The sequence below is a fragment of the Rhinatrema bivittatum genome, chromosome 1, assembly GCF_901001135.1.
Source record: "Rhinatrema bivittatum chromosome 1, aRhiBiv1.1, whole genome shotgun sequence".
Classification (NCBI taxonomy): domain Eukaryota; kingdom Metazoa; phylum Chordata; class Amphibia; order Gymnophiona; family Rhinatrematidae; genus Rhinatrema; species Rhinatrema bivittatum.
Window position 1 is genome coordinate 305155612 of NC_042615.1, and position 121896 is coordinate 305277507.

At 44.2% G+C, this 121896-nt stretch overlaps 2 protein-coding genes across 12 annotated transcripts in view; both read left to right on the top strand.

The window, feature by feature from the left end:
• Nucleotides 1–837, top strand: part of BDH2 (3-hydroxybutyrate dehydrogenase 2) — a 50048-nt gene extending 49211 nt beyond the window's left edge. For all 10 annotated transcript variants that reach the window (XM_029596988.1, XM_029596993.1, XM_029597007.1 and 7 more), the window contains exon 11: nucleotides 404–837. In XM_029596988.1, coding sequence (XP_029452848.1) covers nucleotides 404–457 — 54 coding nt within the window. In that variant the 3' untranslated portion in view covers nucleotides 458–837. The remainder of the gene's footprint in view (nucleotides 1–403) is intronic.
• A 34786-nt stretch (nucleotides 838–35623) lies between these two features.
• SLC9B2 (solute carrier family 9 member B2) lies at nucleotides 35624–121649 on the top strand. 2 transcript variants are annotated; one of them, XM_029597021.1, is made up of 12 exons: nucleotides 35624–35774; nucleotides 60478–60571; nucleotides 64810–64990; nucleotides 65947–66117; nucleotides 68692–68834; nucleotides 71408–71535; nucleotides 87195–87370; nucleotides 88030–88136; nucleotides 109914–110063; nucleotides 112327–112435; nucleotides 118613–118749; nucleotides 120428–121649. In XM_029597021.1, the coding sequence occupies exons 2-12, from the start codon at nucleotides 60488–60490 to the stop codon at nucleotides 120650–120652; spliced, it is 1611 nt and encodes a 536-aa protein (XP_029452881.1). In that variant the 5' UTR covers nucleotides 35624–35774; nucleotides 60478–60487; the 3' UTR covers nucleotides 120653–121649. The 2 variants fall into 2 exon arrangements, with proteins under 2 accessions (XP_029452881.1, XP_029452883.1); XM_029597023.1 differs by lacking the exon at nucleotides 60478–60571 and having other exon boundaries at nucleotides 35632–35774.
• The last annotated feature ends 247 nt before the right edge of the window (nucleotides 121650–121896 follow it).

A 121896-nucleotide genomic window follows, 5' to 3' on the forward strand; every position in this document is an offset into this window, starting at 1 on the left:
GCAGGGAAAGAACTGGTCCGTTCAGCCTGCCCAGCTGTGGACCCACAGAGCATGACTTTTTATAAGATCTCCCCTTATCCAGGACAGTTTTTGTCAGCTTCCTCTTTTTTTGCTGCAACCTCTTGGGTAGCTGAACATACAAGCTCCCTTTTTTTTTAATGTACACCCAGCACCCCCTCCCTCCCATGTCCAACCATAAGATCCCTTTAAACATCGCCCTCCCCATGGGTTATTGCTATAGGACGTTCAATTTATTTAAGCAGCAACATTTTATTTCATTTAGTGGTAATTCACAATAAATGTCAGACTGATTGAGGCTTTTTTTTTTTAATAAATTTCTGCGCACATCAGTAGCGGTCGTTTTCTCTAATTGTTACTAAATTGGTGCTGCTTGTGATTTTAGTCAGCCTACGTGACAGGCACAGAGTGCATCATCGATGGAGGCTGGAGCTTGTGATCTGTGCAGATGCTGGATCTTGCAAGAGGAGCAGCAAAGCAACCTGATTCCTTCTTACTTCTACTCTAATCAAACCAATGACTGACCTGATCGACTGCAAGCATAAATCTGATGTGACTGGAAATGACTTAGTAACGTTCGGTAAACCCCCAAGTAGGCCCCGGGTACTTCTTGGTGTAGTCTCCTCCTTACCTTTGTTGTTCACCAAAGAGGTCTGGGGGAAGCATAAGCCATTTGTTGGGTTCTGACTTAACCTGTGGTCTCATGGCTACTTCTGTGCCTGTAAAACGTGTTCATGGTTCTTTCAGCTACTTTGCTACTGCTCCGTTACTCATTTCTCTACTTGCAAAATGGCAAAAATTAAAAGAAAATTAAAAATACTGTAATTTGCAGCATTTTTTTTTTTAACGGTTGAAATGTATTTCCCAGTAGCTCAAAAGAATCTTAGGAATTCAGGTGGGGGTCCTCTGATATGCAGGGACCAGGGGGGCGATGTGTGTGGCTGCTGCTCCTGAAATTCTCCAGTGTTGGCACTATCCTCTTCCCTCTCTGCAGTCACTTCTGTTCCTGCCCCATCCCCCTCCCCTGCCGCAGCCCAGAATCTCTGCCAAGTCCTTTCCTGCCCCAGTCATCAAAGCTGCCACCACCATTAGGATTTTTCTGTTTGTTTGGGTTTTTTTTTTAAGCTCCCTTCCACTTCTTTCCCCTTCTGTGCCCTGTCAGCCCCATTAGCAACATGCTGCCTGCCCAGAGATGCAGGAGCCTCTGGCGCCCCAACAGTGACTTCCTGGTCAGCATAACAGCTAGGTGACGGGCCGTGCCCTTCTCACCCCTCCCCTCAGTGAGTGTCAGGTGAGAAGCCCCACCCACAAATGCTGAATGCGGAGGAAGAAGCAGGAAATTTAAATCCTTCCTGGCGCAGGTCCACTCAGCTGATTGAGTTTTGGGCGTAGAGGCTGAGGGAGAGGAATTTTATTTAGCAATTTTTATAAACCACTTTCTCCACATTGTGATCGATGCGAGTTATATACATGATATAAAATGACAAAATAGTAAGAGAGACCACGTGATCCGATGAGCAGGTAGGACATATAGTGTAGGCTCACTCCAAGTATCCCCGCCCCCTGCATATCAGCAGGAAAGCCAGAATGTCTTGACTTACCATGGTGGATTTTATAGAGCAAGCTGCTGTACTCATTTATGGACATTCTCCTAGGACAAGCAGGATGGTAGTCCTCATACATGGGTGACATCAGATGGAGCCCAGCACAGAAAACTTATGACAAAGTTTCTAGAAAATTTGATTGGCACACTGAGCATGCCCAGCATGCTACTATCCATGCGTCCAGTCTCTTCTTTTCTGTGGAGCTATCGTCTCGTGGTTGTGTAGCTCTGCTCTCTTTTTTTCAAGTATTTCCCAGTCAGTTCTGACTGTTCCTACACCCGGGTCCCTCTTCTTCCTACCGGCTTAGTTAGTAGGGTGTTGCGGTAAGTTGGTTTTTTTCCCCTTCTGTGTGTGGTCTTTTCCCGGTAGTGTCTTGCTCTCCGTGTCTGCCGGGTACCTACCGCTTGCTGGGTCTTTTTGTAATGGCGTGATTGGGATTTCGTTGATGCCCCCAGTGTCCACGGACCATGTCTCTCAACGGATCCGCATCAGGTATGTATCCTCTGCCAGCATCACACAAAGTTTAGCGGGGTGTCATTTTTGAGACCAGATGATCCCCAAAGGTTGTTGCGCCCATCTAGACAAAATAGAGAAGCTCTTTGGCTCCAAAAAGTCTGAACTTTCGACTCCGGCCTCGGGGGCATCGACTACGAGAGGCCGCAGGGAGCCAATGGACAACCGAGCCTTTGCTGTCCACTCCCCCACTGGGACCCTCTCTGGAGAGAGGGTCCGGGGATCGGATGTCATCAGGATTGTCTCCATCCTCGGCACTGGGGAAAGACCAGGCCGAGCACCAAGGGAAGTCCTGGAAGCATCCACCAGTCACCATCTTCGCACAGCACCGGGCTTGGGTTGGCACCTGTGCCCACTGTGATGCCCCTGAATCGACCCCGTGGAGAGGAGGCGCCGTCCTTCATCGAACCCGGGAATCCCAGGCATTCCCCACCAATGCTGATGCCGGACACCAATCTTCCTCGGGGCTCTGAGGGGAGATCTAGTGACGCCTCCCCCCCCCCCTCCATCCATCTTGTCCTCGGTGGACTTTCAAGAGGAGGAGGACCAAAGTGTGCAATTGGCGGTGATCAGAACCCTACAGGGCATCAAGCCACTGACCTCTATGGTGCTTCTACCAGTGCCGGAGCTTGCACCCTCGATGTTGGCACTGTTGCTGTAGTGCCTCAATGTCGTTTTTGGTGTCCTCCCCATGCATCGATACCCAAGTGGCCACCGTTTTTGGTGTCCTCCCCACGCATCTATATCCCAGTGGCCACCGTTGCCTCCTCTGTCCAGTGTGATTCCCATTATGGGTTCCTCTGAAGAGGAGGACCTGGCGCAGCCTGCAGCACCTCGAGGCCCTTGGTTCCACAACCGGCATTCCCTAGTACGGTTCCGGGTCCTTCGGGAGCCTTAGGTGCCTTGGTGCCCAAGCCGAGGGGCCTGAGTAAGGGCCCTCCATTGGTGTCTCCGGGTGATCTTAGTGCCTTGGGGTTTGAGAGGCGTCAACTTGCACATCAGTCTGTTGTGGTGGAGACTGCCCGCAAGAAGGCCGAGCATTCCCTTACCCATGCCTCCACCCCTCGGGTCGACAGCACAGAGCACCAGATATGTTGGGCAAGAAGGTGTTTCAGGGCGCCATGTTGATCTCCCCTATTGCTTCCTACCAACTGTACATGATGCAGTACTCTCGAAACCTTTGAAAGCAGGTCCAGGAGTTGCCAGAGCATCTGCCCCAGCAGCATCAGATCATTTTTTTGGCTCTTGTCCAATAAGGCTTGGAATGTGGCAAGTACATAGGACTCGCTGTTCTTGGCCAGGAAATCCTCACGGCAGACCTCGTGGATGTTGCACTCACCAACCGCGGAACCCCTAGGCCGGCTCCTCCTGCTTGGCGACGCCTTCCTGCCATGCCATCGGTCCCCGGGTCCTTGGCTTCAGCGGCCTGTCTCCCTGTTCGACTCCACTCCCACTTTCTGACGCCGGGGCCTCCCCTGCCTCGCCAGCACATGGAACGCCACCAGCTTCTGGCCCTGCCCAGGGTTTCCCTATGTGCGTGTGCGTGTGGCTTCAGCCGCGATTTAAAGGGCCAACGGCGGGAAACCTGTGCCAGTCCCGGAGGATGACATCATCAACTTGGACCTATTTAAGGCTCCTCCGGGCTGTACCCAGACGACTTGGCAATGACTCTCCTGCGTTGATTCCTCTCGGGATCCTGCACTGCTTTCTCAAAGTACTTCTGTTCCAGTTCCTGACTCCTGTTCCAGTTTCTAGCTCCTTGTACCTTCACTCCTCGGACAGATCTCTCTGGCTTCTTACCTTGGACCAGCCCTCACCTTGTCTGCTTAGCCGCCTGCTACTGGACCTCGGACTAGACCTCACCCTGCCTGCTTAGCCACCTGCCACTGGACCACGATCTGGACTTCACCTTGCCTGCTAGCCGCCTGCCCTTGGACCTTGGTCTGGCCTTCACCTTACCTGCCTGCTGCCTTTCTTTGAACTTCACTCTGGGCATCACCCTGCCTGCCCAGCCATCTGCCATCAAACCTCGCTCCGGGCATCACCCTGCTTGCCAGCCACCTGCCTCGAACCCTTGTCACATTGATCTTACTCCAGTGCATCTCCACAGGGGCTCACCTAAGACCAGCCAGCCCTGGTACCCAAGGGCTCAACGTGGGCTGGTAGTGGCGAAGCTCCAGCTGGCCCCTGTCTTCCTCCGGCCTCGCCTCCTGACGTTGGTGACCTGCGGGGTGTTCCCTCCTCAGGTAGCATCAATCAACTCAGGCCAAGGGTCCACAGTCTACATCGTGGTGTCAACAGTGTAGGTCCTTTTATCGCCAGAGGAAATATTATCATCCTGCCTCTCGTGCTCATTCTTAACGGGTGAGCTCTAGGGACCACCCTAGACAGCAGTGGACCCCCAGGCCCCAGCCAAGCTCTGCTACTGGGTTTTGACTGGCTGTAAGAGAGCATAAGCCAAATCGGGCATACCCTTGACATCGGACCTTCTGGTCAGAGGCCGGCTGAGGTTGTTCGCGGACTGCTGGCCCAGTGTCCTGTCATCGTTCGTCAAGGGTATCGACTCAGCTTTCTGGGTGTTCCTGTGGTCTTGGTCCTCGCATCAGGAAATACTCTTGATGGAGCTCTCCATCCTCATAATGGCCAGAGCAGTCAAACCTGTCCTGCTGCAGCAGCAGAGGCGGGGGTTCTATTCTCGCTATTTCCTGATTCCAAAGAGAACGAGGGGCTCTCCCCTGTTTTGGACCTGAGAGCCTTGAACCAGTTTCTAAAAAGAGAAAAGTTGAAAATGGTCTCTCTGGACACCCTGATTCCCTTCCTGCAAAGAGGGAACTGGCTTTGCTCCCTCGATCTCAAAGATGCATACGCCTGCATCTAGATCTTCCACAGTCACAGGTTTGTCGTGGGTGAGAGGCTTTTTCAGTACAAGGTGTTGCCATTCGGCCTCGCCTCAGCCGCCCCGTGTCTTCACCATGTGCCTGGCAGCGATGGAAGCACACCTCTGTCGTCTAGGGGTGCAGGTGTTTCCCTACTTGGATGACTGGATGGTCAAGAGCGCCACCCAGGAGGGTGTGCTTCAGTCCCTGCACTTGACCATTCGGGAGTTGGAGTCCCTAGGGTTTGTCAACAACTACCCGCAGTCTCATCTGACCCCTTCGCTGCAGTTGAGCTTCATCGGCACCCAGCTGGACACGACTCAGGCCAAAGTCTACCTTCCTCGCGAATGGGCGCTCGCACTGGTGTCCCTTGCGGGTCTGGTTCACAGGAGCCAGCAGGTCTCGGCCTGCCTCATGCTCAGTCTTCTGGGTTACATGGCTCACTTGCATATGCGCAGGGCCCAATGTACCCTGCATTCAGGACCTCCACATGCGCATCCACATTACTCCGCCTCTCCAGACCTCCTTGTCTTGGTGGGTGGACCTGCCCAATTTGGAGCAGCGGGTTCCTTTTCAAGTTTCCCCCTTCCCAGGTTGTGCTCACCACGGATGTGTTGACCCTAGGGTGGGGTGGCAATGTGGAGGGCCTCCGCATGCAGGGTCTGTGGTCTGCTCAGGAAGCTCCTTGCCAGATCAACTTTCTGGAGTTTCGAGCGATCCATTATGTGTTCTGGGCATTCGGGATTGCTTATCCAACAAGGCGTTCCTGATCCAGACCGACAACCAGGTGGCAATGTGGTACATCAACAACAGGGCAGTACGAGATCGTTCCTCCTGTGCCAAGAAGCGGTTCAGATTTGGCCATGAGCTCTGCCTCAGGGCATGCTGCTGCGAGTCGTGTACCTTGCGGGGATGGAGAATGTGGTGGCAGACTGGCTGAGTTGAGCCTTCTGACCCCACAAGTAGTCCCTGAATCCGGCAGTGGCAGACCGGATCTTCTGACTCTGGGGACCTCCAGACGTGGATCTCTTCACCTCCCCCTGCAACAGAAAGGTGAAAAACTTCTGCTCCCTGTACAGGGGGGGGGTGGCAAACCAGCCTTGGACACCTTTGCCCGCCATTGGAGTAGGGGCCTTCTGTGTGCGTATCCTCCGCTTCCTCTGGTGATGAAGACTTGCCTGAAGCTCCGACAGAACAGGGGAACCATGATCCTCATAGCCCCTCATTGGCTGAGGCAGATCTGGTTCCTGCTTGGATGGTCTAAACAGCTCCTGCGCGATCTCTCTTTCAGGAACCCTATCGGTCTGGGGACTTCCCCCTGACCTAGTCATGCAGTATCAGGGCAGGCTGCACCATCCCAACCATAGGGTGTTGTCTCTAATGACCTAGATGTTGAGAGACTAAATCTGCAGCCCCTTGACCTGTCGGATGATGAGTCTCAGGTCCTGGTAGCTTCTAGAAAGTCTTCCACTAGCAAGTCTTATATCCTGAAGTGAAGGAGGTTTACCGTGTGGTGTGAGCGTCACAGCTTAGATCCATTCTCCTGTGCCACATCAAAACTGCTGGATTACTTACTGCACCTCTTGGATGCTGGCTTAAAGACCAACTCCGTCAGGGTGCACCTGAGTGCCATTGGTGCTTACCAACAGGGTGGGCTGTTTTATGTGGGGCTTGCTTCAGTTGAAGCATCCTCTGCAGCATCCTGCTGTGTCCTGGGACCTCAATGTGGTGTTGGCCCAGCTCATGAAGGCTCCTTTTGAGCCACTGCACTCCTGTGAACTGAAGTACCTGACCTGGAAGATCATGTTTTTGGTCGCAGTCACTTGAGTGCGCAGGGTCAGTGAACTTCATGCTTTAGTGACATACACAAAGTTTTTTCATGATAGGGTGGTTCTATGTACGTAACCAAAATTCCTGCCTAAGGTGGTGACAGATTTCCATCCGAACCAGTCAATCGTCCTACCCACTTTTTTTCCCAAGCCTCATTCGCACCAGGGTGAACAGGCTTTGCACAGCTTGTATTGCAAGAAAGCCTTGGCCTTCTACCTAGAACGTTACGGCAGGCCACAGGCAGTCCATGCAACTCTTCATTTCGTTTGACAAAAATAGTTTGGGGGTTGTGGTTAATAAGCAGACTCTGTCCAACAAGCTGGCAAACTGCATCTCCTTCTGCTATGCGCAAGCAGGACCGCAGCTTGGGGACCATGTCAAGGCTCACTCTGTCAGGGCCATGGCAGCTTCAGTGGCCCACTTGAGAGCAGTCCCCGTGGACAAGATTTGCAAGGCTGCGACATGGAGTTCTCTCCACACTTTCGCCTCTCGCTACTGTTTGTACAAGGATGGCCAATGCGAAAGCAGCTTCAGCCAGTCTGTCCTCCAGATTATCTTTCAACTGTAAAACCCAACTCTTCCTACCTTCGGCCCATTGTTCCCGTTCAGGCTGTCTTCCTCTGTTACCAACCGCACCAGTGTTGTTGTGCCCGATGGCACCTGGTTAGGTGCTGGTTGATCTTGCTGTTATTCGGGAACAGCCTATAGCTAGGGATTCTCTCATGTGAGGACTACCAACCTGCTTGTCCTAGGAGAAAGCAGAGTTGCTTACCTGTAACAGGTGTTCTAAGACAGTAGGATGTTAGTCCTCGTGAAACCCACTCGCCTCCCTGTGGACTTGGGTTTCTCCTATGTTTATTTTATTTTTTCATAATTCTCTGTTACGAGACTGGAGGGGACCCCATGTGGACACGTGGGTAGTGGCATGGGCTCCATCTGATGATGTCACCCATGTGTAAGGACTAACATCCTGCTGTCCTAGGAGAACTCCTGTTACAGGTAAACAACTCTGCTATTTTGTGATCTGGGGGGATGCTGTAATGTCTGCAAAGCTGCAAAGAAAGGATAAGGTCCTGGGTAAGCAGGCAGAAGCAAAGTTGGCCAACAGACCTCTGAGCCCGCGCCCAATTTCCTCTAATGATGCACTGGTAGAAGAAATCACAAACGCGGTGGTGAAGGCCTTGGATGCGAAGTTTGCAGCACTTATAGAAACATAGAAATGACGGCAGAAGAGGACCAAATGGCCCATCCAGTCTGCCCAGCAAGCTTTGCACTTTTTATTTATTTTTTTTCTCATACTTCTGTTAGTCTTGGCTCTTAGTAACCTTTTGGTTCTATTTCCCTTCCACCCCCACCATTAATGTAGAGAGCAGTGTTAGAACTGCATCTAAGTGAATATCTAGCTTAATTAGTTAGGGGTAGTAACCGCCGCAATAAGCAAGCTACACCCATGCTTATTGTTTACCCAGACTATGTAATTCAGTCCTTGTTGGTTGTTGTCTGTATATAGATCCACTTTTCTTCATTCCCCCTGCCGTTGAAGCAGAGAGCTATGCTGGATATGTGTGAAGTATCAGTCTTTCTCCCCTGCCGTTGAAGCAGAGAGCTATGCTGGATATGCGTGAAGTATCGGTCTTTCTCCCCTGCCGTTGAAGCAGAGAGCTATGTTGGATAGCAACAGGCAATGAAACCTTAAATGAAATAAAAATGCATGTGGAGAAAATGCAAAGGAGAGTAGCAGAGGCAGAATCTGATACACAGTCGCTGATGCAGACGCAAGAGGCACTTGAAAAGCAAGTACTGCTGCTAGAAGCTAAAGTTGATATGAAAAACAGGTCCAGGAGAAACAATTTAAGATTTTGGGCTTCTCCGAAGTGCGTGTGTTATTGGAGGGCTAGCTCATGAGAGATCTGGGACTGCAGAATATGGAAGGCAAATGCCAGGTGGAGAGAGCACATATAGAAACATAGAAATGACGGCAGAAGAAGACCAAACGGCCCATCCAGTCTGCCCAGCAAGCTTCACACATTTTTTTCTCATACTTATCTGTTTCTCTTAGCTCTTTGGTTCTATTTCCCTTCCACCCCCACCATTAATGTAGAGAGCAGTGATGGAGCTGCATCCAAGTGAAATATCAAGCTTGATTAGTTTGGGGTAGTAGGGGTAGTAACCGCCGCAATAAGCAAGCTACACCCATGCTTATTTGTTTTACCCAGACTATGTTATTCAGCCCTTATTGGTTGTTTTTCTTCTCCCCTGCCGTTGAAGCAGGGAGCTATGCTGGATATGCGTAAAGCATCAGTTTTTCTTCTCCCCTGCCGTTGAAGCAGAGAGCTATGCTGGATATGCGTGAAGTAACAGTTTTTCTTCTCCCCTGCCGTTGAAGCAGAGAGCTATGCTGGATATGCGTGAAGTATCAGTTTTTCTTCTCCCCTGCCGTTGAAGCAGAGAGCTATGCTGGATATGCGTGAAGTATCAGTTTTTCTTCTCCCCTGCCGTTGAAGCAGAGAGCTATGCTGGATATGCGTGAAGTATCAGTTTTTCTTCTCCCCTGCCATTGAAGCAGAGAGCTATGCTGGATATGCGTGAAGTATCAGTTTTTCTTCTCCCCTGCTGTTGAAGCAGAGAGCTATGCTGGATATGCGTGAAGTATCAATTTTTCTTCTCCCCTGCCGTTGAAGCAGAGAGCTAAGCTGGATATGCGTGAAGGATCAGTTTTTCTTCTCACCTGCCGTTGAAGCAGAGAGCTATGCTGGATATGCATTGAAAGCGAAGTATCAGGCTTATTTGGTTTAGGGTAGTAACCGCTGTAACAAGCCAGCTACTCCCCGCTTTGTGAGTGCAAATCCTTTTTTCCACATTTCCTCTTGCTGTTGAAGCTTAGAGCGATGTTGGAGTCACAGTAACCATGTGTATGTTTATTGAATAAGGGTATTATCTCCAGGCAGTAGCCGTCATTCTGGCGAGCCACCCACTCTTCATTGACGGCCTCTTGACTTTATGGATCCACAGTATTTATCCCACGCCCCTTTGAAGTCCTTCACAGTTCTGGTCTGGGGCTTAGGTCAGTAGGCTCTGCCAGACCCAGAGTTGCATGGACAAGTGTGAAATATTACAAGCCTATCGTAAAAAAGGAGCATTAACCTATGAGGGACACAAAATTCTCATCTTTCAAGATTATTCAAATGTGGTGTGACAGAAGAGGAAAGAGTTTTCTCCAATTTGCACAGATCTGTTCAAACAACAAATAGTTTTCGGTACAATACCCTGCGAGGCAGTAAATGGCAATTGGTAGGTGTTAGACTTAGTAGTGGAAGCAAAACAATTTCTGGACACCCTTGCAAACAGGAGCTAAAGAGCTGGGTGGGTATATTACTCTTTCCATTTAAATAAGCCCAAGAAGGCTCCCTGTGATCTTGGGTAAGTCACTTTACTCTCAGTTGCCTCAGGTACAAAATTAGATTGTAAGCCCTGTAGGGATAGGGAAATACCTATAGTACTTGAATGTAATCCACTTTGATGTACACTTTGAAGTGCCAAAAAGCAGAATATTAAAAATCTAAATAAATAAATATGATCGTAACATAATATGAGCTGATTTTGTTGTTTCAAATATGGTTTGAATTGTCCAGGTACAATAGGCCAAAGTTGCAATGAATATTTGAGTATTTAGTTGGCTGACGGTAAGTTGAAATCATCTAGTGAGAGGGGGGGACGGGACAGGGGGCACCTGTATAGATTTTTGAGTGGTGACCACCCTTTGGGGGATGTGTGCTGGATCTAAATTAAGGGGGGATGGGGAGGCGAGGGAAGGGAGAGGGGGATAGAGTCTGATGTGTTTAGGGTTGCAAATAGAATCCATATTGCACCATTCATCAAAAATTAGGGCTTCTAGGCTGAAGTTGTGTGCTGGTTCTCTAGGCTGGGGGGGAGAACCAGCATAGTAGAAAGACTAGGGATATCAAACATATAATGGTCTTTTTGTTCTGGATTAAATATGGGTGAGAGCATGAAAGTTATCTCGTGGAATATTGCTGGATTAGAATTGCCAGTAAAAAGACCTAAAATGCTCCAATCAATTTGTAGATAAAAAGCAAAACTTATATGTTTACTCGAAATCCATTTAGATGCAAAAGAAAATGAAAATCTGTTTCGTGACTGGGTGGGACAGGTTTACTATTCCCCTGCAATAAGTAGGAAAGAAGGGGTGGCAGTATTGGTGGTGAAGCAAATCATATTTGAACACATCCTAACTCACAAAGATACTGAGGGGAGATATGTTTTGGTGCTAGGAAAACTACTAGGACAGAGGATTACCATTTGTAATCTGTATTCGTCTAACACCAATTCGCATCAGCTTTTTGTGGATCTGGTCTTGGCCTTAACATATTGGAGGGGTCTGATGATCTTAGCGGGGATTTTAACTATGTATGTGACTCATCTATTGATAGGTCCTCACCATCTTCAGTACCTAGATTGGGAAAAAATAAGGGTGTTTCATATGTGTGTAATATGTTGCAGTTTTTAGATCCATGGAGAACTCTTCATTTTGAAGAAAGAGATTACACGCATGTCTCTAGAGACATTGACCATGTCTCGTATTGATTATATTTTAGTCTCCAGTGATTGTTTTGCGCAGGTGGGAAAAGTGGAAATAAGGCCCACAGAATTTTCCGATCATGCCATAGTATAGTTAGAATTGTCTCCTTGGGGACAGCAAGAGGGTTTGAAGAGAGAGTTTTTCCCCTCTCATCTTGCGGAAGATAGAGAATTTAAAGAGCATTTACAAAATAAGTGACTTAAGTTCAAAGTGCACAATCATCAACATCAGGGAGACCCAATATTATATTGGGAAATGAGTAAAGAAGAAATGAGGGGAGAGAGAACGGCATATTTAATCAGGAAATACAAGCTTCTAAATAGACACATTCTGGATTTAGAGGTTAAGTTTTAAAAAAACTAAAGCTAATCTCTCTTCTGCCTGACCATTGCAAATAAAAAGAGGTATAGAGAAATTCTCTGTTCTCTAAATTGTTATATCCATTAGAGAAAGCAAAAAAGATTATTGGATGGATCTCACCAACTATTTAAATTTGGGAATAAAGTGGGGAAAATTCTGGCAAATATGGTTAAAATTAGTTGAGGGAAAACTTTCATCGAAGCACTTAAGGACAGGCATGGAGTTAGGAAAACGGTAGTTTCAGAGATCTGCCAATTTGTTAGGGAATTTTGAGACTTTATGCAAGAATGATACAGTTGACAAAGGGAGAAGGAGGAGGAAAATGTTTTTAAGGGATTGGAATTACCAAGGTTAATTGAAGAAGAATTAACATTTTTAAATAGCCTGCTTCAGCTTCAGGAAATTATGGAATTTATTAAATCCAGCACCTGCATAAGGCACCGGGTCCAGGTGGCCTAAATGTGTACTTTTATACAATATTAATATTTCTGTAGGTATACCCCGAGTGATTATGAGGCTGTGGTGAAGAGTGGCAATTTCCCTGGGGAGGCAACTAGAGCCTAAATTACGGTCCTCCCAAAAGGTGGAAAAGACCCCATGACTCCAGCATCTTATAGGCCCATATCTTTACTGAATTTTGACCTGAAATTATATGCTAAGGTTATAGCTTGTACACTGAATCTTATCCTGCCATCTTTCATTGCTTCTAATCAAGTGGGATTTGTTAAGGGGAGGATAGCTGCCAAACACATTGTGTGTTTAATAACAGCAATGAGACAGTGTAAACAGCAGAGTATGCTGGCTTTGGTGGTGGGGTTCAATGCCGAAAAGGCTTTTAACTGAATAGCATGGTCTTATCTTTTTTTGGTGTTATCCTGTTACGGTTTTGTAGGAAACATTATACAATACTTTTCTGTACTTTATCAAAATCCCAGTTCCATCATCTTGGCCAATGGGTTTGGATTACAAGAATTAAGGCTACAATGTGGCACAAGACAAGGGTGCCTACTTTCTAGCCTGTTATATATCCTAACAATGAACCCTTTATTAAGGAAAATTGATCAAAATACCAAAATAATCAGGGTCACTGTGGGAAAGGAATGTTTTAAAATAGCTGCCTTTGCTGATGACATTTTGGTCTTTTCAATGAACCCGGTGCACTCATTGGAAAAAGTAATGGAGTTGTAGAAACATTTTAGCAGGTTTTTTGGCTTAAAAATAAATCTGGATAAGTCAGAAGTGTTAAATGTTCTGGGATCTTTGAAGCACAGTTGGCTGGAGTTGTTCCCCCTGAAATGGGTGGAATCTGAGCTGAAGTATCTTGGGGTTAAAATTCCACTGGATATACAGAACATCGATGCTAGTAATGTCTCGCCTCTATTGGCTAAGATGAAATGGAAACTAGCAAAGTAGCAAACACTACCAATATTATTGTATGGCAAAATGCAGCTGTTCAAAATGATGGAATTGCCGAAATGGCTACATTTGTTGCAAATGTTACCAGTATGGATATTAAAGAAAGACCAAATAGAGGTACAATGAACTTTAAGACAATTTTTGGGGGGAAAACAAAGGGCACAATTGGTCTTAAGGAAGATAAATCTTCTGCTACCAAAGGTGGGTATGGGATGCCTTAATATGCAGAATTATAATTTGGCATGCTTACTAAGACATGTAAGGACTGATGTATGATACAGGTGTATAGTCGCCTATTGAATTTTTGTAGGTCTGGTGTCAACCTTTATATCTAGGCAATCTGTTTACTTGTACAGAACCATGACTTAGCTGATCATATAAAGTGGAATATGGTCATCCAAGTGTGCAGACAGGCTTGGAAAGTATTATGTGATAAGATCAAGGTGAGCCGAGAGGTATCTCCAGTGCTCTTGATTTCTGGACATCCTCACTTTATACCGGGACTGAGAGATCCAGTATTCAAACGATGGGAGGACAAAGGTTTATGCAGATTATACCACTTTTTTCAAGCTGACAGTAGTACCTTCTGCTCTTTCGAGGCATTGCGGGACAAGTGTGATTTAACAAATAAGGACTTCTATGCCTACTTGCAAACCAGGCACTTTGTGGAGGGTGGGCTTAGCATCTAAACTTGGCACTATGGATCTGAAGCCTTACGATAAAATGTTCTTGAGGAAATCTGGGGAAAAACATCCTTTGCTTCATTAGTAAAAGTTATAACTGCAATCAAAACTCCGGGATATACCTATATCTTTTTAGGACCTACAGAGATGTTTGATAATCTGTATGATTGGTATGTGAGAGACAGAAACTGGTATGCGAGTGTAACTGGTATGTGTGTGTGAGAGAAAGAAAGTGATTATGGGAATGAGAAGCCTGTGCATGTGGCGAGAGATAGCATAGGAGTGAGAAACCTGGGGATGTGTGTGACACACAACATGGGAGTGAGAAGCCTGTATATGTAAGATAGAACATGGAAGTGGGAAGCCTGTGTGCATGAGAGAGACTGTTCGGGAAGGTGACTAGTGTGTATGTAAGAAAAAGACAGGTTGGGAAATGATTGGTGTGTGAAAGACAGAAACTGGTCATGGGGGTGTGACTGGTATGTGTGTGAGAGAGACAGGGAGACTGATTGTGGGCCCTAAGGAAGAGGACCATGAGTGCAGAGCTTCAACCACTACTGCTTCTGGTGTGTGCTACTGGCCTGCATGGAAGAGGAGTAGGAGAGCTGCTGGAGAGGGTTAGTAAAGGTGGCTTTTAAAGTTTATTTTTCTTGATTGACTGCCATTTTAATTACTGAATATTATATGATGTGTCTGCTGTTTTGAAATATTTTATTGGAGTTTGGAGAATTTTAAATAATTTTTATGAGTTTTTAATTGTTGGATATTATTCTGTTCATAGTTGTGAAACATTTATTCTGCTTATTAGTATAGTTATACAGTTATTTCTGTGTTGGGATCTATAGCTGCTTGGCTAGTTCTGTTTTCCTAATAGGAGGTGTATTGGTGTTTAGGGCCTGATTTAATATTTGTAGTGTTGCCTTTTCATAGGTAGGGTTTGTACTGTTTGAGTGCATTCCATAATACAGGTGTAACTGGGTGCAGATTAGTTTGTGCATTACTGTGATCCTGGGAGTATGTTAGGTCGGTTCTGTGTATGTGACCGAGATGAGGTATTTTACTAGCATGTAAGCGTTCCTATCAGTCTTATTTGTTGTATTTTCTCAAGAGGACATGCATTGGTGGTAAACTGCTGTCTTTTCATAAGTAGGGCTATTGAGCCTGGTAGTAGGAGTTTGAGTTGCTGTTACTGAGATGACACTAGAACCAGAATATCTTTTTTGTAAGGTGAGTTGTATGGGGAATGTCGTAATTCTGCTTTACATCCATAATTGTGGGTCAGGGGGTTTCCTGTGGCTGCAAACTGTACTTTTACATTTAGCCCTATGATGGTCATGTGTTCAGTGTGTCACGCATGTGAGAACCATCTGTCAGGTGTCTCCCGACAGAATAAAGGTTGAGAACCACTGGTCTAGGTTACTGAAATGTGCTTTATAATGGGCCTTTCCAGCCAGTGCTTTGCAGCATTTACAACTAGTACAAAATGCCGCTGCACGCATCTTACCAGGGACCCAATACGAGACCATGTAGCTCCCGTTTTGTACAAACTGCACTGGTTACCGATCAAATATAGGTGCTAATCCAAATTAGCATTTCTAATATATAGAATCATTCACAGGGATGCAGATTGTTGGATTAACACAGTTTTGAGAGTTTACAAACAGTCTTGCCCCTTACAATCTGAAAATAAAGCCCTGCTTGGATGTTCCATCTATAAAAATTGTGTACTTAGATAGTACAAGAGGCAGGGCTTTTTCCATTGTGCAGGTCCTCTACTTTGGAGTTCCCTACTGGACAGGATTCGGACCATAGGGATATTCACAACTTCTTTAAGAAGGCGTTAAAAACATATTTGGTTAATCGGTTCTACAGTCAGGCAGTGTATTTGTAACGTTTGCTATGCTATGGTTTCATCCAGCTGAAATGAGCAAGGTTAAATCACAGAAGTCTGGAAGCAGTTTTTGGTCCTGTTTATACTGAAATTATTTTCATGTATATATTTTATGTATGTTTCTTGATTTTGTAATCTGTTGTGATGAGTGCAGACAAATTTTAATACATTAAAATTCAAATTTGAGGAGAGGCATGAGTTTCATCGGTTGCTTGTTTGGCGTGTGGGGGATGATTATTAACCATATTCAAAGGTGGTTTATTTTGTGAAGCACAATTATATGGCTGTTTGATTTGCAGTGTGAGTGGCTTTCCACTCATCCTATTTTGCTAAATTAAAAGAATATTGTGAGAGGGGAGGGGAGCAGGGATGGGGGAGGGAGACTGCAAAGTGTTAAATGGTAAATGGCTTTGGAAAATATTTGATCATGATATTTCTTGTTTTGTATTGGTTTTCTGCTTCAAAATCTGTTATGAAAGTGGAATTGTTTGTACCATTTGGAAAAGCAATAAAAGTTCATTCACAAAAGTAATAAAACTTCCCTTCCCTCAGTTAAAAAAAAACCTCCTGTTCTAGTTTCTTCCTTTGTTCTTCAAACAAAGCCTCTTATTTGCTTTTTTTTGCTTCATTGTCTTTATTTCTTGCTCATCCCCATTCTCTCTACGTACAGGTTCACCTCCTATCATATTCCATCGAAGCTCTTCCCCATCCAACACACTTAATTCAGTTAGCTCAGCTCCATTCCCCATCACAACACCTCTTTCTCTTTCTCTTGCTCCCTGAGGAATGCCCATTCCGTTTCCAACCAGCTTTGCTTATATTCACAACCTCTTTACTCTCTTTCCACTCTTTAACTTTAGCTGAGACCCGGCTTTCCTCTAAAGACTCTGCCTCCACTGCAGTTCAGTGACATGGAGGATGTCTCTGCACCAACATGCCTCGGTGGTGGTGGTGGATTATTTCCTAAACCCTCTTGCAAGTTTCAGCTCTTCATTCCTCCTTAATTCCATTCCTTTTCTTCCTTTGAAGCACACTCCATCCTCCTACTCATCCCACTATCTCTGCGGATATCTTTTATATACAGATCTCCTGACTTTCCTTTTTTCTTCACCCACTATCCTCCTCCCCCATCCTTGCTAACTTTTCTTTCCACTTAGAGGACCCTTTTGACCCTTATGCCTCGCTGCTCCTTACTCTAACCTCCTCATTTGGCCTCCAACTTGGCCTCTACTCCCTGCCCCCCCATCACCAAAATGGCCCCTGCCTTGATCTTATCCTTTCTTCTAGCTTTTCCCTCTCTGGCCTCTCCAAAACAGTCCCTATTAGACCAGTTATCTCTTATTTTTTTATGCTTAACCACCCTCCTCCTCAATCTCAACTGGCCCACAAAAACACCTTTAGGAATATTCAGATTTCTGACCCTTGTGTTCTCTGCACTACTTTTTCTTCTCCTCTGACCCCTCCACATTCTTATCAGAACCAGTCAATAAGGCTGTCCATTCTTACAGTAGCATACTTTTCTCCATTATAGACACTCTCGTATCACTTCTCCTCTATATTGTAAAACGCCCCAAACTCCAGCCTTGGCTTACCCCATGGTTTGCTTTTTTAACTCCTGCACCTGCTCTTCAGAGTGTCTCTGGGGCAAGTCCCACGCTCATGTTGATTTCATACATTTGGTTTCCAACCCCTTCCATCTATTTATTGCACCTAACCCTCACATCGAACAGCCACTGGTCCCCTTTCCCCAAACACAGCCAAAACCTTAGCTGATTTCTTTCATGACAAAATTCACAAGATTACTCGAGTTATTTCCCGACTGCCCATTACACCATCCCTTAGCCCTCTCCCCTACCTCTACCCATATTACACACTCTCTCCTTTTTCTGAACTGAGTAGTAAACTGCTCTCCTTTTCTCCTTATCTAAATTAACTACTTGCCCTCTGACCCCATTCTATCCCAACTTCTGAGTGCTAGCTCCCTGGCCCTTATCCCCTTCATCTATTGATTCTCAATCTGTCAAAGAGGTACGTGTTCAAGATGGACTTATGTGGCAGACCCTCCCAGTCTGGCCAATAGATGCCACTATCCCTTTCCTTATAATACACTTAGGGAGCCATCCATGCCCTTCAGTCTTTCCGACCTGGAGGTTCTGATTGGATGACTCAGTGCTATTTAGCCCACCCATTTTAAGACACCGTGGGATTGAGTTAGAGAGAAGTCAGAGATCAAGATGTATTTTTTTCCACACTCTGGTGAGGCCTTCCATTCTCACCCTAAGAAGTTTGTTTTAGAAGTGACACCTCCCAGTGCACTCCCTGCCTGAGGATCCTTCTCCTATTTTACAGAGAGATAGATGTTAAGCCTGATACTCCTTTGGGGTGAAGGGGCTCTTTTCAGAGGACCAGAGACTTGTGAGCCTATTCTACTCACTAGGTGGGCAAGCACCAGTGATGGATCCTGCTGCGAGAGACAGTGAGGGCAGAGAAGATTTCCATTTTAACTTTGATAAGTATGATTTGGACTTTGAGTTAAGTGGGGAAGGTTTTGGATCCCCCTTCCCCTCTGGGATGGCAGTGCTGAAAATTAGCCTGATCCCCTGATTTTTCTACAAGAGAAATCCCAGAAGGAACAGCTAAGGAAAATTAACAATTAAGTCAAAGGAAGAAAGAGCAAGAGGAGAAGACCCCTTCCAGATCTCTGCACCTCAAGGAACTAGGACAGGCTGGGTATCTAAGGGGAAGAAGAGGTCTAAAGTTAGGCTTTTTGTAATGCAAATGCGATCCCTTCCATATAAATCCCTTCCAGCCGCTGGGAGAATATGCGCATATAAAATCACCATGGGATCTACCTAGATGCAGGGCCGGTGGAAGCACTAGGCAGACTAGGCACTCGTCTAGGGTGCCACTGATCGGGGGTGGCATCGGCAAGGTCTCTCCTTCCTGCCCCCACGGCTGGAAGAGAGAGAACCACAGTGTGGTCCCATGCGGGCAGGAAGAAGGAGAGATCATGCCGATGCCAACGTAGGCAGGAAGAAGCGGTATGGGCTTGGGCCGCACCGCAGTGAAGAGCAGGAAGAGCAGCAGCAGCCGAGCAGCGTAGTCACGCCCACTCAGGAAGCCATAACATCGGCCCCAGTCCCTGCTCAGCTGTAGGAAGCTGTGCAGGAGACGGAGAAGCGTCAGCCCCCGCAGGCCTGAAGAAAAAGAGGAAGAGCACCATGGGCTTGAAGGGATGAGGCTGTTGCTGTTGGCCTTGTGCTGCCAGGGGAGGAGCAATGAGGAAGAGAGCATGTCCATGTATGTGCATGTATGAGAGACAGGGTGCATGTATGAATGAGAGAGCAAGAGTGTGTGTATATATGTGAGAGAGAGAATAAAGTTTATGAGCAACAACCCCTCTCCTCTCCCCCTGCTAGTCCAAAACAATCTCAGGGAATCTGGAATTCAAAAGATCCCAGGTATGAACAGCAGGGGATTTTTTTTTTTTTATATCTTTATTAATTTTAATTATTGGGTGCTGCCTGATGTCTTTTTTAAATAGCTTAATGGATTTGGAAAATTTGCATAACTTTTAATTACTGGATGTTCTATTTGTCATCTGCTACGGAATAGCTATTCTTCTTATTAGTATGGTTTTATTCTATTGATAATTTATATTTCTTGATTTTATTGTTTTTGTTTAATGTAGAATGTTTCTGTTTTTCCTTTGCTGCACTGCATAAAGTCTGGCTTCTTGTGATTTCTATTTCAGTTTTTGTCTACATGTTTCTATTTATAGTTTATGGTGCCTTTATTCTGTATTTGGTGAAGATCTGTCTGTGTTCTGCATGTATGACTAAAGTGAGGTACTCTGCTAGCTTGTAGTTTCTATATAGGGACCTATAGAAACCTGGCTTGTTCTATTTTCCTTTTTTTTTTTTATTTAAAACTTTTATTGAGTGTAACAGCAATTTTTACAGTGAGGCATACGAACAAAAAAAATATAAACATAGTGGGCATGAGTCCCACATGAACATTGCAAATGTGAGCAATATTATGACATAAAACATAATACTGTACTATATAGGAACTCGACTAAAACTAGCAAGCCTGGTCCGACATCAACATATATACTCATATTTTATGAATTATCCCCTTCTATTTTCCTAATAGGAGGTGTATTGGTGTTTTAGTGCCTGGTGAAATATTTGCAGTGTTGCTTTTTCATAGGTAGAGTTATTACTGTTTGAATGCTGGTAATTAGTATTGTTTTGGTATGGGAGGTTCACAATAATTGTAATACAGTTTATTCATGACTTTCTGAGGGCCAAACCCATACCTAACAAACATTACAGTAGGCCTAATATCAAGTGTCCTATTAAATTTTTTTTCTGCAGGTTTTTCTGGCTATGTGTGATATTTTTACCTCTGAAGACTGTACTTTGAATGCCACGTTCCCTTATCAGATTCCACTGGGAGATGTTCATCGTAGAATAATTAATGTATTTTTTATTATTACGTAGGAAGTTGTCAGTTATATCTTACGGCAAATATGACAGAGTCTTTATTGCATAAGCACAGCAAGATAGAGAAAAAGTGGAATTCTTTTTGTTTTACACATTATGGGCCAGATTTTATAACATGCGCGCGGGCGTAGATTTGTTCGTGCAACCCGGCGCGAACAAATTATAAAATCCGGGGTCAGCGCGCGCAGGGGGGGGGTGCACAATTGTGCAACCTGCGCGCGCTGAGCCGAGCAGCCTGCCTCCGTTCCCTCCAAGGCCGCTCCAAAATCGGAGCAGCCTCGGAGGGAACTTTCCTTCCACCCTCCCGCACCTTCCCCTCCCTTCCCCTAACTAACCCCCCCCCCCCCCCCCCCGGACCTTTATTGAAGAAGTTACGCCTGCCTCTGGGTATTGATTTCCTCAAGTATTTATAAATATATTTGCTGTACATTTTGTGTATTAGTTGATGCCTTTGCCACTGTCCGATTAATATTTTTTGGTTTTCCTAGATTGTAGCCTCCCCTGGAAACAGCTTACATGGCTCGTATCTGGGGCTGTTTCTATTTCTGGCAGTGTTCAGGAACTATTTATACTGTACAGGATGGGTTGAGTAAAGAGACACGCTTTAAGTTATCGGAATGTGGCAACATTACTTTTTGATTCTGGAAAGTTTCTGAACCTTTCTGTACCATTCCTTTCTACCTTATTAATATTTCAGTAATGCCTGCTGTAGTATCCTTTCAGGAATTTCTCATCCAACACTGGTCTAAAAAGGTTGGCATACTGTGGTGCCATCCTGGTGCTGACAGCAGTCTCTATGACCTGTGAATAGATGTCCTCATTGAAGCTGAAGCCGCTGTGGACCAGGATGAATTTAATTCTGGAACAGTTTATGGTGTGTCCTGGTGGTCCAGTTATGCAAAGCATGCGGAATGTTGCTGCATTGGGATTCCACGGTCATTGTGACAAGCAGAGTGTTTCGTGACCTTGTGTAAGGGTATCCCAAAGGTGTCCTTACTATAATTGTATCAGTGTGTCTACGGAGACTGGAGTATGAGGTAGTAAAGTGGAATGTGGTGATTTTTAGGCATGCTCTTGTAAGGAGTATGTTTCCATAAAACTCATGAGCCCACTTTGGCAAATATTCTTTCTTCTCTTCTACCTTCTTTCCTCGGAATGCGCTAAGGCTCAAAGGAGGAACACGCAGGCATCCAGGAGTTGGGAGGTTATTTTTTGATCCAAGGGGATCTAAAGAGTGAGAAAGTTGCATGAGAAAGGCAGGTATTATTATTAAATATACCAATATTATTACCTAACTACAATTCCTTACATGAGTTTAACGTTAAGTTAAAAGATAGATGCAATAAGTGTCTGCCACCCCCGAAGGTTAATCTAAAGGAACAGATTAGTTTTGTTTTTGTCAGTACTTTATTTTAAATGTTCCATTAGCAGTTTCCGGTGACAATTACTTTGACAATCCTTCTGTATTACAATTTAGGAAAATGTAATATCACTCAAATACTGTAGTCATAATTTCTCTTTTGGAATCTTTTTAGGGAAAATATGTGAAAAAAAAGCAATATTTTATTGATGATAAATTAATTTTTGGTCTAACTTACTGATGGCAGGAATTCTTTGTTGTGAGGACTCTGGTCCTTTGGCACTGGTCTGTGAAGCTTCTGTCTGTGTGCATCTGCTCTCTTGGGTCTCAGGATCTTGCTGGTGGCTTCTTCTCTAGCTTATCTGTATGTGGACTGTCTGCAGCTGGCTTCTTTCTAGGCTTCTCTAACGGGTGTTCTGCTGAATCTGTTGCTTGTTGGTTTCTCTTTTGGTTTTATGGTTTTGTGAAGAATTGCAGAAGTATATGTCACCTGTAGAGTAGTGATGTTATCACCCAGCAGGCTTATTGTGTTAATTGAGATGATGGCATTAATCTTCAGATGTATATTCAGTTCAGCCAATCTTTAGATGTGTACTGAGGTGATCATTGTTCAGATTTTGTATATTCAATTGTAGTAGTGGTATCTGGCTTTTGAGGCAATCATAATTCAGTCTTTTTTGCGTATCCCATTCAGTCTTTACATATGTATTCCATTGAATGGCTAATCTTGTCTGGCTTTTGTCTTCAACCACCATGCTGGGCAGATTTGGATGAGCTATATGTTGTATTTTTTTACTTTCAGAATATGAAATATTCCTGCATCAGTATAATTAGTGCTTCATCCCAAAATATCACTCATGCTACAAGAAGACCCAGAGGTAAAAAGAAGTGAAAGGGGAGTTAACTCCATACTTCTTGGTCTCAATGTAATTACCTTGAGTGTCTACAGAAGTGGATTTATTGATTAGAGTCAACAGAAGGACTTCTAGACCTGTGGATCTGTTACAGAGTTGTTTGAGAGCGTATCGGCAGGAGCTCATCTATAAATTTTGGAGACCTTTCCTGGTTTCCTTTTTCTGCTACTGAAATGGAGAAGATCTATCTAAATCTGGCATCATTTCAGGGAAATACCCAAAGGTTCTCACAGATTTAAATGAATATAACAGATTGTGTTGAATTTGGTTTTCTGTATCGCTTGTGCAAGACTTAAATGTACTGCCTACCAAAATATTCTTCTGCATCTGGTTTTATTTTTTTGAACCAACGTTTGCTGCTCTCGAGTTACTTTTTGTTTATACTTAATAGTGCATGTGTCCTAACCTGTAGCTCCCAAAGCTATTTTAACCAAGGGGGCTGCAGCACCCAGATATGCCCCTTTGTCAATGCCAAAAGCAGAACAGGAGTTCACTTGTAAGAAGCAGTCTGTGTTTTGTACTAACGGTTTGACAATCCTCTCTGTGTGAGTGTATCAGTGATTAGTTTGCTAGGATTTGTGGATTTTGGGTAACATGTAGAAAGCTACAATACAAGGAAGGATTGTATCGGGCTTAGCTTGAGACTGTAGCTGCTTTGGCTATGTGTTGATAAGATTATTCAGTAGTTGTGTTTTCCTGCATGGGTTCCTTGTTAAATTCCCTGTGGTAGGTATCATACGAAAGCTATTTGTGCCACCCTTCTAGGTCTGATAACTGCAGACCAATCATAATCAAGGGATAGGCCCTTTTTATTGTGAAAGAACAGCCAAGGCTTTCTAGCAACTGTTTTTGTCCGTTTGTAGAATGAACCCCAAATGGCATCTTAGCACTTCTTTTGAGAGTTTGATAATTAATTTAGCAGAGAAAACTGTTTAATTAAAAATAATGCAACATATATATATATATATAAAACAAAAACTTCAGGCAATATTCACATTCAATTGTGCTTATCACTTAATACAAAAAAAGAAACACTCCTATGTAGTGGGATACAAGCACATACCACTTCTCATATACAATCTTTTTATAATTACCAAAAATGTTTATTCTTGAAATCCCTCAATACAAATATGAATTTAGAAATAATTGTACATAGTATTCAATTAACTTATCATCATCATGTACCAGTATCTCTGTAAGCACCTTCAATACATTCTTTTTAAAGGACATATTATCTCACTCATACCCCGTCAATAGGCATCGAATATCTACTCTATGTCTATGGAAGAAACCTGCCTAGAGCCCAGATAAATGAATAGTTTGCATGAGCAGGAAGAATTAAAGTATTAAATATATAGGAGGCATTAAACTGAAACCATGGTGCCATATTGGCAAGAGCTAAGCCAGGAGAGTTGTATGCAGTTAGGCTCAATGTTGATTCTGCATTGAGCACGGAATAAAATTTAAAAGTCTGAAAACATGAGTTTATAGATCACTTATCTAATTGTCTGATTCTTGCAGTTTAACCAATGTATATAATTAGGGACCTTCTGTTTTTATTTTTTTTTATTTTTCTGGCAATTTATTAGGGTTTATTAGGACAAGAACAAAAAGAGGAGAAAACCAGTTGAAAAATATGACTCATTAATATTCCGGGTAAATATCAGAGGACAATAAAATAATATTAAACAGATTCTCCCACCCATTCAGCAGCATCCCTGTCTTTACCCCATCACCTGCTTAGCATGTCCCTTTCTCTCCCCATACCCCAATAAGAATCTTCCTCTCTCCCCTGTTGAAACACCATTTATCCTTTACAGTGGGGGCTCCAGGCTTCACCTCTCTCCTTGGCATTTTGCTTCCTGAGACTCCTGCATTCTGCAGCACTGCACATCTGTTTTTGTGTGGGGCCAGGGAGCCAAGCTGGGAAGTGCTTCTGGTGGGCATAGCCCGCTTCAAACACTGCATGGGAGCACTGGACAGCAGATACTTTGGCCGCTGGGATGGAGGGCAGGGTCCTGTGTTCAGAGGGGTTTTACTATTTATTCACTGTTGTCCTGCTTTCACAGGGGCCGATGCAATACAGTGCGCTCAGCTGAGCGCACTGTTTAACCCGCTGTTGGATGCGGATTAAATAGGCGCTAATCCACCCCCTAATGCAATAGGGGATTAGCGCCTATTTAACCCGCGTCCGATGCGGAGTGAATGCAATAGCGTTCACCACATGCAGATGCATGTGGTGAATGCAATAGCGCTCACCACATGCAGATGCATGTGAATGAGGCTATTACTCATTCACTCCAAATGCAAAAAGATAAATGTGCGTCTCAGACACACATTTATTGCTCGGATATTAACGCCTGCCTGGAGCAAGCGTTAATAGCTGAGCGCATTGAAAATAAGTACAGAAAAGCAGACAAAACTGCTTTTCTGTACTTCTTTTTTAAAGTAAAAAAAAAAAAAATAACTTGGCAGACTGCCGAGTTATGAAGACCGATGCCGGTAAACTTGGCGTCGGTTTTCATAACCTGCCTGTCCTCCAGTAATGAAAACGGCCGCCGAGGTCTTCATAACCGGCAGCCGAGGTGGGTCACGCTAGCATGACCCCCCTAATTTAAATATTGCATGGCACCCCCCCTTGCGGGCGCCATGCGTGCATTAGGAAAGCGGGTGCTGAAAAGTCAGTGCCTGCTTTCCGCGAAGATTTTTGCATTGGCCCCACAGTGTCCTGCTTCCACAGCAGCCTTCCTGTTTCTGTTTCTAATTCTGCCTTCATGCTTTTATTCTTCATAGTTTCCTTGTTTGCTTGTGGCCAAAGTCAAAGGGGGGAGGTCTGGTGGGTCACGAGCTGAGCCCATCCCACTCACGGCTGAAGACAAGGAAAGCCCCAGTGGGCCATGAGCGGAGCTATCCTGCTTGTAGCCCAGTAGTAGTGAACAGAGAGAGGCCTGGGAGACCCGCCTGCAGTCGACAATGTCAATACACCCTGAAAGTGTGTGTGTGAGAATGCCAGGAGGGATGTGTGTGTGTGTGTGTGTGTGTGTGTGTGTGCAGAATGACAGTGCACAGGAGGCTATGTGTGTGTGTGTGTGTGATTTGGAGCTTGGTGCCTGAGATAGGGATTTTGTGAGGATGTGTGTTTGTGAGAAAGGTAGCTTATGTGAAGGGGTGTTTGTGAGATAGAGAGGGCCTATGTGCAGGAGTGTGTGAGTGTGCAAGACAGAGAAGGAGCCTATTGTCGTTACATGAGGTTTCAAGAGGGGAATGAGGAATAATAAGTCGTGTATTGTTTCTCTTTTCCTAATGAGGAAATGCTGACGGGTTGTGTATTGAACCTCAGACTCTGAACAATCAGGAGACTTCCTTGGTTAAGATATGCATATGCCAAGTAACACATAGATATCAAGCACTGTGATGGATGTGTACTCAGGACACAAGAAAGTAATATACAAAGAAAGGCAGAGGAAATACCTTATATGGTCAAAGAAGAAATGCTGGTGTGTTCAAGATAAGAAAAGGTATAAAGGTGTGAGACTAAGGCAGATGATCAGTGTCTGGTGTTCACTTCTGCTAACTTTTTGGCTGGACAGCATAGCAGATTGGATATTAGTCCCTACAGAATCTTATCATGTACTTTATTTGCCTGATTGATTTTATTTAGTTTTTATATAACATTCTGTAGTGCTTTCTTACATCTCTCACTAATAAAGCATTTTGCTTAAGTTTAAAAGACTGCCTGAACTGTTTATTTAAGAAACAGGATTAACACTATGTGAAGGTATGTGGGTGTGTGTAAGAGAGAGAGGGAGCCTGTGCAAGGCGAGTGTATGTGGGTGAGAGAGAGAGGGAGCCTGTGTGAGGGTATGTATGTAAGTGAGAGAGAGGGAGAGTGTGTGTGTGTATGTGTGTGTGAGAAAGAGGGAAGGGCATGTATTTGAGAGTGGGACAGAGGGAACCTGTATGAGAGTGTAGTCAAACTCTGAGAGTGGAGAGCTGGGAGGTGAAGATAGTAGATAGGGTTGAGCCTGGAGGGGGAGGGGAAAGATAATGGAGAGCAGAGGAGTTAGAGCCTGAGAGGGCAGAGTGAAAGGGGCCTTTCTTAGGGGAGTAGGGAAAGAGGGTGGAAGGGATACTCCTATACTGCACTTCTAAGGGAATTCTGCTCAAAATATTTAAAACTCTGCATCTTTGAGTATAACTTATCTGTATTACATTTTAAGTTAGACTGAAGTATATTCGATTATTTTGACTTATATAAAGTATGCAAAATTTTGTGCATAGAATTCCCCCAGAAGTATGTTATACTGCCTACTGAAAGTCACCCTGCACTTTCACTGTTTCTGCCAAATTCAGTGCGGCTGGCTCTAGAGGGGTCAACTCTTAATTGGAAGCAGGGGCTCCTAGGTATTTTTCCCTTGTGTTTTTCAGTCGGCACTGGTCAGGCCTTTGTGATTCAGCAGCTAATCTGGCTATCCCTGCAGAATTATTCTCATTTTACCTGCCCTTATTTCTGTGACTCAGACTGCGCTGATCACTGTTATCTCCAGAATATGCTTTGTAAGACTCTGTTGTTTGTTTTGCCTTTTAATAAAGTTTGGATTTCAAGAAGCAGTCTTCTCTGTCTGCAAGTAAGGACCGAATTATGCTGTCTCTTTAAGCTGTGAATAGGAAATGCATAATGGAAGTAGAATTGGGGGATGGTGGTAGCAGGACTTGAAACACCACATCAGCAGTACTGGAGGACAAGCACTTTCACTGTTTGGGGGGCGGGACTTGAAATTCTGCAGGTGTTTTGGGCCACACTGGCTACCAGCAATGGCTGGAGGTCATGAAACACTGCATTCACTGCTCTGGACCTGCTGTTAGGGTGAAAATTGGTTTAAACCTGTTGCAAGTGTGATTCCTTGTGCCGAGGCGGAGTTGACGATACCTGCAGGGAAAGAGCGTCAACTCCTCCAGCGATCAGGTCCCCACTGTCAGCAGAGGCCCAGCTGAAGCTTCACCTTTACCAGTCCACGTTCCCCTCGGGTTAAGCTTTCGGGTGCCGGGGTTGGCAGGTCTTTTAGAGAGTGGCCTCTGTGGATGATGGAGATTCTTCGATGTAGCAGGATCAGAGTGGACAGACTAGGCGTATCCTGAGACAGGCTGGGATGATGACATATAAAGGAAGTCCAGGGGTAAGGCAGTGGTCAGAGGCAGATGGTTCAAGAGTGTCCAGGAGTCAATCCAAGGACAATACCGGGTATCCATCCGTAGGGAAGGCGGGACGGAGAGGCAAGGCAGGGAGGCATGGAGCAAGGAAGGTAGGCAGATGAAGAGATGTAGAACTGGAGAACTGACCACAAGGACTTAATAACAAAGACAGGAGCCACTGAATTGAAGACAAGAGCAAGGACCATGAGAACTGAAAATGAAGGCTGGAACTGAAGAGGAAGACTGGAACTGGAGACGCAGGAACCGAAGACGAAGTCTCTGGCAACTCACACTACTTGGAAGCAGGCTGACCTGTTGCCAAGGCAAGAACTGAAGGGCAGGCAAGGGCCTTTAATAGGCCAGGACTCATGACGTCATTCTCAGGGGCCACGGGGCTTTTCCCGCCGTGGTCCATTTAAATTGTGTGTTGTGCATATGCACCCTTAAGGAGCATGGCAAGGAAGAGGAGCAGTGGTGTCTGCCACGTGCCAGCGGCGTCCTGCCACAAAGAAAAGCAACAGACCCGGAGCTAGGGGAGTTGCAAGAGCGGTGGCCGCCGCTACGCATCACAGTCATCCAGACATCTTGCCGCATTGCAGGACCAGGCCCAAAGATAGGGGCAGCGATCCTGTAATTGAACCATGGCAAAGCCAGCCTAAAAAGTCAGGAAGCTTTTAATACTACTAATCATTTGACTCTGGGACTCGCGACCTCCTTTCGTCCCCGGGCGCTCACCCCCCCCGCTGTGCTTAAATGACCACTCAAGACGTATCTTGGGTAAAACTGGCCGCAGCTTTTATTTAACCATATATATATATATATATATATATATATATATATATATATATATATATATAAAACAGCACACAATGTAAGTCATAACACCCACCACCCCGGGCCAATACCTCGGTATATATATATCTATTGCCATGCGTTCTTCTGGGACCACGGCCACCCCGCGCCGCCTGCCGCGCTCCAAGCAAGGCGACTTCCGTTCACCGGCCCCCCGCCGCGTAGTAAGCAGGGGGGCCCTGCCTCCGGGCGTGGTCCCCCTTTCCTTCCGGCAATCTGCTTTTCAGCCCGCGGCTGATCCCTTTACCCCAAGTCCTATTGGCCCGGGTACCCGCCCCCAGCTGCGACATTGCGTTGTTCAACTACTATCCCCTTCTCCCTTCTTCATAACACAAAACAACTTGTACAGGGTGGGAGGGTGGGGAAACGGCTCTTCTGCGAAAAAGGGCCGGATGCCACGAGGCTCCGGCCCTTTAAACCCCAGCCGGCGTCATCGGGCTGCGCCGGCCTCCCCGATGACGCCAACCGCAGGAACGCCCCGAAAGGGGTGGTGCTCCGGCGTCATCAGGGCCGATGACGCCGGCCTCCGGAACGCCCAGGAGGGGCGGCGTTTCCTTTTGGCGCCGCCCCTCCTAGCTGACGCTGCCCCGGAACGCCCCCCACCGGGGCCGTCCTTGCCCCGATGACGTCACTCACGCGCCCGGCTGCCTGCCCTCGCCCAGGTAACTCGTGGGCTCCGATTATATATCGGGCCCACCTATTCTATAACACTGCTAAACGGATGCAGCCCTTCTCTCTCCCCTTCGCTTGCACACATTTAAGAACTAGCATGAGAGCGAGTGCTTTGGAGCATGCGAATGCTTCAGTCTGATTCAGACAGCCAGTCAGCCGCAGGAGGGAAGGAAAGCAGCTGCCTGCAGAAAAGTGGTTCCTCTCTCTCCTAGGGTTGGTTGCTGCAATCTTGTTGCTAGCTCATCTCTGGCTCTTTTTAAACATAACAGAGAAGGCAACAGCACTTGGAGATGGGCCAAAGAAGGGAGAATAAGAGCAGGAAACCCCAATCGGACCTCTACAACTGCAGGACCAGGATGGGCGGGGATGTCTGATAAGAAGATGTTTCAGTAAAGTTGAGGACTCCTGCACTAGGATTCCCGCACAGCCTCTGGGAAAGCTTGCATAATTAAAATCACCATGGGCTCTACCCAGAGGTCTGGTAAAAGGTTACCTACCTACCCAGAACAGTAACTATACCATCAGTCTGATGTATATTCACACTTCTGGATAATGGACTTTAATCTGAGTCTTCAGTAAACTTTATTTAACACCCAGACCTGGTCCTGTCTGATTTATTACAACCTCTCACCTCATGGGAAGCAACAAATGACTGCACACAACACTGAAGTTTTTATCTCATTCTCTGGGCCATAGGCGAGAGCTTCTCCCCATAAAAAGAGTCCCTCGTCCCCCCTAGGGATTGAGAGCGCAGGATGGAAGTGTAGCAGGAATAGCCCCTGAAGAAATAAGTTAGTTATGTGCCTTAAGAGCAACAATCCTCCAAAAAATGGGTTACAGGCTGATTCCCTCTCTTGTAAGGTGTAAAATCTTAACTCTCCCTTGTGAAAACAGATATGAGTGCAGTGACTGTTATCGGTTATATGTGTGTATTTTGTAGGCATTAACATTCTGTATTGTGCCTGTTCTTGATAAGTTTCTGTAGCACAAATTTGTGAGTCACTTTCCAGAAGGCCCATGGGGAAAAAAAACAAATTTATATATATATATATATATAAAATATACATTTTGTTCACAGTATTCTCTTATTTAATTTAAATAGCTACTAAATCTGTTTGACTTTTTCTTAAGTAGAGATTGACATTGATAAATATATGCCTTATAACCAGGAATCAACAAGTTGTCAGGTTAAAAAAACAAAACAAAACCAAACTGTGTGTGGTGGGGACACTCAGTGGGGAAAACTAAATTGCATCTCATACTAGGACAAATATCATGAGATGTGATAACTGTTACGATTGGAAGTCTGAGGGATAGACTCACGGGCTGCCACAGTCACCTTCCCTCCGGTCCAAGAAGAGGCGTCTTGTCTTGTGGCCGCATGCCACCACCCAATGCGGCTGTGCCGCCGCCAATAGTCCACTGAGGCGCGTCCTCCTTAGGCATGCACACGCCATTTGTCTAAAATTTAAAGAGCCTGCGGTGGAAAATCCCTGTGGCGCCCATCTATGATGTCTCCTTAAGAGGGCCTTGCTGCCAGCACTCGAGGCCTTGGCAATAGGTCGACTACCTTCTGGTAGAGCTAGTTACCACAGCATTGTTCCTGCATTCTTGCTCCTGGTCTCTGTGTTCCTGTCCCGTGTTCCTGATTCTCGTTCCTGGTTCCTGTCTTGTCAGTGCTGGTCCGTGTTCCTGAGTCCCCAGTCTTCGGGTCTCCTTGTGGTCAGTCTTCGGTTTCTGTGTTCGGTCTTCAGTGTCTTCCCTCTGGCCGCCTGTGCTGTTCCTTGCCTCCCTGTCTGCCTCTCTGCCCTGTGTTGTTCCCTCAGATGGATCTCTGGTTTGACCTCTGCTTGGAACTTTGATTCCGATTGGACTCTGCTCGCCACTGATCATCCACCTGGACCTAGACTCTGATTGAACGGTGCCCAGCCCTGACCACTACCGGCCTCTGACCTAGCCTGTATTCAGCCTGCCCCGGGCCCTGGCCTGTGATTCCTCTGCCTCGACAGATCTTCACTTCTACAGCAGAGGCCCACGCCTAAGTCCTGCCAGCCCCAGCACCCGAGAGGAAATGAGGGCTGGTACAGGTGAAACTCCAGTTGTGCCTCTGCCACAGCCAGCTCCGCCAGCCAACTCAACGCACAATTAAACTCTGGAATTTGTTGCCAGAGGATGTGGTTAGTGCAGTTAGTGTAGCTGGGTTTAAATACGGTTTAGATAAATTCCTGGAGGAGAAGTCCATTACCTGCTATTAATCAGTTGACTTAGAAAATAGCCACTGCTATTACTATCATCAGTAGCATGGGATATACTTGCCAGGTACTTGTAGCCTGGATTGGCCACTGTTGGAAACAGGATGCTGGGCTTGATGGACACTTTGTCTGCCCCAGAATGGCAATTTCTTATGTTCTTATGTCTAATTTATGTTATCTAGTTTTCTTGATTAACTGTTTGGATTTACAAAATTTTGTTTCTTTTATTTCTGGAGTCAAATATTCTCGATGTTTGTTTGTTGGAATCAAATATTCTCGATGTTTGTTTGTTGGAAAACTCAATAAAGAGATAGTTTTAAAAAAAAAAGAACCTTTCCATTTTGGAATGAAGTAACCATCCTTGAGTTTGGTGAAGCATCAATAAACTCTGTTTCAGCCTGTTGGGTGTAATCACCTGCCAGTGGTTATTTTGGAACAGGATGTCTTTGCGGTCACCCCGCAGGATGTGGGGTCACCTGTTGGAACCCTTGGTGGGGGGACTACCTGACACATTCATTCTTAGGCTTACTCATGGCAGGGCTGCCTCTGCCATGTTTAGTGAAAGGTCTGAAATAGATCCCTTAGCAAATCAGAACTACAACACCATGCATATAATGGGGCAAAACCAGGACTGGATCAGGCTTTTTAGTTGACCTGTAGTGAAAAGGCAACCCAAGTGGCTGGACCCCTGGTGCACAGGTACCAGGTCTGAGTGGGCTGCAGCATGCAGCCACTGTCCAGAATGGGTTAGACAGCGGGGACAGAGAGAAGAAAATGGTTAAAAAGCCACAGGTAGTTGGGAATGAAGGCTCATTGCATCTTAGCTGGTTCCAAGATGAAGGGAGCAGAAGGACACTGCCAGGCCAAACACCCACCACCACCACCCCAGAGAAAAAAACGGTAGTAAAACTGTACCTTATATGCTGTTTTATTCTTTAACTAATGGCCAGGATGTAAAGTATTCCTCTGTCAGCTGAGTTCTTTCCTGGATTGTCACACACAGGAGATTTTGAGTCAGGCATTTATCATATCCAGACTGGGCTATTGCAATAGCCGGCATCTGATGTTTCTGAAAAAAGACCGTAGGAAAACTTCAACTTATCCAAAATAGGGCTGCAGGTGGTGCAACCATATCCTTGCTGTGCTGACCCAAGTGCACGGGTTGCCTATTGATTAAAGGGCTATCTTTAAATCTGTTTGGCTTTACATGAATCTGGGTCTGAGCTACCTACATCAGGACCTTATTAGAGACATTCCTCGTTGTGCCCTCCGGTCTGCTCAGGAGGCCCGTTTCGAGCTAATTTTACCTAGGGTAGGGTTTCACAACCTTTTAGGGAGCGTGGACCCCTTTTCAACCTCCAAAATGTTCATGGCCCCGCACAGCTTCTCTTTCATTTTTACCTGCAGTTATGTGCTGTATACAGAAAAGTTATTAATGTACTAAAGAAATAATTATTTACACACCAGACTCATTGATAATATATAAACTTTATTAAATAATGTTTATTGATATAAACTGAACATGTATAATTGCAAAACACAGCCGTAAATGTGCAAGAATGTGCTCATACTCAATAACTCATGTAGTATAACTACAGGCAGCCTCACCGCCTGATCTGTTTGGATCTGGAGTGAGCAGAGGGAATGGACTGGTGGAAAGCAAGAGAGAGAATGGTGGGATGAGATAGAGACAAACGAGGGGATGGACAGGCAGAGGGAGAGAGACTGACAGGGATAAAAACTGGTGAAGGGTGAGAGAGAGCGAATGATGGGGCTGAACTGGTGGAGGGGTGTGAAAGAGAGCAACTGGTGGGGTTGGACTGGTGGAGGATGAGAGCGCGACTAGCGGGGCCGGACTGTGGAGTGAGAGAGTGACTGGCGGAACTGGATTGGTGAAGGGGGAGAAAGCACGATCGGCGAGGTTGGGCTGGTGGAGTGAGAGAGAGGGATTGTTTGGGATGGACTGTGGAGCAAAGACAGAGAGTGAGAGACTGGTGCGGAAGGGGGAAGGAGGGATGTTTGAGTCAAGACCACTTCACTAAAAGGGAAAGGTGGAGAGAGGTTTGGTGCACGTATTCCCCTCCCAAGCCCCTCACCACCTCCATCATGGTATTTTTTTAATTATTATTTTTAAAGTACATCACCTATGACAGAGAAACCACTCTGTTGGTTTCATCTTGGCAGGGGTCCACTGGCTCTCTGCACACCTGCCTGTCACCAAATTCCATGCATACATAGGCAGGACACCCTCCCTGATCAAAAAACAAGAGGCACCGCTACAAATATTTTGCAGCATTATCACAAGGTGCTGGGCATGCATGTCACTGGCATCTCTAGACAGAAGAACCTTCTAAGTAATAAAAAAAAAAAATACCCTGACCAGTTTCAATCGTCTAGTAAAACTATGATTAAAATGATCAAAAATTCTTCTATGTAGGAGTGGGAGAAATCCCAATATAAAACCACCTCTCATTCTACAATACCCTGCGTTCATAGAAACTCTTCCAACAAAGAGTGCAGAGCAGAACAAGGACACTTCCCCTTACCATTCGCCACAGAAAAATAATATTCAAATTCAGTTGTCACCTCAGTAACAGCAACACAAACTCCCTCCACTACCAGGAATATTGGAAGGGCGGGCGGACCTTGTGTCTGTGTGTCCAGGATAATAAGGGTGCTAGGCTCACTTCGTGAGCTGGCACGAAGGGGGACTTTCGATACAGTGGGGGGGGGGATGGGCAGACGTTCCTGTCTGCCTGATTGGGTGTGAGATTGCAGTTTGGGTTTGATTTTCAGACCCAGACTGTGACAGGAGCTGATTGGCTCCCCAAGGTCAGGTCAGCGTGCTGGGGGAGGACTTGCTTTGGATCTGTTGGCATGGCGTGGCGGGCAATTTTACTTGCCTGCCGCTGCCTGACTGAGCCACTTCCCACTCACCCACCCTTCCATTGATTATTTGTTATGGTTTGTTGGGGGTCGGTTTGGTTGTCACGGTGGGGGGGGGGAGGCGGGTTGCTTGAGCCAAATGAGTTTCAGCGTGGTGCTGTGAATGGCTTGCTGACTTGATAGGTGTCAAGTTGTGATTACAGCTAGGATAACTGGGTGCACTTTTCCTGGGAGTGGCTCCTTGCTGGATTGTGGCGGAAGCATTGCTACACGACTCCTTGCTAGGTGGTGGCAGGGGTCGGGGGTGCGCCTATGATGCAATGTCAATGATTCTGGTTGGCTGGCCAGTAGGTGTTCATCTTGCAGGCCAGTGGCAGATGCACACAGTGGCTTTGTAAATATTCCTTCGTTGGGGGCTCGGGCACCTGTGTTGTTATGCAATAAAGCTGTGGCCTATTTGATCCCATTTCAGTAGTGTGTGCATTCTGCAAAAAAAAAACAAATGTACTCAGAATCTATAGGAAACCTGCTATACTAGAACACCCTAACTACCAAAGACACAAAGAGTAAACACCTTATCCTATGAAAAGGCACCACTGCAAATATTACAGCGGACCCTAAAACACCGCTACACATTCTCTCGCTCTCATTGGCACACGAGCTCTGTCACATACACCCAGACTTTCTCATACCCATCCCCTCTCAGCGGGCCTCCTCCTCAGTCCTCACTCAGGCTGCCGGCGGCGCCACAGGCCGCTGCAGCATGGGGTCTGGTGCCGGCCCTAGGGAACAGCCCTGGTCTCTCTACACTCCCAGTTACCTGGATACATTGCCCACAGTCTGTCCTTGTGACCTGGAGGCCTGCATATTTATTTTCTCTGGGCATTTGTTCCAGCAGAGGTTTTTGAATGGTAATGGGAGTTGCATGTAGATGAAGAGGTTTGTGTGGGTTTCGGGGATTCGATGCATTTATCCTGTTCAGTGTATTGTATTTCTTTTTCATGTTTGCAGTCTTTACTGTGTTTGCTAATTGCACCACACTTCGAGCGTGAAACGATAAATGTATTACTTGTTAGTGACTTCCCTTTAGTGGTACTAGTTCTGGCCCGGAGCCTCGCTTACAATAGGAGAGAGCCGTGTGTGCGTTACTCACGGGGGCCGGCTCCCCCCTCCCCCTCCTGCTGCCTGGGCGGCGCCGATCGGCTCCCTCCGAGCTGCATTTAAGCGCCGTCGCCCTCGCCTCCTGCCGCTCTCATGCCGCCGCTTCTGCGGGATCTTAGCTCCTGGGACGCAGCTGCTTCCTCGGCGGGGCACCCGCGCAGCCCCGGCTGAAGGCTTGCTTGGAGGTGAGCCCCGCTTTCGTTTCTAGGCAGGCGGACGCGCCAGTCCTCATCTCTCTGCAATATTTACGTACGGGGGAGATCGGGGGGAGCTGTGCTGCAGGCAGGGGAACGGGCAGAAGAGCTGCACCGGGCGCTGAGCCCTGGCATTGTGCCGGAAAGATTATCCTGGGCACCCTGTTCTTTGTTGTTGGTTTTTCCCCTTCAGAAATCCCTTACTGCTGCACGATTTCTTTTGTAGATAAGCCAGCAACAGGATCTGGCACGGAAAGTCTGTAAGCAGTCAGGGCCAAGAGGAGAGGAGGAGGGCTGCTCTATCAGTCTGCGCTGGCAGCGTGCACCCCTCACTGTATATCCCTGCCATATGCACTGAAATGACAAACTAGCTGTAATTCAAGGACTGCAGTCCGTGAGATGTCGTTGCTACACATTTATGATAGCATGGTTGTGTTTCTACAGGGAAACTGACCTTATAAGGTGTCTGTGTCCCTGCCCCCTCCATCCCAATAACTATTAAATCATCCATCCAATCATATCTGTGACCCTTGGCTCACACTTTTCATGTGTCCTCATTGCCTATGATATTTAGAATCCCTGTTTCTTTTTTGTTTCTAAGAGGAAACAGATCAATCAGTTCAGTTGTAATCTCAGGTCGATCAGAGCACACTGTGTTATCACTGTGCTTCCCTGCTCTTGGCTGGTACTTATAAGACCAGGACCTATGATAACATGGGCAGCTACAGAACCTGTCCCCTCACCCCTCTCCCCTGACACAAATCTGGAATAAAAGAGGTGGCAGCTTTCTCACAGTGGCGGCCTTTTGTTACAAATCACACAAGCATTATCCTTGTACCTGCCTACATCACAGACAGGCCAATACAGTAAAGTTCGCGGGAGAGCGGGCGAGCGCACAGGCCACTCTCCTGTGCGCGCGATTCACTAAAATTATTCAAATTAGGGCCTGCGGTAAAAAGAGGCGCTAGGGACACTAGCGCGTCCCTAGCGCCTCTTTTTTGACAGGAGCGGCGGCTGTCAGCGAGTTTGACAGTCGACGCTCAATTTTGCCGGCGTCGGTTCTCAAACCCACTGACAGCCACGGGTTCGGAAACCGGACACCAGCAAAATTGAGCATCTGGTTTTCAACCCACGGGCCGATTTAAATTTTTTTTTTAATTTTTAATTAATTTTTAACTTTTCTGTGCACTTTCCTGGTGCTGGCAGAAATTAACGCCTACCTTTGGGTAGGCGCTAATTTCTGAAAGTAAAATGTGCGGCTTAGCTGCACATTTTACTTACTGAATTGCGCGGGAATAACTAATAGTGCCCGCAACATGCATTTGCATGTTGCGGGCACTATTAGTTTCGGGGGGTTTGGACGTGCGTTTTCGACGCACTATTACCCCTTACCGAATAAGGGGTAAAGCTAGCGTGTCGAAAACGTGCGTCCAAACGTGGGTTAACAGTGTGCACTGTACTGTATTGGCCTGTGAGGTTCACTTTGGCGGTATGGATATGGAACCTGCCATATATTAAGCTAGGCCAGTTCCCAGGGCCTCCACTGTGATTCTCCAAACCAAGGGCTCGTGCTGCTGCCGCTCCTTCTGCTCCCCCAGCTCGTGCCATACGGCATTCCAAGGCCTTCCCAATGCTGTGTTGCCGCTTGTCCCACCACTATCTCAACTCAAAATGTGCCAGTATGTAGATCACCTGATAAGGTGTGGAAGGGGGTCCCCTGCTGTTGCTGTGATATGGGCGACCACCCCCTCCCCGCCGATAAGGGCTATGCCTGGCTCAGGTGCCCCTTACCTATTCTCCAAAGCTGAGACAATGCATTGGAAAATTGCACTACATTGAACATAAAAAAAACTGTATTGGACAGATATTTTAGAAGGAAGAGCTTGCAAATGAGGGAACAGGCTGTGGGAAGGAACTTGCTGCTGTGCTCAGGGTGAAGAGGTTACTAGCTGCAGTCTCTGCCCTCACCTTATCCGTGATGGCGCCCCCCCCCCCCCCCCCCCCAGCCCTTTGTACCATGGCAGAAAACATTTACAGCTCTGCTTTCCCAAATCCCAGGAGAGGGTCGGAGGGGACCATGTTTTGAGCATCTCCCTCGCACAGAGGCTCAGACTTCCTTGGTTACATAATTTGAAATAGAGCAACATGCCATGCAAGTCATCTCCCTCTAAAGAAGAGCAAGAGAAGTGGCATCTCCTCCAGATGAGAGCACATGGCGATGTCAGCAAACATATTGGAAGCTGCTCCACCATTGGTTAGGAGCCATAACTATATGCAAATTTCTGTACCAAAGAAGGAAACTAGGAATTATGAAATGTTGGCATATCTCCTTGTTAATGTGAGCACCGAGCATATTTTGTGTTCTCGTTTTATTTCAGTGTCATGGCCCCCACCGTTAGAGAAACGTGTTTAAGCTCAGATTTCATTCAAATTTAGTTTCTTAACCATGCAAAAAAAAATAAAAAGAAAGAAAAGAAACCTATCACTGCACAAAATATGTTACAATAAGATCTAAGTGAGTAGAGCAGCAGTAAGTTACAAACAGATTAATGTTGTCTTCTGTCTAATTACGAATATAATTTGCATTTTAAGCAGTACTGTCAGTGATGTCAGAATGAGTGTATGCTCAGTCATAGCCATTAATAAGAACACTTTGTCTCATGCCACTGGCAGAGTCTCGGAAAGCAATTTCCCAAGAGTTTCCCGGTTTGCGGTCATCAATCAGTTTCATGATGAGCTCTCTTTAAACTTCTTTTCCATTTTTTTTTTTTTAAATCCTCCTTTTCCCTCTTTTTGTATATTCCCTAATGGCAGGCAGCATGCTGTGATGAGGGCTGGAGGGAAGTCTTCTCAGCACTTGGCTGACAGGGGGCACCTCCAGCACGTCGCCACCTCGGTGTGCCCCAGCCCAGCTGTCTCCATCAGAGAGGAGACTGAAACCCAGGTCTGCGGCATGCAGCGGCCTGAGCTCAGGGTTGGCACGGTTCTTTGCCGTTCTTGCCAACCCTTCAGCAATGGGGAGCGCCGCTGTTAACTTTTTTTTTTATTGCAAGAATAAAAGTGTTGCATGCATGTTTTATGTCTTTGCCATTGACTTCTCTGGATGGTTATAGATCTGTCTTATACACGGAAGATAATTGTGCATGACATTACAGTTAAAATAAGTAAATCAATTCAGCACCTAATGCTAACAGTGCTGTGTTGGGATAGCCTCAGTGCATTAATTCAGCTTTTCTCGGAAAAGCCCTATACCGCAGATCACGAATACAGAGGCCCAAGAATTCTTAAGACTTAAAATGTGACTGTAGGGTTAGCTTTAGAGCATAAAAGCTACTAGCTTGTTGTAAATAGAAAAAAACAAAAAACAAGCCAAACACAAGAAAACTGTTTACATCTGTTTTCTTACAAAACAGGTCTGCTGTGAGACCTGGGTTTATATCACAGTTTCTTTTTCAGATGATTCAGCCCTAATTCTATTATTTCACAATTCATGTCCACAAGTCAATTTTTGGGACATAAACACTTGTCAGTACCATTGTGAATGGCTGCTGCGCGTTGCGGCGCTTGAAGTATTGTGCGCAGGCAGCACAGGTACATTTGACTTGAGAAGGAAATGGCTTCTGGGGCCTAGTGCTCCTGATTCTCTTTGCCACTGTCCGGGCTTCTTGCTGTTTTCTAGCCTTCTCGCTGCTTGCTCTGTTTCTCTGGAGCAGTCTCCCGTCTGGAAACCACAAGAGGTCTTCGCCTCACTTCACGTGGAGATCGGGAACTGAACACCGTCACACTTTCTGGTCTTCTCTTTCCCTAAATTGCTAGCATTCCGTGGTACTGTTTGTGTTTCCTTGAAGTTACTCCCTGTCGTAAGACACCCTGGAAAACAGAGTCCAGTTATAGTATAATCTATTGAAGTCACCCATGAAATCCTGTGTTGGGATTTTCTTCCTTGGAGCAGCATTCCTGCTTAGATTCCTAAAAATGTATTTTGTGTCTGTTTTATTTCCAGGTTTCCTTTTTTTCCTGTCTAAAGATTGGTATTATTTTTTACATTTGTGCAGATACCGCAATCATGCAACCTTTGTGGGCACATCCTTTTTTTTAAAGACGGTCTCTCTTCATTCTTGGGAAACAGTCGGGCATCCCACTCAGCGTAGCGCCCTGGTTTGCTTACTGTCCACGCACAGTGAGTGTAGCAGAGTGGGAAGAACTTTTTCTCTTTTTGTAAAGTTATTTACTGCCCTTTAGGAACAAAGAAAAAGGCACAAAATATAATAATGTAACATGTGCTAACCGCTGACAGTTATTAGTAGCATTTCTGATTTAAAGGAAAAAATTATTTTTCTACTGGATTTATTTTATCTGCAGTGGTCTACTAAAAATCACATTGGGGGAAAAAGTGACTCAGGAAATTCAAGCTCCTCTTATGACTTCAGGTCACATGTACTTCACTATCTAATTAGTTACAGGGGGCTTTTTTGCTTTAGTTTCTTTTTTTTTTAATTATTGGCTACTGTTTGGTGGACGCAGAGTGTGAAGCCTGAGCTGTGTTCTCCCACTTCCTGACATTTTTGTACAGTGATCTAGCAGTTATTAGATGGTGTCAGCTGCGTGGAGAATGCAGGCTAGACTAAATGATGCATTGCCACTGAGTAGCAACCGTGAGGCCAAAAAGGAGAACTCTGGGAAACCGAGCAGATGAAACATACGGGCCAATGCAATACCGTGTGCTCAGCCAAGCGCGCTGCTTAACCCATGGTTGGTCACGCATTTTGGATGCACGTCCACAACCCCTTTTGCAATAAGGGGAGTAGCATGTCCAAAATGCACGTCCAACCCCCTGCAAAGCTAATAGCGCTCATCGCATGTAAATTCATGTTGATGAAGCTATTAGCTATTCTCCCCGACGCAAAAAAAAAAAAAAGTGCGCCCGACGTGCACAATTTTACTCTCCAAAATTAATGCCTGCCCCAGAGCAGGCGTTAAGTTTTGAACAGCCCAAAAGTGTACAGAAAAGCAGGAAATGCTTCTTTTCTGTACTTCTTCTGACTTAATATCGCCATGATATTAAGTCAGAGGAATAAAAAGGAGAATGTTTAAAAAAAAAATTTTTTTTTAAAGCGTGCCAGCAGTCAGGTTAAGAAAAGGGACGCTCAGTTAACGAGCATCCCTTTTTCTAACCAGGTGACCACCACCTCTTCTGGGCACCTGCTGCTGAGGAAGCGCTAGGGACGCACAATTTCCCCATGCACCTCCTTTTTACCATGGCAGCTGATTTAAATATTAAATCGGGCGCCCCGGAGAGGTCGATCGGCGCGTGCTGAGAGAATGGGAGCTCAGTCATGTGTGCCCGTTTTCCACACACAGATATTGCATCAGCCTGATAGTGAGAAAACTTCAGAGGAGGCGCATACAATCACCAACTGTTCTGGGCCTGACTCAACAAAAAGGTTTTCCTTCATTTCTTGCATCTGATGAAAATGATTTTTTTTTAATCAAACGTTAGCTCTTGTAGGGGCAATTTTCAAACTTTTTTTTTTTTTTGGTGGAAGGTCCGTATATACTTTATACCCTCAGACTCTGCACCAGTTTTTCCCTTTTGACGCTTGCTGTGGGTACATCATGGCCTGCGGATGTTTGCCCCTGCTTCTCGTATGAGCAGAATTTTGCTGGAAAAGTGCACACATAGGGACAGATTGTCAAAGGATTATGCATGTAACCCCCGAAAAGCTGCCCCTGCACGCGCCGAGCCTATCTTGCATAGGCTCGGCGGCGTGCACATGTCCCGGGGCTTCGAAAAATGGGCGGGAAGGGGGCAGGTCAGGGGGCAGTCCGGGGGCATGGTGGAGGTTCGGGGGCGGTCCGGGGGGCGGTCCAGAGTCCTCCGGCACAGCGGCCTGTGCCGGGGGCTAGAGAGCCTGCGCGCACAAGTAACTTCTACAATAAAGGTTAGGAGGGGGTTTTAGATAGGGCTGGGGGGCGGGTTAGATAGGGGAAGGGAGGGGAAGAAAGGGGGGGCAGAGGGAACGGAGGAAGGCTGCGCAGCTCGGCGCGTGCAAGTTGCACAATTGTGCACCCCCTTGCACACGCGCGACCCTGGATTTTATAACATGTGCGCGCGGCAGCGCGCACATGTTATAAAATCGGGCATAGATTTAAAGATCTGCCCCATAGATTTGAAAATGCCATTTGTGGGTGTTCTCTTTCTCCTGCAACCTAAACACCACCTTGGGAAGAATTCCTCTATATGCAGCTAAAAGCATATGGGGTTAGAACACGTTCAGCCACATTGAGGGAGGGAGATTTTGAAATGTCCGATTTACCCAGGTAAATGCCTTTGAAAGCTGGCCTCCGTAAATACCAGTAAAGATGGCTGCCGATATCAAAGTTATTTTATCAGTGTTCTCATTGCTGCTGTATGCTGCAAGGAAACCTTCCAGTAACTGATGACCTTGGATTTTCTTTCTTTTATGCATCCTAAAAGGATATCATTGGGTCTATAAACTGGGGGGAAAGACTGGAAAAACTCAGTCCTGAAAAGTTACAGGAAACTGTTTGGTGACCGAGCTATTGTTCTGCTACAATATTTCCATTCCAAACATTTTTAGATGCATTTCTTTGCTATAGCAAGAGTGCCAGTTGGGTAGGGTGTGTTGTCTGTCCATCTGCATGCTGGAGGCACTGTGGAGCCTAAGGTGTGTGTGTGTGTTTGCAGCTGTGCATATCGCACATAAGGTGAAGCAGGAGCTGGGAGGAGCTGCCAAAACCAGTAATCATTTGATAGAAAAGATGAAGCAAACGCAGGCTCACAAAGACATCCAAGTGCAGGACTGTATCGATGGGCAATTATAAGCTCTTAAAGGCCGATACAGTAAAATCCGAGGGACAGCGGGCAAACGCCCGCACTCTCTGCGCGCGCACGATTCTGTATTTAAATTAGGTGGTGTGGTAGAAACGGGCAAAAGGAGGCGCTAGGGACACTAGTGCGTCCCTAGCGCCTCCTTTTGACCCAGAGCGGCGGCTGTCAGTGGGTTTGACAGCCGATGCTCAATTTTGCCGGCGTTGGTTCTCAAGCCCATTGACAGCCATGGGCTCGGAAACCGGACACCAGCAAAATTGAGCGTCCAGTTTTCGGCCCAGTTAAAAAAAAAATTTTTCTTTTTTTTTTTTACTTTTCTTACCCTTCGGGTCCTCTGACTTAATATCGCCATGATATTAAGTCAGAGGGTGCACAGAAAAGCAGTTTTTACTGCTTTTCTGTGCACTTTCCCGGTGCCGGCAGAAACTAGCGCCTACCTTTGGGTAGACGCTAATTTCTGAAAGTAAAATGTGTGGCTTGGCTGCACATTTTACTTACTGTATCCCGCGCGCATACCTAATAGGGCCATCAACATGCATTTGCATGTTGATGCGCCCTCAACATGCATTTGCATGTTGAGGGCGCTATTAGGTGCCGCGGGTTGGATGCTCGTTTTCCGCCCCTTACTGAATAAGGGGTAAGGGAAAACGCGCGTCCAAGGGCAGGTTAACGGTGCCCTCCATTGGAGCGCACTGTACCATATCGGCCTGTTAGTAAATACAAACACAGTAACAAACACACTCGGGACGCTCGGTGTAGCCCCGTTTAAATCCCTTCTAATACTCATCCTTGGTATTTTTGCGAACCTGTGTTTGTTTGTATTTACTATGAGCTTATAATTGCCCATCGATACAGTCCTGCACTTGGATGTCTTTGTGAGCCTGCGTTTGCTTCATCTTTTCTATTGAATGATTATCAGTTTTGGTGCAGTTGGGTAGTCGGACTACAATTGAATTGTCCCTCCGCAGCTTCATCCATCTCTGGACGCTAACTACTATCTGCTCAGATACTTATTTTGAACTTGTTACCGTTTGTTAACATAGTCCCGGGATCAGGGAGGAGTTTGGGTGGGATTTGGTTAAATGACAGGCAATATCGCACCATTTTTACGCCGGAAATAACTACACCTTTTTTTCCTGGCGTTAGGCTGTGCGATATGCCTGAAATGACCATAATACAATTCGCAATAAATGTTTTGAATTGCATTTTGGCCATTTCTGAGCTTGGGGAGGGAGAAGGGAGAGGAGTGGAGGGGGGAAGAGGAAGAGAAAGAGAGCGAGTGCCTCTGGGGAGTGCCTCACTGTGTGCACCTATTTATATCTCTATAGGAGGGCCATCTCATAGGTCAAGTGAGGTGTTGGTGGTGGTTTAGGGGCCAGTTTCGCATGTAGAGTGAGATGTACAAACAGCATGGTACACCTTGGTGAAGATTTGACAACATTTGGAGTGAGGAAAGTCTCACAAAGATGAAATGTTGTACTATGTTATCTCACCCTAGCTTGAAAATATATATAAAAAAACAGGCAAGACATCCAAAATTAATCAGTTATTCAATTGCATATCATTCCAAGGTGAGACTATGATCCTTTTGAGGCAAGTATTGAATGTAGGGAGACCAAACGTAGGAAGAATGACTTTTGTTGAAAATGTCAAAATTTACATACATATTTCTCCAAAGCCAGCAGATGATGTGTGTAGTACAGAGGGAGGATTTACAGACCTCCGGTTTTTCAACATGGATAACATTGCCAGAGTCCACATTTTCTTCAACCACAGTTTTTGAAATGTAGTTCCCTGTCTTATATAGGGTGCTGAATTTATGTATATCACCTATGTGGAACCAGGTCAAAGGCCGTTCAAAAATCCAAGTACACTAAATCTAGCGCTCTCCCTTGATCCAATTCCCTAGTCACCCAGTCAAAGAAATTGATCAAATTTGTCTGACAAGATCTACCTCTGGTAAAAATCATGCTGCCTTGAATCTTGTAATCCATTGAAATCCAGAAACTCAACTAACCTCTGTTTTAGCAGCAATTCCATTAATTTGCTCATCACAGAGTAACTTGCCTCTGTAGTTCTCAGTCTCCTTTTTACTTCCACTATTGTGAATAGGAATCACATCCACCTGTCTTCAGTCCTCTGGAACTACTCCTGATTCTAAAAAAAAAAAAAGCATTGAAAAGGTCTGCCAGCAGAGCTGCCAGTACTTCTGTAATTTCCCTTAAAACCCTTGGATGTGTCCTATCCGGCCCCATTGCTTTATCTACTTTAAGATTTGTTAGCGTCTCACAAACACACTTTTCTGAAAATCAATCAAGATTTACTTCACTTTTAAATCTATCTGTGTTCATTTCTATGTGGTCCTGCTGCTGGTCCTTCCACAGTGAACACCAAGCAGAAATATTTATTAGTTAATTTTGCTTTTTCCTTGTCAGCCTGTACATATTCCTCTCCTTCATCTCTAAGGGGTCGATTTTAAAAGGTGCAAGCACCTGGATGTGGCTATTTTATAACATGTGCGTGTCAGTGTGCATGTTATAAAATACGTTTCCCACGCGCACACGTTCCAGATTTTAAATTCCACACGCACATGTGCGCAGGGGAGGGGAATTTTAAAAAGCAACGTGTGACGACGCGAGTAGGCTTTCCCCAGTTTGCTATACCTCCTCCTAACCTTCCTACCTTCCCCCCCTCCTCCCCGACCCCTAACCCCTCCCTAGCTACTTACGGTTTTTTTGTTTCATTACTTATTGCTCCTCCGGAGCAGACGTAACGTTCACGTGCCGGCCGGCTGCTGGCGCGTACGTCTCCGGGACAGGGCCCCATCCCTGCCTGGCCCCTGCCCCTTTTCGATGGCCCAGCACTTCTGCATGTACCGGGGGTTAGGAGCATGGCCTGGCCCTTTCGAAATTGCACTCGGCGCGCAGAGCCCAACCATGCGCGTAACCCCCGAATTTTACCTGCGCGGGACATCGAAAATTTGGGCTTAAGCCTCACAATGCCACTTTTGCATTTCCTCCTATCACTAACATACCTGAAGAGAAAAAGTCTTGTCCCCCTTTTTAACGTATTTGGTATTTTTTTTTCTTTTGTTTGCATCTCTGTATTCCTGATAACTCTCTTGGCTTCTCTTAGGTTTTCCAGATATTGTTGCCTGTCTTTCTCTTTCTGTGATCTCTTGTATTTTATAAACATTAACTATGTTTTCCATACCTTTTCAGCTGCTAATTTAGAAAACCACAGTTGCTTCTTTTTCCTAAGTCCTTTTCCTAACAAAAAAGTTAGTTTGCCCTTCTTTCAGTTTTGCCCACTGCTCTTCTGCTTCCCCTAGATTTTCTTTTCCAACTAACTCCTTGAGGTACTCCTCTATTTTAACAAAGTTAGTTTTCCTGAAGTCTAGCACCCTCATCTTTGAATGAACCTCATCCCATGCATTATAACACTAATCCACAATATGTGGTGATCACTGGATACCAGATGATCATCCACTACAACATCAGAAACACTATCACCTTTGGTAAGCACCAGGTCCAGTATTAACTTCTCCCATGTGAGTTCCATTACCAGCTGACAGAAGAGTTCTCCCTGCAGAGAATCCAGGATCTCCCTGCTTCTAGAAAACACCACAGTTATGGTATCCCAATCAACATCCAGCAAATTTAAATCCTCTATTAATAGCACCTGCCCTTGCTATCTATTTCTTCTATGACAAATTACAGAGAAGGGTGACCAAATGATAAAGGGCATGGAACGGCTCCCCTGTGAGGAAATGTTAGAGGTTTGGGCTATTCAGCTTGGAGAAGAGATGGCTGAGGGAGGATATGATAGAGGTCTTTAAGATCATGAGAGGTCTTGAACACATAAATCTGAATCAGTTATTTACTCTTTTTTGGATAATCTAAGGACTAGGAGGTACTTCATAAAGTTAGCAAGTAGCACATTTAAAACAAATTGGAGAAAATTCTTTCACTCAATGCACAATTAAGCTCTGGAATTCATTGCCAGAGGACGTGGTTAAGGCAGTTACATGCCGATACAGTACCATACGCTGGCCACAGCACACAGCTCAATGCACGATTGGACGCACATTTTAGACACACGTCCATAACCCCCAATGCAAAATGGCGGTTAGCGCATCCAAAATGTACTCGTAGGTAATAGTGCTCATCATATGTAAATGCATGTTGATGAGGCTATTACCTATTCCCCTGATACAAAAATAAATGTGCATCTAACACGCACTTTTTTACTTACTAATATTAATGCCTGCCCCAAGCAGGCGTTAATTTTTGAGGAGCCCAAAAAGTGTACAGAAAAGCAAAAAATACTGCCTTTGTGTACTTCCTGCAACTTAATATCATGGTGATATTAATTTGGAGGAACTAAAAAATTTGAAATGTCCCCAAAAATAAATAAATAAATAAATAAATAAAATGTTCCCAATGGTCAGGTTAGGAAAAGGGATGCGTCAGTCCATTTGCATTTTGCATCGGGTGCCCCGAAGAGGTGGATCGGTGCGTGTTAAGGGAGCGGGCGCTCAATCATGAGTGCTCGTTTAATGCATGCCGATATTGCATCAGCCTGTTAGTGTAGCTGGGTTTAAAAAAGGTTTGGAGAAATTCCTGGAGGAGAAATGCATAAACTGCTATTAATCAATTGGAAATAGCTACTGCTTGTTGCCAACATTAATAGCATGGGATCTATGTAATGTTTGGGTACTTGCCAGGTACTTGTGACTTGGATTGGCCTCTGTTGGAAACAGGTTACGGGCTTGAATGACCCTTGTCTGACCCAGTATTGCATATCTTATGTTCTTATATAACCCCTAAGCGGACAAAAGCTTTACTTGGCACCCAGGGGCACATAGAAAGAATAAAGGATGGACCCTTTCTGCTTAGAATACCTCCATAGTCTATATATACCTCTCCCTTGCTCCATGGAAAGCTTTAGTCTCTGAGACCAGGCTCTTAGTTGTGGGGATGAACAATAGCTCTTATACCCTGCTTCTTTGCAATCAAGACCTGTCTCCATCCTTTGGTTCACAGCACTGCCAATTTACATTGTCTTTTTATCCAATAAACACACAGGAGAAGAATGGTGGTTTCCAACTTCATTACTAATAGTTCAATCAGATAATTGAATAATATTTATACTTCTCTTATTCGATTGATTAGCAGCAATAAATAATAAGTCAGATATATACTGTATTTTTTGCTCCAAAAGATGCACCTGACCATAAGACGCACCTAGGATTCAGAGCGGGGAGAAAAAAAAAAAAAAAGGTGTTCTAAACCAGCTCTGTTCCCGGGCATCTGTGCGTCTTATGGAGCAAATTAGGGGAGGGCATAACATTTTTTTTTGTCCCCATTCCCCATCCCAATCCTTAAATTTAATTAACTACAACCCCCCACCCTCCTGATCCCCCAAGATTTGCCAAAAGTCCCTGGTGGTCCAGTGGTGGTTCGGGAGCGATCTCCTGCACTCGGGCCATCTGCTGCCAGTATTCAAAATGGTGCCGATAGCCTTTGCCCTTACTATGTCACAGGGGCTACCAGTGCCATTGGTCGGCCCCTGTCACATGGTAGGAGCACAAGATGGCGCCGGCCGACCATTGCTCTTACCATTTGACAGGGGCCGACCAATGGCACCGGTAGCCACTGTGACATAGTAAGGGCAAAGGCTATCGGTGCCATTTTGAATACTGGCAGCCGATGGCCCAAGTGCAGGAGATCACTCCCGGACCGCCGCTGGACCACCAGGGACTTTTGGCAAGTCTTGGGGGAGGGTGAGGAGGGTGGGGGTTGTAGTTAGTTTTGGGCTTTTTTTAATATTCACTCCATAAGACGCACAGACATTTTCCCCCACTTTTGGGTGAAAAAAAGTGCATCTTATGGAGCGAAAAATACGGAATTTATTTAATTTATTTATTTAGCCATTTTATATACCGTCATTCCAAGTGAAGATCACAGCGGTTTACATCATGAAATAAATATTATTGGTAGCCAATTACAATAACATGATTTGTTCATATGTCATAAATTAAAGTGAAAGACTTGTACATTTACTTAGGCGGACAGGGGAGGGGAAATATGTAGGTATGAGGGTGAAGGGAAGAAGTAGCATTTTTAACAATAGGTGCTGTAGGGAAGAAAAGGAGGGTTCTGAGCGAGGTTATTTCAGATACATTTATTTGTATGGGTTGGAAAGAAAGTGATAAGGGGTCCTGAGGGTAAGTTTATCATGAGTTTGTTGATGTAGGAGCAAGTGGTGATTTCAGAAAGGATAAGAAAAGATTGTAGGCATTTTGAAATAACCATGTTTTGAGGTCACATCTGAATTTTTTTGTTTCAGTAGTTAGGCGTAGAGTCTCAGGAAGAGAGTTCCAAAGTGTAGGGCCTGCAATAGAGAACATAAGGACTCTTATCTTTCTTAAGTGTGTATTCTGCAATGAGGGCATGGCTAGTAGTCCTTTATTTTGAGATCTTAGTGATCACTATGGCATGTGTGGTTGTAGCCCAAAAGAGCAAAATAGCAAGACTACACTCTACCATGATGTGTTCATAACAATGAGTGCAGAGAGAAATATCACTTAGTCCAAAAATATATCTTCCAAAACTTTATTATGATTCTTATAAATCTTTGTAAAAGGCGGCAGCTCCGTTCATGTTTACAAATAATAGCGTCTTAGGTCCCCCGACACGGACCCGCGTTTTGCGGTGGCTGCTTCGGGAGGGACGTAGCTTTCATAGAATCATCTGTTAACAAATGTAAAAGAAGGACTAAGTGCAAAAGGCCAGCATACCGGTGACAACTATCTAAAAGCAAATATTATAAATTAAGACATACCTGTATATATTTGAAACAGCATTTACTTGCATTGCTTTAACAAAGTCAGGAGCGCAATGTTAAAATGGCGTAGTGGGGCTTTAAAGCTGTCAAAAAGGGCGCCAAACTGTTCCACCAATCAGTGACCAGAGAACCTGAGCTAATCAAGGCTCGAAAAGAATTATGTAAACAAATGCCATTCTATTTCTTTGTTCAATCCCCGAGGAGAGATGGTATCCAAAGTATGTATCCACCTTTGTTCTTTACGCAACAAAAATTCAGAATGATCCCCACCATGGGAGGGAGCAACTACTACTTCCAAGACAAAGAAAAATAAATCTGAAACCAAGTTAAATAGTTAAATTATACAGATTATATTACATAATTTTATTAATTACAATGTTAAACTATACTATATTATTTATTATCATTATGTTAAATTGTCATCCAGTTATATTGTTCCATATGTGCCACTGTTCTATGTAAAGCCCCTTATCTCTGTTGGGCAGTTTATCGTTATATGTAAACCGGAGTGATTTGTAGTCTCTATAAGAACCTCGGTATATAAAAATTTAAAAAATAAATAAATAAATAAGTGTGAATGTTGTATCCAATGGTCCACTAGAGGTGTGTTTTCCCGAAGATGTTTAATATTTGAGCGATGCTCCAATATTAAATATTTGCAATATTAAATATTTGCACTTAGTCCTTGTTTTACATTTGTTAACAGATGATTGTATGAAAGCTACGTCCCTCCCGAAGCAGCCACCGCGAAACGCGGGTCCGTGTCGGGGGACCTAAGACGCTATTATTTGTAAACATGAACGGAGCTGCAGCCTTTTACAAAGATTTATAAGAATCATAATAAAGTTTTGGAAGATATATTTTTGGACTAAGTGATATTTCTCTCTGCACTCATTGTTATGAACACATGTGTGGTTGTAGCACCATCCCTTCCAAGACAGCATTGTCAGAATGGAGGGAGGAATGTATTAATGTTAAGACTTTGTAATGGATTCAGGATTATATCTGTAGCCAGTGCAGAGATATCAATGATTGTGATATGTGATTTAATTTTCTGGATTCTGATAGGAGTCTTCTGCACCATTTTGTAGTAGTTGTAGTTTTTTTATGAGACCTTTAGGTGCTCCGAGTAGAAGGGAGTTGCAGTAGTCTGTTTGAAAAAATGAGGGTTTGTAGTACCGTACAAAAGTCTACTTGAGTCAGCAATGGTTTGAGTCTATGTAATAATCATAGTTTAGCATAGCCTGATTTGATTACATGTTTTTCTATGGTTAGGTTCTCGTAAATCTGTACTCCTAGGTCCCGCACTTGATCTGAGGGTGTAATATTGAAGTCGTCCAGGTCCAGTGCCTGTGGAGGCGTTATTGGGGGATTTCTTCTTAGCAGAATGATTTCCAGTTTTTTTTGTGTTTAGAGATAGTTTGAGATTGGAGAGTTCATGTTGAATAGCCTTCATGTATGATGCCAGCATCTTTACTGAATTTTCAATGGAAGTGGTGTATGGTATGTAGAACGGAATATCATCGGCATATAGGTAGAAGGTGATTCCAAGATCAGATAGTAATTTACATAGTGGGAGCATGTAGATGTTGAAGAGAGTTGCAGATAGTGATGAACCCTGAGGGACACCAGTGTCAGTCGGAAAGGTGTTAGAAATATGGTTGCCTAGCTTGACTTGGAAAGTCCTTTTAGATAAGAAAGAGGTAAACCACTTCATTACATCACCATCAATTCCAATTTTTCTTAGCTGGTGGCATAGAAGGGTATGGTCATCAGTGTCAAAGGCAGCTGAAAGTTCATTTAGCACCAGGATATAAGATTCAGCGATTTTTCCTGAATTCAAATTGGTTTGGATGTAAAATGTGATGATCATATAGGTAGTCTTCAAGTTGTGGTAATACGGCTTTTTCAATAATTTTGGATAGAAAGGGTAGGTTAGATATAGGTCAATGGTTTTCCCAGTCGTCCATACTGCTGGTTTTATTTTTTAGGATAGGTTTTATCACTGCTTGTTTTGCTTTGTCTGGGACTAGACCTTCTTCAAGAGATTGATTGATTAAGGATGTGATTGTTGGAGTGATCTTATTCTATGTTAGTTTTAAGGAGCTAGCTAGGATAAAGTCCAGCGGGTGATAAGCAGGTTTTAACTTAGAAATTATTTACGTGATTTGTAATTTAGACTTCACGTCTTCTAGCAAAGTCTCTGAATCAGTTTGGAAGCACTCCTTATTTATACTGAAATTTCTTCTTCTCTCACTTCTCCCAGATTATGGAGATTTAAGTTAATTCAATCTTCCTTTGCCTCCTAATTTAATTCTTAAGTTTTCCCACAGAAAGTGGTTACAGCCCCAATATTTAATCAGAAATATTCCAATAAATCCTTTAGACATCCTTTAACTCCTCAGACAGCACCATAAGGGTACTTCATGCTCTTTCTTGATTCTGTTAACTCCTTAGGCAGTGCCTGGGGGGCACTTCTCACCCCTTCATGAAAGACTTCCTTCAATAGCAATAAAGTTCTTGTTATCTTTACGCAATGACAGATTTAGGATTTTGCTGCACCTAGGCACTAGTGATCCTGTCACCCCTCCTCCACCCCCCCCCCCCCCACACACACACACACTCCCTCCCCTGGACAAGGGACAATGAGCAGAAGGTCTAAGGCACAGCCTTCTTTACTCTGTTCTTCCTGTCCCATGCTCACCTCCTCCCCTCAAGTCTCTGGTTGACAGGAAAGGTGGGGTGGGCTGAATTTAGGGAGCAGAGTGTTTGGTTTTTTTAGACTCCCTGGATTGGGGTGAGGGAGGGCTTGGGGCAGTAGAGCCTGGAATAGGGAGTAGAGCAGTTTTTCTTTGCTCTGTCCCTTCCAGCCTTACCCCTTCCCTCCTGTTCTCTGCTGAGTGAGATGCAGCAAATCTTCAGCTGGTTTGCTATCCCCCCCCCCCCCACCACCACCACCACCGTCAGAACTTTGCCACCCTGGGCAAAGGCCTAGTGTGCCTGTTGGCAAATCCAGGCCTGCCTTTACATTGTATCTTCTTTGTTTCTTCTGGTAGTGCACTCTACTGGGATCCCTTGCTTTATGTGGAATTTGTAACACCTCTGTATCTTTCTGGATGAAAGACTTCCTTCTCCCAAAGGTTTGGTATACTGACTCTAAGGTACTAAGGGTCATCAGCAACAAGTGGACAGAAATATAAATTGAACCAAAAACGGTAAAAAATCAAGCTGGAAGGGTGGAATAAAACTTCCATGCCTCCAAACAGAGGGGATAGTTCAAAGGACAGTTAATGCAAAAATATTGTTCCTTTGTATCAGGTCACTGTCAGGTCTATACCCAGAAGGAGATATAGCACACTGCAGGTCTTCCTTACCCCAAATCCAGCTTCGAATGCAGGGACACCACAACCCACTGCAACCAGGGGGATTGGCTCTCACAGGGAATTCTCAAAAATTGTATTAAGAGTCCATAGCAAAACTTAAAAGGCTGGTAGTCAAGTCAATGGAAGACTGACTTCTAAATGGGAACTCTTCCTTACTCTTGTCCCATAAATTAGGAAAAATTAAAGCAGGAGACAGAACATACGAAGTTGCCATACTGGGTCAGACTGAGTGTCCATCAAGCTTCCTTGAAAGGTAACTAAAAATCTGCCAGGATAGCAGGTTTGCTGGGATGACAAACAACTAGGACACACCATCTGCATGTTCCCACATGGGGGAGCAAAACCCAAAACCTTTCTCACTTATTTCCTCATTGAACCTTCCCAGCTTAAATGGTACCCTCCTTTAGTAAGGGGGAACTAGAGGTCCCTTACAGTTACATCAATATACATAAATGTTCCATTCCCTCTTTCCAGATTAACTCACAGTGCCTCCTCCTTAGTTCATAAGCCCTGCAAGTTTGTTGCTTTAATATTTTATATACCTGTTGCCACTCTTCTCTTCTCTTCCTACTCGGTTCTTCCTGAAGAGATTGTAGCCCGGTATAACTATAATCCAGACAATGTTTCCATTTACCACATCTCTGTGTCAACCATTACCGTATGTCCAAGTTAGCTTCTACCTAAAAAACATTTTTATTTTTTAATAACAGCTTCTCTGTGTAACCCTGTTTTCGCTAGGTCAAGTTCAAAGCCTACTTAGAGGACACAATACTACTTTTAACACATCAGTTTTTACTTTCCTGGCTTTCTGAGGGAGAAACCATGCAAGATCAACTTTAGCAAATGATCAAGGTTCACACGTTTGGCTATTTTTTCAGGTTTGCATTATTTTACAAGGTAATAATAATAATAATAATAGAAATATTATTTCTTAATGCCTTATCGCCTAAGATGACCAAAGCATGCTAAAGCATAACATACAATCAATAAAAACAACAACAAAAAGGCCCATCCTCATCCTTCCCAAACAGACCCCCCCCCCCTCCAGAAACAAAGCCTCCATTAAATCATTATCCATTTTTATCCTAACTACACACTCACCCATTTTCCAAGCCAACTACTGCCTCACAACTATCCTAAATAGTCATTACCAGATGTAGCATTACAACCACAAGAATGCCTGGGCAAATAAGTATTGTAATGACAGCCTGGGGTTCATTACTATCATTGCCCTAGTTTAATTCCTTTACCTAGGAACAATGCAGGCTGGTAGTTAAGGGGTGGCACCATCCGGTAGAGCCCCTCCCTTTGAGATTGCTGGGATGGCCATCCCCTTGTGGCTATAAAAGTAGCTCTCTCCCCGAGAGCTTGGGGCAGTGCAGTGTAAGTTTTGGGAGTTAGAGGAGGTGCAGAAACGTTTGCCTGATTTGTATTTTTGGGGCCTACCTTAGGGCTCAGGCCCCTCCGTGTCCTTAGGTAAGGTGGGGAAGCCGCTCTTCCAGTCCACTTACTGGCTGGAAGGGTTTGCATTCCGGGTTGCTTTGGGCCTTTGCTGAATTTTTTTATTTGCAAGAAGCCTTGTGAAACCTCTGGGTATTGCCTGGGCAGAGGTCACAGGGGAAGCCTTTCTGTGAGAGGCCCAGGGTAGAGAAGACCTGCCTCTTGGCCACTTCCTGGTGGTGACCCACTGCAAGGACATTCTGGTGGTTTTTGGACTCAGTTTGGGAAAAGACGTTTTTGGTTGGAAGACCTGGGGAGGAAGAGTTTTGTTGCCCCCCTTCCTTTCCTGAAGGAGGAACATCAGGGAGCTCTGTATTCCTGAATGGAACCTTTCCCATCGAAGGATTGGAGAGACTTAAACATCTGGACAACTGTGAGTAAGATCAAAATTGAAGTAATTCTGAGGACCCCCATTTGGAGTCTTCGCCCCTGGGGAAATAGAAAACTGGGACTGTGCAGAGACTGTGTTATCCTTTTTCTGACCAGCTGTGGGGAGGGTCATTCTGCCCACTTGGGAACCTCATTTATCCAAGTCCTGGAGGGGTGAGCGTGCCCCTTGCCCTGGAGGACAGAAACTCTTGCAGACAGAGGAAAGACTGTGAACAAGAAAGGCCATCTGTGGTTGGAAGAACTGTTTGAACCGTGCCGTTCCCTTATCTAAGAACATCTTCAGTAAAGTTAATTTTGGAAACTCCATCAGAGTCTCCTGCAATGTTATTGGCACCTGCATCACTCACAGTGATTCCTAATTTTTACCTCTCCCAGGTAAAAGAAACTAAAGGGTCACCCCTGTCTTTCATGGCCTTGGAGGAGACATTCCTCCCTCCCCTCACCAATAAAGAACCCAGGCCCTGTGGAAAGAGAGGTGCGAGAGACAGTGGAAGTGGAGCCAGCCCCAAGAACTATAAATTCTTTTATGGCCTTGTTGGTAGTTAACTGCTACCCCAAACCGGGGTTACACCATATTTTAAGGCTCTGCATAAAAAAGCCAAAATGTTGACTAGAATGCAGCTCCTTAGGCAATGTGTTCCAGATGTCAGGAGTTGTATAACAAAAAGCACTTTTTCTGATCTTAGATAACCTAACGCCTTTGATGGGATAACTAGCCTGTTTTCCATACGGGATCTCAGTACCTTTCCAGGCACATAACAATTTTAAATGATCCTGAAGATATTTAGGAGCGGGACTAACAATTGCCCTAAATGCAAGTGTTAACATTTTAAACTGGATAGTGCACTGGCAACCAGTGAAGAAACTTCATTCCTGGCATAATATGATCCCTATATTTACAGCCATCCCCCAACCCTTGCCACAGCATTCTGGATCACCTGTAATATTCTTAGTCTTTAAAAGTAGATCACAACAGATATTATTACAGTAGTCTAACTGAGACAAAATCAAAGCCTGAACCAAAGCATGCAGGCTAGTATGATCCAAAAACATCCGTATTTCACAGATGAAAAGAAATATCCTTAGAGAGAAATTAAATATATGCCTCCATTTTTAGCTCACTATCTAGGATCACACCCAAATTCCTTGCCTGCTTATCTAATGGAATTGAAATATCCTGAATAGACATGGGTAAAATGGTATCTGCTTTTGCATAGTTCCCCATTACTAGTATCTCACTCTTAGTGGTTAGAGCAGTGGACTATGAACCAGGAGACCAGGGTTCAAGTCCTGCTGTTGCTCCTTGTGAACTTGGGCAAGTCACTTTACCCTCCATTGCCTCAGGTACAAACTTAGGCCTGGATTCATCATTCTTTCGCAGAATGATGAATCCTGCGAAAATGGGGGGCGGGCCTGAGAAAGCCGGCAGCTTTCGCTCCACCGTGGTGTCTTCGCTGCCGGCTTTTGCACCAAATAGTGCCACCGTGAAAGGACATCGCCGAGTCCGCCCCCAGCATGCTATCACACACGATAAGCCTTTGAAAATGACCCCCTAAAATTATAAGCCCTCTGGGGATAGGGAAATACCTATAGTACCTGAATGTAATCTGCTTTGAAGTGCTGAAAAAAGTGTGAAAAGTGAAATATAAAAAATCTAAATAAATAAAAAATAGTTGTACTCTTATTGATAAATAATGCCTTAGCATGCATCTTGTAATGGGTTCCTAAGTAGTCTACAACAGCCCTTATGCATCATGAGTAAACTTTTTAGAATATTTTAACTCTATTATTTCAAGCACTTTCACCAACATTAAAAATTCCTTATGAATCTATATTAATTTATTTTATATTTATTGCAATTAGTTAAATAAACAAGAATTGCTAAAAAACAAAGAACACATAAACATCAGATCCAATCTATTATGTCATAAAACAAATATCAATGTATTCTTTCTAGAATCCTCTTTCCAGAAAGGCAGAGATCACCATAACTACAATGTAATAGCAATAATCATGAGAACGGGTGCAAAGCAAAACTACACCAGTTCACATTACAATCCAACATGAAAAAAAGCTATATTCAAATTCTGGAGTCACCTCAGTAAAAAAAAAAAAAAAAAAAAGACTCCCTCCACTGCTAAATATTTTGTGAACTAACACAAACCCCTGCACAAAAAAAAAAAAAAAAGGCACCTAGAACCTTTCCATACTATATCATAACAGCATTGACTCTCAGGACTCAAATAACAGTAACCTTATAAAAAAGAAACAATGCAAATGCTACACCAGGCCCTAGAACATTAATACACCACCTACAGAGATAATAGAAAAAGCCAGACTGCTACAAATCCCTATAGAAAAACTACATACTAGTAGCAATACTGCACCTCGAACACACACAAGCAGAACATAGACTGACCCTTACCTAATACAGAAATACGGGACTATAATTTAGAAATAGAAATAGCCTGAGAAATCGCTCTGAACAGTGGAAAGTTAAAGAGCAAAATACAAAATTATAAGAAATGCACATACTTGATGATATATTCCAATTGCTAAAATCTCAAAATAATTTTATTTTACTTTTGTTGTCTGATCTTTTTATTTTTTTAATCAGTCTGTCTTTTTTCCACTTCCCCTTTTCAGTCTTTTCCTAATTGTTTCTCTAGGATCACGCTTCTCTTTCTGATTCTTCTCCTATCCCCTTCCCTTCCTCTCTCTCTCTCACACACACACACAAAGGCTCATGCTTTCTCTCATAGACTTCCTTACACACACAAGCTCTCACTCTCATATGTTCTACCATACACGCAATACCTAGCGATATTAAGTTGGAGGAACCAAAAATGTAAAAAATAAATAAAAAAAATTAAAATGTGCCAGCCGGTCTGGTTAAGAGAACGGATGCTCAATTTCAACGGCATCCATTTTCCTAATTGATGGCTGTCAGTGGTTTCGGAAAACCAACGCTCGTAAAATTGAGCATTGGTTTCCTAAACCCGGTGACAGAGCCAGCTCTCCTGGGTCAAGGAGGCGCACGGGCATGTAATCATCCCTAGCACCTCCTTTTAGCGTGACCCCTCATTTAAATATAGGATTGTGCGCCCAGGAGAGGTGGCTGGGCGCGCGTTGGGAGAGCAGGCGCTCAACATGAACCGCCCGTTCTCCCGCGATCTTTACAGAATCGCCCTGTTTGTTCTTTTCTCTTGTAAAGAGAAAAAAACTTGCACTAAGATCATCTCTGGCTGAGAGGATAGAGCAGAGCCTTTTGAATAATTGGAGCTTTGCAAAATCCTGACAATACAGTCAAAGGGGGGGGGGGGCAGAGTGTTGAGTCTTTCGCTAATGGCATGATTGAAGGTTTTAGATGCTACAAGAGGAAATTATGAAGAGAGTTAAGGCAGCCTCTGGACTTATTTGCAACAAGCATATTCCATGACAGCCAGTTCTCATATTTGTTTGGGAGAAAATGATCCAGCCCAGAGTATTCCAGTGGAAGATGATTCCCTTATGTAAATGATTCAATAGGTGTGAAGCAGCTGTAGATTGTGATGGAAGACAAGGAGGTCCTACCTGTTTAAGTAACTTCTGTGCTAACAGAAGATAGACTGATCTTCTGAAAAGGAACTCAATATTTCTCTATGGATAGGGACCTTTGTTTTCAGTTTTTATTTTATTTTGCCTGGGAATTTCAATGTTATAGCAAAAAAAAAAGTCAGTGGGAAAAATGACTTTTTTTTTAATAAGACACAGGAGAAAAATATATGGAAAAGTAATTCTTCCACTGATTTTTTTTTTTTTTTGTTCTAACATTGAAATTCCCTGGCAAAATAAAATAAAAACTGAAAATGAAGGTGTAACAGGATGAGCTGGCAGCTACATAAAAATGGCAGTACAGAGTACCATCTTTGCCACAGCTCCCCCACTGAAGGCTGCCACAGTGGCTTGTTCCACATTTTAGATTGACAAGTGACCTTTAGTGTCTGTGTGGATTTTCAGTTTGGAGTTGAGAGGGAGGGAACTTTTTCTTTCGGTTTCCTTAAGTCTGCATAGTGTAGGCTATGATAGCATGGGATGGCTCTTGGCATTGTGGAGGACAGGAAAACATTCTGGACTCCCGCCTTTCCCACGGAAAAGAAATACTTTATAGTTTACAAACTGAAAATATCAGCCTGCTTACCTCAGCAGTTTCTGTCTCAAAAGTAAAGTGTTCAAGCATACAAAATCTTGGTGTACTGTGTGCTGCTTTCTCCTTTTCTCCTGGGCTTCCCTGTTCCTATGTGGACTCTGGGATTTATTCACCGCCCTGCCAGCTGAGTTCTCCCCCTGGCTGGGTCTTAAGATATCCTGAGGTTTTAGAGTGTACACTCCTTTATATAGGCCCAAAGCCTTGGCTGTGGAATCTTTGACAGATTTTATTTCTTACTCACAACCAGTGGTGGAAAATGTATTTCTTTTTTATGGAGTTGTTTTGTGTGATCTTTGTTGGGAATACGTTTTTTGACACTTGAGAGGAGAGAAGAGTTGAATTTTTTTAAATTTGTCATCTGGATGCCCCTCAGTCTACGGGATTCTGTTGCCAGATCAGCAATTGATTGGTGGAGGGGTGGATACATAGCTGGTACCAGATGCGGGAGAAGAAAGGAAGAAAAGTCACTGCACTGGTTCTGTCCTAGAATAAACAGTGGTGGAAGTGCCTACAATATACAGGAGAGAATTGAAGAGTTAAAAGATCAAGCAGTGGAACCCAAGTATTTCGGGGGAATCCCTAAAAGGATAGGAGGCCCCTTTCCAGGGCTGCTTCACATTCCATCAAGAAAAAAGAAGGGACCCTGAGGGAGAGATTAAGGGACCACAAATTTACTGGTTGCAGTTGTATTATGGAATGCTACCAGAGTAACTTGTATCAAGTGCCATATTATTCATGTTGAACAACCACCTCAATAAAGGGTAGATTTTAAAAAGGCCGCGTACGTAAAATCCAGCCTTTATGTGTGTGGCTGGGCCTTCTGCGCACCGAGCCTATTTTCAAAAAGGCCCGGCCATGCGCTTAAAGGCCGGTACGCGCATAAGTGCAGGCCTTCCTGAAAGGGGCTAGCCGGGGGGGGTGGGCTGGAATAGTGCCATTGTTCGTTGTCCCGAAGACCTGGATCCCGGCACGTGCAACTTACTTCAGCTAAAGTAAGTTGCTGAAATAAGGTAAAAAAAAACCCCAAAAAAGTTAGCATTTAGGGGGTGGGGAAGAGAGGGGAAGGGTAGGGAAGGTGCGATGGGGGTAGGGACGTTCCCTCCCAGTCCGCTTAATTGGAGCGGACTAGGAGGGAACTGGGGAAGGCTGTGATACGTCGCCGCGCAATTTTTGCTAAACTGTGCTTGCACATGCGCGCGCAGTCTGCTGATTTTATAACATGTGCGCGCTAATGTTTTGTGCTGGAACACCATCACAGTGTCCAGGTTATTTATTGGCATTTAGAAGACCAGAGTATAGCTAATGCCTAGGGCCATCGAGGCTTATCCACTCCTCTCCTACACTCTCCCCAGCGGAGGACCTGCTGCGGGGTTATGAAAGACTGAGTCTAGGATTTAGCCCCCGGTATTGTGAACCTTTTTTCCCTCCTGGGCAAGGCCTGAGGATGGGGGTTGGACATATATTAATGGCCGATGTTTCTGTTGCTGTTTAATTTTTTTTTTTGTGATTAATATTTTTGTGTGGTTTTAGCTTGGCCAGTATGGGGAAAGAAGATCATGTACTTGAGGAAGAAGACCCACTTCAGTATACAAGTAATGAAGTTGCCACACAGCAGAACACCCAGGTGATAACTTTGATGTGCGCCCTATTGTGATAAGTCATAGCGAGGCAGAAATAGAAAAGGTAGGGCTTATTGTCCATGTGCACAAGATTATCTTGACAAGGTGGTATTATAAGTACTCCAGACAAAAACTGGGCACTGAGTTGTAGTAAATAATATGAGGTAAAGTTTGAAGATTATCTGTCTTCGTCAGAGCTTTCATTGGAGCCTTTAGTGTTGCCTGCTTCTTTTACACTGGAGGGCACATTTCTATATTTCTTTATCGAGAATTTGTATGTATGTCTTTGGAGTTTTGTGTTTTTATTTTTAATTTTTTAATCTGGTCTTAAGTATGTGTTGCATTCCTATTTGTTTAGGGAGGGGCAAATATAGGTCTTCTTTACAGAGATATAAGAACATAAGAACATGCCATCCTGAGTCAGACCAAGGGTCCATCAAGCCCAGCATCCTGTTTCCAACAGTGGCCAATCCAGGCCATAAGAACCTGGCAAGTACCCAAAAACTAAGTCTATTCCATGTTACCATTGCTAGTAAGAGCAGGGGCTATTTTCCAAGTCAACTTAATTAATAGCAGGTAATGGACTTCTCCTCCAAGAACTTATCCAATCCTTTTTTAAACACAGCTATACTAACTGCACTAACCACATCCTCTGGCAACAAATTCCAGAGTTTAATTGTGCATTGAGTGAAAAAGAACTTTCTCCGATTAGTTTTAAATGTGCCCCATGCTAACTTCATGGAGTGCGCCCTAGTCTTTCTATTATCCAAAAGAGTAAATAACTAATTCACATTAACCTGTTCTAGACCTCTCATGATTTTAAACACCTCTATCATATCCCGCCTCAGCCGTCTCTTCTCCTGGCATTTTATAAAATTATTCCTTCTTTTAATTTAACTGCTACAAATATACCCTCTCCCCCTGGTGGCTTCAGGATTAGTGCCATGCTGGGCAAGCTCAGTGTGCCAGTCAAAGTCCTAGAAACTTTGACAAAAGTGTTCCGTGACAGGGCTCCATCTGATGATGTCACCCATATGTGAGGACTAACATCCTGCTGTCCTGTGAGAATGGTTCTAATCTTTTTTACATGAAAGATCTAAGCAGGTCTGTATTAAAACAGATTGCTCTAGGTGGTAGTCTAATAATTGGGGTGTCCCACATGGGTCTGCCTTATCGGCAGTGCTTTTTAATATATTCTTGCAGCCACTAGTCTTGGAATTATCTGCATTATCTATAACTTGTAGAGTCTATGCTGATGATGTGCAATTTTATTTGTCAAGTGATATGGCTGGGGGATTTCCTGAGGTTTCAGGTAACATTTTTTAAGCTCCAGTTATTGCATCTTTTGAAGCAATATCTTCCCTTGCCTGAATTTAGATTATTTATGGAGTCCATAGTTTGTGCCCACTTGGATTATTGTAATTCTTTATATAGAGGATTACCTAAATTCCTTATGCATATTTTACAGCTTACTCAAAATGCTGTGGGATTATTGATAATTTTTTACTTAAAATATGGTGATAGTATTTCTCCTTATTTAGCAAAATTGCAGTGGCTTCCAATAAAGCAGAGGGTGAAGTTCAAGATACTGTCTTTGGTACATAAATCTCTGCTTGCTTATTCCTTTTGTTTAAAGAAATATATATAATCCCTTCTGTACCTGCTTACCCACTGCGTTCTGGTTCTCAGCATTTGTTAATAGTCCCATCCTATACATCTGTTAAGTTAACTGGTACTCACTCTAAAGTCTTTTCTGTCTTGGGTCCTGAATTGTGGAATACTATATTGAATGTGCTTCGTGTTCTTACAGATTATATGTTTCATGTTCTCTGAATTTTTTCATTAATGTTTGTTTTTCTATTTGATTATGTATTTTATTGTACTGTTTGTTTTATTGTGTATTTTGTGAATTGCAGACTATAAATCTGTGAAATAAATAAATCACTGGGGGTCTTTAAAAGTGGTCGAGCAGATGATATAGTGGACTGGGCTCAGGGTATCCCACAGTTCATTTCTTACAAGGGGAAACTGTCCCTCTTTGATTGAACAGGCGCCCCCTCTATCCCACACCTTAAGGGCGGATTTTAAAAGTGTTACGCGCGTGCCAAGCCTATTTTGCATAGGCCCGGCGACACTCACAAAGCCCCGGGAAGCGCATATGTCCTGGGCTTTGTGAAAGGGGCGAGGTGGGGACGGGGCGGGTCCGAGGCCTCCGGCACAGAGGCTATGCCGGGGAATCGCGCACTGGCAGCTGGCCGGTGCGCGCAAGTTACGCTTGCCAGAGGCAGGCATAATTTACAAAATAAAGGTGGGGGGGAATTTAGGTAGGGCTGGGGGGGGCGGGTTAGATAAGGGAAGGGAGGGGAAGGTGGCGGGGGCCGAAGGAAAGGTCCCTCCGAGGCCGCTCTGATTTCGGAGCGGCCTCGGAGGGAATGGGGAAAGCCATCGGGGCTCCCCTAGGGCTCAGCACGCGCAAGGTGGGCGCCGACCCCGGATTTTATAACATGCACACGGCTGCAGGCGCATGTTATAAAATCGGGCGTACATTTGTGCGCACTGGGTAGCACGCACAAATGTAGGCCACGCGTGTAGGTTTAAAAATCTGCCCCTAAGTGAATTGCTTCTTCTAACTAGTAACAGGGTGCACGCAAAAACCTTTTGTTTGTATGGATGGTGTTTCTAGCTGAATTTATTTTTGTTGGAGGGAGGATTTTTTTTGTTTTGTTTTGTTATTAATTTTGGAAAATAGCGTGTGCTATTTCCCAAAATGAAAGAAACCAAAAACAGAATCTGAATTTTTAGCAGGAATTTTTTTTTCATTTTCATTTTCAAATGGAATGCACATCCCTAGTGCATTCACTAATAATCTCCATCTCAGGTGAACCCAAATTTTGGAAAAAAAACAGTTCAGTACACACCTTGGATTGGTGGTTCCAGTACTGCCAAATTTATTTAAGCATAAACTGGGGTTTCTTCCACAGTAGAGTTCAGACAGTAACAAAAGTTTAGCAGCACAACAAACAACAAACTTTTCAATAGTTATCTTTGCAGCAGGCAGTGCTCTAGTTTCTTGGAATGCTCAGGTTCTCCACCAGATGCTCTCTTGGCTTTTGTTCCTGTCTTTCATCTTTTCTGGTTATGCAGCTCCCATCTACTGTATGTGAGTGCTGATGTACATAATAAAAGTTGTTTAATATCTGCTGGTGCCACCTAGCATTCTCCCTCAACCCAGAAATGTTCCTGAGGAGCAGATCAGCCACTTATTTGGTTCTTGCGGTTGAGATCAGTGATGAGACTTCCTTAGGCAGGCTGTTCCTTCTTATGTTGTCTTCACAATTCTTCCCCAAGGACTCTTCCAAACGAGAAAGCTAGGCATTAAGCCTCGAAGTAGAGTAACTGATTTACTTACCCCCTTGGGAAAAAATGTGCCGCCACGGAGCAAGATAACAGCCAACAGCTCAACTACGAGCTGAGGTAAAAGGGCACGCACTCACTGCAGGTCTCATTCTGTTTACCCAGTACTGCTGGCATCATCAGGACTTAAAAGCACACATTTCTTATTCCTGCTCTAATGCATGAACAAATATGGACCATGGTTCTCAATGAGTAGAGGTTAAGTAATTTTCAGGTAACGGTTAAGCATGGACTATTTGAAACTAACCACATCTGTTTAAAAAAAAAAAAAAAAAAAAAAGTTTTTGTTTTTTTTTTTCAAATTTGTTCTTTCCTAGATAATTCTTATAGGTTTGAGGAGTTTGGGGCCTTGCGGTTCCCTCCTGCAGCTTTGGGCTTTCAGTGAGCCTGCCACAACCGTGCAAAAATGACAGGACTTTTCCTGACTTTGGTCTTGTGCTGTAATCACTAGAAAGGTCGTACTGAACCCACAGGTGGGTCACCCACTAATAACAGGGATCACAAGGAGAAACTCTGTGAAGAAAATTCATAGTGAAACACCAGGGCTGTCACGCCTCAGCCTTCCCATAGATTTTGTGTGTCAAGCATAAAGCCATCTTGAGTTGTGTTATCTGAAAAGTCGGAGCTTTAGGAAACGGTTGCAATATTAACCTGGTATGGAAATCTATTAAAATGATGCTTCAGGATTTATGGACATGAACAGAAAAGGATAAGGAATCTCTGCACCCCTTCTCTGTTCCAAAATGGTATTTTGGCTAGTCAGGTTTTTTTTAAGTTCACAGAAAAGCAGTATAATAAGCATTGCTATGTATTTGTTCATTATACTCAGGAGTTTGCAGGGGCGAACTACTGCGGACTTTACAGCAAAGCCTCAGCGGATGAGAGCACTTTACGGCACAGCTATGAACAGCAGCCTCAGGACCTGCCTCTGGATGCCAGGCCCTGTGGGAAACTTAGGCAGATATTTGCCTGCCCTCCTCAGGGTGTTCTTGCCTGGACAGTGACAAACGGTAATTTTTTTGGCACACAGGATGAGGGTTGGGGGGGACAGCTTGGCGCACATCACGTGGTCACTTGAGAAAGAATATTTCAGAGAAAAATAACAGGTTTGTCTCCAGTTCAGCTCCTGAAGGTGTCAGAATTCAAACTTAATATACTTCTCGGCAGTCCATTCAGTTTTGAAATCATTGTGGGTGTCAGAAATGCTGCACCGTTGCCCTTCAAGTCTGGCCTGTGTTGAGCGGAGAAATGGGCTTGATGCACCCTCCTGCAGAGGAGGCAAATAGCCGCCAGAAAGTTTCTAGTTTTCCTGTCATATATCTCCCCTCTGTGGGGGTGCTGACTGCCAGCTGTGGGAGTATGATTCGGGCCCATATGTATTTCTATGTATAACCCGCACGGTCCCCAAATGATTGTTTCCTATCCAGGGCCAACAATAGCTAACACATTACATGGCACACCAAAAATGCAAGCTCTGGTTTGGCTACCACCGTACTTCTCAAACGACATAGTCCCTTCTGTTTAGCAAAGCAGAGCATGGGAGCAGCGATTGCACTGTGCAAAAATCAGACGGGGCATTAGAACTCCATGGTCACCCGCACGGTCAAACCACCTAAACTCTGACCAACTGATATCTTGGTTACCAAACCGCCCCCCCCCCCCCCACACACACACACACACCACACACATACATGCTCCCACACCCTTTACAGACACACAATAAAATTATGCATTTATAACAAATTTTACAAGAAAAAGAACATTCAAGAGTACAGTCTTCTGAGGCAAAAATATCACTTATAACAGCAATCAAGTGGTCCTAAAGAATTCAGTCTTGGAAAAGATTTGCTCACCAGCAAGGGGGGGGGTGCCAGGATCGCCCTATGGCAGATGACGAGGAACAGCCAGAAAACATTTTGAGTTGACATCTTCCTAATACAGTTTTTGTTGCCTCCCCTTGTTCCAGTTGTCATGGTGGTCCTGGTGTGGGCAGTCATCTGGTCAATAACAGGTTCTGAATGTCTGCCTGGTGGGAACCTCTTTGGAATTTTGTTCCTGTTGCTCTGTGCCGTAACTGGAGGGAAGCTTGTGAGCCTCATTAAAATATCAACACTACCTCCGCTGCCCTCCCTTCTTGGTAAGTATCACGCAGTTAAAATGCTTTTGACTTGGACGTGGCTGAAAATGAGGTGTTTTGTATTAATTTGACTTTTATGGTCGACTCTTTTTAAGACAGATCATAGTACTTTTATTTTCTAACCTGCTGGCAATATTTATGCCTTGTGATAGAGTAGGTAATATATACATTTAAAAAAAATATATAAAACCACCTCCTTTTCTAGTTGGATTTAGTGGCATATAAGAAATTTTTAATAAATAAGGGGTAGATTTTATAAATTTGCGCACACGCGTACTTTTGTTCGCACACCAGGCGCGAACAAGAGTATGCGGGATTTCAATAGATATGCGTGTAGCCGCGCGTGTCCATTAAAATCTGGGGTCGGCGCCCGCAAGGCTGCCCAAAATCGGCAGCCTGGTGCGCGAACAAAAGTATGTGCGCAACTTTATAAAATCTACCCCGGCAGGCATAACTTTGCGCTCGCTGGGCCAGCTGCCGCGTGCCATGTTCAGGTCCAGGGGCTGGTCCGGAGGCCGTGGCCACACCCCCGGAACGCCCCTGGATGATGCGCCAGTCACGACACACTCCCCAACACGCCCCCCCCCAGGAAAGCCCCGGGACTTACGCGCGTCCCGGGGCTTTGCGCACGCCGGAAGCCTATGCAAGATAGGCTCGGCGTGTGCAGGGGGGGGTGTGGGGTAGGTTTTCGGGGGTTACGTGCGTAACCCTCTGAAAATCTACCCCTAAATAAATAAGCGTCCTTGGCAGGGAAAAAATAGTACAAATAAGACTATGCAATTTTTGTGCGGGCACTGCAGTTATTGCAATACTTCAGCCTGCTTATTTTAATGTTTTGCAGAGCATGAAACATTTTTACAGAGTACGAAACTTTAGATATAGGCTGCAAAACACCAGAATCTATTATGTGCTTAACATCTATGAATTCTGTTTTTATTTTATTTTTTTATATTAATTAAGTTTAACGCTGTATTACTGCTTTTTATATTTTATGCAATTTGATATTTTGTTTTAGATTTAACTTTTTATTTTATTTTATCTTTTACTCTAACAGCTAATTTATTTAATTTTCCTCTTTTATGTAGGTTTTTAGCTGTTACTATTTTAACAAAACAATGTATTTCTTGTGTGTTTTAACTTGTAAACCGTTGTGAAGGCATGTCTGATGTAACGGTATAGAAATGCTAATAATAAATAAACTAAAACTTTTTGTTGCTAATGTCGAAATAAAATAAATTACAAATGAATGTTTGGAGTAAAGTGATGAGGAGAACCTGAAATATAAAGCACTTGACTGTACCACTGAACTAAAGTTGCTGAGCTGGTAGAGAATCCTTACTTTCTCCTTTCCCTCTCCTTCTACCCTCACCCTGTCACATTGCAGTATCAGTTCCATTTACTTTTAGACAGATTTTAATAGTACTGTCAGTACCTAGGGATCAGTCTGATTCCCAGGATGGACTGGACAGATGAGGATTATTTATCAGAACTTTGCACCAATTTTGCTTCTGTTCAAGTAATTGCTTCAGGAGTTGCAGCAGCTTCTGAAGCAAAACTTGGATAAATCCCCTCCTTACATTTCCTAGATGTCTGCGCTCCTAATGCATAGTAAATGACAGCTGAAAAAGACCATCTGGCCCACCCAGTCTGCCCAATTATCTTGTCCCCACTAACGCTGCATTCCAGCTGCCAGCCATAGAATGTGACCACTTGCAGGATTTCTCCTCATCCAGGACAGCCTTTTCTTTATTCTCTTCCTCTTTTATACCCCCGCATCTTGGGAAGAAGAGAGTACAAATCCCCAGGTAGTTTTCTCTAGCACCCATCTTTCCCATGCTTAACCATGCTCATATGCTCAATTCCCCCAGTCAGTGTTGGCCTTGCTTTTTCTCCTGCATCTGATTGGAATAAATATATTTTCTAATACATAGTCATTTTGTTGTTCACTATCATCCCGATTTTAAAAGGGCCACACTTGTAAATAACGGGGGGTTATGCGCGTGGCCAGGCCTTGTGCGCACCGTGCGCATTTTTGGAAGGGCCTGGCCACGAGTGTAACCCGTTATGTGCCATAGTGCCGGGCCTCTCCAAAGGGGCAGGCCGGGGGTGGGGCTGGGTGGGCCAGGATAGCGCCATTAGCCACTGTCCTGGGGAAGTGCGCGCCGGCAGCTGGCCGGTGCATGGAAAATTCTGCTCCTCTGGAGCAGAAGCAAGTATGAAAAAAAAAAAAAAGGAGTTAGGTAGGGATAGTTTAGGGGTCAGAGAAGAGAGGGGAAGAGGGAGGAAGGATAGGGTTAGGGAACTGGGAAAGGCCTTCCTGCGTCGCCACACGTATTTTTTTAAGATCCCCTCCCATTGCACACATGACAGACATCCGCCCGCACATGTGTGCACTGATTATAAAATCGGGCGCGCATGTGTGCGTGGATATGGTATTTTATAACATGCGCACGCGTTATAAAATAGCTGCATTTATGTGAGTGCGCCAGGAGCCGTGCGCACATGGACGCCCGCACATGGGTTTTTTGTTTTTTTTAAATCGACCCCTATTTGTTTTCTTTGCTTTCATTTAAGGTATGCTACTGGCTGGCTTTCTTATCAGGAATATCCCAGTCATCAGTGATCAAGTTCAGATCAAATATAAGTGGTCTTCAGCTCTGAGGAATATTGCCCTTTCTATTATTTTGACCCGTGCTGGTCTTGGGCTTGATCCACAGGTAAGAAGTTATTTCTAGGGATGTCAGGCCAATTTTTTTATATTTGTTTTGTTAATTTGTGTTGGGGTTTTTTTAATTCCCTTTTTGTTTTCCGGGTTTTTAATTTTGGGGGAGTTTTGTGTTTTTATTCTCTTTCAGGAAATAGCATGCACTATTTGCTGAAAACAAAAATAACATGAAACTTTAAAATTTTCAGTCTGAAAATGCGATCATTCATCCTGTGGTAAAGTTAACAGTGTGAGAATAGTGCATTTCTGCCTCTTTTTACTCCAAAACTGAATCTACCTCCAAACGCATTTGAAACTGCAAAGAATTTCAGAATCATTTGATGGAAATTTAATGCTGTGGTCTTTGTCCCAATATTATTTTTTTAATGTGATATATTTTTAGGATAATCATAAGAGCGTCTCAGACACTACCATGTATATATGCTCTGCAGTGGATGAGTACGTTTTGTGTGATAAAGTTATCTAGAATGTATGGGACTGAAGAATCACAAGGTTTGTTTGTGTGAGATTTCTCAAAATGAAATAGAATCAGAAGCTTTCTTTAAACAAAGAACATAAGCACAGAGAATAAACTGAAGTCAACACAATTTGCAGTAAAAAGGGTTTGCTATACAAAAGAGGACATGGATGCAATTCTGGAACAAATATTTTTCAGAAAATCTAGCACAGGGTGACAGATATTCATGTCTTGAACATTAAAGCAAACAAAAAATTATTTCTTTACAAATCGCTTTTCCTCAAAAGCCCAAAATGACCAACAGTTATGTAGTGAAAGATTCAATGTCATAAATAAAAATAGTAAAAAAACAAATACAATAAAGCAAATATATTAAATGATACAAAAGCTAAAAATAAAAAGAAATAATCACAAAATTAAGTAAAAACAGTACACAGGTTAAAAAACAAAATTAAAAATTACAGCAAGTACATCAAAATGGTTTGATAAGCCCACTAGCTGATCATGATGGAAAGGCCAAATAAAAAACCAGGCCTTGACTGATTTCCTAAACAATGAGAAAATATTAATATCTGTTTATTTAAAATTTCCTATATGGTGCTTATACGAGGCCCTAAGCAGCATACAAAGTATATATTCATAATCATAGTTAAAATGAGCCCAAGAATAAAACAGAATGGCTAGATGTTGAGCTAGGTGAGTCATATGTAATTTTAAATAAATAAATAAGGCATAATAAAATAAGAAATCAACAAGAAAGAATAGAAGCCAGTGTCATCCAAAAAACTAGCCAGTAGAACATGGCAGGCTCCAAGAGGGCCTAAGATCTAAAGGCCAAATTAAAGAAATGAGTTTTTAGCAGCTTTTTTAACTCCTTGGTACATATATCTTAAAGACTTAAGCAAATTATTCTAGATTTCTGGAAGAGCAAAAAAGAAAGCATGTTTCCATGCCCTGACCAGCCCAGTCTGAGAAGAAGAGAATGACGACCACAAAGCAGATCTTAAACACCTTGAAGGGATGTAAACCTGAAAATGGTCACTCGTGTAAAAGGGATATATGCCCTTCAAGACTTTAAATACCAAAGTGAGCAACTTAGATATATCATGATAAAGCCTGGGGGGACCCAATGTGGACATTCTTGTAAGTAGCTGCAGCATTCTGAATTAACTGTAACTTCCTCAAAGATTTTACCAGCAATCCGGAGTAGAGGGAGTTATAGTAGTCAGTATAACATGAAATGAAGGCATGGATTCTAGTATATATTTGTCATATAGTTATAGAAATGTATTGATTTATATTATGTATTTGATTTACTGTTTTTTTATTTTATATTGATTTGTATTATATATGCATTAAATGCATTTGATTATGTACTTGTATTACTGTAAACAATGTCATGTAGTCCTTTGATGGACCTGAAAGGCAGTATATAAACATTGGAAATTTTAAAAACAGAATGGCCTCAAAAAGCCCAAATATGCTATAACTGGTGAAGGTAGAAAAAAACAGCTTTTGAGAGCATAGCAATATGAGGTGCCTTTTGTTATTTGGAATCCAAAATCACCCTCAGATTTTTTACAGAAGGAAAGCAACATAATAGAATGCCATCAAAAATAAACCAAGATTGGGAGAAACTATTGATTTCTCAGTCCATAAAACCTCATTTTCAGTAGAATTTAAGCAGTTTTGTTCAACTTCAACCATGCTGCAATGCTAGCCAAGTGGTTATTTAATTTGGCGAGTCCGAAGACAGAACCTGGCTTAACTGGAAATTAAACCTGAACATCAGCATAAAATGGAAATAGACATTAAACTTATGTAATGACATAGCTAATGGAGTCCTAAACATATTAAAAAGTGTCAGCAATAAAGCCAAGCCCTGAAGGACTCCATGTTTAATAACCTTGGGGGAAGAAACTTACTCTCCCAAGGACACAGAAAAAGACCTATTAGATAAAAAAAAAATAAATCACAATTCACAAATGATAGTATGTAAATGTTGTTTTTTGGCCTTACTGAATTAAATTTTTTTTTTTTTTGTAAAATACACCTCATATTCATAACTTAAAAAAAACATTCAAAGTGACTCCTTTCTTACATTTCAGGCTCTCAGGAAGCTGAAGGCAGTTTGCATAAAGCTCTCCTTGGGTCCCTGTGCCATAGAGTCCTGTTCGGCTGCAGTCATTTCCCACTTTCTCATGGGTTTGCCGTGGGCCTGGGCATTTATGTTAGGGTGAGTACATCTCCTTCCCTGTAATGTGTGCATGCATCAGCTCAGCTAACCTGGAGGGAAGAGGGAGACGGAGAGATTGTGTGCCTAAAGCCTACCCCCTTGGCTAAAATCCTGCTGATCTGGACAGATAAGAGTGCTACCAAGTTACACAAACGATACAAAAATCAAATGAAATTCAGCACTCCATTAACTACAATGACAAAAATCCTTTGCACTAGGGAATCCTTTCCTCCAAACTCCCCCACAGTGAACTTTTTTTTTTCTCCTAGAGATGCTCCCCCTTCTGGGACTCTTCCTGTATTGGTACCTGCTCTATGATGTGCAGATCCCTCTAGTCTAGCAGATGGAATTGGAAAAATCTCCTAAACATTTATAGATGAGCCCCTGCCGACTCTTTTTGATAGCAGTAACTGTAGCAGTTTCCGAAGCCTGGCAGTCCTTCGCCTGACTCCAGTCTGAAAAAATCTTCTCTGATGACATTTAATGTTCTTCTGGGCAGCTAAGGGGTATGAGACTGATTCTCCTTCCACTGCTAATCACCGCTGGTCCTCTCATGCTCAGAAACCTCCCTGAACCTCTAGAACAGTGGTTCTCAACCCTGTCCTGGGGACCCCCCCAGCCAGTCGGGTTTTCAGGATATCCACAATGAATATGCATGAAAGAAAATTTGCATGTTATGGAGGCAATGTATGTAAATTTTCTCTCATGCATATTCATTGTGGATAGCCTGAAAACCCGACTGGCTGGGGGGGTCCCCAGGACAGGGTTGAGAACCACTGCTCTAGAAGGCTTCCAAATCCACCTTTGTGTCCCAGCCACCTTTCTAGGACAGGAGTCTGAAAGAAAGAACAAAGAGCTAAAATGAGAAATTACTACTTACCTGATAATTTCATTTTCCTTAGCCCTGACAGATGAATTCAGGACCAGTGGGTTATGCACCTCTACCAGCAGATGGCGATGGAGCATAACTGATGTCACAGTATATAATACTCCTGTAGTGATATCAGCCTGCCAGTATTCTCTTCAAAAGCAACTGAGCACAGAATAGCAAAACCTTGATTAAAAACAGATACCCATTTCAATACTCAGCCAATAGGAAACACTGAGCTCAGACAAGAAATACATTAACACTAGTCTAGGGACTGGACGAACACTTACCAGTAATCCCTGCAACACGCAGCCACGCAGGAGGACCATAACACAGTTCTTCGGAAGCCAAGAGTGGGAAGCTGAATTTATCTGTCAGAGCTAAGTAAAACAAAATTATCAGGTAAGTAGTAATTTCTCAATTCCTAGTGCCCAGACAGATTAATTCAGTGGGATGTACGCATGTTACTCCCAAATAGGTGGGAGGCTGCCCACTGTCCTGACAAAACCACACATGCAAAAGCTGTGTCCTCCCAGTCCTGCACATCCAGAAAAAAGTATGTAAGGAAGACCACGTCATAGCTCGGCAAATGTCAACAGGAGATAGCAATCTAACCTCCGTCCATGACACTTCCTGAGCCTAGTGGAAAGAACCCTCACCTGACTAGATAATGGCTTTTCAGCATTCACTTACACAGCTGTGACTATCTCCTTAATCCAGCGAGCTATTGTAGCCTGCAAAGCCAGCTTGCCCTGCTTATCACCACGCTGGAGGACAAACAGGTGATCTGTCTTCTGGAAAGACTCAGAAACCTCCAAATTCCTGACAAAATGTCTCTTAACATCCACGGGCTGCAACAGATGATATTCCTCTGCATCTCTTTCCCTATCCAGGGCCAGTAGAAAAATAGACTGATTCAAATGAAAATCAGTGACCACTTTTGACAAAAAGGAAGGAACAGTATCCATCTGAATCACCCTGGAGTCATTCAAAACAATGGCTCCTGGCAAGACAAGGCTTGCAGCTCGGAAATTCTATGCGCAGAACAAATCGCCACAAGGAACACAGTTTTCAAGGTCAGTAACTGCAAGGAAAGGTTACAGGAGTAGCCTAGTGGTTAGAGCAGTGGGCTATGAACCAGGAGACCAGGGTTCAAGTCCCACTGTTGCTCCTTGTGACCTTGGACAAGTCACTTCACCCTCCACTGCCTCAGGTACAAACTTAGATTGTAAGCCCTCCGGGGATAGGGAAATACCTCCAGTACCTGAATGTAATCCGCTTTGAAGTGCTGAAAAAAAAATGTGCAAAGCAGAATATAAATCTAAATAAAATAAAAAAAACATCAGTCTAAACATAGTTCCCACTAAGAAATCAAACACCAAATTAAGACTCCTCAAGGGCACTAGTAATCTCAAGGGAGAACGAAGATGTTTAACTCCTTTCAAGAAACAGGACACATCTGGATGAGCTAACAAGGGACCACCATTCACCTGACCCCTGAAACAGGCAAGAGCCACTAGGAATTAAGGGCCAACCCTTTATTCAATCCATCCTGCATAAATTCCAAAACAAGTGGGATCTTAACCAAACGAGAAAGAACACCTTAATCTTCACACCAGACCTCAAACACTCGCCAAACCCAAACATAAGCTAAGGAAGTAGAGAACTTTCTCACTCTTAGCAAGGTGGAAATCACTGCAGAAGAATATCCGTGCTTCAGCAAGCAAGCCTTCTAAAGGGCCATACCGTAAGACCAAATCAAGTCAGATCTTCGTGAAGAACAGGTCCCTAACGCAACAGACTCCTGTGTGCCGGCAGTCGGACAGGGGAGTCCACCAGGAGCTGCCACTGATCCTGCATAACATAGTCTCCTGGGCCAATCTGGTGCCACCAGAAGCACCATCCTTCTGTGAAGCTTGACCCTCTGAATCATTCTTTTTTTTTTTTTTTTTTTTTATATTTTATTTCATTTTCACATAAATTTTAAACAGCAATTACATGCTTGTGAAATCAGGACAGATGGAATTCCAATATTTAACAAGAAATCATTAAACATAAAAGAAAGAGAAAAACTGATATTTTCCCCTATCCTTAATTAACAGGTAAACAGGAGATTCAAGATTATCATAGAGTTAAATTACAAATCAATATCATATTAAGGTAATACAGGGGAGCTGGATTCACATACCATATATATATATACTGCTAATGTCTAACTAGCCTCCTTGGGAGACTGATGGAAATCCAAAAAGGAAATTAAATGAGAAGGTTCAAAGAAAACATATGGTGTATTATTAAGATTTACAACACACTTGTATGGGAAAAGGACTATAACTCGAGCACCTAACTGTCTCATTCTAGGACACAGCCAAAAATTTCCTCCGTCTATGTTGGGTCTCTCTTGAAATATCTTGGTAAACCCAGATTTTCTGACCTAAGTATAAGATATCTCGGTTATGTAGAGAAAGTCTTAGAATAGTATCGCGGTCCATTGTAAACACAAAATTAATCAACAAAGTTCCACGGCTTTCTACTTGATTGTCCCCCGAAGATTCTAATATTTCAGTCATATTCATATCTATTGCAGGAGATTGATGAGAAGCATTTTCAGTTTTTCCAGATTTCACAAAGTAGATTTTTGCGATAGGTGGCAATGCATCTGCTGGTAAATGTAATATGTCTTGCATGTAATTCTTGAATTGATCTCTTATGAAGATTAATTTAACTTTTGGAAAATTTATAACTCTCAAATTCAAGTATTTTGAGGAATTTTCTAAATTCTCCAGTCTTTTAGAATTAGAAAGTTCACCTTGTATTAAGCCACTCTGTATAGATTGCATTTGAACTACTTTTGAATCAAGTTCATCAATCTTTAAAGAATGCGTTGTAATAATTGGCTCCAAAGAATGAACATGGCTTTGAGTCTCTTTCATAACAAGCATGAATGCTGATATAGACCGTTCCAACGAAACAAGAGAGTTCCAGACTGTATCAAGAGTTATCAACGCTGGTTTAATTGGTAATATTTGGGATTGAGACCCAGTCCCAAATAATTGAGGAAAATCAGTACTTATAGCCTGAGAAGGTTCCCCAGCATGTCTCCCTACCAGAATAGAAGTTGAGATACGATGACTTAATTTCCCTTCCTCCAAACCCGATGTTTCTAGTATAGCTTTCAGAGGTATAGGTGGCATAATCTCTCTTATTCTGCACCACTCAACGTTCGCTGCTAAATCCACCTCAGGGGCAGCTGCTTCCAAGTACGCCATCCGTTCTAGCGGCACACCCGGTCCGGCCACATCGGAGGGTGCAGGGTGGGAGGGGGTAACAGGGGCTCCAGGGCTTAAAGATATCTCATCCTGTAACTTCGGTTTACACTCAACACCGGCGTTCACAGCAGACCCCCTCACCTGGAGTAACAGAATCCAAAGTGGTGCAGAAGCCCTCAATTCGCGTCTGAATCAGGGTGAGTTGTGGAGAGGCCGAGGCTACTTCCCTCACTCTCCCTTTCCTCTTTGTATGCGGCATATTGCTCAGGAAATTCAAGAAAAATGACAAACAAATCGGAGCTCTTAACCCTGTGTCCTCCCCTCAAGACGCCATCTTGAATATCCCCTCTGAATCATTCTGCCCAGCATGGGCCACGGAAGAAAGACATACATCTACTTGTCTTCCAGCCATTCCTACACGAGAGCATCAATGCCCAATGACTTCAGATCTCTCCTGTGACTGAAAAATTGAGGAACCCTCCATTGCAAGAAGTCACCAGCATGTCTAGAAATGGAAGGCCCCAGTGATCTTCTATCAGCTGAAAAGTCTCGTCTGACAATACCCATTCTCCTGGGTCCAGACACTTTCTGCTGAGAGAATCCACTCTCACATTGTCTTTTCCTGCTATTTGCGAAGCTGAGATCATCTGAAGATGCACTCTTGCCCATTCCATAAGTTGATGTATCTCCTGTGACACTTGCTGGCTCTTGGTTCCTCCCTGCTGATTGATGTAAGCCACTGTTGTCGCATTGCCCGACATTAGCCAGATTGCTTGGCCCTGCAATCTGCCTCCAAACTGCAAACATGCCAACCAGTCTGCCCTGGCCTTCAGTCGATTGATGTTCCAGAGAGACTCTTCTGCACTCCAGTGCCCTTGTGCTGTCAGATCCTAACAGTGAGCTCCCCAACTGTGAAGGTTCACATCTATTTGAATATAACCAGTCCAGTGATGTTAGGGAAACTCCCTTCCTTAGATGATCCACTTGTAGTCACCACTGCAGTTGGGAGGAGACTTCCATTGGCAGGTAGAGCCAAATAGAATAATCCTGAAACTGTGGTTTCCACCGAGACAGCAGGGAATGTTGGAGAGGATGCATATGCACCCTTGCTCACGGCACCACTTCCAGGGTTGCTGCCATTAAGCTTTTGTAGATAGGACCATACAATAGGGCAAATAGTGTCCATCAACAGACACAGCTGTGCCATCAGCTTCTGAATACCAACTTCTAGCAGGAAAACCTTGCCCTGCTTCGTGTCAAGCTGAACCCCGAGATACTCCATCGACTGAACAAGCTGAAGACTGCTCTTGGCTAGGTTCACTACCCAGCCGAGCTTCTCCAACAGGGAGATATTACCTGCGGGTCACCAGATGGCTTTCTTCCAGATACTTGGCATGAATCAGCCAATCATCCAGATACAGGAGTACTAGGATCCCATCCTTTCTCAACTCTGCTGTAACCACTACCATTACCTTGGAAAAGGTTCTGGGAGCGGTGGCCAGACCAAAAGGCAGTGCCCAAAACTGATAATGGCTTCCCAAAACCACGAATTGTAGAAAATGTTGGTGTTCTAGTTGGATAGGAATATGTAGATATGCCTTGGAAAGATCCAGGGAGGTCAGAAATTCTCCCGACTGCACGGCCATTATCACCTAGCATAATGTTTCCATGCAAAAATGAGTCACCCGTAAATGACGGTTGACCCCTTTGAGGTCCAGGATGGGACAAAAGGAGCCCTCCTTCTTGGGCACAATGAAATAGATGGAATATTGACCCATATTTTGTTGAGATGTGGGCACTGGAACCACAGCCCTCAGACTGAGGAGCCTTGATAAATGTACACTCTACTGCTGGCTTTTTATGTGGGGAGTAGCAGGGAGACTCCATGAACACGTCCCAGGAACACTGCGAAACTCCAGTGCATATCCTTCTCATATCACCTCCAGGACCCACTGATCCATGTGATTTCAACCCACCTCTGATTAAAAAAGAAAAAAAAGAGAGAGACATCCCTCTATCTCTTATTCCCGGGGGTGGATTGGCACATCTTCATTGGGAGGCTTAGGAGGTTCCAATACCCAAGCTCGCACCCTATCTGGGCTGCCTGGGACAAAAGGACTGAGACCTACCGAAAGGCCGAGTCCTCTGAAAAGTCGCTCCTCTATAGGGTCAAAAACGCTTTGATCCCCTAGCACAACCTTTCATGCTATAGGAGTGCGACGTCTGCTTCTTATCCTCCGGCAACCGAGGAATCGGTGATTTGCCCTACTTACTGGCCAGTTTCTCCAACTCGCTTCCAAACAAGAGCAAGCTTTTAAAATGCAATTTCATAAGGTTAGCCTTAGAGGTCACATTGGCTGCTATTATCGAAGCCACCCCTCTGACTGAGATGCGGACCAAATCGCAGCCCACATCTGCCAAAAAGGCGGCTGCTGTCTCCATAACTGCCCTGGAATTCACTCCAGAGTTATCAATCTCCTGAAAGAGAAGTAAACAAGAGAGAGCCACCAAGGAACAACAAGAAGCTATCTGCAAAGTCATTGCCACTACTTCAATGTTCAATGCTGATCCCCCAAGGGGAGGGTCTAGCACTTTAAGATACTCCATAGGCGGAGTTAGTGATCTACTGTGGGTTGGCTCCCACAGAGTGGCAGTTGATAATACCGTTCTGTTAGTGTAAGGAATGAACACTTTATAAAATGGTGAATCCCTGGGCCGATGGCAGATGACAGCGCCCTCAAGTGGAGATCCTGAGAGGGACCACCGGCTAGGCTGGAGTATTGAGACAAACACAGATAGTTCTTTATTAGACTGGAAGTAGAACCACAAGAAGTGGTAGTAGTGAGTCAATATGCCCGGCAAGGCTGAAGTCCCTCTGATACTGGAACCACGATCTCTGAGTTGCTGAGCTGTAAGGAGAGACTATAGGTAGTGAGTAGACAGGGTATGCTGGGCATATCCGGTGGTAGAAGATACACTCACAATTTTTAGATCTCTATAGTGTCTTCTTTATGCAACAGAGAATCTTCAGTATTTCAGGAACAGGAGCCACAGGCAAGTACTGGTTCCTATAAGCAGTCTGAAATAGAACTCACAATAAATGTGTATGGGATGGCTTCTGGAATAGAAGAGAGTTGGGAGAATTGTGGAACATAGGCCCTCGTGGAGCGAGTACCGGTTCCTATCTGCAATCTATAATAACAATCCATAAGATAGAGGTATACGATATCTTCTGAGGATGAAGAGAGTATGAGCATAGGAGTTAGGATTCGGTACTCGCTCCACGAGGGGCTGTGATCCTATCTGTAGTCTGCAATGGTAACTCACGATCTCCGTACCTGCGATAACGTCTTAGACTGAAAGTAGCTTTAGCGATTAGGAACAATGGCCCTCGTGGAGCGAGTACCGGTTCCTGTCTGTAATAGGACTCACAGTTCACGTCTGCGATCGCCTCCAGGCAGTAGGAGTCTTCTGAGTCTTCGGGAACGTAGGCCCTCGAGGAGCGAGTACCGGATCCCGTCCAACAATCTGAAATCAAGAATAGAGAGAGCGGAGCCCCCGAGGAGCGGGTACTCCTGGTAAGTACAAAAGCAGAGTAGCTTGGTTGAATCGTAATCTGGCAGAGATAGATTCGAGTCCTTGCTAACTCGTTTGTAGTTAGCAAACAAAGACCTTTTAAATTGAAAACGGATGACGTCAGTACGAGGGGACGCCCCCGAGGTTCACGCCCTTGCTGGTTCAAAGTCTGGAGCGCGCGCGCGTGCCCTTACATCATCAGGAACATGGCGGGTCTGTAGCGTCAAGCTAGCCCGGGGGTTCAGACGAGATGCGGCAGGAGAACTCCACGGTAGCAGCTGTCAGACCTGGAAGGAGTCGCCACATAAGTAGAGAGGGTGGAGCGAGGGCGAGAAACAGGCATGAACGCAACATTCAAATGCTTGTTTAAGGATGGTCTCAATCCTCCTAACATGTACATCCTTCAAAGCCGCTCCTCTCTCCACGGAATAGTCATCTGCTTGGAGACTGCACAGACCAGTGTGTCCACTTTTGGAAAACGCAAACGCTCTAACTACTGGATCCAAAGGGTACAAGCCTTCCAAAACTCAACCCCCTTTGAAATTAGCCTCCAAGGCGCCCCACTCAAATTCAATCAATTCTTGAATGACCTTCATAACAGGGAAAAAACCAAGAGGCTTTACACAAGGAAATCAAAATGGGATTTTTCTTTGGCTCAGAATTGGAATCCGCCTCAGGTACTCCCAGCATTTTCAAAGTCTGGGAAATCAGAGCCAGCTGCTCATCTCTATGAAAGAACCGCAACATAGTCCTATATGGTTCTAGCCCTGGAGGAATTTCCCCATCCTCCAGGGAGTCAGGATTGGCTTCGTCATCCATGCCATCCAGATCCTTATTGGGAAGGCCTGCTGCTGATCTAGGTGTACTTTGGTGCTTAACAGCAGTACCAGACTGCAGCTCTGTGCTGGCAAGATTGGACTGGGCTGAGGACTGCGCCTGAAGAAAGGATTGCAATCCTTGAAAAAATTCTACAAAAGAAAAAAGGCAGAAGAATCCATTCCAAAAACAGGCACCACTGAGCTACCTTACCCCGCTGATGAAACAGTTAAGGGAGTTCCAAGATCAGGAGCCACTCCTGACATGTCCTTATTCAGACCCTGATCAGGCTGGGAAGAACCAAGCTTAGTAAAATCAGAGGAAGATAATTCTCCCTGAATCTCCAAACAGCACTGGCACAAGTTAGAGGGCACGCCAGTTGAGATGCCTGAATATGACAGGTGGCGTTTAGGTTTCTTAGCTATAGACCCCATTAGTCTGTCAGAACCAGAGGTCACGAGCTGAGGCTCCAGGGAGGAAGACTAAGAACCAATGTCAGGAAGTATTTCTTCACGGAAAGGGTGGTGGATGCCTGGAATGCCCTTCCGGAGGAAGTGGTGAAGTCTAAAACTGTGAAGGACTTCAAAGGGGCGTGGGATAAACACTGTGGATCCATCAAGTCTAGAGGGCGTGAATAAAGTGGAGGCAGCAAAACACTGCACGGAGCGGCAGTAGCCACTGAGGCATTCACGGAGCGGGATGCCAGTGGCCAGTAGTTGGTGTTCCACCTTCAGGCAGCAAAACACTGCACGGAGCGGCAGTAGCCACAGTGGCATTCACGGAGCGGGATGCCAGTGGCCAGTGGTTGGTGTTCTACCTTCACGGAGCGGAAGGATGGAGGGCTGCCATCTCAAAAAAAAACAAAAAACAAACAAACAAGCAAACAAAACAGGGGTGTGTAAGGGGCAGGGGTGTGGCCTGCTGGTTGCGGCGGCTGCTACCCCTGATTGAGTTGGATGTTCACTAGGATGGCGCTGCTCTCTGCATTGGTGGAGGGGTGGAAGGGAATTGGGGCCGGAGGGTGCTGGAAGCCAATAGAGACCGGGGGGGGGGGGAATGGATAAACTGCGTAGCTTGCTGGGCAGACTGGATGGGCCGTTGGTCTTCTTCTGCCGTCACTTCTATGTTTCTATGTAACGGGCGACTGAACGTGTGCGTCCAGCTGAACTCTTGCTGTAAATTTTTATATATATATATAATACAAACTAACGCTCCTTTCGGAACGGGGTAAAAGCACATTGGTTGTTTAACAATTTCCTCTTTTATTAAATCCTTGTGAAAAAACATACAACAAGTGTCAGCAAAAATTACAATCAACACTTATTCATACTCATCCATACCACCCTTTTCAACATTCATACTCATACTGGGGTAGATTTTGAAAAACTGCGCGATCGCGTACTTTTGTTTGCGCATCAGGCGCAAACAAAAGTACGCTGGATTTTATAAGATACGCGCGTATCTTCTAAAATCCTGGATCGGCGCGTGCAAGGCTGCCGATTTTGGGCAGCCGGCGCGCGCCGAGCCGCGCAGCCTGCCTCCGTTCCCTCCGAGGCCGCTCCGAAATCGGAGCGGCCTCGGAGGGAACTCTCTTTCGCCCTGCCCTCACCTTCCCCTCCCTTCCTCTACCTAACCCACCCCCCCGGCCCTATCTAAACCCCCCCTACCTTTATCCATGGATTTACGCCTCCAGGAGGGAGATGTAAATCCACGCGCGCCAGCAGGCTGCTGGCGCGCCGAGACCGGACCCGGGGGCGGTTCCGGAGGGCGCGGCCCCGGCCCGAAACCACGCCCCCGGGCCCACCCCCGAAATGCCGCGTCGTTTGGCCCCGCCCCCGACACGCCCCCTTCCGAAAACCCCGGGACCTACGCGCGTCCCGGGGTTCTGCGCACGCCGGCGGCCTATGGAAAATAGGCGCGCCGGCGCGCAAGGCCCTGCTCGCGTAAATCCGGGCGGATTTACGCGAGCAGGGCTTTGAAAATCCGCCCGACTATGTGCAAAATTAGCCATTAGATAACTTTTATATCTTCCAAACGCAAAAGTACATAATATCCCTTACAAGATTTTCCAATGGTTAACATCAACATAAGTAATACATATTACCTTACATTTTGATTATATTCACAATCTTAGCAAGACAATACATGGTATCAACAATTATATTCGTATATTAAATCTATCCCAACCGGGCCCTCGTTTCACCTTGCGGCTTCTTCAGGGGAACTCTAATAATATTGAATAAATGATCTATGTCTCACGACAGTTATAAATTCCTTGCCGTTCGTCTTGTTAATCCTTATTTACTTTGATGTACCACTGTTTTAACATCTGCTACTGTGTGTTATGCTTAACCATTTTCTGTGTCTTGTTAATCTGTATTAAAAAAACAAATCAAATCACAAACACCTTCCAATGATTTGTATTGCATATTAAATATTACATTAAAACTATTATAATTCAGCAAATATATGCAAAAAACATTATTATAATTCGTGTAACTATACAAGATATTACCTATGTCTACTTTGATGTACCGCTGTTTTTACTGCTCCCAATACTGATCACTCTGATTCCGTCATGATTTCCTTAACCTAAACATAACTTAATAACATGTTAACCTCTATCATCATCCTTAAATTGACTTACTGACGGAACCATTGAGGTCCCTCATCTTTACCGGACTCTTGATTACTCCAGAGAAATGCTATCCTAACCCACTATCTTCACCACCAATCCTCTATCTCACATGGGACATAATCTTTCTTCACCTATTTATTCTCATGCCTCCACAGCGCTAAAAATAATTTCCCCACCAAATCCTCTCTCTTTTCCAGCTATAAACACACATTTCAAACACAATCCGACGTCAAAACCTCAGAATTTCAAATGTCTATTACTCACTCTATTGTCTCACCTCCTAACTTTCACATTGCGGCGGCGCCAAAATTATGCTTTCCCACAAAATCCTTTGTCTATTTCTAGTTGTCCTTGGACAAACCTACAAATCAAAAATATCAACCTTTATCTTTCACAAAGCGCCATAACCTCCAACCCCCCAATCTATGTCCTTACTTACCAGAACATCCGTTTTCTATTTACTTCCTGAGAAAATTTTTCTCAACATTTTCTCACGCTTCCCTTAATGAATTTCAAGGCGTAAATACACTCCAAACATGTTTGTCCTTTTCAGACACTCAACTTCAATTAATAAGTTGACGCTGAACTACTGCCATGTACAATCTACAAGACGCACAAAAGCAGTGTCATGGCATCTTGTCAGACCTCCAAAAACCTTAAATTCCAAAAACCAAAAACTTACTTACCACCAATGCCTTCAGAACTTACTTCAGAACTTACTTACCACCAATGCCTTCAGAACTTACTTCAGAACTTACTTACCACCAATGCCTTCAGAACTGCTCCTTCAAAAAACACGGTGAACGTATACCGTCACCCGTTCTTTAAAAACCAACCAGCTGCCTACATTTCAACCAATCCCTATTGCTTTTGAGGACGTAATGCCTACCCATTGGACCCGCTTGTTCCACACCCATCTCCTCAACCAATCCCTAGATCTCTCCAGTGTTAATCCAAACCTATACCGCCGTGTTAGTGTCTTTTAATAAAGAGCCTCCCATTCTATTTTTGAATTCAACCCGCGGGGAATTAACGTCCCCCACTGGAAGATAAATCTTTGTTCCTGCTGCCGTATATATATATATATATATATATATAATATCTCCAAAATTTAGGCGCCGCAAGACTAGGCATCCCAAGCTTAAACACACACAAAACGCGCTTATTTGTACATACAGGTAAGTGCATGTCTAACTCAGATGCTGCTATAACCTGGACGCCCAAACAGAATATGTGTCCAAAAACTGGGAACATAACCTGGACATACAGCCAGATGCAGTGATCAAACCAATGGTTCTGAAGAGGGCAGCCTAACACATGCGCAAAAACATTACCGCAGCCTATCAAGCCTAAGAGCAGAGCCTAACTGACAGAGGCTGCTCATGTCCCTTATCCTCCCTTGGGATGGAACGAAGGTTGGAATGGCGCACCAAGCATGGAGACTGGAGAAGGAGGAAGCCCCACACAGAACCCTCCTTCTCTGTCTCTATATTTCTTTCTTACTCTTTCTTTTTTTTTTTTTTATCCTTACCTGAGTTCAGCCCTTCGTGGCTGAGTACAGAGACAATCTCTGGCTGCGAGGGAAGAGAGCATATGCCATCACCGCTGCACTCGACTTCTTGCACCCGCTGCCTTTTAGCTGTTTAAACAGCTAAGTCCACGCCAGCTGAAAAACCAGCTACTTAGACCAAGGCATTCATCTGAGGGACCACGGAAATCACCCCAGGAATTCTCAACTGGGGGAGGGACCATTCGGTATCACCGCAGGAGAAAGAGGCGAATTAATTTTCCTTTTATTCTCCTTCTAAAATCTGAAGCACTCCCCAATAGGGAGATGCATGTCCACCATCTGCTGGAGACAGAGAATACAGGCAGGCTGATGTCACTGCAGGAGTATATATACTGTGATGTCAATTTTGCTCCAGCTCCATCTGCTGGTAGAGGTGCATCACCCATTGTTTCTGAATTTATCTGTCTGGGCGCTAGGAAACAGGCTTCTGATTGTTATAGAACAGTACTCTCTGCAAGACACCTCTGTTTGGGGAGTGTCTTGACAAGACATCACCCAGTGTCTGTGAAGACACTGATGCACATAGTAAGGGACACTCTTATATTGTTCTTACATGCAACAGAAGCAAATGTGAGAAAATAGTTTGTCACATAAACCCTGAAAACTGGCTGTTTGGGGGGGGAAGAAATATTTGAAAGATGCCAGCTTTTGTGGGGGGAGAAATATTTGAGAGATGCCAGTACTATCAGCTGTTAGTTGACTATCTGCTGTCGGTTGACTATCAGTACTATCAGCCATTAGCTGACTGTTTAGTACTGCCTTGGGGGAGCTCTGGATATGAATCCCTAGCTGTTGCTTCAAAGCTGCATGGATGGAACAGTGAAGCCAAGTGCTGCTCTTGACATGACCCTTGTTGATCAATCCAAGAGCAGCTTTCGAGAGTGAGCTTCAATGAAGATGTACCATTTGTACCATTCATGAGAGGAAGGCAGAAAAGAGGTGCAGTACAAGATGGCTCTAACTCATGTCATGTCACAATAACTCATAATAACTCATAACTCATGTCATGTCACAATAACAAAATAACTCATAAATAATAATAATAATAAAACTCATAAATAATAAAATAATATAATAATAAAATATATATATAATAATAAAATAATAATAAAATAAATAATAATAATAATAATAATAATAATAAAACTCATAAATAAATAATAATAATGTCACATAACACAATAACTCATAACTCATGTCATGTCACAATAATCGCCGCCTTATCTATCCAATCAGGTGCTCCATGTTCCGTGTCTATTGAATCCTATAAGCTTCTATAAGCACCTATATATTTAGTCAGGTTAGTCTCAACTTCGCAGGAGAATTCGCACTACTTTATTTATTCATTGTAATTTATTCCCCAGTTACTTGTTCCAAGTTTATCTCCCTGTTCAATGTAACCGCATCCTTACATGCATGTTAATGTTATAATGTAAACCGAATTGATATGTAACATTGCTACATGAATTTCGGTATATAAAAATGTTAAATAAATAAATAAATAAATGATTGATTGATTTTACCCTGACTGAGCTTTCCCCATTTCAAGGAGCAAGCTTGAGTGCAGTCCTAACACCGATGAGGGCCATACCTTTTCAGGGCTGGGACCACTCCTGGATAGTTCATAAATATCTCTTTCCCCCAGAGTCTGGATTTGTTGCTGGTGGGGGGAAAGAAAACTCCTTTCAAGGCCCAGAGCCCTGGGGGGTGACTGTTTCTTTCTTTACTCTGGGAGAGGCATATTTTCCCTCTGTGTGCTGTTAGTGCCAGTAACCGCACTGGAGCCACTGATGATGTGTCCAAAAATAAAATTGTTACTGATGGGTAATCAGGTGTTATATGGCACAATAAATTCAGTCCTCAGCACCACAGGTTTACCAGGTGCTTACAGTCTCTTTCCCTCCATCTGGGCATGAGTCTCTATAACTAGGGCCAGAGAATCATCCAACCTCCAGAGTTCCCAGGTTGGCAGGGTTTCCTTTAGTTGAGCAGAAAAAACCCCTTCCAAACTGGCAAAAAAATGGGTAACTCACACTCTGCCCAGAGAGTCCACAATCCTATCTCTCCCCAGGGTGAAGACTCCAAAGGGGTGTCCTCAGTAGATGTCAGGATGATTGTACTCGCATTGCACGATGGTAGGTATTCTCTCAAGAACAGGCAGCTCCCACTATTCCTCCTCAGATAGGAAAGGGCAGCAAATTCTTCCTCCTGGGTCTTTTATCTCAAATATCCTTTCCCCAAATTAGAGTGCAAAACACCAGAATATCCTTGAATCAGAATACTAAAATTTCCCTGGTCCCCTGAACAGGTTACAGAGGGACAGGTCTTCCTTGTCCTGGGACCCCAGGGACAGGGTTCCCCTTGCCCTGCCTCCAGGCAACACCCAAGAGTCTCTCAAAAACCGACAAAATCCTGACAAACAACCCGGAGGGAAGCTCACCCAGCCAGTTAGTAAGGTGGAAGAACCACCCCCCGACCTTGCTGAGGATTTCGCAGGCAGGATTTGCCTGGTCCCTCCCAGTAGACCTGAAAACTAAATGCAAATAACGCTCCTTACTGCCACCTAATTCTCTCTATAAAGAGCTGTTTATAAACCCTCATACAGGGGGTCGGTCATTCCAACATCTCAAAGGGAGGGGTTGTACCAAATGGTTCCTCCACTTATTTTCCAGTCCAAACTGCTCTAGCTAAGAGAGTTAAACTAGGGCCACTAATGGTAATGAGACCGTAGGGTCATTACACAACCAGAGAACAATTACTGGGACTAAGGAGAGTAAGAGCAAGTTGATCAAAGGAAGGAGAAAAGGTAAGAAGCTTTTTGGGGAATTCAGAATATTTTAAAAATATATAAAACTTTCAGTCTAGCATTTGGATTTTATGCACAGTGAAGTTTATCTTCCAACACATTTATTTATTTTTCAGTTTTGTTCTAGGTGCTGTTTCACCTGCTGTTGTGGTTCCCTCTATGTTGATTTTGCAGAAGGCTGGATATGGGGTTGATAAGGGCATCCCAACATTGCTCATGGCTGCCGGCAGCTTTGACGACATCTTGGCCATCACAGGCTTCAACACGTGCTTGGGCATGGCTTTCTCCTCAGGTGCAGCTCCAGTGCAGGGGAAGGACTCAAGGGGTCTCAGAAAAATCTAAAGCAGGTTACTATTAGAATATTAAGGAATTAAATGTCAATAAACAAACATATAAGGCAATATCCTTTTTGTTGGACTAATTTAATACATTTCTTGACTAGTTTTGACCTGATAAAAGGAGTATTAGCTCCGGAAAGCTAGTCAAAAAATTGTTAGTCCAATAAAAAGATATCACTTTATATTTTTATTTACTGACCTTCATTTCCACATAATTCAATTTATCTTACAATGCCATCACTCTACTTTAACCCAGAATAATAAAGAAATAGAAAATAGAGCAGGAATCCAATGTAAAATGCATTTATTTAAAGCTGTTGTACCCCACTGATCACTGATGGACGGGTCCTCATACTGAAGGAAGTAAAGGCTGTGTGAACGTCTTCTAGAATAGAATGCAGTACAGCACTTATCTGACATTTGTCAAAACATAAGATAGAGCAGTAAAACATCAGCCTGTGTTACGAGGGGCGATTACAGGGAAGTATGTGAGATTTCTGCAGCACACTGCATGGTAACAAAATATATGTTTATTACCTTTGTCTTGGTTTGCGTGTTTTGTAAATTCTCATGCCTGAATCCTTCCTTCCTTTTTTTTTTTTTTTCCATTTAGGTTCCACTATTAATAATGTCATCAGAGGAGTCTTGGAGGTGGTGATGGGGGTGGCAGCTGGAATTATTTTGGGATTCTTTGTTAGATATTTCCCGAGCAAAGATCAGGTAGGCATTAAGGAACTGCAAAAATCGACTGACGTTTTATCTTTCTGCTTCTGCTTTCTGTATATTTCCTTTTCACTCTGCCAGCTGTTAGGTGATTGAGAGCAGGCTGGACTAGATGGGCCTCTTGTGGTCATCTTCCAGCCTAACCAACTGTATGACTCCAGAACTGTGTGGTAAGGCGCTCTCCTATCAGTGGAACAAGTTATGTCCCAAATCCTGCATTCAGTCGTTCTTTGGGTTTGAAGAGCAGCAGAGTAGACGAGCACATCAAGGTTAATAAAAGAAACGGGGATGTGCTGTGGTGCACGTGCTGAGCAGGAGAAAATGATTGTCTCCTCCAACAATAAATCCTTGTGCTCACTGCCCCAAGGGTTCCAGGAAACAGAATTCAGGTTTCTTTTACTATCTGGTGTATTTTTACACAATAAATGTGATGGTGTGTGTGAGTTCTAGGGTACACGCTCAACTCCCTCCTACCTCAACTTCATTCCAAAGTAGTCTGTATTCATTATACCTGAGTAAAATGGAAACATATATTGCTCATACATTTAGATCCCAGGGCTTCTCTACCAGTGGTCCCCAAACTTTTCGTGCCGTGGCACACCCACCCATTGGGTTCACTTTGCCATAGCACACCATAATCTTCCCTTTCCCAACTCAGCCCCTGACATCATCACTTTCCCCTCTCCACGTCCTGGCATGACCACCATCCCATCCCTTCCTCCCCTCCATCCCACTATCTGGCATCGCCACTGTCCCCTCTCCTCCTCAGGTCCTTGATATCACCCTCTTCCCTCCCACCACCTGCTGTCACCTTCCCTTCCCGCCTCCCACCTTCCCTCCCAACAGGTGAGCACTGCTCATTACCTGCTGCTGCTGCCTTCTCTCTGCTGGCTTCCCACTGAAGTTAGAATTGCATGGGGCCAGCAGAGGAGAAGGAAGCAGCAACCGCTTAGGAGTGCTGCTTGTTAACTCCTGCGGGCAGGAGGCCAAGGGAAAGAAAGGGGGGAAGATCTTGCTGCTGGCAGAGGCTGTGACCCACTTCTACCTTCTCTCCCTGGGGGGGGTGCAAAATGTTTGCCATGGGAACATCTGTCCTGTAGAGTCCAGCAATACATGACCCAGCTGGGCATAAAACTTTTGAACTTGTAAGAAAATAAGATCGGAAACAAATTTTTGTGTTTGATTTTTATCCCTATAGCTGAGTTGTGGCTCTTTAGTATCCTCAGTTTCACACTGGTCCCCGGTAGCTTACTAGTTCTTTGAAGTTCCACCATTTTCTCAGTATTTCTTGGTTTCTTTTAATGCCAATTAATATCTCTAATGCACTTAAGAACAAGGAGCTGAGCTTAGGTAAGAATCAATGATGCGCGCGCGCCTTGGGTGGGGTGCGGCGCGAGTAGCAGAGTCTCTCCACGGGCCACATGGAGAGGCCTGACAAGAAGTAGAAGTAGGACCGGGGACGCCGGGGACTGTGGCAGAGCCGGAGGCACCGGGGGAGGCCCGAAGACGGAGCTAATGGCCACCACTGCCGCCAGCAAAGAGGAACCAGAGGCTGGAGTCACTGTAGAAAGGTGAGGAGGCCGTGCTGCGGGTCTGCCGTGGACGGCATGCGTAGCACACATCTTCCAGTTTTGGATTTCCAGGTGCCTTTCTTGGATCCTGGGAAAGAGAATTAGCAACCAGTAATTTTTTTTTTCCCCTGGAATATTCTCTGCCACACGATGAAACTTGAGTATGTGCAGCAACAGGGTCTGGCATCACAAAGGAGGTTTGTCAGAATCATTCCCATTTATCAGTGGCACAAGAGGAGTATGAGCAGTGAAGTGTTTGTAGCATCTCAGCCCACAAAGGTTCTGCTAATTTTTTTCAGCTGCCTGAACACTGAGCTCTTGATGGTGAGTTTATTGGACTTCCTCCACAGCTGTCTGGGGTATGGACATAGTGGTGTATTGGTCTAAGTGGTTGTCTCTAGTTCCTTTAACACAGTGAGGCATGACGTCCCATTTAGAATCCTTGGGAATTTCAGGGAGTGTAATATGTTGGTTTGCCTCCTTTTTGGAAGGCACATGCTAACATGTGCAAAGTAAAGATCAATTTTCCTCATGGCACAATCTTAAATTGGCCTACCCCAAGGTTCTGCTTTATCTTGTGTTCTTTTTAATTTGTATCTCGCCCCCTTAAGGGTAGTTTTACAGAATTTGATGTATTATATTTTGTATATGCTGACAATGTTCAGTTATACAGTATATTCCAAGTGATGTAAATGGTACCGTTCCAGAATGAGGTTATGCACTTGCGTACTTGAGCTAAAGGACTGGCTGGCCACTAATGGGTTGGTCTTAAATGTATCAAAGATGAGAATCCTTTGGGTAGGTAAAAGCCCTCAAGCTACTGACTTGTCCCTGATTAAACTTGAGGGTGAGTCTTTATTTAGTCAGAAGCTAAGAATCTGGGGGTATCATTGGATTTTCAGTTTACAAAGAAATCACACGTTAAGCATTTAGCAAAAACAGCTTTTTATAAGCTGAAAATGTTAAAACCACTGAAATTCTTAATTCCAGAAAATATGTTCTGTACAGTGCTTCAACATGCAGCAGTTCATCTATTGGGGCTAGCGAAAACTGATCATATTAGCATGGCAATGCATGATCTGCCCTGGTTACCCAATAGATTGAGAATGAAATTTCGGACATTGACAACAACTTATAAGTTGTTATATGGAGATACTCCTTGTATTGTGCAACGGAAATTGAAATGGTATTATCCAGCTCGGCCACTATGTTCAGAAACACAGTATTTGCTGTGCTTACCTCCTCCAAAGTATAAGTCGCAAAAAACTAGGGCATGTTTGTTTGTTTTATGTAGCCCCAACCATGTGAAATGCTTTATCTTTAGATGTAAGGAAGATTCCAGATGTAAAGATGTTTAGGAACTGCATTAAAACCTTGCTTTTTCAGAAGGTATTTGGGGATTGACGGTCGTGTTTTTAAAGTGGTGATCTTATTGTCTATATCCGTTTAATGACTTTGTTGTTTGTTTTAATTGATAATATGGATGTTATTTGTAAGTGGCACTGAACTCAGTATTGTATGGAAGTGTGCGGCAAACAAGATTTTAATACATAAACATTCCTTTTCAATCTGGGCATACCAGAAGTTAGAATCTGACAGAATTTTTGAACAGAAGGCAACTGATCTCAATTTTCCATCACGTTGTTGAAGTTCTCTACCTAGTTAATAACTACTAGCATCTGTGCTAACTATTGTGGGTTTGTTGGGGGTCAATGAAAACAAAGGCAGATGCTTCAGTTATCAGCTTCTTAGCCTGCTTAAATGCTGTTTCATTAGCTGCTCCCTATAGCCAAGCCATTAATGCTCATAACAACTCATCTAGAGGCTGCAAGGTTACAGATAAGTCAAGTATGTATCTCCTTAATTATGCAGTCATGTCCAAAGGTTATATAAATTGTGATGTATCCTGTCACAGCTTAAGATTTACAATTGCTTTAATCTTTTTAAGGTTTGTTATAGTGCACACCGACCTAGAAATTTAAACTCTGGTTATTTAAATTTACATTTTTCTATGAGTTGTTTAGATGTGGTGATAGAATCAAGGACTTTTTCAACCACATGTGCTCTGCCTTTTTTTTTTTAACTTTATTTTTATTACGCATTTTTATTTAACAAAGCACATTAACATTACTTTGCACAGTAATATGAGTTGAAAAAATAAACAATGAAAGAAAACTGTTATGATCAGGAGGGATCGTGAACCCTTGGACCGACGGGAGGATGATATACCTTAGGAGGTGGCTCCTTAGGTTCCCCATCGGGTGGCGAGGCGGAACAGAAGATGGGACTGGCTGACCCTCGGCACTGAAGGCTGAGATGGTGGTTGAGAGGATGAAGAGGTGTGGGGTCAGAGCGGAGCCAACTGGATCTTCGCCACTGGAAGCCCGCTGTCCCCCCGGGAGGAGCCTGTAGGGACCCAGGCTGCTGGGACTTAGGTGGACCTTTGAGAGGTCGAGGAGGCGTGAGGTTGGTGCAAGGGCCAACTGGATCTTCGCCACTGGAAGCCCGTGGTCCCCCCGGGAGGAGCCCGTAGGGACCCGGGCCGCTGGGATTTAGGTGGGCCCTTGAAGACGGGTGGTCCAGAGGAAGTCCGAGGTCGAGTACCAGAGGATCGCCACTCGCCAGTCCAAGGTCACACACCGAAGAATCACCGCTAGCCAGTCCGGTCACACACCGAAGAATCACCACTTGCCAGTCCGAAGTCACACACCGAAGAATCACAGAGAAGAACCAGGAATCAGGAACTCGAGGAACCGGAGGACTCACCGAAGCAAGCAGACTCGAACAACGAAGTTGCCAAGTTGAGGGACCAACTCAACAAATTTATATCAATCTGTATATAGGAACCGCATCAGCAAGCCTGGCAATGTGCTTTGTACAGTTCAAAGCCATCCAGTCTGTTCAGTCATCTGCGGTTATAGAGGCATTGAAAAATCACCAAAAGGTGCTTCGGACAATTTGAAATTAGAAGACATTTTTATCAACAAAAAATATATACTTAGAAGTTCCGACATCTTCCTCTTGAACTGATGTAATCCTGATGGGCAATCTTCTAGAGCAGGGGATCCCAACCTTTCAGGGACCACGGACCCTTTTTCAGCTTCAAAAAGTTTCACATACCTCCGCCCACTTCTCTTTAATATTTTCATGCCAAAACCAAAGAAATAATGAGATGCACTATAGAATCATTCAAAATGTATAAAACTTTGATCTAAACTGAATATTTGGGATAGAAATTTCCAAAACTATTGAAAATGTGCCCTCTTAATTTGAAGGTTGAAGCCATCCCAGCTTCCAGTCCAGCTGCAATGGGGAAAAGGAAGCTGGAAAAGGAAGCAAGTGCGAAAAGGTTCCAGGTTGGGAACTTGGCATGACCTGACCGAAAACCAGCACTGGTACCTGCAGACCCACAATCTGATTTTCAAAGGGAAACTGCCAGCAGAGTTTCCTTTTGAAAACTTGAACTGGTTCTTCTGTTCCTGCATGCTTTTCATCTGCTTTGAAGCAAGTGCAAAGTACAGTTATGAAAGTATGCGTGAGAATTTCAGAATTAAATCCCTGCCTGTACTTTCTCTCCCCAACCTAGCCCTGCTCCGTTTCCCCCCTTGCAGGTAAAGAGTCAGCATTGCTGTTCACAATGGGGTAGATTTTAAAAAATAGCGCGATCGCATACTTTTGTTCGCGCACCAGGCGCAAACAAAAGTACGCTGGATTTTATAAAATACACGCGCGTATCTTATAAAATCCAGGATTGGCGCGCACAAGGCTGCCGATTTTGGGCAGCCTGCGCGCGCCGAACCGCACAGCCTGCCTCCGTTCCCTCCGAGGCCGCTCCGAAATTGGAGCGGCCTCAGAGAGAACTTTCTTTCGCCCTCCCCTCACCTTCCCCTCCCTTCCCCTACCTAACCCACCCCCCCGGCCCTATCTAAACCCCCCCCCCCACCTTTATCCATGGATTTACGCCTACCGGAGGCAGATGTAAATCCGCGCGTGCCAGCGGGCTGCTGGTGCGCCAAGTCCCAACCCGGGGGCTGTTCTGGAGGGCGCGGCCACGCCCCCGGAATGCCCCCGCCCCCGAAACGCCGCGTCACGCACCCAAAACGCCGCGTCATTTGGTGATGCTCCTGACACGCCCCTTTTTAAAAGCCCCGGGACTTACACGCGTCCCGGGGCTCTGCGCGCGCCGGCAACCTATGAAAAATAGGCGCACCAGCGCGCGAGGGCCCTGCTCGCATAAATCTGGCCGGATTTACGCGGGCAGGGCATTTAAAATCCGCCCGAATGTCACTACTTTTACCCTCCATGGCAGGGAATAGTAATTCTCAGAAGGGCCTTTTCATGTGGGTAAACGGGTTTTGCCCACATAAAAAGTTTTGAAACTTATCCTCCCTGAAAATTGACCCCTTTAGCCTGCCTTTTATACTTTATTATTTTCTTTTATGATTCTTACAAAAACAGAAAATGATTGTTACAAAATAATTTAGATTTGATTTTAGAAAAAGTAAAACAATAACCTGCTTTTCCACCTGATGGCTAATGAGATCTCCATGTCTGTCTGTGTGGCCCCCTAAATAACTTGTATGTTTAATGTCAAATCCACACTGGCTGTTGTCTCATTGTCCCTCTTCCTTGATCCCTGGTGATCATCTTTCCCTTCTTCCCTCCTGAGCCATGGTGCTCTTCTATCCCAGTGTGATTTCATAAGAACATAAGAACATGCCATACTGAATCAGACAAATGGTCCATCAAGCCCAGCATCCTGTTTCCAACAGTGGCCAATCCAGGCCACAAGAACCTGGCAAGTACCCAAAAACTAAGTCTATTCCATGCTACTGATGTTAGTAATGGCAGTGGCTATTTTCTAAGTCAACTTAATTAATAGCAGGTAATGGACTTCTCCTCCAAGAACTTATCCAATCCTTTTTTAAACACAGCTACACTAACTGCACTAACCACATCCTCTGGCAACAAATTCCAGAGTTTAATTGTGCGTTGAGTGGAAAAGAATTTTCTCCGATTATTTTTAAATGTGCCACTTGCTAACTTCATGGAGTGCCCTGCCCCCTAGTCCTTCTATTATCCGAAAGAGTAAATAACCGATTCACATTTACCCGTTCTAGACCTCTCATGATTTTAAACACCTCTATCATATCCCCCCTCAGCCGTCTCTTCTCCAAGCTGGACAGACCTAACCTCTTTAGTCTTTCCTCATAGGGGGGCTGTTCCATCCCCTTTATCATTTGGTCGCCCTTCCTTGTACCTTCTCTGGGGATCCTCTCCTTCTCTCCCCTGATAATCTGCCATCCATTCTCACTCCCCTTAACCAGATTAATCATGTATTCCTGTCTCCCTCTTTATTCTCCTTCATTCCTATCTCTTCCTTCTCCCCTCTGTCTTTTCTCTCATACTGTCCAACCCCAGTCCCATTTCCCCCTTTTTTCCTTTCAGCCATTCTACTTACTTTTCTGGTGTAGCTCTCCTCTCCTCGTCCCTCTGTCTGTCAGGCCAATGTCAGAGCATGTGGTGGTAGTGGGAAATGTTTCTCACCACTGTGATAACCCGGCTTTCCTCAGTGTGCAGCAGAGGCTACAAAGGTTCTGACAGCCAAAATCATCCTCTTTCTTCCCCACATCTTCACAAAGCAATAGACTTTATGATTCTCGAGGGCTGCAATCAGTCCCTGTCTTCCATACCTCCATTTAACCATGGGGTAGTATGGTTTGAGTCTTCTAATGAGTGCGAATGGCCCCTCTCTGTCGCGCCACTTCTACGTCTGCAGCAACATGGGGTGAGGTTTTCAGGTTCATATTAGGCCTCTTTCTCACTCTCCTAGCCTGTCGCAGCAGCTCAACTAATGACAGGTAGCAACAACCCACTCCTTTTCTCCCTAGCTAAACCTTTTTTTGCATCCCTTCTGGGGATCCCCCTGGGGATGGTCTTGCGGACCCCAGGTTTATCCTAGAACAATGCCATCTTCACAGGGTAATAAAGATAGTTAGTTTAGCACGTCCCCTCTTCCATCGGTATCTGCCATAACACGCTGTCAGCATGTCAGCTAGAGAAGATGGTATTTTCTGCCAACTTGAGTAATATGTCATGGGAAGTAGCTATTTATATTTTTCTTGCTTTACATTTAATCATTTCACATCTGCACAGCCCCCAAGATCTGGAATACCTTACCTGTTGAACTAAGGCTAGAAACAAGATGGCAAGAATTAAAAACATGGCTTTTCAAACAGGCTTTCAATGAAAATAACAACTGAATAAGGCAAGATACAGGTGGTTGCAAGACGTAAATGAAAAGGAGAATTTAAGTTTTTCCTTTCTTGAGTGATTTTTAGATTAAGTATTTTATTTGTAACATGTTTTTAGTTGTTTTTATCTAATGATGTATGTAGCTATTTTATTTTGATGATGAGATTGTAAACCGATGTGAAGGTTTGGTCCATACACTGGTATAGAAAAATATGATAAATAAATAAATAAATAAATTACTTCTTACCTGATAATTTCCTTTCCTCTAAGAAAAGCAGGCCAATCCACACCGATGGGTTTTGCACTCTTCCCAGCAGATGGAGACAGAGAAAACTGACTCTCTGATGTCACCGACATATAGTCCTGCCCTGACATCAGCCTGCTAGTATCTCTAGAAAAGCCAAACTCTGGAAAAAGTGATTATACTTGAACCATGACTATTAACAGCCAAGAACTCATTACTTCTAGCCAACTTGGAAGTGCTGAGCTCAATAAAAAATTTAACATGTTAGAGGCTGGTTCTTCACTTACCAGTCCTTCAAACGACTCAGAACACTGCATCCTTCACAAATAAGGGACAAACTGAAACTAAAATCAAGTAGGCAGTCTAGGGCTGGATTGTGGATTGGCCTGCCTTCCTTAGAGGAAAGGAAATGATCAGGTAAGAAGTAATTTCACCTTCCTCTGCACTCAGGCAGGCCAGTCCACACTGGTGGGATGTACAAAAGCTACTCCCTGTAGTCCATCAACACCGCCCACATGAAGGCCACATCCTCTTGAGCCTTAACATTCAAGCGGTAATGATAGGAGAAAGTATGTAAGGAGAACCATTTTGCCGCCTGGCATATCTCGACCAGAGACAGCAACTGAGTCTCCACCTAAGTGGGTGCCTGTGCTCTAGTAGAATGCATCCTGACTTGCCTAGGCAGCCGTGATGACCTCTTTGACCCAACGAGCTACTGTTGCCCATGACGCCAGTTCTCCTTGTCTACTTCCACCATGGAGAACAAACAGCCAATCAGTCTTCCTCAAAGAGCGAGTAACCTTCAAGTGCTGCATCAGATGTCGCTTTACATCTAAGCATGTAACAACCGAAAATCCCACTCATCTGTCCAGTGTAGGCAGGGAAATAGACTCAAATAGAATTCTGATACCACCTTTAGCAAAAAAGAAGGACCAGTCCTGAGCTGCACCACCCCCGGAATTATTCATAGAAACAGCTCATGGCAAGAAAGCCTGCAGCTCGGAGATATACCTTACCGAACAGATTGCCAGCAGGAAAACTGTTTTCAAAGAAAGCAGCAACACGGAGCGATCAGGAGCAGCCAAAAGATAGGACCCGCCAAAAATCTCAATACTAGTTTAAGGTCCCAAAGAGGCATTATTAGATGCAAGGGAGGATGTAGATGCTTGACTCCCTTCAAGAATCTAAGCACACTGGATGGGAGGACAAGGGCCTACAATTAATCTGCCCTCTATAGCATGTGAGAGCTGCTACCTGCACCTTCAGGGTCTTTAGGGCCAAGCCCTTAACCAATCCCTCCTGCAAAAATTCCAAAATCAGTGGGTTCTCTACTCTGAGAGGGTGAGAACTTCTCATCCTGCACTAGTTCTCATGTACTCTTCAAACCTTAATATAAGCCAGAGATGTAGAAAATGCTCTAGCGTGAAGCAATATGGATATCCCTGCTGGAGAATAACCACGCTTCAGCAGACAAGCCCTCTCAAGGGCCAAACCGTAAGACAGAACTGACCCGGATTTTTGTACACAGTCGACACTTGATGCAAAAGAGCCTCCCTGACTGGCAGTCTCATAGGACTACCCACTAGGAGTCGTCAGAGTTTGGTGTACCACAGTATCTGTGGCCAAACTGGAGCCACCAGAAGCACAGTACTGATATGACTTGCAATCTTTTGAATTACCCTGCTGATCATCGACCAAGGAGGAAAAACATATAACACCCCGCTCTATGGCCACTGTTGGACGAGAGCATCAATTCCCAATGCTCGCAGGTCCTTTCTGCGACTGTAGAACTGTGGCACCTTCGCATTTCTGTAGCTCATCATTAAATCCAGATACGGTCGACTCCATCAAGAAACTATGAGTAGAAAAGCATCATCCACCAGTTCCCACTCTCCTGGGTCTAAGGCCTGTCTGCTGAGAAAGTCAGCCCTCACATTGTCCTTCCTGTCAATGTGAGAGGCGGATATCACTTCAAGATGTTGCTCTCCCCACACCATGAGAGCATCTATTTCCATTGACACCTCATGACTTCTGGTTCCGCCCTGATGATTTATGTAGGTGACTGTCATGGTATTGTCTGACATTACTCGCACCACTTGACCTGCCAACTGCTCGGCGAATCATAGACATGCCAAGCGAACTGCACGCACTTCCAAACGATTGATAGTCCACTGTTGTCCCTCAGATACTGGAACTGCGATCCCAGGATTGCTGAGCTGTAGAGAGACTATAGATAGTGAGTAGACAGGTTATGCTGTATACATAGCCAGTAGTAGATGACACACTCACATAGATTCTTAAAGAGGCTCAGTAGCTGGAAGGAGTTAGGCCCTCGAGGAGCGAGTACCTGGTTCCAGGGAAAGCTCTGAGAAAGCGGTGGTAACTCACGAATGTCTGTATCTGCGATAGCTTCCAGGCAGTAAAGAGTCTTCAGAGTATTCAGGAACATGGGCCCTCGAGGAGCGAGTACCGGTTCCTATCTGCAATCTGAAATAAAGAAAAGAGAGCGAGGCCCCCGAGGTAGAAGGGATGCCCCAATGAAGGCAAAATCCCTGGGAAGCAAATTGCTATGAGCTTCCAGGCAGCACTGGCATAGGCGACGTGAGAACGATGGCTGGATTTCCCTTATATGACAAGCTGCACAAACAGAAAGATACTTAGACCTTTTAGCCCCAAAAGGCTACGGTCCTGTCCATGTGGTCTTCTGCACACACCACAATGTGTGCACGGACATACCTGCACAATTAAGTGCTGAAGTCTAGGCTGCAAGCTTGCAGGCATACACACACATGTATATGCACGCTGACTGTAGGCTGCAGCCCCACTGTTGTACTCATGTTGTCCCCATGAGCACACGGCTAAAAAAAATGCCTGATGTGGCCTAAGCATTGTTTCGCAGCATCCTAATTGCCCACCACGCAGCCAACCGACAGGACCTGCGACATGGGGGCCTAGGAGAAAATGCTGACCTAACTGCCGACCCGCACTGCCAGAATGCCATTCGCTTCCACGCTCCACTAACTCACCGGAGATATGGGTGGGAGTTAGCGCTGACGGGGAGAAATTAACCGGTAGGGAAAGGGATCCCCATTGCCTTCCCTCCTTTCTTTTACTGAGTTTAGTCCTCCCCGGCTGAAAGCACAATTGAGCCAGCGGCAACAGAGGAGAGGACACAAGCCTTCACCCCGAGCTCCCCCTTGTCCTCGGACAATCATTCTTTTTAAAGCCTAAATATGGCCAGCCATTGAAGCTCAATCACTCAACTGAGGGAGAGACCAGCTTGGTATAACCTCAGAAGCTCAACCTCTTCTTTTTTTCCTCTTCTCTTCTTTTTAATTTTTTTTTCCAACATGGGCAATCCCCACTAGGGAAATGCTTGTCCACCATCTGCTGGAGTTGGAGAATACTGGCAGGCTGATTTTAGAGCAGGGCTATATGTTGGTGATGTCAGCAAATCAGTTTTCTCTGTCTCCATCTGCTGGTAGAAGTTCATAACCCACAGTTGTGAATTGGCCTGCCTGAGTACAGAAAAATACTTATTTTCCTATATTTTTGACTATTGTCATCAATGGGGTTAATCATTTAATGATTTGCCCTCTCTTTTCCATTTTTTCTAGCTCCTCTCTCACTTTGGATAATAAAAGAATAGAAATTCAGCAAGGTTCTGAAATACTGTACAAGCAGGCATAGTCTACCAATTCAATTTTTACCAACTTTCCCTCTAGGCAACCCAAATCCCCAAATGTCTAAACTTCCTCAGCACATTCTTTGAGGCCCAGCCTTTTTCTACACTTTTCTAGTGGGTCATTGCAGTACCAACAATTGGAGAAAATCTGCTTAGTAAAAGTTTTCAAAACTGTTCCGGAATGGCCTCATAAAAGCTTTCATCAGGATTTGGCCTCTGACTCTTACTTTCCCTCCAGGGCTATAAAGGGCTCAGGTCACTGACCTCACCTATGGTTTCACTCTTAAGGAGTGGTTTGTCGACTCGGTGATGATGGAAACATCATTTCCAGAATCCATTTTAAATGATATTATGGTGTTGTCCCTTCCAAGTTTAGGGTCACACACCATACTGATTTGTCATTGGAAATAATTTCTGTATTTAATGTGACAGAGTCTAGAAACAAGGAATCTAGGAATGCCCGAATATGCTTTGTTTTGCATAGACAAATGTAGCATCCCAAAGTCTGGCACTTGCTGCATCGCCAACCTTGACTGGGCATTCTACTGCACTGGTATGACTGTCTTCCTTCCCAACTGCCACACTGGTTTGCTGTCCTAAAGGCCTTTGCTTTCTGGCCTTCATGAATGCTGTTTTCAGGTCTTTGGCAGCCTTGTCCATTAGAGTGTCTTGCTCCAGATTTAAAGCTATCTACCTGCATCAGAGTTCTGCTGCTCAGCCATCTCTGAGGCCCTTGCCATATCTACAGCAGCATGCAGGGCAAGGTCACTTTGCATTTGAAACTATTGAGAATTTTTTTGTCTTTAATCCCATTTTTTAATCTGTGTTCGATTCTTTCATTGGTTACTCCAAAATCGCAGCTCTGTGCTAGTTCATAAAGATATCTCAGAAAACACTCAGCTATTTGCTCTCATGGACTTGGGTCCTTTCAATAAATGACATTCTGTTTGAGAAGAAATCTTCATATTTGCCCTGTACTGAAGCATAATCTTGTTCATCTTCTTTCTCAAAAGTAAAGGAATGGAATATATCTCTTTCTCTGTCAGAAGGAATTGTACCTATAATGGGTTAAAACAAGCTGTAATAAAGCCAATTCTGAAAAACAAAACCGGCAGAATTGACGACTGAGACAACTATAGGCCTATATCCAACTTGTCCTTTCTGTCAAAAGTATTGGAAAAAGCTGTTATCGCAACTTGTGAATCATTTGGAAGAACATGATATTCTTTTCCCAAATCAATTTGGATTTAGGAAATATTGCTCAACTGAAACTTTACTCCTTTCTATAACAGATTTCAGTTTTACAAGGGTTTGATAATGATGAATTGTATTATCTAGTACTAATCGACTTACAGCTGCCTTTGATACAGTGGACCATACCTTTTTGTTCTATCAGCTGAGCAACATCGGGTTCATCGGTGATGTTTATAGATAGTTCTCCTCCTTTCTATCTAGGAGAACATTCAAAGTCAAATTGGGCAAACACACATCTGCTACTTTCAATATTGTTAGAGGTGTCCGTCAAGGTTTAGCCCTCTCAACAACACTATTCAATATTTATATGCTCCCACTATGTAAACTACTAGTGGATTTAGGAATTACCTTCTTGTATGTTGACGACATACAGTTCGACTTCCCATTCTCCAAATCATCTGTAAATACAGTATTGACACTTTCAACATATATGAAAGCAATACAGCAAGAACTATCACTAACATTAAACCCCAAAAAGACTGAAATCATTTGGTTAAGTAGAAATGCTACGATAGTTAAACCACTGGCTCTAGACCTGGGTAATTTTCAAATTACTTCCTCAAATCAAGTACGGGATTTAGATATCCAGCTAGATGAGAACCTATCCATGAAAAAGCACATCAATAAATTAATGAATATAGGATACGCCAAACTGTGTATACTACATCGGCTAAAACCTTTACTGACTGTCGAGGACTTCTGTACAGTATTGTAAACCCTAATTTTCTATTGTAAATCCTTATTACTCGGTCTTCCCACCACCCTTGCTGATTTCACTACACTGGCTACCAGTAAAATCTCAAATCTTTATTTATATAAAATGTTTAAAGTATTAACACTAATATTCAAAATCATTCACTCCAGTAACACCTGTATGTTAGTAGTGACTTTACAATCATACACACTTCAGCGAACACTAAGATCTCAAAATAAAGGAGTTTTGACTGTTCCCACAATACAAAGCACACATCTTTCGCAAGTAAGAGATCATGTGTTTTCTATAGCGGGTCCAAAACTCTGGAATTCACTACCTGAGATGTTATGTTTGATACCAGATAGAAAGAAATTTAAAAGTGAGCTAAAAACATGGCTATTCAAAAACACATTCAACCTAACTGAAAAAATATCAGAAAATAAAGAACCACAATAATAAAAATGACAAAAGTTAAGAATCAAAGCATAAGGCTTAAACTTAATGAGCATGTAAGAACCTAAACACAACGTACTGACTAATATATGGAATTTGTAATATATATGAACATACCATTTTTTCACTTGTAATATTACATGATTTTATGTACTTTTCGTCTATGTCCTAGATAATTAGTTAATAAGGAATGAACATTGCTATTTGATGCCTGGTTATGAAGAAGACCTCTGTAACCCAGCGATATGAATGTTGTGATCTTTATATGGCACGGCGTTATATAAAATGTTTAAATAAATAAATAAATAACTTCTTCTGGTCCTGTAGCATAAATCAAAGAACAAACCTGTATTAGCCCATGGTTCCTCAAAAACTTTGTGGCAAAATGCTACTTTTGTTCAGATCATCTGGTTAGGTAAGGTCTTCTGGGGGCTTGAAGTCTGGCACTTTTTGTCACACAAAGGCAGTGCACTCACAGCTGCAGCACAAACTCAAAGGCAACAGGGAAGGGCTTTTTGTTTCGGTAACCTCGGCTACACAGAACCAGCAGTGAAAAGGATGTCACGATTAGCTCAGTTTGTGCTTGGACCTAATCTAATCATGAACTAGAAGACGCAGCCTGCTGTAAGGTAACTCTCTGGTTAATGGAACCTAAATACAGCGTAATCCCCAGAAAGTCTGCAACAACAACTTTATTGGAATGCCACAGTGTGAGCAGTCATACACCAAACACCGCAGGGACAACACGTGCCCACACATCATTCTCTTTCTAGCAGGAGGCAGGACAGAGTGCTAGTGACAGGGGGACAATGCAGTCATGTGAAATTTCAAATTTAAAAAAGTATAAAAATGTGCTTATCTGGGCACTCCATAGATTCCCCCCATCCCTGCAGCTTTTTTGTAAAAAAGACTTTACTGAAGTTTTTTAAATACCAGGAAAAAAAGAGCAGATGGATAAAGGTGATCTCCTAGCTTAAACTAAAAGGATTAGAGTAGCTGAATGTGTGCAATGTGCTTCTCCAAATGCAAGTTCCACCTATGCTGGACACAGGTCTGGTTCAACTGGGAAAGTTTCTTTAGCTTTCCCGAATTTAAATAATAGGTGCAGGATTCATATGTTTTGCCAGGCATCATTTGAACCTAAAAGACACCTCCAGAACCCCTGCCTCAGGTTCTGTTCTGCTGCTTTGCCAGAGGGAGCTCTTTTCAGATTTCTGCCTCACTTTATGTTTCCAGCATCCTTAGGTTTTCTCACCCTAGTGTTTTTTTTATTATTGGGAAATAAGATTGGTTTTCCATTGTTGTGGGATTTTAATATTTTTACTTTTTTCTTTTATTAGCACTTAGCCTGCTCTGGCCTCTGTGTGTGCTGGAGCATGTTGGAGGGTAAGATTTAATAAAGCGTGGTAAACTCTCACATACTGTGGTATTCACCAAGGTTGGGCCTCTGATGCCGTGGAAATCTCTGAACCCCCCACCTGCGGATCAGAGGGTAGTGCTGTCAGTCAGTGCCATTTGGAGATCATTGTTGGAGCTGGCAGCATATAAGACTCAATCCTCTTTCTGGAAGGGGGAGTTAAGGGGGGGAGGGGTCTGGGTGGGACAAGGGATATCCTGGTGCCCATCAGGGGAGGTACAAGGGGATGTTGGAAATGGTTGAGGACTGTCGGAAGGCATGGATGGTTTATGTTAAGGGATTGGGGGGTGAATTTTGGCACATTTAGCCAGGAGGGGTGATCAGAAGGGATTTTACATGTATTGTAATGCTGGTTGATGAGCTAGTGCACTACACCAGTGTGCTAATGCCTGTGCTTCACCTTGCCAGATGGAATGTTTTTGTAGCAAATCTGTCACACAATATTTGGTAATTTTGTGCATTATCCTGTTTTCCTTTATGTGTATGATTTAAATAAGCAGCTGTGTTTGTTTTGAACTCTACCAAAATCACTTGATTTAGCACAAGTTTTCAGTTGCTTTAAATACATAAGGGTACTTTTTTTTTTTTAGCAGGAAGCTGAATACCTTAGCTGGCTGTGTTTTAGCTGAGACCTAGCCAAACTAGGTTGCAGCTGAAAAGTTGCCTCAGTGTGGGTGAGTGAAACTTTGCTGCCTAGATTTAGGCTCATGATTAGCCGGCCACAGGGGTGGTTCTGTAATGAGACAGGGTAAGGCAGCTGCTTCAGGCAGCAACATTTTGGCAAAAAGTGCCCTCCAAATCGCTCAGTGGATGCCTCCCCCTGCCTCCTGATACATATTTAGCTAAACGTTGGCAGGGTTCCAATCCCCTGCCAGTGAACAAAATAGGAGATTAATATAATGCTGTCGGGTGAACTGGCTGCAGTAAGTTACGATAAAAATGTAAATAAACATAATTGTGCTATTCATTTTGATTTGGCTCTGTCACGGGAGCTGTCCAGCTATGGTGCTGAAATGCAGTTTAATTATCCCCTGGGTTCATTGGTCATTCTTATTTTTGATTAAATATTGCAAAAAATGTTTCTTATATTTGCATCTGCTTGCCTGGTCTGCCGTTTATTTTCTTCAACTTGCTTTAGTGCTCATTTTTTCTATTTAGTATCTCTCATTCTTCTATTTTTTTCCCTTGTTTTATAACCCCTCCCAACTTTCTTTGGTCCACTTATCGCAGTGACAGTCCTCGGCTGGTGGGAGCATGCAGCATGGATCCCTCTGGAATCCTGCAATAATGTGCCCTAAATCCAGCACTATGGCTGGCACTTCCTCCCTCCCCCACTCCCCGCCAGCATCCCCAGCTGCGGCGAAGACAAGAAGAGGCCTGTGCGTGATGCGATCGGAGCAGGAGGGAGCCTGTTAAGCTGCTGCTCCTTCTCCTGTGCCTGTCCCTCAGTATTCAGAGATTGCAGGGCTAGCACTTCCTTTTCTGCTGATCTCATTGCATAGATGCTCTCACATACACAGATGCGCTCTCATACATATACTTACATTTGCTGTCACCCATACACATTGATGCTGTCACCCATGCTCACACAGGTACAAGCTCTCATACACACACACACACACAAACACACACTTACAGATGCTCTCTCTCATGCAGTTCATGCTCTGTCACATACACACCCACACATGCTGTCCATCAGATTCAGTCTCCCCTTCCTGTTGAGTGGTGAGAGGATGAGCTCAGCAGGCAGACGAGGGCTTCTTATTTTCTGCTGCTGCTGTTGGCGGGCTGTGCTTCACTGGTGGCCACGAAGCCTTTTCGCTTCCTCCTACCTGGTGCTCGCAGGTGAGGGGAGGGGGGGGGGCGGGGGCGGACCGAAAAAGAAATGAGGGCCACCGGTGGACCCCATCTCACCAGCAACAAAAACAAGAAAAGGCCTGTGCATGTTGTGATCAAAGCAGAAGGGAGCCCGTTCAGCTGCTGCTCCTTCTCCTGTGCTGGTCCGTTGGTATTCAAAAACCCCAGGGCTAACCTCTTCTTGACTTTGCCGCCGGTGAGGCGGGGTCCACTGATAGCCCTCTTCTTTCTTTTTCGGTCCACCACCGCTCCGTCCTGCCCCCCACCTGCGAGCACCAGGCAGGAGGAAGCGAAAAGGCTTCGTGGCCACCAGTGAAGCACAGCCCGCCAACAGCAGCAGAAAATAAGAGGGCCCTGTCTGCCTGCTGAGCTCATCCTCTCACCACCACAACAGAAAGGGGAGACTGAGCCTGATGGACAGCACGTGTCGGTGTGTATGTGAGAGAAAGCATCTGTGTGTGTTTGCGCATGTGTGTATGAGAGCATGTTCCTGTGAGAGCATCGGTGTGTATCGGTGAAAGCAAGTGTAATGTATATGTATGAGAAAGCATCCGTGTATTTGAGAGTATCTGCTTGTGCCTGAGAGCATGTGTATGTATGAGAGGGCATGAGGTGTGTGTGTGTGTGTGTGTGAGAGCAAGTGTGAAAGCAACTGTGTGTGTGTAAAAGAGCAAGTGTGAGAGTGGGTGTGTGGATAAGAGCATGTGAATGTATGAGACAGCATCTATGTGTATGTGAGCTCATGTATGTGTATGAAAGAACTTGTGTGAGAGAGAGGAAGGAGAAAGTTCCCTCGCTGTCCCCCCCACACTAATCCACAGAAAATCTCAGGGTGACCCAGAAATCAAAAGTTCCCACATTTGAAAAGCGGGAATTTTTTAATTCTTACTACTAGTTTTAATTATTGGGTGCTATTTAATATGTTTGCTAGTTTGAAATATTTTATTGCTGTTTGGGAAATTTTGAAAAATGTATTCTTTTTATTAATGTAGTTTTACTATTATGAGTGTTTTATATTAAGAACTTAAGAACATAAGAAATTGCCATCCTGTTTCCAACAGGACGGACCACCAGGGACTTTTGGCAAGTCTTGGGGGACTCTCCTGACCCCCACAAGACTTGCCAAAAGTCTAGCGGGGGTCCAGGAGTGATCTCCTACACTCGGGCCGTTGGCTGCCAGTATTCAAAATGGCACCGATAGCCTTTGCCCTCACTATGTCACAGGGGCCAGCAGCCGACAGAGGGAGGGCAGGAGACGCTCCGGGACCCCACTGAACCACCAGGGAATTTAGGCAAGTCTTGGGGGGGGGTCATGAGGGTGGGGGGTTGTAATTAATTAAATTAAAAGGGAAAGGGAATAAGAATGGCACGTATCAACGGATCGGGGGGCCCCTTTGAACGGATACAACGTATCTGGCCCCGACGAATACGAATGCCGTAGAAACCTATGCGGCTCCTCTGCACATCCCTAGTAGTCTGCCAAAGCAAGGGTCAATACCAGTAGTCAGTCCGTGGGTAGTCAGCCAAAGCAGGGGTCAGGTTCCAGGCAGCAGTCAGACGTGGTCAGTGGTCAGGCAGAGGTCGGTTCCAGGCAGCGTGCAGACGTGGTCGAGGGAACAGGCAAAGGTCAAATCCAGGCGGCGATCAACGTAGTCAAGAACAGGAAGAGGTCAGTACTGAGAAGACAGTCCGAGAGGTACTACCTGGGTAGACACAAGAACAGGAGGACAAAGGAACAGAAGAACGCTGGAACAGGACTGGAACAAGGCTAGAACGAGACTGGAACAAAGACTGGAAATGCAGAGGCAAACTAGAAATCACAGCGTGATTGACCCGATTGCCAAGGCAAGGAATTGCAGGCAGGCACTTCCTCTTAAGCAGCGTTCAATCAGGGTGCGCCGCGGAGCTGGGATCCGCCCCTGGCCCTTTAAGGGTCTGGGTGGTCCGCGCACACGCGCCTGGGGCGGGGCCAGTGCCACGGAGGATGCCAAGCCCCGCCGTGAGGCCTGGCTGAAGGTGGAAGGCCCGGCAACTGCCGCCGCGGGTGCCGAGGACTGGCTGTGCTCGCTGCTGTGGCTGGGGAGGACAACCCGGGACCCGTGAAGGACTTGGTGCGGACGGGACGCGCAACACCCAGCTACACTAACTGCACTAACCACATCCTTTGGCAACAAATTCCAGAGCTTAATTGTGCGTTGGGTGAAAAAGAATTTTCTCTGATTAGTCTTAAATTAAAAAAAATATTTTTTCATTTTTTGTTTGATGTTTTATGAGGAATGGTATTTCCATTTTTCCATTGTTGCACTGCATATAGTCTGGCTTGTGTTTTCTAGTTCAGTTTTTGTCTAAATGTTTCTTTATGCTTTATTATCTCTTTATTCTGTATTAGGAAAGGGTCTGTGTGTTCTGCATGTGTGTGTTTGGTAAATTCATTGCAGATTTATTGTGGGTTTCTATGCTGCTTTACCTATTGTTTGGAATCTGCCTTAGTACTTTTTTGTAACATTTAATCTGTTTGTGTTCTGTACTTTTAGGTATTTTGTTGATTGTTTTGCATTTTGCCGATTTTATTATATGCGTTTATTGTTATCCACTAAGGTTTTCAGATTAGCGGACTACAAAGTTTCTAAATAAATAAATAGACAAATAAATAAATGTGTGCTGAGGTGAGGTATCCTGCTAATGTGAAGTTTGTGTAGGGATCTGTAGTAGCCTGACTTGTTCTGTTTTCCTAATAGGAAGTGTATTGGTGTTTAAGGCCTGCTGTAATATTTGCAGTGTTGCCTTTTCATAGATAAGGTTTTTACTTTTTTAGTATGGAAGGCTTACTATATTGTTACAGAAATTCACTTTACTCATGGCTTTCTGCATTACAACAGCCTAATACCATATGCATTCCAAGTGTGTTTTTTGCTTTTTAGCAGGGTTTTCTGGTTGGCACACAGCAATGCATGTAAAATTAATATATATTGTTGTGATATCTTTACCTCAGAAGACTATATTTTGAATGTCCTTTTTCATGTAAAATTAGTTATTCTAAATGCAGAATTTGTAATTGTGGGTGGTGAGGGCAGTGGGGTTTGGGCATAAGGCTGTACAGGGCCTAGGAGAGAGTGCTCCATACACAGACCACCACCATTCACCCATCTCCCACTTCTTCAGGCGGAAAATGCTGGGGAAAGGAGAGAGGCAGGTCTTAGGGTTCCTGGGAGTATGGCGGGTTTGCCAGCTTCCTAGAAACATTATCTCTCTGCCACTCCTCTGGGAACTCTGACCCCTTCTTCCCCCTTCCGCAACATTTCAAATCAGACTGCATAGAGACTCCCCTCTTGATGACTTGACCTGTGCTGTTCCCTGATGGGATGAGGTGGGGCTGGGGGAGCATCATCTCATTCCTCGCCTCAGGCAACAGATTCTCTTGAGCTACCCCTGGCCAGCCAGTGCTGAAAAATGATGCTAGCCGGGTAAGTCCTGCCCCCATCACTAGGAACAGATCCAGGGCCAGCCACTTTTACAGAAGCTAGTAAAACTAGTTGGCTACCTTGAGTTGCTGTGCATTGTGAAGTTTTCACCCTGATCCTGACCGATCTAACTAGCAGACTAGATCCTGCTGGTAATTAGGTCCATAGTGATTAGCACAACCATTAAAACATGCGAAAAACAGCTGTTCTTGCATTGCTTTCAAGGTAGCACCCAATGGTGTGTGTATGTTTCTTTAGTTTCATCTTCGTGAAATCAATTAAAAACTTTTCAGCATTAAGTTCAACTTTGCATCTTATCAGGTAAGTGCCTGCGAAGCAGGCTGACAACTTCAAGATCAGTTCTCATGCAGGCAGGCGTCCCTCTGCCTAAATCAGTTATCCTTTGCAAAAATACATGCCCAGAAATTCTTAGGAAACTTGTTTGATAATAACAGATGCATATTTCTACTGTTGGCTGGCCATTCCCAGCACTTCTGCTCTTGGGACTGTTCCTACAGAACTGATGCCTTTCCTCACTTAAGTGTATTAATGCATGGACTTTAGAAACCTTGTGCATATGCACCTTTTCACATTTCTTGGAAAAAAATATGTAAGGCAAAAAATAATCATTTTTACCCAGCTTGCTTGGTAATCTATAGTGAATGCATGACTGCTAAAAGATATCACCTCAAAGTTGTTTTTTTTTAATTCAGTTTTGTATGACTATAATTCATGTTTTAAATTTGCTATGTTTTTGCATGTGTACTGCAATCCACAGAGCAGAAAACCTTTCCACCAGGGCCAGCCTTGTGGGTGAAGCAGAATGTAATGACTGTTTGTGAAAAATAACCTAATCTTTCAGTTTCTTTGTTTGGAACCCCAGGTGAACATTAAATGGAAGCGAGCATACCTAATCCTGGGCTTGTCTGTGTTTGCTGTCTTTGGCAGCCTGTTCTTTGGGTTCCCGGGGTCTGGAGGACTCTGCACACTGGTGTTGGCCTTTCTGGCAGGCATAGGATGGGCCGGTGAGAAGGTACTGTCTTGTTTTGTTTTTCTACGAGCGCACGTGCCTATATTGAAGCATCACTGTAGACCCAGAGTCTCTGTATTTACAAAATCTTTCTATCCAATGTAACTGTCTAGGGTTGAATTCACTTATAGCCAGAAGGTTTCCATAAAGCAACATTTTTCATCCCTTAAATAACCAGAACTAAAATAAACTTCCTGTCCTCTGCCCAGAGGTTTCCATTGGGACAAGCAAACGTTCCTCTGCTCTGTTAAAGGTCCATGTGAGGCTTTTCAGGGACCTTGGTGTGACCTTGATATCACAGAAATTTACAGAGTAAAATGAAAGTAATTCTTCAGTGTTTAGCTTAAAAAGAAGCTCATTTTTTTTTAATTTCTGGTGGTACTGGTCTGGTGCAATCCTATTGTTCAAGATGCACGCATGATTTAAAATTTCAGCCTGTGTTCGCTCGCGCGCCCATACGCATGTGTCTGGGCGCCCGCGTGCTTGTTTTAAAACTAGCCTGTAAATATATAAGGAATGGTTATATGGTTTTAGATATATATTTCTTTTTGTATGCCAGGGATGTTGTATCTCGAGGATCATTTTATTTTATTTATTTATTCATAGATTTATATTCCACTTTTCACACTTTTTTCAGTGCTTCAAAGTGGATTATATTCAGGTACTGTAGGTATTATAAAACGCAGGCTTTGAAAATACTCCTCCCCACCGCCCTTTAAGCAAAAATGCAACTTTGTTCTGCCGCAAGGGCTGAAAGGTGATTATGTAAGCAGGGCCTAGTGTGGTAATGAATTGTGGAGCCCTGAATTTCAATATTGCTCCAGGTATGTCTCTCGGCATCTTCACCCCCAATTGCTCTCACCTCTTTCACACACCCACCTTGACCCCCCTCCCCCCCCCCTTTTGCTCTTACCTCCCTTCCTTCATCCCCTGTTCTTACCTCTCTGCACAGCCTAGTAACACCCAGAGGAGCTGGAGGATGCTCTGCTCTTCTGCTTTTCCACTCTCCTAAAGCCGACTGGCTCCTCCTCCTCCTCATGAGACTCAGTCAGCTGTGGGAAGCGGGAGCAGAAGTGCTTCCTTTTGGCTGTTGCTCCCTCTCCTGTCGCTCGCCTGAAGGGGGGGGGGAAGAGAAAACCATAGTGGTGGGTAGAGAAGAGAAGGGGCATGATCCTCCTGGAGCTTTCTTCTGCCTTCTGGCCCCACTTGGTTGCAGGCTCTGTCCCTGTTCTTCCTGCCAGCATTTGAAAGGTGCTGGCTCCATCCATCCTCCCTTGCTGATGTCTTTCTGTTCTTTTTGCCAGTGGCCTCGTGTGGGGCCCAGCTCTGTTCCTTTTCTTCCTGTTGCTGCTCCTGCCAGGCCTGTCTTTAGGCCTGTGAAGGTGTTGACCACAGCTGAGCCCCCTCCAGCTGTGGAGTCCAATGGGAAATGGATTCAGACAGCAACCAACAAGAACACTGACTTTTACGGTCTGGGGGAACAAATAAGAATGGGGGTAACTTGCTGATGCAGCTGTTACTACCCTTAACCAATAAGCCTGATACTTTTGATGAAACTCCAACATTGCTCTCTCCTTCATTGGCAACAGATAACAGGGAATTGGACTCAGACAGCAATGAACAAGGGCCCTGACTTTTACAGTCTGAGAAACTGATAAGTATGGGGGTGACCTGTACCGCGTGGCACATACTACCAAAGGCTTGTTGGGCAGACAGGATGGACCATTTAGTCTTTTCTGCCATCATTTCTGTTTCTATGTTTCATTTGCACTGGGCTAAGCACAGCCCTGAGCATTCCAGCTGTATTCTGTGTCTGTGTATATATATTATATATTTGCACATATCCATATGTACATTCATTTCATTTATTTAAAATTTATATTCCACACATTACAATAGTAGTTCAAGGCGAAGTTCATCAGTAGTACATACATAATTAAAAACATAAACAAACTATAAGAAATAAGTAAATAAAAAAAATTAAAAGGTGTCTATTGTAGATAGAAATACTTTATTAAAGAGTTTATGATCCACTTGTTGAAGGTTGCTGAAAAAAATATAGGTCTTCAAATCTTTTTTGAAAGATTTTATGGTTGGGGCGGATATTAGTTCCTCCAGGATAGAATTCCCTAGGCGCGGTCCGGCAATTGATATAGCTCTTTGTGCATTTAATCAGACTAGCTGGGGAAACCTGCAGGCTCCTCATACTTTTTGCATGACATCGGTGGGCATGCAACCTTATTGATATTCATCCTTCTCCTTTCAGAGTGCTGTGGAGGACATTGTTGCAGTTGGATGGGACATTTTCCAGCCCCTGCTGTTTGGTTTGATTGGAGCAGAAATATCAATTACGTCTCTGAGACCAGAAACTGTGGGTGAGAATTCGGGACCTAGTAAATCCTTTGTCAGGCTTGTTGCCACTGAGAGGCCTGACCAAAGAGTGTCTATAGCAGCTGTGGGTTGGCAACTTTTGCATGTTTGATTCTGTCCATGTAATTGGACTTTCTACGCCTCATGGCAGCTCAGGCAGGGACACTTGAGAAATGTAAGTACACCAATATATTAGTTTCAGTTGAATTAATGAATTGAAACAACTCTCTGCAGTACATATAGGGCTGGAAATACAGCATTTGTCTTTTTTTTATAGCAGGCCTCCGAAGTGGTACTTTCAGATTGATGGGAGTCCTATCAAAATAACATTCACCTATGGTTATCTCCCCCTGGCCCCTGGTCCCTACAATGCTGTGAGAACAAGGGCTGCAAAATCAAGCCCTTCCTGCAGAAGTGCTCAGTTCCCATGGAATCGTGGCGGCCATGGGCTGGGTTGTGGTGCGTGGTAAGGGAGACGGGCAGTGGTTGTACAGCTCCGTGCTGCTGCCTGCTGATCCAATTATACCATCTGTCCTCCCCCCCCCCCCTCCCAACTCTGATCTGGGCTGGCAGGAAGAGGGGAGTGGCAGTGGCTCAGGCCACATCGTCTCACTCTACAATTTAGGGTCAGACTGGCACTTTTGAACCAGTACCGTTCAAAGCATAACGTTCCGGCTCCAGGCAATAGAGGAGGAGGAGGTGGCCTGAGGCACTGCTATGATCAGCATGGAGATTAAGATAGGGGGTGGGGGTGGGGGTGAAGGGATATCGGCTGAGGAGAGGAGATTAGCTCAGGGATGCAAGGGAAGAGACTTGGGGGAGAGGAGTGAAAGTGGGACTAGTAGGATGGAGGGTAAAGGAGATTAGCTAGAGGGTACAGTGGGATTGGCTGGGAGGAAGGAGGGACTGAGGAATCAGGTGGAGGGTGAATCCCCAGACCTTCCCTCTTCCTTTCTCCCTGCTCCTCTCTCCTCTCTCCTTTCTCCTATCCCTTACCCCCTGCCCCATGATCCCAGAACTTCGCTCCCTCCTCTCCTGAAAATCCCCCTCCTTCACCCTCCCCCCATTCTCAGAACCATCCCCACCTCATCCATGCTCGTCTCCCCAACCCTGATCATCTCACCTTTCTCTCTCTTGCCCCATCCCTCAGATCTTATCTTCCTCTCCTTTCTCTCCCCCAACCCCCTGTTATCCAAGATCTGCAACTCATAAAACCCTAAAAAGAACAAAAATGATATGGCCACACTAGCAAGGTTTTAAAATAACTTTTCTTTTAATGTGCTAAATAAATTAACATTATTTAATTTTCAAAGTCATGTAAATGTGCCATTTAATTGCCACAGGAAACAGAATTGTGGATGTCTCCATGTCTGTGGTGAGAGGCTGAGCTGGTTCTGGATTGGATCTCAATGCATGCATGGATTTTTAGTTCCAATTTCCTAAGAAGCAGGAAATAAAAGTCCGTGTATGTGTAATGAATGGAAAATCAGGACTGGCTCAGTCTGTGCTGACAGACCTGGGGCTATGTATTGGATTTTATGTTTAAATATTGGCCTTTCCAAATCTGACCACATGACTAATTACAATTCGGATACAGTTGGTAGGTCCCTGCCCCTGAGGGCTTACAGTCTAAGGGGTTCATTGACTATGCCACAGTGAAGTCCATATTCAAAAGCCATTTAGACGGCTAATGTAATAGTTATCCTTCTAAATGACTTACTCAGCTATATTTAGCCCTTATCCAGCTAAATTTTAGCTTGGTAACTAGTTGCTTGACTAGGATTTAGCTGGATAAAAAAGGGACATTTCAGGGGCATTCTGGGGAGAAGCTGCAATATCCGGCTAACCAGGCTGAATATCAGGTATATACTGCTTCAGAGCAGGTCTAAAGTTATGTGGCCTTGTGTGGCCAGATAACGTGCTACTTAACCGGATATCTTGAAAAGATATGTCACCAAGGCACAAGTTAATTCATACATTGTTTCCTAACCCCCACCTTCACCCCCTAAACATTTTTAAATTGTAGAGATTTGCCCCACTTTGGAAGCTGGGCTCCCATCCCGATGTCACCTTTAAAAGGAGCGCAGCCTGCCTTCCCCCTCCCAGTCACTCACTAGGAAAAAGCATGGCTCCCGCACCCCATCCCTGTCCCTCTGCCCCTCTCCATCCCCAGCGATACCTTTTTCGTCTTGCCGGGAGCAAGGGGACCCTCTGCCCCATTCCCGGCACATCCAGCGCGGCTCTGACAGAGGCAGAGCTGAAACATAGGCTTACGGGAAGGAGGGAAGAGATGGGCGCAACTTATTTTTTCTTTAGTAGACGACAGCATTACTTATCCAGTTGAGCAGTGCTTTATCTGGCCACACAAGGCCGCATAACTAAAAAATCTACCCGGCTGTTTTCAAATGTAGCTGGTTAGGTATTTTGTTATCTGGTTATATGTAGCCAGATAACTATAGGCTGGTATATTCAGCCAGACGTTTCTCCCACTGAATATATGGGAGAAGTTATCCAGCTAACTTTAGCCGGATAACGTGTCCACTAAGCGGCCTACTGAATATGGACCTCAGTATTTTTCCTCGAGGAATTCTGAATGATGGCAGCCTCAGTCATGGGGCAAACCCCTGGGGATCTTGTGAGAACCCCTCTCCCACTGCCCCCTGCATCCCTTGAGGTGGCTGTAGTGAACAAAATAGGACACAAATAGAAATCCAGCCAGCCAGTGCCAGTTTCACAGGAACATCACAGGGCCTGGAGCCTAGGGTGTCACATTTAAAGGTACAAAAATGAGAGGTGGAAGGTCTGGGAGAGGACTGGAATTTGTGGGAAAGGGGTGGAGTTGGAAGGGAGGGGCTTGTGTCAGATCATTTCTTTTTTTTTTTTTCTTTTAATTTTTGTCCACTGGGGCCAGGCTGGGGTGGGAAGGATCTCACAAGAACCCTAGGGTTTTTGCCATGATTGGTGGGAGAGGGTAGATTAACTTTTAAGGCATGGCCCCGGGAGTATTGGGATGCGTATCAGTGTCCTGATGCTTCCTGGGGGAAGTTAGCTACAATTCAGGCAAGCCATGACTGGGGCTGCCATCGCTCGGGGGAAAAATGCTGTGACTTGGTAAATGAACCCCTTAGATTGTAAGCCCTCTGGGACAGGGACCTACCAACTGTACCTGAATTGTAACTCGCCTTGTGGTTAGATTTGAAAAGGCAAATATTAAACCTAAAATCCAAATCCAAGAAAGTGAGAGGCACAGTGATTGTATGGTTAGCAACTAGCCCCAGGTCTGTTGGCACAGCCAATATGGCCATGGTCATAGGCACTGCTACCAAAAGGCACCATAGCGCCACTGCCATGAGGGGCCTCAATAAGTGGAAAAGCAGCGCGGCCCACCAGCCACACTGATTCTGGCTGAGCCGCGCTGCTTTTCCACTCATAGGCGTCGGAATGGGGGTGCAGCCAAAAACGGAAGAAGCCTCATTGGTAGCAATGGGATGACGCATAATTTCCTGAATGCTGCTCACCCCCGCGGACTGCTACCGCAATCCTCTCATCCACTCTCCCTGCTCCTGAAGAATGTAAGGATCGCGGCCTTGCAGCACGGGCTGCTTCCTCCGCCTGATGATGTCATTCAGGCACCGGCAGCCAGAAAGGAGGAAGCAGCCCACGCTGCAAGGCCGCGATCCTTACATTCTTCAGGAGCAGGGAGGGTAAATGTGAGGGGATTGTGGTAGCACCCCGCGGGGATGAGCGACATTAAGGACATCGTGCATCTGCCACCTGTGGTGAGTGAGGGGATTGTGGGTGAGGTGTGGGTGGGGGGGAACAAGATTTCTGGGGAGTAGGCGACTGGGAGGGGAAAGGAGGCTGGAAAGCAAGACTGCTAGGGAATGGAGTTTCTGGGATGGAAGAGGCATCTGGAAAGCAAGACTGTTGAGGAGTGGGGGAGGGGCTGAGTGGGGATAGGGGGCTGGGAATTAAAACTTCTGGGGAGTGGGGTGTTTTGGAGAGCAGAGGGGACCAAGAGTGCTGGGGAGTGGGGGGGAAGGGGAGCAAGACTGCGGGAGCATTTGTATGGGAGAGTGAGAGAGCGAGCATGTGTGAGGGAGATTGATCCCACTTCCTCTCTGCTTGCTTAATCCATGACAATTTTAGGGTCTCTGGAAATCAAAAGTTCCCAGATATGGATAATGGGTGATTTTTTAGAAATCCTGATTAGTTCTAATTATTGGGTATTATTTGATGTGTTATTTGAAATATTTTATTGATGTTTGGAAAATTTTTATGTGAGTTTTTAACTATTGAAGGCTATTCTATTCAGTATTTATTTATGTATTTGTACAGTTTTTATATACCGTAGTACAGAAACAAGTTTCTGTCATTACGGTTTACATTCCAATTAAAATAAAACCTAAAATATAAATAATTAGAATAGATAATTATAATAAAAATTACAAAAACAGGATTAATAAATAAGACTAAAAGATAAATACAGTCATTACTAAAAAGTAAAAGTAAAAGCTAGAAAAAGTAAAAAATTAGAAGAGTCTTTTCATTCGGAGTCAGCTATGAATGTCTGTTGGAAGTACCATGTTTTTAGCTCTTTTCTGAACTTTCTCAAATTTTTTTATTGTTATGGTTTTATTAATTTTGTTTTATGATAAATGGTAATGCTTCTGTTTTTTCATTGTTTCAGTTGATATAGAATTTGGCTTGTTGGCAGCTTCCAGTTCAGTTTTTGCCTGTGCATTTCTATTTATATTTTATGGTCTCTCTATTCTGTGTTTGATGGTCTATTTGTGTTTTGCACGTGTGACTGATTAAGGTATTCCATTAGTGTGTAATTGTACATAGGGATCTATAGCAGCTTGGCTTGTTCTGTTTTCCTAATAAGGGGTATATGGGTGTTTTAGGTCTGGTGTAATGTTTGCAGTGTTAACTTTCATAGGTAGAGTTGTTGCTGTTTGAGTGCTGGCAGTTAGTGTTGTTTTGATATGGAAAGCTTATTGCATTGTAATTCTGGTTTTTGTTGCTCTCTCTTGAGGGTCATGCCCATGCCCAAGATGCATTACAGTAGGCCTAATACCATATGGGTTCCAAGTATCTCTTGCTTTTTTGCAGGGTTTTCTGGCTGGCACCACAGCAGTGCATGTAAATATAATATACATATTGTGATATTTTGTCCTCAGAAGATTATGCTTTGAATGTCCTTTTTTATGTAAAATCTGTTGTTATAAATGCATGATTTTTAATTGTGTGTGAGGAGAGTGTGATGGGGTGGGGGGTTACAAGGCTGCAAGTATTTCCTAGGGTGCCTAATACCCTTGCACTGGCCATGGGCATTGCTGTACAAACATTGAGCAAAGTTTCCCAACTCGTGGTGTTATGTGTTGTGTAATGGGCGAGGGTGCAGTTTTTCACTTGACCATAGGTGCCATATTGCCTGGCTACAGCTCTGCGGCACAGACTGAGCCAGTCCTGGTTTTCCATTCATTACACATACATGGACGTGTTATATGATTTCCAAGAGACTGCATGCAAAGCAGCTCCTCACGATAGCAGGGGGAAGATAATGTGCCGTATTTCAAGCAGGAGACCTCACTCCTTTCTCCAGAAGTCAGCACCAAGAGAAGCCAGCAAAAGCTTCTTCCTCCTAAGGTGTTTTTTTTCTGGGAGAAGTTGGAGGTAGTGCCCGGAGACCGGAGGCAACTGACAACATAGAAAGCAGTTTTCAAAGCCATTTACCCGGGTTACTTGGCCTGGCTGAAAAAAAGCCTGTTGTGTGGCAGGCACTGCTTTTCGCCAGGATACAAATGGGCTGGCCTGGAAGCGCACTTACGTGGCATTTTCAGACTTGCTCATGCTCTTTTACCCTTTCTTGGCTGCCCGCAAACAGGGCAGGCGCAAAGCAGTAAAAATGCCCCAAACACTTTTTCAAGAATGCCTGCCGTTTGACAATTGCCCCCATAGTTTTTGAGAGGCCGACTGTAGAAGCCGCCTTCGCGCAAGGACCCTGCATGACATGGGCCTCCAGACACACCCTTCTCCTAGGCAGTCCCCGACAAACAGACAAAGGAGAAATCCTCATTGCTCCACCCAGATTTCTGCTCTTGCAGCTGACAAAATGGAGTCCTTGACAGTTGTCTGTCGTCATCAATTTGTAATTCCTGTTTCTGTACTGATGCTAGGACTCTGTGTGGCCACACTGGGCATCGCTTTAACTGTCCGAATCTGCGTGACGTTCGTCATGGTGTGCTGCGCTGGCTTTAACCTGAAGGAAAAGATCTTCATCTCGTTGGCATGGATTCCGAAAGCCACAGTGCAGGTAACGATATTGTGAGGCCTAAGGGGCACACAGGGACTAATTCAGTGGTGTGTAGGTTGCAAGGTGCTTCCCAGTACTGGAACAGACCTTTGAGTGCTGTGTCCATGCTAACTGGTTACTAACTTGAGCCCCAGTGTAATAAGACATGAATGAAAAACGTGCATTGAACGTCAGCACGCATTTTATTTACTCACGCTGGAAAAAAAAAAGTTAACTCCCAATGCAGTAAGCTAATGGTACGCTAATGCATCAGGAGTTTAAACAAAGCTTGCAAACTCAAAATGTGCACACAAAAATATGTGCAGTGTTTAAAAAAAAAAATTTGTGCTTATAAAAGGTGTGCTTCTAAAAGTTGTGTGCACAAAACATGAGCGAGCAGCACAAAACGTGTTTTATGTGCATAAAACACGATTTGTGCATAAAGCATTCATCTGCTCATAATTCATGTTTTCTGCACATAAATCTCAAGTTCTGTACCCCCTCTACCATGAACTCCAGATTCAACCCCTTAAACTAATACTTAACCCCAGAAACTTTACTCCATCTCCGACCAGGAGATACATTTCCAGCATTAAGAAAACATGAGTTAAGCCCATGCACCTCTCGGCATCTGGGGAGTAATGGTTAATGTCTTTATTAACAGGGGATTTACATCAAGGAACGCTAATTCATGTGCACACATTTACTCACGTCTGTGTATATATTTTATGTGTGCAAAACTCCTTGCCAGGCCTGGAGTAAAGTTGTTTGGACAAAAATGTGAGTACAACTGCAGGCTGACATCTGCCCAGTCGAGTGCACCTTATTACATTGGGTCCTCAGACTGCGTCCAGCAGGATTCAGGCTGTCTGAGAAGTACAACAGTAGTTTTGCAGAAAATAAATGAAATGAAATTATTTTGTTTTTTCTATTACTTTCCTGCATGTAAATATCTTATGAATATTCCTTCCTTCAGTTAGTACTTCTGGCTCTACTTAATCGTTAATTTCTGTCTGTAAGGACTAGATCCATAAATCCCTGTTTTTCTGTACCACGTGTTTTAACATGCTTAAGAAGTGCATTCTGAACACGCAGGTGGTTCGCAACACTTTGGGTTGGATTAAGAGGATCAGTTTTGAGGATGGTCTAGTGGTGAGGGCCCAGCGAGAGACCCAAGGCTAGTTCTTGGCATCAGCTCCTGGTCTTCTGGCTGCCAATGCTGCGGAGCTTCAGGGAGATGTTAGGGTGATCCCGAGTGGACAGTTTATTTATTTATTTTTTATTTATTGTTTACAAAATTTGAGAAAAGAAATAAAAACATAGAAGTATAAATATATAAAATCAGAAAGGCAATAATAATAGATAATAATAATTAAATAGATAAAATACAAATTTGATGCCTCGTTAGTTATTAGGTGGTGTTGTGTCACTGGATGCCTTCAGCCTATAACTGAAGGTCAGCAACAGGTACAGCTCCAGAGCAAACTGCATCCTCCTCTCTCTCTCTGGCACAATACGTTGCTTTAAGAATGGTTGATTCCATTTGGAGGAAGATGTGGGAAAGAAAAAGGGGAAAATACTAAATGACTTTTACAGTGACATGAGAGAGAGCGGCCCTACAGTGCAAAGGAGTGTATATACAAAATTAGGAATAAAGCGATAGCAGATTGCCTTAAATTTATTATTGTTTTGCACGTAGGCTGCCATAGGTTCCCTGGCATTAGATGCTGCGCGGAGCAGGGAAGATCAACAGCTGGAAGACTTTGGAATGGATGTGCTGACGGTGGCGTTCCTGGCAATCCTAATTACAGCTCCAATAGGAGCTTTGATTATCGGTTTGACAGGGCCCAGAATGCTGCAGATGGCCAGCAAGAGTGACGAGGAAGAGGCTGGAGGAGGAGACAGAAAGTTGACCCGTTTGTAGTCGAGCTTGAATATTGAAGACTTTTACTATTCCACCTTGCCTTACACCCAGGAGTCCCTACAGTCAGGCCACTGCTGAGCAACAGTTTTGGAAACTTCCAAAAAATGGCTTGCCATCTGTATAAAAATGACAGCTGCTTGTGACATCGTATCTGTTCCCCTTTACATTTAAAAAATGAAAACCAATAAACTCTGAACAATTCAGAATTATTTTAAATTGTTTTGAATCATTTTTTATCTAAAAATGACGAGTGCACAATTTGTCTCTAAATGTGAATCAGGCTCTAGTTTAAAAGACAACATTTTTTTTTTCTTCAATTGTCAGGTTTGGGAAGCCAGCCAGTGCTTTAGGAGTGATTTATGTCCCAGGCACGGTAGAGTTTCCAGACATTGTTTTACAGTTAACACCGGATCTAGATAAATAAGTAATTCCTTATAATCTTTTGCACCTAAGAAGAAAGATGCTGTATCTCAGTACTGCATTTATTACAATATATTTACTCATTAGACGCATTAGAAGCTTCACACACACACACACACACACACATAAAATTAGAGAAGAAAAATCAAGTGTTTCTTTTGTCAATTAGATGGAACTACTCTGCTCAAAGCACGCAGATGTCTTGATGTAGTGTATTTGTATTTTATAAGCAATATTTTCTTGTACATTTAGTAGTTTAGTAATTTACAAGGTTAAAATATTGCTTTATTAGCTAATTACATGCTAATTGTAAACTGTTAAAAGTACATAGCAAAAAGGGTATATATACCGTACAAGATATTTGGGGCTGCTGCTGTCCTATTCTGATCATGGCACGCCCGAGGCTTTGGCAAAAAGAATTTTAACACTTGGTAAGCAATCACTTTGAATGTCATCCTTTTGTATCAAATGACTTGATCTGAATTAATTTGATTTAAACAGACTTAGTCTGAATTGATCTGCTTTAATTACATTTATCAATTAAATTTAATTGTATACTTTTTTTCATGTAAATTAAAAATATATTCTTCTTTTGAGAATGTCTCTGACTGAGTAAATATGAGTGGTTCTGATTTCATAATTAACTGAGCTCAATAAATGCATTAACTCTTAGGAGCTCTAATGTGTTAACTTATGTGACATTTTTCTAATGCCAGGAGAGTAACTTTTAACGGGTAATCCGTAAATGACGTCTCTCCCCTTAGAAATATCTATCAGAACAAGAACCGAGACAGTTTGGCACCCCAGATGGGACCACTCAGTAC

Bases quoted from the DNA above. Each gene is read 5' to 3' on its own strand.
- SLC9B2 (XM_029597021.1), top strand. From the start codon at position 60,488: ATGGGGAAAGAAGATCATGTACTTGAGGAAGAAGACCCACTTCAGTAT. The intron at 64,991-65,946 runs GTAATTTTTTTG...CCCTTGTTCCAG, and splicing joins TGCCTGGACAGTGACAAACG to TTGTCATGGTGGTCCTGGTG. The intron at 66,118-68,691 runs GTAAGTATCACG...CTTTCATTTAAG, and splicing joins TCCGCTGCCCTCCCTTCTTG to GTATGCTACTGGCTGGCTTT.